Raw genomic sequence first — 144,179 nt, forward strand, 5'->3', positions numbered from 1 at the left:
AAAGACTGCATATCAGGCAGCGTCCACGGCCTCAGAGTGTATTCTCTAATACTTGATGAACTGCCAGATTTTGTGATAGAGCTTAAATTCCACAATGTGTGTCTCATGAATATGCTAATTGTGTATGAACCACAACCATGGTAGTATTTAACTACAGAAATAATGAAATATAAAAATTGATGATTTTATTTTATTTTTGCATTTTCAAGATCTGTCTTTGACCATTCAATTTGATTTTCAGTTCAATTTTATTCATATAGCACCAAATCACAACAAATAGTCACTTTATACTGTAAGGTAAAGACCGTACAATAATTATGGAGAAAACCCAACAGTCAATATGAGCAAACATTTTGCGACAGTGAGAAGGAAAAACTCCCTTTTAACAGGAAGAAACCTCCAGCAGAACCAGGCTCAGGGAGGGGGGGTCATCTGCCATGAATGGTTGGGCTGAGGGGAGAGAAAAGACATGCTGTGAAAGAGAGCCAGAAATTAATATTAATTAATGATTAAATACAGAGTGAAGTATAAACAGACTGAAAGATTTATGATTGAAGGAGGATTCTAATGATCCAGAAAAGTATAAGTTCAAAAAACAAAGGACTCTTGTGGAGTAAGAAATAAAGCCAGCGAAATGCAATTAACACCAAAATAGAGCTGAACCGGATGGAGGATGACATTGGGTCATATCTGTCTTGCACATAGAAAATTTGGGGTGGGTGAGGTATGCTCTCTGCATGTGTGTCTTGCCTTTGTCTTTACATGGTCCTGGGTGTGGGTCTGCTTCAGCTCCCGTGGGACATGGCTTAAAAAAAAAAAAAAAAAACTAGAAAAAGCATTTCCTGAAGAAAATGCACTGTGAATGCTGCAAGCTAAAAGATTGCAGCTGAAATGCTAAGAAATGCTTGAAAGAGCTGAAACTTTATTTGCTGAATGAGCTTCAACAGCTGAACAGCTGAATAGCTGAAAGGCTTGGCTTTACTTTAAAGCCTAAATGGTGTCTCTAGCTGAAATGCCAGGAAATGCTCCAAAGAGCTTAAATCTGGCTGAAAGAGTTTAAGCTGGTGAATGAATGCTCAATGGAAAATTTTTAAAGTTTGGAGTAAAGTGGGACTTGAAACTGCTCTGTCTGCTTCTTGTGCATTGATGGTCCCCTTTTCTACCACTGAGCCAACAGTAGTGTCACACAAGCAGTGAGGTTTGCAAGCATACATATTGGAGAGCTCTGCCAAGTTGAATGCTTGTAAATGCGCCAATTGAAAACACCTGCCAGGTGCGCTGCTGATATGCATGCATTCTGTCAAATTTGCCTCAGCGCACCTGTCAAATAACTGCTTCTAAGTCAAAAACCGTAGCTCCTATCAAAATCATTTTTGAACTGTGAGCGTCACAAGGACCTGCTCTAAACAGTGGTGTAATTTTTATTTTCCTGGGCTCAAAAGTGTGGCCGTGGGAGCAGGTTAAAAAAGGTGCTCATTTCTGCTTTGGAGAAAATCATCTCTCTGAAATTACTATGGAGGTTAATGAAGGAGTTGGAAGGTACTCCCTCTGTTTGAACTCTTACAGTTTAAAAAGTGTACATTTGACAGGGTTTAGAGACACATTGTTTGAAAGTAGAGAAGCAGCTCTACATTTTGAGCATAAAATGATGGCTGTAGCGCAAAGAGTGTGGACACAGTGGCAGTTTAAAAAGAAATTTTCCACCTGAAAGTTTTGAAGTCTCCCTAATCAGGCTCCCACTCTAGCAAACGCAATACACAACCATTATAAACTCTGAAACGGCTGAAAAAACTCCTTAAACTTAAACGCTCACTGTGCTTAAACAGTAAAAGATTTTGAAACACCAAGTAAAAGCTGAATAGCTGAAAGGCTTGGCTTCATTTTAAAGCTTAAATGGTTTTTCTAGCTGAAGGAATGCTGAAGTTATTAGCTTTTAAAACCTGAAAGGATTTGAAAAGGATTTGAAACTTCCCCATTCATTTTGAATGGCAAAAAATGAAGATTATAAAAAGTTCAATATCTTAAAAAGTATAAAGGTTACAAAAAAGAAAAGTAATAGCACAAATCTCCAGAACAGGCTGAACATTTTGATACCAGAATGGTGTCTGTAGGCCAAACGCTGCTTGAGTTTTAAGCGACCGAAGGTTTTTGGAGTACAAGAACAATACTGTGAATGCTTTGCAGCATTCACAGTAATGAATGCTTTGCAGCATTCACAGTAATAATAGTCCAGTTTAGAGCTCAGAGTTGAGCAGACAAATGGCTTGTGGATAAAAACTCTTCTTCAGGGCATCAGGGTGGCTCAGAGCATGAGCAAGCGATCATGTTTATACTGCGTGGCGGTGCAGACGGCGCTTGTTTGAGTCCGGTCACTAGTTATCGCATGTCTTCCCCATTTCTGTCTATCTTCACTACAAGCTGTTGTGAAAAGGCCAAAAAAAAAAAAAAAACTATTCTTCAACCTTTCAGTCTTAGTCCTCAGGCAGCAGTAACGCCGGGCTGATGGGAGAAGAGAGAGTGTCCGGGATGGCTGGGCTGTTTAAGGATCTTCATAGCCCTTGACCTGCACTACTGGTTGGGGAGGGTGGTTCTGATGGTCCATTCAGCTGAAAAAAACACCTTTTTAAGGACTCTGAAGTCCTGCTTAGTGCAGTTCCCATCCAGTTAGTGATACTTCCAGGCATGATGCTCTTGCTGGTGCAGGTGTAAAAGTTCCTGAGCACCTTGAGTGGGAGCTTGAAGTCTCTTGGCCACCTGAGGAGATAGAGATGCTGTCTGGCCTTCTTCACAGTGAAGCTAATGTGATGAGTCCAGGACAAGTCTCCCGGGTATTTGAAAATGTCCACTCTTTCCACCTCAGCACCACTGATGACAAGTGGACGGTAGTCCCTCTGCTCCTTCCTGCTGAAGTCCACGATCAGTTCCTTTGTTTTGCTGATGTTAAGCAGAAGGTGGTTCTCCCGGCACCAGTTCTCCAGGCAGGAGACCTCCCTCCTCTAGGCTGTCTATACTGAGGGAGATCAGTACAGCAGAGGGCTGAACACACAGCCTTGGGAGGATCTGGTGTTGAGGGTGAGGTGACCCACTCCAACCACCTGTGGTCTGCTGGTCAGGAAGCTGTGAACCCACCTGCACAGGGATGGGCCCAGGCCCAGGTCCAACAGTTTAGAGACCAGCCTGGAGGGAACTATGGTGTTGAATGCTGAGCTGTAATCTACAAACAGCACTCTCACATAGTTCCCCTTACCAGTGTCTATGTGTGAAAGGGTCTTATGGAGGAGGAAGGTTATGGTGTCATCTGTGGATCTGTCTGGCTGGTATGTGAACTGTAGTGGGTCGAGGGTGGTGGGCAGTGAGGAGGTGATGAACGTCTTGATGAGTCTCTCAAAACATTTCATCACCATAGAGGTGAGCACTATGGGCCTGAAGTCATTGGGGCTGGGGTGTGGTTTCTTTGGGACAGGGACTATGATGACTGTGACGCTAATGACTGAATATTAATGGACTGAAACTTCCAGTCACGGCGAATCAGTGTGTGTCATTGAATGCATTGTATGTGTGCTGGGCTGCAGCTTCATGGCTCCATTTAGTGGACTGATAGTAGAAGTAGATCTGCTGCTGGCAGCTTCCTCTGCCTCACTGCTGTCTGACTGCATTCAGCTGCACACATGATGAAAGGAGGATTTCAGTTGATGTGCACATGAATGATGTGTGTTTCCTCTGCAGGTGAAGGTAGAAAGTGTGTGTGAGCTGATGTGAATTCAGCAGCATGGATCAGTGTGAGGACAGAGAGGAGGGAGTCCCTCCCTCTAAAACCACTCTGTGTGGGGAACATGAGAGCCAGACCAAAGCTCAGAGGTGAGATGACCATCTCTAACTGTCCATGACTCTTCTCCATGTCACAGCTCAGCACTCACATCACTGCTGCATCATTATTCACAGGAACCAACCTGAACCTGAACCCAGCTGTGTGTCCTTAAAGAGTGACCAGTCAAAGGGTCTTGGTGCTGAATTTACAAAAGGACTTTCATCTAACAAAGAGTAAGCAATTTCCCTTTTTTCCTTCGTTATTTTTTGCACAATGAATTATTCTCCAATCTCATTGTACATTCTGTATAATTACAAAAAGGCATTCTATCTTATGCTGATTTTTTTTTTGTTTGTTAGATCATTTATTATTTCTGTGAATAATGTGGTGCATGTTGTCTGTAATTTAGTATTTTCATTTTTTTTCCTTCCTGCTTCATAAAACTGTCAGATTTTCTTTTAGGCTCCATCAGAAACCAGAATCTGCTGGACCTGAACCCAGCTTAGTGTCCTTAAAGACTAATCGGTCAGTGTGCATGCCTACAGATTTTAAAGAAGCTGCAGAGAGGTAATGTCTGTCTAAATGTTGTTCCTGACTCAGTGTTTCTGAATAAATTCTCCATCATGTTTAATGTCAGCTCTGGGGTGGCAGTGGCGGAGTGGGCAGGTGCTCACCTTGCAAATGGAGGGTTTCTGGTTCGAGTCTCTGTCTGGGCGTATGCTGTCATTGTGTCTCTGGGCAAGACACTTTACCCACATTGCCTAAGTGTGAATGTGGTTGTGTATTTGGTGGTGGTCGGAGGGGCCGTAGGCGCAAATTGGCAGCCATGCCTCCGTCAGACTGCCCCAGGGCAGCTGTGGCTACATTAGTAGCTTACCACCACCAGGTATGATTGAGGTGTGAATGAATAGTGCATGAAATTGTAAAGCATCTTTGAGTGTCTAGAAAAGCGCTATATAAGACTAATGCATTTTTATTATTATTATTATTATAGCTCAGCTCTTTTTCACACAAATTTCTGTGTTCATATGTGAAGCGGTGTGTGTTGGAGTTTGTTCCACAAACACAGCAGTCAGAGTGTAAAGAATGGATGTTGTAGGAGGTGTTTGTGTAGTGAAGAGGCTGAGTGTCTGTAGGACTGCAGCTGCTTTGAGCTGTGCTGCAAACAGTGCAGTGAGGTAAGTCCTTTAGGTGGTCTCAAGTGTTCCTGGCTGGAGGACAACAAATAATTTTTGATGCCACTTCAGCTCTGCTCAATGTCCTGGGGAGATATTTGTCTTTGTGAAGGTTTCTATTATTGTTTTTATCTTTATTTGGTGAAACTGAGTGTCATGTCCTGGGCCGGTGGCCCAGTGTGTTATGTTTTCTTGGTGTTTCTGTTATTTTCTCGGTTTCTATGTTGTCATCTTGTTCCACATGTTTTCCTGGTGTCTAGTCTGCGTCTGCGTCTTTGTCTCCCCCTTCTGGCTTCCTGTTTTACTTTGATGGTCGTCTGTTCCTTGTCTTCAGTTTTGCTTTCCCCCCATTAGGGTAATCATAATCACCTGTGTGCCCACCTGTTTCCTCTTCCCTCATCAGCCCCTCTGTGTATTTAAGTCTTGTGTTTCCCATGCTCCTTGTCGCGTTGTTGACGTTATTGTGCCTGCGTGTGATGTTGTGTACCCGTGTGTTCCCTGTGCTCCCTGTGTCTGCCCGTGTCTGCCTGCCGTCTCCCTTCCAAGGTTTTTGTATTTGTTTTTTCCCTGCTTAAATAAATCCCTTTTCAGTGATGTTTACCTCTGGTGTCCTGCGTGTTTGCCCTTCCTCGCCCGTTTCCTCCCCGGGCATGACACTGAGCAACAAACTTTCCATCTAACACTAAAATAAATTTCCAGGCAGGAGAGAACAAAGTGCCGAAGTGTAAATCAAAGATCACTTAAACCTGTTACAGTTGAATTCAACACATCACAGAATTAAGAGTTTTTTGTTTTCAAAGTCATTAACAACACTTATCAGATTTACTGCACCTCTGGAAGTATCTGCTCCCTTCACATAGCTCAGCTCAGAGTTTAGAGGGGACAGACTTTTAAGAGAGATGTGAGTTTGATAGCAAAGAAGGATGTCAGGTTATGTTAAAGACTTTTTATTTCATGTAGCATTTTTAGTAAGACTTTAAGTCAGAGGTAAATCTGTTTCCTTAGTTTATGGAGAGGAGGTTGCTGTGTTTAAAAATTACAGTCTGAATCACCATTAGAAGACTAAACACATAGAGAAATACAAGAACTTGACTGATGAGTGGGTACAGACTGACACCCTTGTTTTAAATTAAATTTGTGGTCATTGATTTATTTTTTATTTTATTTTTTTTTTAACTGGGAAGCACTTTGGGACTGCCTGTGTTTGTCTCTGAACAGAGAAAAGCATAAATAAATTAGCATAAACATAATGTGATGCTAATTCTTGATGGTTCCTCCACAGAGTGGATCAGAACAGCTCAGAGGTTCCCAGTGGTCAGTCTGCCCAGCAGCATCAAACACAGCTGGACTCCATATTTATGGTTTGTACATGTACAACAACTACTGTTACATCTGTTGTGTTCACAGTGATCTCCATCCTGCATTTTATCTATTATTTCCATATTTTGTAGACCAGTGTAACATGAATCTGATTGGCTCTTTGATTCAGTCTGATTGGGTCGTTCATATCGTATTCTGTTCCAGCTGCTGGAGGACAACATCATCACTTTTGTGAAGAATGAGCTGAAGAAGATCCAGAAGGTTCTGAGTCCAGATTACCCAGAATGCTTAGAGAGTCAGGAGGATGAGGATGTGTTGAAGGGTGAAGAGGAAGAGCATAAGCAAAGCAGAGAGGCATTTGTGAAGATTGCAGTGCACTTTCTCAGGAGAATGAAGCTGGAGAAGCTGGCTGACCATCTGCAGAGCAGTAAGAGGATTTCTATAAATATTTAAAATGGTGGGCACAGCATTCCCAAACCAAAGCATTATTCTTTAAAACTTCAACATAGGCAGTTCGAAAATCTTTCTTCCATGGTCTCATCAAACTCCTCCCACACCCAAGTTCTTGCTTTGGGCCACTGCCCAAGCCACATTCCACTTGTACTGCCGGTACCCATCATCTTCCTCCGGAGTCCCACAAGCTAACCAAGCCTGACAAGACTCTTTCTTCAGCCTGATGGCTCCCTTCAGCTCAAGTGACCTTCATTTGGTTCAGGGATTACCACCATGACAGGCACCAACCACCTGAAGAGCAGCCTCAACAGTGGAGGTGCAGATCATGGTCCATTCAGACTCAGTGTCCTCAGCCTGCCTTAGAATGCTGTCAAGGTTCTGCTGGAGGTGGGAGTTGAAGATCTCGTGAACTGGGGCCTCTGCCAGGCATTCCCACAGTACTCTCACTAAACATTTAGGTGTGCTAGGTCTGGCAAACCATCAGGTGACTCAGGAGAGAAAAGTGGGTGCTCTATTCACACGGTTAATAGGGCAGGTGGGGCACCGCTGACTTCAACTGCGGCTATAGTTTGGTGAGAACCTCCTTAATCCCACTGATATGCCTTAGTGGAGTCTGGAAATGAGGGGGACATCTCCCCCATCACTGGGGGTGAGATAACTCCTCGGTGGCACAGCCCCTGGGGTGGAGGCCCCGAGTTCTTGAGTTCTCTGGATGTTGTAGGGCTGTCTTGGTTGACACACCTCTGCAATATTGCATGTAGATCTGGGGCGCCACTAGATTGGCAGACTGGGGTAGTGGTCCTGTCAGTCGTGGTCCGGGTTCCCCTTTTACCTTTTTATCCTCAGGGTGGCCCTGGCTCCAGTGTTAATTTTGTTGACAAAATATTTTCATCATAATTTTCATCAACGACCCTTTTTTTCATGACGGAAACGAGACGATAACTAAATTAAAACTATCTAAAAAGATAAAAACGATAACGAAATTAATTGACACTTTTGTCAACGAATGAAAACAAGACAAAAATGCTTGGCGGGGACAACATCCAATCTGAACTTATTTAATTTTGTGAGAGGGCGGGACAAGTTAGGAAAACATCCAATCAAATGCGCAGTTGCAGAAATAAGCTCTAAACCCGAGAAGACCAAACTAGCCTGCGATTTTTCTTTACTTCCGATAGAACTAAGTTATGTAAACAATGTCAGCAGGGAGAAAGAGAAGAGCTGATGTATGGACACATTTGTCCTTTGACATTATGACAAACAAAACGTGTAAACCATGTGGGACGACTATTGTGGGTAAAAACATGACATATCTTAAACGACATCTGCAAACCAGTCACCCAGATCTCCATGCAAAGGTAAGCATTTTAATGTCATGCAGGGTAAAGTGTTTTTCCCAGTTTAGCGTTTGTGTTTAGAGAAAATCTCCACACCGCGGTGGATTAGCCTTTCCTAATCTTAGTCCTGAACACTGCTCAGTACCTTTCAGAGCGTCCTGCTGTAAAACGCTCGTATTCTCTCAGCAAGGTGGTGTTAATGATCAGGTGTGTGGGAAGCAGGTGAAACACTAATGTTAATATTATTAATAATATACCATAAATTTTAATAAATGTTTAATTTTATGTAAGTGTGTATAATAACTAATTCAAGGGAACGGAAGAAAAAGCATTTACATTTTACACCTTTTATATTTTAGTCAACTAAATCGACTGTAGATTTAGTCGATTATATTCTTATGATAATTCGTCAACTAAAACTAGACTAAAGCTAAAATTATTCAGATGACTAAATTATGACTAAAACTAAATCAAAATTTGCTGTCAAAATGAACACTGCCCGGCTCTGGCTCAAACTTTTTCACAATTATATCCACTTTTTGTAATAATCCACTGGAATCAATTTAATCCACAAAAATCGAAACCATCCACTGGAATCGAGCAGGATTTGTTTTAAAGTGTTACAAAAAGCAAGCAAGCAAGCGCCTCCCGGGAGTGTACAGCCTTAAGCGGTTAGTCCAGCAAAAAAAGAGAAGCAGAGCAGACAAAGAAAAAAGCTGCTTCAACCACAAAAAACAGGGCAATTATATCCTCTCCACGGGACTTCCACCCCAAATTAATATCCATAGGTTGTCACCCTTTGATATTTAATCCTCACCCCATCGCACCCACTTTAGGACACATGCTTAAGGCTGCACCAGTAGTAATAGTAATGCGGCTTTCACACCTCTGCTTTCACACCTAGGTGTGAAAAGGACTTCTCTATGCTTACTTATCTTTTGTTCCCCACCTACAAAATGTCCAAACTAATGATTCTTTTCACCTTTTCTTGTCAGAGAGACATTAAACACATCTGTTCATGTGTATCTGATCATTAAAAACTGTTACACAGGTAAAAAAATTCATGTTCACTACAGAATAAATTTGTGGTTACAAACTAATTGCAAGAGACCCGTTGGATTACAACAAAATACATGTGAATGTATCTTGTTAAATGTTTTAAAATTGTTTCTTCAACTACATGAGCCTGGTATTCCTCTATCAGGTATGAAGTAAGTATGAACCCTACAACCCGCATGCAACTGCATTATTTTTATTTAACTTAGTTTCACATTCCACATACCACCAATGTAGGCTCTGAAAATACGTGGCTAATTTACTCAATCATAGCTCCTTATGGTTTGGCGGAATTAAAACAGCGGTAAATTCATAGACCTTTCATTCCTATAAAGCTTTTGGGGTTTAGTGGAGAGAAACATATTTCTTTGGGTATAGTCTGTACTGATGAATAGTTGGTATAGATCCATTCATGAGCAAAATAAAACCCATGCGGTTATACTGTGTGAGTTAAAAACATAGTTTAGCCGATACAAAATAGAACTACCAGCATTTTCACACTACTCCTTTTTCTACCAAGCGCTGCCAAATGGCAGTTCACATCTCATTAGGCCACCTTTTGTTATGTACACGGGGCCAGTAGATCGGAATGTGTGTGGGATGGGTGTGGGGGTGGGGATGGGTTACCAATGATGACCAATGATGACCCAGGGTCGCCAGGTGTATAAAAAGCCAGGTCACAACACATATTTCACCTACTCTGTTGACTGAGAAGCAAAGATGCCAAAGGTTTACGGCACACAGCAAGCTTTGGACATGATCCTCAACCATGTCAACCCCTGTGACTCCGATGGAGATGAAATAACCCTTGTGCTAAATTCCGACTCTGAAAATTCTTCTGGTAAGATTTCCTAAATTTCCTGTTTTCGTTTGCCGTTTGTTGTGTTTTAGGAAGAGACGAATATCTTTGCGATTGCACATTATTTCAACATTTCACTAATCAAATCTCAAACATATGGTCACCCTGTAGATGAGAAACTTCGCCACCTCCAGAAAAGAGAGGTTGCATGGAGAAACATGAGTGGCTGACAGAGACAGCAAAAGACGGCACAGTGTGGTGTGAGGAACACATCGGAAGGCCTCTGCATCACAGCCCAATTGATTGTTATGCCACAGATGGAGAGCCAACTGCTTTGGCCAGAAGAAAGGTGTCGAGTCGCTTACAGAGTTTCCTCTGTTTCATCACTCTGGAAATGCTTCGGACCATTCAGGAGTGGACTGTCCAGCGTGCACGCCAGACACAGCAGGGAAACTGGTTCATGGCCCTCCCTGAACTAAAGGTGTTCATTGCAATCCTCATCCTGCGAGGGATTGTCCGCCTTCCAGCGGTGCATGATGTATGGTCAGCAACACTGGGAGTGCCCGCAATCAGCAAGATTATGGCCCGAAACCGCTTCCAGGACATCATGCGGCACCTACGCTTCGATGACAAGGACACACGCAATGAACGAGTTGCAAATGATCGGTTTGCTGCAGTCTCTGACATTTGGGGGTCTTTTGTTACCAACTGCATTACCTCTTACAACCCAGGAAGGCACATCACCATAGATGAGCAACTTTTTCCAACTAAGACCCGTTGCTGTTTCCTGCAGTACATTGCTACAAATCCTGACAAGTTTGGCATAAAGTTCTGGGTGGCATGTGACCTGAAATCCAAGTATGTATGCAACATCATCCCATATCTTGGCAAAGACCCCAGTCGTCCCAAGGGGGAAAAACTATCGGAAAATGTGGTGATGAAGCTTATGGAACCATTTATGGACAAAGGAAGAACCGTTACCACAGACAATTTTTTTACGTCATTATCACTAGCACAACGACTGCTCAGCCGGAAGACCACACTCCTTGGCACAGTAAACAAGGTTCGCTGTGAGCTTCCAGACTCCGCCAAAAAGACTTTGGCCCGTGAGGAATTCAGCACACAGGTGTTTTCAACCTCTGGTGCCACACTGACCGTTTACGCGCCCAAACGGAGAAAGACTGTCTGCATCCTCAGTAGCATGCACAGTGTGGTGGAGACTGGGGATACCCGGAAAAAAAAACCAAACACAGTCACCGACTACAACAGCCTGAAATGTGGTGTGGATGTCATGGACCAGATGGTGCGAAAGTACACTGTGCGTTCAGGAACATGGCGTTGGCCAGTCGCTGTGTTTTACAACTTGATTGACATTGCAGCACTGAATGCACGTGCTTTACCAAGCATGCACTGGGGTCAAAGAGAGACGGACGGACTTCTTGGTGAAGCTAGCAAGAGAGCTTGCACGGTTTCATATGGCAGCCAAGGAGGTGCGTAAGGAAAACCTTCAGCAGCAACCACTCTCACCTGACACAGGGAAAAGGGCATTGTGCCAGATGAAGTGTTGCTGCAAGAATAACCATGCCACTAAGCGTTGTGTTTATTGCAACAAGCTGACATGTGGAAAATGCAGAAAGGAGATGTTGTGGCAGTGCCAGATGTGTTCAGACAATCTGTAACAAATATACCAATAAAAATGTGCTAGATAAATATTTTGGTCGTCTTCAGTCCTTTTATAGTCGTATACAACTGTCCATCAATACTGAGATAAAGTATTCCTAAAAACATAACATAACAACAATCACATAGAACTTATATATACACATATATGGAGTTCTAAGTATGGCAGTTCAACACTTCAAAATAAAAAATAAATCAAATTAATATTATTTGAAAATGAGCCAAAACACTATCAAATAAAAACTTACACTCTAAAGTTAATGGCAACTTTACACAAGGGCATTTGTGTATGGGCTATGGAACACAAATTATTTATAATAGTTTTACAGATATTTACAGTTAGAATTTCCTTACAGTACATGGTAATAGGAAGCCTACTTTGTCTTGTTGACCGATACTGAATAAAGGGCATGTAAAAATGTATGAAATGGTCAAAAGTTTATATGATACAGTAAATGTGATGAGTGAAACAATACAGTGCATTTTGAAAGCCCCTTCTAGTCCCTACTCAGGAGAGATGTCTCAGACATTTCAGACTTCTAGGCTCTGCTCAAGCATACCCCTCCCCCTAAGGTCTGTGCTTGAACCTCCAGGTCTGGCAGGTAATGGCTGCATTTACAAATGAAAGGGGGTCGTCTAGTGTCTAGTTGTGCTGGCCTCATTTGCATGACACAATTCACAGCTGCCATTTGGCAGCACCTTGGGATTTAAAGGTATAACTGCCATTTGGCAGGAGTCTGGTAGTTCTAGTGTTAAGGGCAAAATGGTACAGGCAGTGAATGGAATCTATGTACAGTGGCAAATATCCACTACTAAAGGAGGAAAAAAGTATAGATGCTGGATGAAAGTAGCAATAAATCTCCTGGAGGGTGTGCTACAACTATGAGGGATCATTCTTCCCAGTAAGGTCTATGCCCAGGTGCTGGAAAGGAGAGTCCATCTGTTAGTTGAACCGCAGATTCAAGAGGAACAATATGGTTTTTGTTCTATTCGCGGAATGTTCGAGTAGCTCTTTATCATCTTGAGTATATTCAAGTGTGTGTGGGAGTTGCCTATCAAGGCTATATGTGTTTGTGGTTTTGGAGAAAGCAATCAACCACATCCCTGTCGGTATCCTTTATGGGGTGCTGTGGGAGTATGGGGTGTCAGGCCCATTGTTGCGGGCCATTCAGTCCCTGTACAACCGCAATCAGAGCTTGTTCTGAATTGCCGGCAATCAGGTGGCGACTTCTAGCTTGCAGTTGAATCGTTCGCAGTCGAGTGTGAAGCCTGGAAAGAGAATTAGCACCTCTAAGACTGAGGGCATGGTCCTCAGCCGGAAAAGGGTGGAGTGTCCACTCCTGCTCAGGTACAAGTTGCTGCATTTTATTTACATTTTAATGTAGATAAAATCCTAGGATAGAACCCCTTGGAACTCCATAATGTTGAGGGAAAAGTCTGTGAGGAAGACTCCCCATTTACATGAACAAACTGGAGTCTATTAGATAAATATGATTCAAACCACTGCAGTGCAGTACCTTTAATACCTATAGTATGCTCTAATCTCTGTAATAAAATGTTATGGTCAGCAGTATCAAAAGCTGCACTGAGGTCCAACAGGACAAGAACAGAGATGAGTCCACTGTCAGAGGCTGTAAGAAGATCATTTGTAACCTTCACTAATGCTGTTTCTGTACTGTGATGAATTCTGAAACCTGACTGAAACTCTTCAAATAAACCGTTCCTCTGCAGATGATCAGTTAGCTGTTTTACAACTACTCTTTCAAGAATCTTTGAGAGAACTTGTGCTCACTGAGAATTTCAGCTGTTATTTATGTCTTTACTTCAGCTGTAGCTACCAAGGACCGAGGGGCTCAGTCAAAAATATTTTTTATTCTTTAATCCCTTATTAGTGACTAAATATAGACCTGCAGTAGAAACGTATTTTCGAGAATGCTTGTGAATACAAAGCATTACAACATTACTCACACATGCGCCATGGCTCCCGCAGCCACTAGTTTTTCAAAAACACTCATAGCATTAGCATTATCTGCGCAAGCGCAAAGAGGCGAAGGTGTTTATAGAGACGGTGAGCTCAAGTAGTGCAAAATGAAAGGTTTTCCAGCGTCCAAAACAGCAGCTTTTTCTTTTAGTAACCACCATGAAAATCTTTACTGGGAAACAGCTGGAGGTCCTTCATCAACCTCCTGATCAGCAAGTGTTAAGGTGAAGAAAAGAGAACTTTGTAGCTGCTCCATCCACCGCTGCTTGTTCACACAGCGAAAAACTGCAGTACGGAAGTTAAAATATGCAGATAAACTGTTAATAAAAGAAAGTATTTCTTATCCGATTAATCGAATAATCGATAGAATAATAATCGATAGAATACTCGATTACTAAAATAATCGATTTATGCAGCCCTAGACTTTAGCATCGTGTTTGGACTGCACTGGTTTTAACAATACAGTGGTACCTTGACATACAGGTTTAATTTGTTCTGTGACTTAGCTCGTAACTAATCGTATGTCAAATCAAATTTTCACATAGAAGTGAATTGAAATGTCACTACTCTGTTCCCGCCCCCACCAAAAACCACCACAGTTTTTTAATGTTTATTAATAAGAAAAATGTAGAGAACTTTATAAACAAATAATGTATAAAAATAATACTGTATACAGCATAACAAAAAGAGAATGTAAAGAAATAAACGGGTCGTGAGTGAAAGTCAGACAAAGATGTTGGCAGAGATAGATGTGGAGATCGCTAAACTTGGTGCTCCTTTTTCTTGCTTCAATTAATCTTCTCCTCCTTCTATTGCCTTTTTTGGTACGCTTTTACCCTCACCAGGACAGCAACATGCACACCTCGCTCATGTTTTTCAATAATTTTATGCTTTATATCCATGGTCATCAACATTTTCAGCACCATTCTTGGCATTCGCTTTCTTTGGACCCATGGTTTAAAAAAAGGAAATGTTCCAAAAATAAATGCGGAAAATAATCAAACACATCAACAACCATAGACAAAAACACACAGTGAGCGGAAAAAAAAAATGAACTGAATGCGCGGATGGTGTACTTTCAGTCACTTGTAACTCACATAGTTGCTCGCAACACAAAGCAAAAATTCGACCAAGTGACCGATCGTATCTCAAAAAACTCATTAGTTGGGACACCTGCAAATCAAGGGACTGCTGTACTGCCATTGTCAGCTTCTGTTGCTGTAGCAGCTGCTGCACACAAATAGCTGATAACTGGCCAGTGATCCATATAATAAGATAAGATAAGATAAGTGTTTATTTGTCACATGCACAGTTATACACAGTACAATGCACAGTGAAATGTATTTTGTACCTGCAGCCATACACACACACATAAATAAGAAGAATAAAAATAAAAATAAGTAATTCACACTATACACTATACTCTATATACTATACACTATACACACTTTTACATGGAATTATAGATTATAATATTTACATTGTGCAATAATGGTCCAGTTAGGGCTCAGAGTTGAGCAGACGGATGGCTTGTGGGTAAAAACTCTTCTTCAACCTTTCAGTCTTAGCCCTCAGGCAGCGGTAACGCCGGCCTGATGGGAGCAGGGAGAAGAGAGAGTGTCCGGGGTGGCTGGGCGGTTTTAGGATCTTCATGGCCCTCAGCCTGCACTGCTTGGTGTAAATGTCCTGCAGGTTGGGGAGGGCGGTTCTGATGGTCCGTTCAGCTGAACGAACCACCCTTTTTAGGGCCATGAAGTCCTGCTTGGTGCAGTTTCCCATCCAGGTGGTGATGCTCCCATGCATGATGCTCTCGATGGTGCAGGTGTAAAAGTTCCTGAGCACCTTGAGTGGGAGCTTGAAGTCTCTCAGCCGCCTGAGGAGGTAGAGATGCTGTCTGGCCTTCTTCACGGTGATGTTTATGTGATGAGTCCAGGACAGGTCCTGTGAGATGGTCACTCCCAGGTATTTGAAAGTGTGCACTCTTTCCACCTCAGCACCACTGATGACAAGTGGATGGTAGTCCCTCTGCTGCTTCCTGCTGAAGTCCACGATCAGTTCCTTCGTTTTGCTGACGTTGAGCAGGAGGTGGTTCTCCTGGCACCAGTTCTCCAGGCGGGAGACCTCTCTCCTGTAGGCTGTCTCCTCATTGTGAGAGATTAGTCCCACAACAGCAGTGTCGTCAGCAAACTTGATGATGACGTTGGACTCTGACGTGGCCTCGCAGTCATGGGTGTACAGTGAGTACAGCAGAGGGCTGAGCACACAGCCTTGGGGGGATCCAGTGTTGAGGGTGAGGGAGGATGAGGTGAGGTGACCCACTCGTACCACCTGTGGTCTGCTGGTCAGGAAGCTGTGAACCTTCCTTAATACTTCCATTGCCCCCATTTTAGACCTCCAGCAACCATTGTGCTTTTTGATCCAGAGTTTTCTCATATCCTATGTGACCAGGAGGTTATAATGTGCTGCCTGGAAGATACACGCCCACTGGCTTTTAGGCACCAACAACTGGGTTCATTCTTCTCCAGTGTGAGTGTAATGACCCATGCTTTACGATCTGTCCCTAAACAATACAAAATGGTGGTATGAATGCGCTGCATCAAGGTGCACCATGTGACCATCACTTTGATTTCGTCAAAGGCTGACTGTAGAGTGTCATCACGAGACTGCTCCAGTTGAAAATATTTGATGGAACAAATCACAGGAAAGGGCAGGATCTCCTAAGAAGGCACTGCAGGTAGCATCACCACTTTCTGGTGTCAGACAACCTTGGATTGCAAATGTGAGGATGGCCTTCCAACACGTTTGGAAGGCCATCCTCACATTTGCAATTTGCACAGATCACTTGTGCAAATTGCATTAGAAAAACATGGCTTTTGAAAATTGATGTTACAGTAATCCCTCACTTATCGCGGGCATTACGTTCCAGGACCACCCGCGATAAGTGAAAATCCGTGAAGTAGGGACGCTATGTTTATTTTAATACTTATACATTATTTTAGTAGTTATACACTATTTTACGTTTTTATAAACCGTCCCCATACAATTATACACCAAATATATACATTACTGTACAACACGTACTACGCATGTGAAGAACGAGTACCGCAAAACACATGAAACAGCTAAAATACCGCATTAAATATTTTACATTAATATTGATTAAAAAACCCGCGAAACAGCAAGTCCGCGAAAAGTGAACCGTGAAGTAGCGAGGGATTACTCTACATATCTATTTCTGAAAGTAGAAAATTATGAAGGCTGCATGTTAAGACTATATCTTTTGCATGTTCTTTTACAATTTCCCATCATATACCAGCATAAAAATAAATTGACATTTAAGAAGACATTCCAGTACATTCTGTTAAGATCTGTTTTGTTTACTTGTTTACTTGCCATTTTTTTTTGTGTGTGTGTGTATGTGTCCTTGAGAATTTTTCGTCACATGTGGGCACAAACTCAAACCCGCTCTGCAGAAGAAGTTCCAGTGTGTGTTTGAGGGCATCGCTAAAGCAGGAAACTCAACCCTTCTGAATCAGATCTACACAGAGCTCTACATCACAGAGGGAGGGACTGCAGAGGTCAATGATGAACATGAGGTCAGACAGATTGAAACAGCATCCAGGAAACCAGAAACAACAATCAGACAAGAAGACATCTTTAAAGGCTCACCTGGAAGAGATGAACCAATCAGAACAGTGCTGACAAAGGGAGTGGCTGGCATTGGGAAAACAGTCTTAACACAGAAGTTCACTCTGGACTGGGCTGAAGACAAAGCCAACCAGGACATCCAGTTCATGTTTCCATTCACTTTCAGAGAGCTGAATGTGCTGAAAGAGAAAAAGTTCAGCTTGGTGGAACTTGTTCATCACTTCTTTACTGAAACCAAAGAAGCAGGAATCTGCAGCTTTGAAGACTTCCAGGTTGTGTTCATCTTTGATGGTCTGGATGAGTGTCGACTTCCTCTGGACTTCCACAACACTGAGATCCTGGCTGATGTTACAGAGTCCACCTCAGTGGATGTGCTGCTGACAAACCTCATCAGGGGGAACCTGCTTCCCTCTGCTCGCCTCTGGATAACCACACGACCTGCAGCAGCCAATCAGATTCCTTCAAAGTGTGTTGACATGGTGACAGAGGTCAGAGGGTTCACTGACCCACAGAAGGAGGAGTACTTCAGGAAGAGATTCCAGGATAAGAAACTGGTTTCCAAAATAATCTCACACATCAAGACATCACGAAGCCTCCACATCATGTGCCACATCCCAGTCTTCTGCTGGATCACTGCTACAGTTCTGCAGGATATGCTGAAAACCAGAGAGAGAGGAGAGCTGCCCAAGACGCTGACTGAGATGTACATCCACTTCCTGGTTGTTCAGGCCAAAGTGAAGAAGGTCAAGTATGATGGAGGAGCTGAGACAGATCCACACTGGAGTCCAGAGAGCAGGAAGATGATTGAGTCTCTGGGAAAACTGGCTTTTGATCAGCTGCAGAAAGGAAACCTGATCTTCTATGAATCAGACCTGACAGAGTGTGGCATCGATATCAGAGCAGCCTCAGTGTACTCAGGAGTGTTCACACAGATCTTTAAAGAGGAGAGAGGGCTGTACCAGGACAAGGTGTTCTGCTTCATCCATCTGAGTGTTCAGGAGTTTCTTGCTGCTCTTCGTGTCCATTTGACCTTCATCAACTCTGGAGTCAATCTGCTGGAAGAACAACAAACAACGTCCCAGACAGAGCAACACCTCTACCAGAGTGCTGTGAACAAGGCCTTACAGAGTCCAAATGGACACCTGGACTTGTTCCTCCGCTTCCTCCTGGGTCTTTCACTGCAGACCAATCAGACTCTCCTACGAGGCTTCCTGAAATATACAGAACATAGCTCACAGACCAACGAGGAAACAGTCCAGTACATCAAGAAGAAGCTCAATGAGAATCTGTCTGCAGAGAAAAGCATCAACCTGTTCCACTGTCTGAATGAACTGAATGATCGTTCTCTAGTGGAGGAGATTCAAAAGTCCCTGAGATCAGGAAGTCTCTCCACAGATAAACTGTCTCCTGCTCAGTGGTCAGCTCTGGTCTTCATCTTACTGTCATCAGAAGAAGATCTGGATGTGTTTGACCTGAAGAAATACTCTGCTTCAGAGGCGGCTCTGCTGAGGCTGCTGCCAGTGGTCAAAGCCTCCAACAAAGCTCTGTAAGTTATCCTAAAGATTTATGTTTTAAAGACACTACCATTTTTTCATTAGGAAAAAAAAAAAAACACATACCTTATAATTTTATTATTGTCTCATCAGACTGGCAGGCTGTAACCTCTCAGAGAGAAGTTGTGAAGCTATTTCCTTAGTTCTGCGCTCCCAGTCCTCTAGTCTGAGAGAGCTGGACCTGAGTGTCAATGAGCTGAAGGACTCAGGAGTGGAAGTGTTGTGTTCTGGATTGGAAAGTCTACATTGTAAACTGGAGGCACTTAGGTCAGGAGTCTTAAATTTTTTAATTATGATTATGTAAATCTGCTCCCCTAGCCCCCACTTCAGAGGGTGGGTCGATGTTGATGAATGTGTGTCTTTGTGCATTTGTCATAGTCTTTATGGGTGGGTAAATGCATGTAGGTGGGTGTGTGAATGTGTGCGCATGTGTTTGTGTGTATGGCTGGACCTGGGTCTGGGCTTTGTTGTTCCTTTGCTTCTGCCCCTCTCTGGTCGCTGAAAGCTGGTTTGGTCCAGATGTTCAGAAATTCTTGCACCTAATAATAAGACTTTGAATAATTTTCTAAATTAATTTACTTTTGTCATCTTGTAGTCTTTGCATGACATTATTTATGACAAAGTGCATACTAAACTATCACATTTGTAGCTGTGGCTGGAAAAGTGGTGGGCCCTAATGTAGGACTCATAAGACGAGGAGCTTAATTTTAACTTAACTCTTTAAAAACAAAATGTTGCATAAACATAACATAAACTTGGAGCATAACATCAACATCATAACCACAAACTTGAGCTCTAAACGAAAGCACGACGCATAAACATGAACGTGAGGCACACAGCAGGAAAATCTATGAAGTGACAAGGACCAAGAGGAAACGCAGACAACGAATACACAAAGGGATAACAAGGGAACAGGCAACAGGTGAGGGGCACAGCTGAATATAATTCCACAGACGAGACAAGGGGAAGTAAAACTAAACACAAGCACACAGGACAAAGGACTATCAAAATAAAACAGGAAGTAACCAAATAAGGTACACACAGACTTGACGTATAAAGGGAACCTAAACACGACCAACACAGAAACCTAAATACAACACTCAGGGAAACACCAGGAAGAGAAACAAATCATAAGTCAAGGGACAAAGACATGACCAACAAACAGACACAGAAACACTAACCAAACAGGAGGACATGGGAATCAAAACAGCACAGACTTGACACTGGAGGGATAACACAAACACCTGAGCACAGACCACAGGAAAGATAATATCAAGGAAACAGGAACTAACAGATAACTAAACAGAAAACAATGACAAACTAAAATTCTAATGCATAACTAAACAACTTAAAGAAACATAAGGTGCACTGGTCCAATGGCCCAGGATTATGACAAAAATGAATACATTGATTAGTCTTAGCTCTGTTTTATGCAGGTTTTGATGCTCAATGTCAATTCATTTTTAAAATATGTTTTCGAGAGGGTTTCTTGTGTCTAGTCAACTGCACGATTTTCTCTAAAAGTATGTAATGTGTCTGCAGGCTGTCAGGATGTCTGATCACAGAAAAAGGTTGCTCTTCTTTGACCAAAGCTCTACACTCCAACCCCTCCCATCTGAGAGAGCTGGACCTGAGCTACAACCATCCAGGAGAGAAAGGAGTGAAGCTGCTGGAGCAGCTGAGACTGGAAACTCTCAGGTACGGACAGTCCTGTTGTAGCCAAAGATGGTATCTGATAGAAGAGGAGGTGAATCTGTTTCTTTATCCTTCACTCTGATCCTATATGATTGTTCAAATCACATATGTGAGAGATTTTTATTTATTTTTTTGCTGGAAAAAGAAACTCTAGTTTGGTAACTCTGGAGAAACTTTCCAAACTGATCTCTAAAGGAATAGTCTTTAATTTTCACTGTCTGACAGCATCAGATAAATCTCTGTGCAGAGATGGGTTCACAAATTCTCTGGGGTAAAACTGTTAGCCTAGTTTTGTAAAAAAGTGGGAAAAAAAAAAAACTATTTGTAACATTTAATAGTTAAGGACTTTTGGCTTATGAAACAAACCTAGCAGCACTAAGAAGAAGAAGAAGAAGAAGAAACAGCCTTTATTGTCCCACAGAGGGGAAATTTGGGTGTAACAGCAGCCGCAGTTATTATAAATATAAATAAAAATATAATAATTTACACTATTAAGAAAAGAATATATATATATATAAAATCAACAAACAAGATTAACCTTAATACTACTAATAATAATAACACTATATACAATGTACATGATGTGCCTGTGTGTTGAACCTTAACAGGCCGGACTATTTACAGTATATTATATATTATCCTACAATGTGTAGGTTATTGTGGTTTTTGTTGGGAGCAGTGATGGTTATACAGTCTTACAGCTGCTGGGAGGAAGGATCTGCGGTAACGCTCCTTTGTGCATTTGGGATGCAGCAGTCTGTCACTGAAGGAGCTCTCCAGCTCAGCAACAGTTTCATGCATGGGATGGGAGACCTTGTCCATCAGTGATGTTATTTTGGTCAGAGTCCTTCTGTCTCCCACCACCTGCACTGAGTCGAGAGGACATCCTAGAACAGAGCTGGCTTTCCTGATGAGCTTGTCTATCCTCTTCCTCTCAGCTGTAGACAAGCTGCTGCTCCAACATACTGCTGCATAGAAGATGGCTGATGCACCACAGAGTCATAGAAGGTCTTCAGGAGTGTCCCCTGCACTCCAAAAGACCTCAGCCTTCTCAGCAGGTAGAGTCTGCTCTGACCCTTCCTGTAGAGCGCATCAGTGTTATGAGTCCAGTCCAGTTTATTGTTTAGGTGAACACCCAGGTACTTATAAGAGTCCACTATCTCAATGTCCACTCCCTGGATGTTCACCGGTGTCCGTGTGGTGGGTCTGCATGGTGTGGTAATATTCAATACAATTTTATTTATATAGTGCCAAATCACAACAGTCACCTCAAGGCACTTTGTATGGTGAGAAAAGACTCTACAATAATACAGAGAAAACCCAACAGTCAAAATGACCCCCTATGAGCAGCACTTGGCAACGGTGGGAAGGAAAAACTCCTTTTTAACAGGAAGAAACCTCCAGCAGAACCAGGCTCAGGGAGGGGCAGTCATCTGCTGTGACTGGTTGGGCTGAGGGGAGAGAAAAGACATGCTGTGGAAGAGAGCCAGAGATTAATAACAATTAATGATTATATATATATATATATATATATATATATATATATATATATATATATATATATTAGGGGTGGGACTTTAACGTGTTAATTTCGATTAATTAATTACAGGGAAATTAACGCGTTAAAATTTTTAATGCATTTTAATCGCACTTTGCACCGTGGAACGTTTCTCAGTGCACGAGTTCCCGGCATACAGATTATATCGACGCACAATGTCCAAATTAGGGGCTGCATCCTGCGAAGGACCCGGCCCAGGTCTTTTGCAGCCCACAAAGCCCGGAAGTGAGCAGCTAGCCTTCATATCAGCTGCCGTCACCTCTGCGTAGCTCATGTCGCCTAGTAACCGTGAGTGCGAAGCAAAGCTGTGTAAAAGCAGCTGGTTAAACGGAGAACGAACTTTTTCTCCTTTTTGTGGTTTAATTTTAAGTCTTTAATTCAAAATAAGCTGTTAAAACAAGATTAACACATTTCAACATCAAGGAATACTGCTGAGCTAATGATTAATTTCCAACTATAACAAGTGAGACATTAATGTTGAATAAAACTATCCAGTTATGATGCTTAACTTTAATTTCAGGAGTTTGCTTATCACAGGAGCACTTCCACCCTTCATTGGTCTGTGTAGTAGACTGGTGGGAAAATAAACAACATTTTTAAGTTTAAGCTTATGTATATTGATTTATTCATCAACTAAACTTAAATTAATATTTATCATGTCAAATATTGAAATGCGATTAAAATGCGATTAATTTCGATTAATTAATTACAAAGCTTGTAATTAATTTGATTAATTTTTTTAATCGAGTCCCACCCCTAATATATATATATATATATATATATATATATATATATATATATATAAACAAAGTAAATAAGGTGAATGGAAAAAAAACAGTGCATTATGGGAACCCCCCAGCAGACTAGGCCTATAGCAGCATAACTAAGGGCTGGTTCAGGGTCACCTGATCCAGCCCTAACTATAAGCTTGATCAAAAAGGAAAGTTTTAAGCCTACTCTTAAAAATAGAGAGGGTGTCTGTCTCCTGAATCCAAGCTGGGAGCTGGTTCCACAGAAGAGGGGCCTGAAAGCTGAAGGCTCTGCCTCCCATTCTACTCTTAAGTATCCTAGGAACCACAAGTAAGCCAGCAGTCTGAGAGTGAAGTGCTCTGTTGGGGTGATATGGGACTATAAGGTCTTTGAGATAAGATGGGGCCTGATTATTCAAGACCTTGTATGTGAGGAGAAGAATTTTAAATTCTATTCTAGATTTAACAGGGAGCCAATGAAGAGAAGCCAATATGGGAGAAATCTGCTCTCTCTTTCTAGTCCCTGTCAGTACTCTAGCTGCAGCATTTTGGATCAGCTGAAGGCTTTTCAGGGAGCTTTTAGGACAGCCTGATAATAATGAATTACAATAGTCTACCCTAGAAGTAATAAATGCATGAATTAGCTTTTCAGCATCACTCTGAGAAAGGATGTTTCTAATTTTAGAAATATTGCGCAAATGCAAAAAAGCAGTCCTACATATTTGTTTAATATGTGCATTGAAGGACATATCTTGGTCAAAAATGACTCCAAGATTTCTCACAGTATTACTGGAGGCCAAAGTAATTCCATCCAGAGAAAGTATCTGGTTTGACACCATGTTTCTAAGATTTGTGGGGCCGAGTACAAGAACTTCAGTTTTATCTGAGTTTAGAAGCAGGAAATTAGAGGTAATCCAGGCCTTTATGTCTTTAAAAGATTATTGTAGTTTAACTAATTGATGTGCATCATCTGGCTTCAAGACTAGATAAAGTTGAGTATCATCTGGATAACAATCAAAACTGATGCTATCTAATAATACTGCCTAAGGGAAGCATGTATAATGTAAATAGAATTGGTCCTAGCACAGAACCCTGTGGAACTCCATAAGTAACCCTAGTGTGTGAAGAAGACTCCCCATTTACATGAACAAACTGGAGTCTAGGGCTGCATAAAACGATTATTTTAGTAATCGAATATTCTATGGATTATTCCATCGATTAATCGAGTAATCAGATAAGAAATACTTTTTTTATTAACAGTTTATCTGCATATTTTAACTTCCGTACTGCAGTTTTTCGCCATGTGAACAAACAGCGGTGGATGGAGCAGCTACAAAGTTCTCTTTTCTTCACCTTAACACTTGCTGATCAGGTGGTTGATGAAGGACCTCCAGCTGTTTCCCAGTAAAGATTTTAATGGTGGTTACTAAAAGAGAAAAGCTGCTGTTTTGGACGCTGGAAAAACGTTTCCTTTTGCACTATTTGAGCTCACCGTCTCTCTTTGCGCTTGTGCAGTTAAAACCGCTGCCTGCTATGAGTGTTTTTGAAAAACTAGTGGCTGCGGGAGCCATAGCGCATGTGTGAGTAATGTTGTAATGCTTTGTATTCACAAGCATTCTCGAAAATACGTTTCTACTGCAGGTCTATATTTAGTCACTAATAAGGGATTAAAGTATAATTAAAGCCGCAAGCGGCGATGATCGGGCCCTCGCACCCGGTGCGCGTCGACCCGTGGCGCGCTCCAGCCAAGCCGCGCGTCGACCCGTGGCGCGCTCCAGCCAAGCCGCGCGTCGACCCATGGCACGCTCCAGCCGAGCCGCGCTCTGAGGTTCTCGCAGACGAGAGTAGCGGGCTCACCCGGATGATGACAGCTCAGCAGGCTAGCCGTACTTCCCGTCGTTCGTCTCCCGCTTCCACTAAGTGGCGTCGGTGAGTGCCCACTAATTAAAGTGTCACAATGGTCTATGTAATGCCTGCAGCCATCAATGAAATTATAATGATCATAGGATAATGGTTATCAGTATTCTACTGATTTCATGTCACCACTAGGTGGCGTTATGAGTGTGAAACAAAGCTGATAGATGGGTGTGTCCGGTCTCCCTTACCCTCCCATTAAGCCTGAAAGGTTTTGGACAGATTGGACAATGTATGAGAGAGATGTGACAGTTTGGTGTACTGTGGTATAATAGTAAAATCCCACATTCAGCGGGTTGCTACGGCAACACTGTTGTAGATTCTATAAAACCTTGAATATCTTTCGATGGGCTACTTGTGTAGATGATCTGGAGCCATTTTGGTGTCACTGCCTGAAATGCTGTAGTAGAAGATGATTCAAATAGCAGGCCTGAAAAATGTGAAAAATGCTGCAAAAATGACACCTTAATTAGAACATGTCAGGCTTCCTGTTGGATTTTGGGTATGGGTCCAAGAGACTTTTTTGTACGTCTTAGGATGTTACTTCAGCATGCACGATTTCAGATACACAGCCCAAGCACAGCCCTGGGGCTGATGTTTAGAACCTATCTGGGCCTGAAATGGAAAAAAAGTCCAAATTCAGAGGGTTGCTACGGCAACACCGTTCAATATTCTACAAAACCATGAATATGTTTTGACGGGCTACTTGTGTAGATGATCTGGAGCAATTTTGGTCTCACTGTGAGAAATGCCCTAGGAGGAGTTGATTCAAAAAGGCCTGAAAAAGGCGAAAAATGCTGCAAAAATGACACTTTAAAGTGAACGTGGCTGACTTCCTGTTGGGTTTCGGCTATCGGTCCAAGAGAATTTTTTGTAGATCTTAGCATCTTACATCAGCAGGCACATTTTCAGATACACAGAGAAAGCACAGCCCAGGGGCTGATGTTTAGAATGTCTGTGAATTTGAAATTGAAAAAAGTCCAAATTCAGAAGGTTGCCATGGCAACACTGTCCAATATGAACCATGAATAACTTTTGATGGGCTACTTGTGTAGATGATCTGGAGCCAATTTGGTGTCAGTGGGTGAAATGCCCTAGGAGAAGATGTTTCAAATAACAGGCCTGAAAATCGCAAAAATTGACACTTTCAATTGAAGATGGCCGACTTCCTGTAGGGTTTGGGGTATGGGTCCAAGAGACTTTTTTGTACGTCTTAGGATGTTACATGAGCCTCTACATTTTCATACATGTAGATACAATGTAGCTCCGGGGCTGCTCCAAAAACATGCTGTTTTATGATATTTCCAGGTGCCACTAGGTGGCGCTCTAACGTTTATGGACTTTATGCATATCAATCTGTTCAGGACAGGGTGCTTATCACACCACTGAAGTTTGAGCCAGATTGGGCAAGTTGGCTTTGAGTTACAGCCATTTGTGTGTTCATGGCAAATCATCGAACTTTGCCGTCCCATAAGGGTCACGCCCTTTTGCCAAAAACTCACAATTTTGAAAACACAGTAAGTCCAACTTCTTAAGGCTGTCCAGGTGAAATTTGAGATGGTTCGGCTCAACCGCCTTGGAGCTGGACCTCCAAGTGTAAAAAATGACATTTCCTGTTACCACTAGGTGGCGCTGCGACTGTTATTAAATATTGTCATATGTATGTGTTCACTGAAGAAGTTTGATGCACATTGGATCATGTAGGTATGAATGAGAGGCAATCAAAATTTCATGGCGAATGATCAAAATTCAGGGGGGCATAAGGACCCCTCCCCCTTGGCAAAAACTCACCATTTTTGAGATTTAGATTCCCCTGGGGGTGTAGGTTAGACAAACCAAATATGAAGATGATAACGTCTAAAACCTCTGAGTTATTAGAAAAAGTGTGAGGAGACTATGCTGTAGTCACGCGAGACTTTGTGAATCTCGGCAGTATCGTTAATGGCGGCGTGACTCTATCAGCAAACATTTGCGTGATTAGCCTTTTTTTTTTTTTCGCCAATTTATAACTAGACAGGCTTAAAACCAAAAAATATAGGTAGTTTCTTAGCCTAACTTAAATTATTTACAACAATCTGGAGGACGGTGAAGAGGACCTGGATAGTTTGCTGCGGTACATCGACGGGTGTTTTGAGCGAGTCGTCATGGGGAAAACAGACAAGACGCCGACTCCCTCCACCAGCAAAGCAACGCCGTCCACAAAAAGAAGCCGCCCAGAAGATTCCCCAGAGGCAACTTCGCCACCCACCACCAATATTGTGGACATTGTGGAGTCCATTAATAACAAATTGTCCAGCTTTGATGCCCGCTTGGCCCTGGTTGAAATCCTTCACAAGGAGTTTCAGGCCCTGCGGGTGTCAGTCGAGTTCAGCCAGCATCAGGTGGAAACACTGGCTGCTGAAAACGCTGTCCTCAGAGAGTCGGTGAATTCCCTCACCGAGGAAACGACCCGGCTCTCAGAAGAAAATAAGAAAATTAAAGAATCGATTATCGAGCTTCAGGCCCGCAGCATGAGAGAAAATCTTGTGTTTTCAGGTATCCCGGAGAAGGCAGAGGAGGACCCGGAGGCTACAGTGAAGGAATTTATCCAAACTCACCTGAAGCTCCCGGAGGACGCCGTGAAGACCATCGCCTTCCATAGAGTCCACCGCCTGGGAGGGAAGCGACCCGGAGCACGCAGACCCAGACCGATCGTGGCCAAATTCGAACACTTCAAAGAAAAAGAGCTGGTGAAGAGCCGCGGCCGGGAGCTGAGAGGGACGGACTTCAGCGTCAACGACCAGTTTCCAAAGGAGATTCTGGAGCGACGCAAGGCTCTATTCCCTATCCGGAAGAAGCTCATGCAGGAAGGCTCCCGGGCTGTCATCGCCGTGGACAAACTGTATGTAAACGGACAGCTTTACCGAGACAAAAACACCACGCCATGGCTCTGCTGATCGATCAGGTGATCTGTGTCCATATTAACGTTCTTTTCTGAGTTTTTTTTTCAACCATCTAAACAGTACCATTAAATAGTCTAAATCTGTCTAAGTAGTACCATTAACGCCGACGAGTCAGCATAGTACCGTGATCGTTTGTTTGTTTGTTTGTTCTGTTTTGTTTTCCCCTCATCTAATTTCATTCTTATGTCACTTAGGTCACTTTTTACACGTCTTTTTTCTTTCTGCACTCAGCAATATGTTTACGTCACTTACAATGCTACAGTTTACTACACTAACATACAGCGCAGATGCACACACACCAACATACAGCGCACATACACACGCACACATCAATATAAAGGGCACACGCCAACATACAGAACATATGTACACACACACACACATCCTTAGTGAGCACACAACAGTCCATCAGTTAGTTTAAATATGAGCACACTTAGATTTGTCTCATGGAATGTGCACGGGGCTGGTTCGAGGGAAAAGAGACTAAAAATTTTTAATCGGTTAAAAGACTTAAAAGCAGATGTTGTTTTTCTACAGGAGACACATGTGTCCAAAACATCTGTGCTCACTCTTTCCTCTCCACAGTTCCCTCACACGTACTCAGCCTGCTATAACTCCAAACAAAGAGGTGTAGCTATATTGATTAACAAGAAGATAAACTTTAACATTAGCAACAGTACAATAGACCCTGAAGGTAGATTTATAATACTTAATTTATCTATACAGAATACAGATTTATGTATTGCTAGTATATATGGACCAAATGTTGATGACCCCTCCTTCTTTCATGCTTTGTTCACTTCACTCTCAGATCACTCTGACACCACACTTGTAATAGGAGGAGACTTCAACCTGGTACTTAATGCAGATATTGACAGGCTCAGTACAGCAGTGAGTCAGAGGAACTGGCAGTCTGCAGACATTCTTAAACAGTACATGAAGGATTTTGGACTTTGCGATGCTTGGCGTTCACATCACCCTACTTTGAGAGATTATAGTTATTTCTCACCAGTACACAAATCTCATTCCCGCTTAGATTACTTTTTAGTTAGCAGCTCCATAATGATGGATATCACAGACACTCAGATTCACCCTATCACTATTAGCGATCATGCACCGGTGTCTATGTCTCTGACACAGAAAAGAGTCACACCACCAATCAGGAACTGGAGATTTAATACATCATTACTTAAAGAAGAAGATTTTATTAATTATTTCAAAAAGGAATGGTCAGCATACTTAGAATATAATGATATTCCAGGAATATCACCAGGTGTTCTTTGGGAAGCAGGAAAGGCAGTAATGCGGGGCAAAATAATATCTTACTGCTCGCATAGGAAAAATAAAGAAAAAGCACTTGTGTTAGAATTAGAACAAAAAATTAAATCTTTAGAAACTGCCTATGCCGCTTCACCACAAGAACATACAATTATCAGCCTGAGGAAACTGAAACTGGAGCTAAATGAAATAATTGATAAAAGGACACAATTTATGTTGCAGAGGCTGCATTTGGAAAACTTTGAGCATGGAAATAAATCTGGAAAATTCCTGGCCAAGCAATTAAAACTGAATAAAGAAAAAACAGCTATTTTTTCTATTAAAGACTCGACTGGTATTATTACTCATGACCCACAACAAATAAATAACTCTTTCAGAGACTTCTATGAAGCCTTATATTCACCACAGATTAACCCATCTGATACTGAAATTGAAGAATTTCTTAATAATATAAATATACCAAAACTAAATGACAGCCAGGCTGCAGCTCTGGATTTACCTCTTTCATTGTGTGAACTTAGTGAAGCCCTACAGCATCTCCCAAATAATAAAGCCCCAGGCCCAGATGGTTTTCCAGCCGAGTTTTATAAAGAATTTTGGTCTGAGCTAGCTCCCATTTTTTTCAGAATGGTAACTCAGATTCAGAATGACCACATCTTATCTCCAACCTTAAACTCTGCTAACATTAGCCTGCTTCTTAAACCAGGCAAAGACCCCACACTCCCATCCAGCTACAGGCCAATCTCTCTCATTAATGTAGATCTTAAAATAATTTGCAAAGCCCTTGCCAAAAGATTAGAAAGTATTACTCCATTTATTGTACATCCAGATCAAACAGGCTTTATCAAGGGTCGGCACTCAGCCAATAATACACGTCGACTGATAAATATAATAGACTATTGTTCTATTAACAAATTAGAGACGACAATCGTGTCTTTAGATGCAGAGAAGGCATTTGATCGGGTAAATTGGAAATTCTTACTAGCAGTTCTGCAAAAATTTGGATTCGGTTCATCCTTTATAAACTGGATCAGAACACTACACAGCTCTCCGAATGCGCGTGTTAGGACAAATGATCTCATTTCACAAAGTTTCAGTCTGCAGAGGGGCACTAGGCAGGGCTGCCCACTCTCTCCCTCTCTTTTTGTAATTTTCATTGAGCCGCTAGCAGCAGCAATCCGTCAAGATGTAAATATTAAAGGGATTCAAACTGAAAATATGGACCATAAACTTAGCCTTTATGCTGATGATGTATTACTTTTCCTTGGGAATTCACAAGGCTCTCTTTTGAAGACTATCACACTGATAGATAAGTTCTCATCTATATCTGATTACTCTATCAATTGGAGTAAATCAACAGTTTTGCCTCTGAATTGTAATTTCCAGAGAACCTCTAGGACCCCACTAAAGTCAGGAAATATTAGATATTTAGGCATAAATTTTTCCGCCAGGCTCTCAGACTTGGTACGATTAAATCATATCCCCTTATTAAAAACAATAGAGGATGATCTCACACGTTGGAACAGTTTACCTGTATCACTCATGGGGAGAGTTGCTGCCATTAAAATGATGGTTTTACCAAAAATTAATTATCTATTTTCATTGATCCCTAATAAACCTACTCTTCCTTGGTTTAAGTCACTAGATTCAAACATCTCAAAATTTTTATGGAAAAACAAACCATCAAGAATAAGCTTAAAAACTTTACAAAAGCCAAAACACAGTGGAGGTCTAGAATTACCAAACTTTTATTACTATTTCTTAAGCAGTAGATTGCAGTATATTTCAAAGTGGATCAAATCCAATTCATTAGACAACCCATGGCTGGATCTAGAACAGGCGTTTTGTGGAAAAATAAAAATCTCAGATTTACCTTTCATTAGTTCCAGTATTAAACATCATAACTGCTATAAAGTCCTTAGTATAAATACCTCTCTGACAGCCTGGTGGGAATTTTTAAAAATAACTAAGTCTTCACTCATCCCCTGTAAACTAACACCCATTTGGAACAATCCAGATATTTGTCAGAAAAAGAAAATGCTGAATTATCCGTTATGGCGTGATAAGGGTATAAATAACTTAGAACATATTATCCAAGATGGAAATTTTATCACATTCCAAGAACTTATATCAAAATATAGAATTGGCAACGGTAGATTTCTGGAATATCAACAAGTTAAGTCCGTCCTACAGGGAAGATTTAACCTTAATCAATTGAATCTAGAAATGCCTACTTGGGTAACAGAATTTCTTAACCTCTGTACCCCAAAATTGTTATCAAAATTATATAAATTATTAATAAAAACTGATGATTCAGTTTCCCTCCCAATTACAAAATGGGAGCGTGATCTTTCTGTCAACCTGGATCAAAATTTATGGACAGAAATATGTTTAAATATCTTCAAAATGACTAAAAGACCCCAAATACAACTTGTACAATATAAGATTCTCCATAGAACATACTACACTGGACAAAGGATGTTCCAAATGGGCCTTACACACTCAAACATATGCACCCACTGTACAAGCAATTCAGAGGATAATCATCTACACGCTCTGTGGTCTTGTGTACCAGTTCAGAGATTTTGGCAGAGGATTTGTGAAGATCTATCCACATGGTTTAGCTGTCATATCCCAACTTCCCCCAGACTATGCATCTTAGGTGATGTCAGTGAATTAATTATGGAGTTAAATATATCACACATAGTTCTTACTGCCTTGTGCATCGCTAAGAAGATGATCCTCATGAACTGGAAGACAAAAAATAAACTATGTATTACTCAGTACAGAAATTTATTAGTAGATCATGTTAGTTTAGAGAGAATGTCTGCTTCTTCTAAAAACAAATTGGAGGAATTTGACTCTCTTTGGTTCCCACTGCTCAGCTCCATTACTTAGTGGGGGTGATGGGCTGCGGGCTCTGCTCCTGATGTGCTTTGTGGGGGGGTGGGGGGGGACTCCGGGGGCCTGGGTAGCTGGTAGCCTCCTGGGGCTGGGGTCCTGGGGCGACCTTCTGGTGATGTCTGTGTGCCTGTCCTGGTTGATGGTGGTGGGGGCTTGGATGGTGCTGCCTTCGGTCCTGGGGTGTGGGCGGGGTGCTTGGGGGGGTGGTGCCGGCCCTCGGTCGGTTGGCTGGTCTTCCCTGTATGGCTTGGGGGCTGGGGTCTGGGGCCCCGGCACTGGGGCCGCGCCGGCTCCCGGTGGGCCCCCCCTGGCGCGGGGGGGGCCTCTGCTGTCCCGGCCGCGCCGCCGGGTGGGGTGGGTTGGCCTGACGTCGGGATGTCCGGTCTACGCTTTTGGGGCCCTGGGGTGCCTGCATTGCAGGGGGGTGGGGTGGGGGATGGGGCCGCGGTGGGGTGGTTGGGGGGGACTGGGCACTGCATTTCCATGCCCAGGCCAGTATGTCCTGTCGCCTGTTTGTGTCTATTGTTGAGTGAATGGGCATCTAGGAGGAGCGGGCCGCCCTCTGCGGTGGGGGCGAGGGCGCCAACCTCGGGTGCTGCAGTGCTCCGGGATGCTGTCACCGCGGCCCCGGGCTCACCTCCCCCTGCCCTGTGCTGGGGTGTGGGAGGTCGGGGTGCCTATTGAGCCAGCGGACAGCTGGCTCTCTTCTTCCAGGATTTTTCCTGGTCATATGCCCCCCCCCCCCTCCCCCTCCCCATACACAAACACACACACACACACACACAGAATACACATCACTCACAGATGTAGGATGGAGAGGCCACGTGGAGAGCTGCACCACCACTTGCCTCTCCGTTTTAATTGCACTTTAGTCATTATAACTCACAACACATACACACTTACAACCTGATACACATAGGACCTTTGGGGCAGGCATGTTACTCAGAGGTTGATGAGATGGGCCGCTGAGGTGGCCCCACTCGGATCCTCGTCACTGTCTGTCTCCAAATTTTATTTGCACTTTAGACATGGAGGGTTTTGGGGGGGCAGTGTGGGCAAGCGCTGACGACCAACAGTTGGCGCTTGTGGCATAACTGTCCCCTCAATTTTAACTGCACCCTATACACCTCATTCACTCACAAACATTAACACATAGACCTACAAGTTGGGGAGGAGGAGGGGTGGATGGGTCATCTTACACCCCGATTTCTTGCGTCTCGCCCGGGGTAGGGGTCGGGTGGTTCCTTGGGGACCGGGCTGGTGGCGTCCTGGGGTCGCTGTTGGCCCTGGGGTGGTTTCCACTTGCCCCGCCTTCAGAGGGTGGGTAGCTATGGATGAATGTGTGTCTTTGTGTATTTGTCACCGTCTCCGTGAGTATGGGTGGGTGAGTGAATGTGTATGTATGGCATATCTGTGTGTGGGTAAGTATGTATGGGCATGTATGAGTATCTGTGTATAAATGTGTACACGGGTGTCTGGGTGTGTTTGTATGTATGGCTGGACCTGGGTCTGGGCCTTGTGCCTTGCCTCCTGGCCGCTCCTTGCTGGTTGCCTCCTCCCCCCTACCCCCCTGGGATGGGGGTGCCTCGGGGTTCCTGGGTGGGGCTGGGTGTTCTGGCGTGGGTGCTGGCCTGCCCCCCGGGGGGGTGCGGTGCGGGGCTGCGTTGGCTTCTTCGGCGTGGGGGGGGGCTCTGTGGAGGGTCGGGCGGTCCTTGGGTGCCGTGGGCCCGGGAGCCCTGCCGCCGGCCAGTGCAGGGGGCTGACCGCTGGGGGGGGGCTGGCTTCTCATCGCCTTGGGTTCCCGGGAGCCCTCGCTCCTCGACTGGGGGGGCTCCGTCTGAGACCACCCTCTCCCGTCTGCTGGGGTAGGTGTGCGGTTGTCTTTGGACTGAGTGGCCGGGGGTCTTCCTGGCCCTTGGTGGGCTGCTGGTGGCCTGGGGTTCCGGGGGCTTTCCGTACCTGCCTCTGGCTTCTGATGGGTGGAGCTGCAGCGTTTTGCCCTCATTGGTAAGTACGTTCCATGACACAGACACAAACATGACACAGACACAAACGCCCACTCAATCACAACTCAACAAAATTGTTGGTGTGCGTAACATGCTTTGTTAGTTTTGTTTTTCACACACAAATTTATTTTTGCAAGTATTGATAGTATTTTTTTATATGTTAAAGTGATGAAGTATCTGATTAATAGACTTGTGCTCTTTCCCCTTTTTTTTTTTGCTCCCTTTCTCTCTCCCTTTTTCTTCTCTTTATTTTCCTCTTCTTCAGCCTGTCAGCTCTGGCTGTTACATAGTATGTGGAAAAATAACTCAGATAAATAAAATAAAGGGTTAAAACATCAACAAGAAGAGCCTATTGAGAACCTATAGAGCTCATCTTGAAATAGCAAATATGTTTGGCACAACAACGCATTCAGATCACAGTTCTGCTTGCAAGATCTACCAGACATGACAGGCTTTAAAAAAAAAAAAAAAAAAAAAAAAAAAAAAGTGTGAGGGGTGCAAATCGCCAAATTTGCATAATTAATTCAAAATGGCGGACTTCCTGTTGGGTTTAGGGCATGGCTCCAGGAGGATTTTTTTGTGCGCCTGGACATGATATACATGTGTATGAAGTTTCATAAATGTACGTGAAACACAGCGGTGGGGCTGGACTTTAGGGGGCGCTACTGAGGCATTTTGGCGGGCCCTTGCCCGAGCCCATTAAAATACTTAAATTTTCACCAGGTGTGATGCATGTGCAAAGTTTCATGAGTTTTTGAATATGATAAAGCCCCCAAAAAGCCAATTCATTTGCCTGAATAATAAAAAAAAAAAAAAATAAACGAAGCAATTACAATAGGGCCTTCGCACGTTTCGTGCTCGGGCCCTAAAAAATATTTTGACGGAGCCCCTCGGTCCTGGGGGGCGGGCCTTCCGGTACCGAGCCATCGCTAGTGCTAATGGCCCATGGTCGCTAGCAAACCAGTTCTGGTAGCTACAGCTGAAGTAAGGACAAAAATAACAGCTGAAATTCTCAGCAAGCACAACACGCACAGACACACAGAAGAGCAGTGGAGGCGTGGAAATGCATGTCAGCGATAGTTGCCACCCGTCCCGTAAAGTACGGAACGGAGCCATATTCCACGGAGTCCCGTTAAACACTGGGTTCTGTATTTTACGAGACAGGTGACAACTTTAGCGATGATCCACTCTGTTAAAGGAAATCCATCGCAGCGACAGAGAGCTTTTTAGAATGTGTGCGTGCATGATTCACACTCCAATGCAGTAGGTGGCGGTAATGCAGTTCTGTGTTGGTTTGCCAGCCACCAATAAACCCACAAAAAGACGACGGAGCACTAATGCTGCTAATGCTAGTGAGGAGCACAGCTTACACCGAGACAGCTGAGCGCTGCAGAGTTTAAACGAAGCATCGACACAGTAAATTTGTGTCGATAAATTTTTAGAATCGATTTAATTGAGTTAATCGATGAATCGTTGAAGCCCTACTGGAGTCTATGAGATAAATATGATTCAAACCACTGCAGTGCAGTACCTTTAATACCTATAGTATGCTCTAATCTCTGTAATAAAATGTTATGGTCAACAGTATCAAAAGCTGCACTGAGGTCCAACAGGACAAGAACAGAGATGAGTCCACTGTCAGAGGCTCTAAGAAGATCATTTGTAACCTTCACTAATGCTGTTTCTGTACTGTGATGAATTCTGAAACCTGACTGAAACTCTTCAAATAAACCGTTCCTCTGCAGATGATCAGTTAGCTGTTTTACAACTACTCTTTCAAGAATCTTTGAGAGAAAAGGAAGGTTGGAGATTGGCCTATAATTAGCTAAGACAGCTGGGTCAGCAATGGTTTTTAAGTAGTGGTTTAACTACAGCCCCTTTGAAGACCTGTGGTACATAAAGAGTGTCACAACTAGCAGTTAGGATTGCAAAGTGGACCCAAGAGCAGAAGCGGACAAGGCGGATTGAGTGATTTGCAAACAATTTATTGGATACACAATCAATGATATGGTTAGCAATATGGGCTTGCAGATTAATCCAGTGTGGTGACAGGTTATCAGCTGCTTTCGTGGGACACAGACTCCAGGGAAACTGGAAACTCTCTCTAGGCAGATGAGGAGACAGTTTGTTGTGAGATTCTTTGAGATAGGGAGTGAACTGAAAATTCCAAACAAAAAGAGAGAGCCCTACTTGAATCCAGGAACAGTGAAATCTGCAGGAGGGGCACGTAAGGGCAGAAGGGGTTTGGATGGTCCGTGGGGACCGATGGTCCGTGGGGACCGATGGTCCGTGAGGCAGGAATGAGTGAGTGTGGAGGGTGGTCCGTATGTAGTGATACACGAGCGGGTCCAAGAGGGTAGGCAGGCTGAAGCAAGTCAGAGCTTCCTGGGGTTTTTGAGGTTTTTTTTGAGTTATGTCTTTGAAATTTCGAGATATGTATCTCAAATTTTCGCATTAATAACTTGAAATTTCGACTTAGCGTGGCCAATCAGGAAGCTCCGTGATCCGTAGATCACCGGATGTTAACCGGAAGCAGGAAGCTGAAGGTATCAGCTCTCCAACAGATTGACATGAAAACATTGATTCTTTGTTTTATGCAGCTGTTTTTTGCTAGAAGACATTTTGACCATTCACGTTTCCTAGAAACTGCTAGCTCACTGATACTGTCGCTACCCCATTTTGAGTATGCATGCAGTGGCTGCATCTGTTTCTGGGTAACAAGGAAATGACCTCTTTCTTGGAAAAAAAAATTGCCACTCGGAACTTGAAATTTCGAGAAAGTAACTCGAAATTGTGAGAAAACAACTCAAAATTTCGATTTACGGATGGTGATTTTTTTCTTTTTTTTAAGTGGCAGAAACAAGCTTCCATAATGGGGTAATTGGTCTCTGAGCCACTTCTGCACCTCTCTCAGGTAATGTCCATGTGTGCACGCTGAAAGAGACTGTGCTGCTCTGACCCCCCTCCTCCTTTCAGGGTGGAGCCTGCTGGAGTCCGATGGCTGATCCCAGGTCTGAGGAAGTGTAAGTGTGTTTTTAATGTGATTGATGAAAACAAAGCAGCCCACATTCAACCATCTTCAAACTGTCACATCACTCATTCACATCTCTGATGTCAGGAGTCATCATCAAAGTGTCAATCAATGAACAGATGATGGATCAATAACTGCAGCTGGATTGTGTTTGTTCTCTCCATCAGATTCCTGTCGACTCACAATCGACACAAACACAGTGAACACAAAACTACAACTGTCTGACAACAACAGGAAGGTGACACATGTGAAGGAGGTTCAGTCATATCCTGATCATCCAGACAGATTTGATGACAGTTATCCTCAGCTGCTGTGTAGAGATGGTCTGACTGGTCGCTGTTACTGGGAGGTTCAATGGACACAAGAGGTTCGAATATCAGTGAGTTACAGAGGAATTGGAAGGAAAGGAGACAGTATTGAGTGCTTGTTTGGAAAGAATGATCGATCCTGGAGTCTGAGCTGCTCCGATTTAAAAGGTTACTGTGTCTGTCACCTTAACACAGAAACATTTCGGCATCCACCCTCCTCCTCCGTCTCTAACAGAGTAGCAGTGTATGTGGACTGTCCTGCTGGCACTCTGTCCTTCTACAGAGTCTCCTCTGACACTCTGATCCACCTCCACACCTTCAACACCACATTCACTGAACCTCTTTATCCTGGATTTAGACTCTGGTCTCCTGGTTCCTCAGTGTCTCTGTGCTGAGTTAAGTGTAAAGAGTGTCCTCCTGTCAGAGAAACTCTGACTGTTGAACAGATAGTTCAGTCTGTACATGTCTGTCTCTTTACTCACAAACACGTTTTCAGATTCATGGATTCAATCAGTTGATGTTTGAAACTGTTCTCAATGATTCCTTGTAAACTTCTTCCTCTTCAGTCCTTTAAAGATGGAAGCTGCCATTATTCCAGGATCCACATGTTGTTTTTCTGTCTTTTTCCACTCAAAGCTTCACAGTGAATATCAGGATGTTGTGTTTCTCTGAAGCTCAGTTCAGCTCAGATGATTCAGTTCATGTCAGCTGCAGTTAGTTTGCTGCAGATGAGACAAACTGTGATACCAGAGAGGAATCACTGAGCTGCACTGACCCAAAACATCAATTTACAAACTGCTCAGAGACGTTCACACATTATTGTCCAATGAACACAAGTTTGGTGAGCAGCCAGAGTTCATCCTGCAAAAATGTCGAGAGAAAATTGTTGATCTTATGAATTCAATAGTGAATCCTTGTGCTCCTTTGGCTCTGACATCTTGTTTCTCACCTCTTTTCTTTGGTCCTCTGTGCATTTATGTTTCTGCGTTCCTCTTTGTTCAGTTGTCTGTTGTGTTACCTGTTTTTCTTTTTGCGAGTCACAGTGGGAGAGATTTGGATGTGTAGCAGCAGTGTGCAGGGGAAACAAAGTGTGGAGAGGACCACGGCCATGCACAAGGTCAGGCTGAGGGAGCTCGGACTGTGGGTGAGGTGAAAATGATTTGCCCTCCTTCAGAGTGTCTGTGGAGGTGAAGGACAGCTTACAGGAACACAGTAATTCCTTTTTTTTTTTTTTTTTAAAAAAAGCCTGTCACGTCCGGCAGATCGTGCAAGCAGAAATGTGATTTGAATGCATTGTTGTGCCAAACATATTTATTTCAAGATGAGCTCTATACAGTAGGTTCTCTATAGGCTCCTCTTGTTAGTGTTTAACCCTTGGTTTTATTTATTTGAGTTATTTTTAACATACAGTTATCTGTGCCAGAGGTGACAGACTGAGGAAAAAAGAAAAGAAAGAAACAAAAAAGGGAGAGAGAGACAGATAAAAAGGGGAAAGAGCACAAGTAAATGAACCAAATAGTTCATCACTTGTTGAACCTAAAATATACTAACAATACTTGCAAAAATAAATTTGTGTGGGAAAAACAAAATAAATTAAGCATGGTTAAGCAAACCAACAATTTTTTTGTGTTGTGATTGCGTGGGTGTTTGTGTTTTGTGTCATGGAACGTGCCAATGAGGGCAGAACGCTGCAGCTCTGCCCATCAGAAGCTTGAGGTGGGTAGAGAAAGCCCCAGGAAACCCAGCCTATGACCAGGAAGAAAAGGGGTAACCTGGAAGATGAGAGCCAGCTGTCCACTGGCTCAATAGGTACCCCGACCTCCCACATCCCAGCACAGGTTCAGGGGAAGGCGGTCCTGGGGCCGTGGTGACAGCATCATGGAGATTCGCAGCACCTGACACCGGCACCACAGCCCCCACCTCAGAAGGTAGCCTGCTCAACACTAGACGCACATTCACTCAACAAAAAACACAAACAAGAGACACGAAAAACTGGCCTAAGTTGGAAATTCCTCTAATTCAGGATTTTTTTTTTGATATATATTTTCATAAAAAAAATAAAAAAATACCACGTAGTGGTATGAGTACCACTGTCTATCCATTCTCTTCCCTGTTCAGCATTGTGTGCGTGTGTGGAGTGGGGGTTGGAGCCTATCTCAGCTATGAGTCACCTTTTTTCTCCTGTTTCTTGTCATGGAGCTGAGGTGTAGGCTTGTACTTTTTTGTTACCAAGCTCATTATCTGGGATTTTATTTTTACGTTGGGGTTGTTTTTCTTGCCTTGGCCTCGGCTCTCCCTGAAGCCAATTTATGCTTCCCTTCATTAACCATTGGACAATAAAAACCAACTCAAACAGCCTCCTCAGGTTCCTTCATCCAGTCTTATGTTACCCCCACCCCTCGACCTTGTTGGGGACATAACTCCATGTATAACCATTAAATACAGTCACTGCTGCATCATCAAAGGTTCCTCATAACCACCATCTACATCAATATTAATTCAACACTTAGAGCACAAAAACTTTCTTATTGCAAACTCGTCTGTGTGTTCAAAGAAGAGGTGGGAACATCTCCAGGTCTGACCAGTCAGACGACATATTTTTTAAAGTGAAGGTGTGGATGCACACACACACACACGCACACACACACACACACACACAAAGCTGTTAGTGGAGCTCTTGTTTTGATTCCTCTTCATTAAAGCCACTTTTCTTGTATTTAGAGACACTTTTGTTATGATTGTTTTATTTTTGTAATAAGAGGTGGAACAGAGACGACCTTTGTTCATCACATTTATTGTTCATATTTCCTGTTTTGATGTTTGAGCAGGAAAAGAAACTGTGAAGTGTGTAAAAGTCAGATTAGTGAAGATGTGAGTCCAGACGATGTGTGTGCAGGATCAGCTGAGCTCTGCAGGAGACATGGAGGTTCAAAGGAGGAGAGCCAACAACCATCAGTCACAACACAAACACCAAACACACATTTTTACACTTAGTGTCACTTTGACCTTCTTCATGATGACATCATCAGCATGTTTTTATTATCAAAGTGATCCAAATTTCACACTCAGCTGATTAAAAACAGAAAAATACTCAGAGATTTACTTTAACATCCAGTGATTTTTCTTGAGCAGGTGACATTTACATCACTGCACCAGCCCCTCCCACCTGTCCTGTTTCAGGTGGAGTCCCGCCTCCTTCCAGGAATTAGCTCAGTTGTGCGATAGATAGATAGATAGATAGACACTTTATTGATCCCACAAGGGGAATTATTGATTATTGTGTCCGTGTTTGGTGTCCAGGTGTGGAGTGGAGCTTCTTCTTCTTCTGCTCTGTTTGCAGAAACTGTAAGTTTGCTTTGTTTCCTCCTTTAACAGTTTGTCTTCAGGAACTTTACTGTTTGTTTCTGCTCTGTGAGGTTTGGATGTTCAGCTCTGATTTCAGGACAAACTTTGGATCATTCTTTGAAACAAATCACATGATCAGGTTGTGGACTAAAACCAGAGTCCATAAATCAGAGCAGCTCAGAGTTAGTTGATGGTCAGCAGCTGAGCTCAGGTGTTGTTACTGTGGATTGATTGACAGCTGGGAGGGAATTCAGAAAAATGTGTAAGAATTGTGAACTTTGTGACACGTTGTTGCTCTTTGTCAGGATCTCAGGTCAGAAGGTTTTCAGAAAGCACCTCGTACACACTGAGGTATGAAACAATCCACTGTGGCAGCATCAGAAACCTGTTCACCAACGTTCATAAAATGCTCAGTAAATGTTCTCACTGCAGTTTTTAGTCTTTGTTTTGTGTGTTTAGGACTTTTAGCTCTACAACTACAGCAGACACTTTCTCTGATCTGCTCTCAGATGGAGCGGCTGTGAGGACACTGACTGTCCAACACTTTAACCTGTAACACCTGCATCTGATTTCATTCTGACCAGATTTGAACAAAAATCCTGTTTCATGTTCGAGTGTTTGATCCTGATTGTTTGGCTCTCAAAGGTCGAGAAAAACAGGTTTTTATTGTCACAGGTTACTTTATGAACGGGACCGTGTTTAAAATTTAATTATGAATTCATGACAAAAACACAAAAGATTAAAAAGAATCAAACAGTTGTGCTCAAAAGTTTACAAACAGCAGAACTGATTGATTTTTGTCCATTTTTCAGAAAATATTAATGATCAAACTTTTCTTTGGTTCATAGTTGGTGGTTTGGTGAAGCTGTTGTGTTTGACCTTTTTAGATCATGAGCACCATTATTTAATGTGGTTGTAGCTGAGATATAGATCCAACATGGAGGCCTCTGATTAAAAACACTGTGACAAACTGCTGGCTCGCCTCCAACAGGAAGTGATGCTGACTCTTGATGAGCAGACAGAGGAGTCGTGTTACTCAGAGACTGGATCAGAGCCACCAAAAGGGTTCATATCAAACTCTGATCTGTCTGTTAATCACTGACAATATTTAAAGATGATTACAGCTCCAAACCATTTGGATTTCTTCAGCTCTCTGCGTTTCTCTCTGACTCCTCCATCCTTCTGAGCCTCAAACTGTCACTCATTTCCTCATTCAGTTGATATCAGAGCGCATTAATCTGCAGACGTCAGTCTGTCATTACTGTAAAGAGACGTTATTCCTCAAATAAAGTCAGAATGAGATCAGAGAATCTGAGATTTGACTTTTTGATTCTGGATTCTGTTTGGTTTTTATTCTGTTTCAAGTTTTGATTCTTTGATTTGATTCTTGAGTTTCATCAAATCAATGAAGAGCTCCACTAATGACTTTTCTCTGCATAGAAATGAAGCTTTTTGCTGTCTGTGTTCAAACTGATCAGGTCAAACTGGAATTAACAACAGACTTTGTGTGTGTGTGTGCGTGCCACACCTAAATGCGTTCACTCCAAAAATGTTGCCTGGCTGCTCAGACTGATGTGTGAAAACAAACTTGTAACTCTGTCTCAGCTCTGTGAGCAGACGTCTGTAGATGATGATCAGTGTTTGTCAATAAACCACACAGGAGTGTGTGTCAGCAAATCAGTGTGTGCAGTTCTCTGCTAACTAATTATTGTGACACTCTGAACTCTGCTGATCCTCTTTGAATCATGGATCAGCTTAAATGTTTGAAAATGTTGTTCAGATGTGTCAAAATGACTGAACATTAATAGACTAAAGCTTCCAGTCAAAGTGAATCAGTGTGTGTCAGTGAATGCATCGTGTGTGCTGGGCTGCAGCTTCATGACTCCATCTAGTGGACTGAGAGTAGAAGCAGAGCAGCTGATTTCAGCTTCCTCTGCCTCACACTGCTGTCTGACTGCATTCAGCTGCACACATGATGAAAGGAGGATTTCAGCTGATGTGCACATGAATGATGTGTGTTTCCTCTGCAGGTGAAGGTAGAAAGTGTGTGTGAGCTGATGTGAATTCAGCAGCATGGATCAGTGTGAGGACAGAGAGGAGGGAGTCCCTCCCTCTAAAACCACTCTGTGTGGGGAACATGAGAGCCAGACCAAAGCTCAGAGGTGAGATGACCATCTCTAACTGTCCATGACTCTTCTCCATGTCACAGCTCAGCACTCACATCACTGCTGCATCATTATTCACAGGAACCAACCTGAACCTGAACCTGAACCTGAACCCAGCTGTGTGTCCTTAAAGAGCGACCGGTCAAAGGAGATTATTTCTAAGTTTAAAGGACGTTCTCCTCCTGCAGAGAGGTAATGTGTGTCTAAATGTTGTTCCTGACTCAGTGTTTCTGAATAAATTCTCCATCATGTTTAATGTCAGCTCAGCTCTTTTTCACACACATTTCTGTGTTCATATGTGAAGCGGTGTGTGTTGGAGTTTGTTGCACAAACACAGCAGTCAGAGTGTAAAGAATGGATGTTGTAGGAGGTGTTTGTGTAGTGAAGAGGCTGAGTGTCTGTAGGACTGCAGCTGCTCCAGCAGGGGGCTCCTTTGAGCTGTGCTTCAAACAGTGTATGGAGGAATTTCACTTAGGTGTTGCTAGAAGGACAAATCATTGTTCAGTATCCTGGTTTGTTCTCATGAAGGTTCACATCATTGTTTTATCTTAGTTTTGTGAAACTGAGCTACAAACTTTCCGTCTAACATTAAAAGAAATTTCCAGGCAGCAGAGAACAAAGTGTTCATAAAATATTCACCAAAGTGTAAAACCAGGAACTCGTAAACCTGTTATAGTTAAATATCACAGATCACACAAATCAGAGTTTTCAAAGTCATTAATCACTTATTAGCACCTGAATGTATCTGCTCCCCTCACACAGCTCAGCACTCACATCAATGATCCATCTTTATTCACAGGAAAAGACGTGGAACAAAACATAAACATGAACCTGAACCTGAACTCAGCTGTGTGTCCTTCAAGAGCAGCCGGTCAAAGGAGATTATTACTAAGTTTAAATCAGGTGTTCCTCCTCCTGCAGAGAGGTAATGTGTGTCTAAATGTTCTTTCTGACTCAGTGTTTCTGAATAAATTCTCCATGCTTGAGATGTTTGTCTTCATGAAGGTTTATAATATTTTATCTTCGGTGAAACTGAGCAACAAACTTTCCATCAAACACTCAAAGAAATTTAAAGGTGACAGAGAACAAACTGATGTGCAGTACAGTGTAAAATAAGGACTCTTAAATCTGTTATTGTTGACTTTCAAACATGAAAACAAGAGTTTTGTTCTTGTTTCTAAGATCACTAATATTATTTACTTACATATTTACTTAAATACTTATAGGTGATGACTTTTTTTTCATTGTCAGCTCATTTGTTGTGTGGTTCTCCATAAAGTTCAGTTTTTGGTTTGATCACTTTGTATTTGCTTCATTTTGCTCAAATTTGACTGAAATATTGTCAAATATGTTGGTATGAAATTCACTCAGTTGTTGCTGGAAGGAGGACAAATAATTTTTTGTCTCAGTGTTGAAGAGGAGGCAAAGTGATGGAAATGATCCCAGAAGTGAAACTGGTATTTTTTCATTGTGTTACACACCAGGAGGTGTTGCATGAGTTAATGCTAAAGATAAACCATGTTGTTGATGTAAAATAATTCATCAAAAACACTGAATCACTGTTTGCTGCACTGTTGGAGGAGCATGAGAACATGGAGGCACAGGCTGCAACTGTCAGGTGGCTCAGCCTGGGTGTCATGGTCCTGGGCCGGTGGCCCAGTGTTTTTTGTTCTCTTTTGTTTTTGGTCCTCAGTTTGTTATTTCTAGTTCCTTGTGTTCTGTGTCAAGTCGGCATCTTTGTTCCCTTGTCCCACTTCCTGTTTTATTTTGGTAATGTCTTGTTTCTTGTGCAGTGTGTTTAGTTTTGCTTCCCTTTGTCTCAGTGTGGTGTTCAGCTGTGCTCCCTGCTGTTTCCACTTTCCCTCATTTTCCCCTGGTGTGTTTTAGTCCTGTGTTTCCTGCTTGTCATTGTGTCATTGAAGTTGTTGTGTTGGAGTGTTTGTGTGTTCTTGTCCGGCCTCGCTTTGTTTTTGTTTGTGTTCCACATCTGGATCCCACAAGGATTTTAAATTTTGGTTTTTGTTTCACAATAAACATCTTTTAAGTTATGTCTTGCATCCAGACACAGACTCATAACATTTTACTTCGTCCACTGTGGAACTGTCACATCCTCAGTGTTGGCTGCATGTTTGACAGCCCTGTGTTAAATTATATTTGTGTTCATTGTATTTTTTATAAGTGTGAAGCACTTTGCAGCTGCTGTTTGGAAAAGTGCTCTATAAATAAAGTATACTTTCTCCAAAGATAATTTCATGAACCTTTAGCCTGTTTGTCTCATAAATAAATTAGCAGAAACATAATGTGATTCACATAATGATTCCTTCACAGAGTGGATCAGGAGAGCTCAGAGGTTCCCAGTGGTCAGTCTGCCCAGCAGCATCAAACACAGCTGGACTCCATATTTATGGTTTGTACATGTACAACAACTACTGTTACATCTGTTCTTTCAGTCATCTCCATGATGCATTTTGTCTATCATTTCCATATTTTGTAGATCAGTGGATTATCATTGAGTGTAACATGAATCTGATTGGCTCTATGATTCAGTCTGATTGGGTCATTCATATAATATTGTGTTCCAGCTGCTGGAGGACAACATCATCACTTTTGTGAAGAATGAACTGAAGAAGATCCAGAAGGTTCTGAGTCCAGATTACCCAGAATGCTTAGAGAGTCAGGAGGATGATGAACTGTTGAAGAGTGAGGATAAAGAGCAGAAGAGAAGCAGAGAGGCTTTTGTGAATCTCACACTGAACTTCCTGAGGAGAATGAAGCAGGAGGAGCTGGCTGACCGTCTGGAAAGCAGTAAGAGGATTTCTCTGAAGATTTAAAATGGTGTTTGTAGCAACACTGAAGCAACCCAAACACACACACACACACACACACACACACACACACACACGCACACGCACACTGCATGATTCTTTAATACTTGAACACAGAGTTTGCACTGCTTGTAACAATACTACCTGGTCAGCTTCTTTTGCTGTAGCAGCAGCTGCTAGGCCCACTCTCCTTCTGCCACACACACTCAGTCCCAGCTACTGTGAAATGGGAGACACAAACAGCTGATGGCTGGCCATCCACTATATAACTATATGTGAGATCGACATTGTAATCCAACTGTTCAGCGCTGCCGATTCCTTCCGTGAACTTCCAGCTAATTTTCCCTTCAGTTTTTGAATTTATCAGTGGGAGATTGACCACAGCAAGAGGACCCAGGAGGGAAAAAGTCCCAGCATTTTATTTGTTTCTGTTGGTGGACACCGATGTAAAGCACTGGGATGGGACCAAAAATTAATTAACACGCACAGTGCACCTACGCAGGCATAAAAGGCGGCAATGCAGATGTTTGTATAGAGACCCGACGCAGAAGTTTAATTCCAGCCTGAGTCAGGAAGCCCTCCACCACTGCCCCCAACCTATTGACCCCAATCTGTTCCAAAAATTAAAGAGTGCACAAGATGGGGGCTAAGCACAGCTTTATCTCTATACATTTTGTCATCTATCCAGCCATCCATTTTCTTCCATTTGTCCGGGGCTGGGTCATGGGGGGAGCAGCCTAAGAGGGGATGCCCATGACTCCCTCTCCCTAGTTAACTCCAGCAGCTCATCCGGGGGGACCCCAAAGCATTCCCAGGCCAGCCAAGAGATTTAATCTCTCCAGCGTGTCCTGTGTCTGCTTGGAAGTCTCCTCACAGTGGGACATGCCCAGAGCACCTCACCCAAGAGGTGCCCAAGAGTCATCCTAGTCAGATGCACGAACGACCTCAGTTGGCTCCTTTCAATGTGCAGAAGCAGCAGCTCTACTCTGAGCCCCTCCCAAGTGGCTGCACTCTTCACCCTATCTCTGAGGGAGAGGCCAGCCACCCTTTGGAGGAAGCCCATTTCTGATGCGTGTATTTGCAATCTCATTCCTTTGGTCACTACCCAAAGCTCATGACCATAGGTGAGGGTAGAGATGTAGACTGCCTGGTAAATTGACAGCTTCATTTTTACACTCATCTCCCTCTTCACCATGACAGGCCGGTGCTGAGTCTGCATCACTGCAGATGGAGCCCTGATCCATCTGTCAATCTTACGTTCCCTCCTCCCGTCACCCGCGAATAAGACCTCGAGATACTTGAACTCCTCCACCTCTGACAGCAATTCATCCCTGAGCTGGAGTGGGCACACCACCCTTTTCTGGGTGAGGACCATGGCTTTAGACTTAGAGGTGCTAATTCTCATGCCAGCCACTTCATACTCAGCTGTGAACCGTTCCACTGCACGCTGGAGGCCACCACCTGATGAAGCCAACAGGACCGCATCATCTGCAAAGAGAAACGACACGATTCTGAGGCCACTGTTGGAAACTTACTGAAAACCAGGCTTCGCAAAGATCTTTCATTTTCTTGCAAAAAAACTAGGAGCAAATAACATCAATACAAACTCAGTCTCTACCTCCGAGCCAACTTGAACACTCGAGCACATGTTAAACAAAAAGGAAGGCGTATAGGCAATAGAGGAAGTAACCGAAACACTGGCGTTGGTAAAGTTTGACTTCAGTGCAGCGCCTAAAGGTCTCTATCTCAAATGGAAAGTCAAATCTGCACTTTACTATAGCTAAAATTAAAACACATGACATTAGCATAACCTTTCACTTCTCTCAACCTTGGTAAGTTTAAATTCACAAATATGAAAACCAGACAGGTCAAAGGAATGCCTCCAGACATGCGGTTAGAATTGCACTGTGTACAAAAAGGTTATACACAGGTTTCCTCTTCACATAGGCATCTCTGTTCATCTTTAATTTCATTTCAACGAAAAGTGTATACATGAGTGTAATTATTATAAAGAATGGTTATCAAACTATTACAGGAATTATTTTTACAACACCCCCAAGGTGGAAGCCTTCTGTCACTTGGCTACTCCTAGAAATTCTGTCCATTAAAATTATGAATCGAATTGGTGACGAAGGGCAGCCCTGACAGAGTCCAACACCCACAGGAAACAAGTCCAACTTATTGCAGGCAATATGGACCAAGTGCTTGCTGTGGTTGTACAGGGACTGAATACCCTACAACAATAAGCCAGAAACCCCATACTCCCACCTCGAGTGACACAGTGGAATGCCTTCTCTAAGTCCACAAAACACATGTAGACTGAATGGGCAAACTCCCACTCGAATATCCTTAAGAGGCACTATTTGCCCTTTTGTTTAATTTCAACTGGAACCATGCAGTATTTGTGAACACCATGAATGTACCTAATCTCAACAATACCCCAGGGTTTGATGGATCTGGGTCTGTATACAGCCCAAGTCCACCACATCCTGTTGTGAATCAACTTGGTGCTGTACTTTAGGAGAAAGTTGTACATCCCTCCAGGACAAGGGGGAGCCACACAGATCGCCTGTCCAGGTTCCATTAAGGGAAAATTTGGAAGCAGCTCCTGTCTCTGTTACAGCCTCAGGAGAAAGAGCAGATTAGTGTACGAGTGGAGTGGTGGCCACCCCACAATCAATGGTGGTACACCAGGAGAAACAAGGAGCTTCTACCACCACCCAGTGTACATGCCCGAAGATGCCCGGTGTAGCCAGCAGTGAGCTCAGCCCGGCTAGCTTCTGTTACTGTACCAGCTTCTCTGCTGCCAGCATTACTGTTCATCTGTTGCACACACACACACACACACACACACAATCCCAGCACACTACTGTGAAATGGGAGAGACATATACCACCCTCCCCTGGAACTCTCCCTGAACCCAGAGCTCCATAAGGTAAAAGCCACACCCAACCACAGTGGTAGAATGACATGAAAGCTTTTGAATGATGATGAAATTTGTATTTTAGAGATTAAATTTTTTGTGTTGTTTGACAATTTTGCATCATATTCCAACGTAAACAAAAATCTGCTTTAAAGAAGTAGATGCAGTGCATTCAAAGTGAGGAATATCTCTTGTTTTCTTTAAGAAATTCCTGTCACATGTCAGCACAAACTTAAATCTGCTCTGAAAAAGAAGTTCCAGTGTGTGTTTGAGGGGATCACTAAAGCAGGAAACCCAACCCTTCTGAATCAGATCTACACAGAGCTCTACATCACAGAGGGAGGGACTGCAGAGGTCAATGATGAACATGAGGTCAGACAGATTGAAACAGCATCCAGGAAACCAGACAGACCAGAAACAACAATCAGACAAGAAGACATCTTTAAAGGCTCACCTGGAAGAGATGAACCAATCAGAACAGTGCTGACAAAGGGAGTGGCTGGCATTGGGAAAACAGTCTTAACACAGAAGTTCACTTTGGACTGGGCTGAAGACAAAGCCAACCAGGACATCCAGTTCATGTTTCCATTCACTTTCAGAGAGCTGAATGTGCTGAAAGAGAAAAAGTTCAGCTTGGTGGAACTTGTTCATCACTTCTTTACTGAAACCAAAGAAGCAGGAATCTGCAGCTTTGAAGACTTCCAGGTTGTGTTCATCTTTGATGGTCTGGATGAGTGTCGACTTCCTCTGGACTTCCACAACACTGAGATCCTGGCTGATGTTACAGAGTCCACCTCAGTGGATGTGCTGCTGACAAACCTCATCAGGGGGAACCTGCTTCCCTCTGCTCACCTCTGGATAACCACACGACCTGCAGCAGCCAATCAGATCCCTCATAACTGTGTTGACATGGTGACAGAAATCAGAGGATTCACTGACCCACAGAAGGAGGAGTACTTCAGGAAGAGATTCAGGGATAAGAAGCAGGCCAGCAGGATCATCTCCCACATCAAGACATCACGAAGCCTCCACATCATGTGCCACATCCCAGTCTTCTGCTGGATCACTGCTACAGTTCTGGAGGATGTGCTGAAAACCAAAGAGAGAGGACAGTTTCCTAAGATGCTGACTGGGATGTACATCCACTTCCTGGTGGTTCAGGCCAAAGTGAAGAAGGTCAAGTATGATGGAGGAGCTGAGACAGATCCACACTGGAGTCCAGAGAGCAGGAAGATGATTGAGTCTCTGGGAAAACTGGCTTTTGATCAGCTGCAGAAAGGAAACACTATCTTCTATGAATCAGACCTGACAGAGTGTGGCATCGATATCAGAGCAGCCTCAGTGTACTCAGGAGTGTTCACACAGATCTTTATAGAGGAGAGAGGGCTGTACCAGGACAAGGTGTTCTGCTTCATCCATCTGAGTGTTCAGGAGTTTCTGGCTGCTCTTCATGTCCATCTGACCTTCATCAACTCTGGAGTCAATCTGCTGGAAGAACAACAAACAACCTCCCAGACAGAGCAACACCTCTACCAGAGTGCTGTGAACAAGGCTTTACAGAGTTCAAATGGACACCTGGACTTGTTCCTCCGTTTCCTCCTGGGTCTTTCACTGCAGACCAATCAGTCTCTCCTACAAGGCCTGTTGAATGATGGAATTATTTCAGAGACCAATCAGGAAACAATTAATTACATCAAGAAGAAGCTCAATGAGAATCTGTCTGCAGAGAAAAGCATCAACCTGCTCCACTGTCTGAATGAACTGAATGATCGTTCTCTAGTGGAGGAGATCCAAAAGTCCTTAAGATCAGGACGCCTTTCCAAGGATAAACTGTCTCCTGCTCAGTGGTCAGCTCTGGTCTTCATCTTACTGTTATCAGAAGAAGATCTGGATGTGTTTGACCTGAAGAAATACTCTGCTTCAGAGGAGGCTCTGCTGAGGCTGCTGCCAGTGGTCAAAGTCTCCAACAAAGCTCTGTAAGTTATGATAAAACTATATGTTTCAAAAACACTGCTATCTTTTGAATAGAAAAGAAAAACATAACTTATAATTTTATAAATGTGTCATCAGACTGACTGGCTGTAACCTCTCAAAGAGAAGCTGTGAAATGCTGTCCTCAGTTCTCTGTTCCCAGTCCTCTAGTCTGAGAGAGCTGGACCTGAGTGGCAATGATCTGCAGGACTCAGGAGTGAAAGTGTTGTGTTCTGGACTGGAAGCTCAACACTGTAACCTGGAAGCACTCAGGTCAGGAGTCTTAAAATATTCTAATTATGATTACTTTAAACATGGTTAGCATTCAGTCATGATATAGGATTGCTGTGATTTATCAAACTGTCTATTTTTAAACTACTGAAATATCAGAACCTTCAGTGAATTCATATTCATATTGTAATTTGAGTTAAAACATTGAGAAGTTTTCAGTTTTTCCTTTCATTTAGAGAAAACAAATTCTTCACAGTGCTGAAGATTTAAATATATTTAGCCTCAAATGGAAATGTTAGCAACCACACTGAAGCATTCTAACCTGAAAGAATGATTTGATGGTTTGTGTTCCAATTTGATTCAGATATTCAGAATTTCTTGCACCAAATTAAAATACTTTAATTTTCTAAATGATTATTAGATCATCTTGCCAACATTTTAATCCAAACAATTTTATTTATCACCAAATACCTTTAAAACTAGAGGACTCTCCCACCAGATTCAGCTCTGCTTTATGTAGGTTTTGTTAACTCTTTGTCTATTTTTTTTTTTTTGCTGCTAAATGTTGATTCCTTTTAAAATATTTCTTTGGAGAGGGTTTCTTATTTTTCTGAGAGTACATCCTGTGTCTGCAGGCTGTCAGGCTGCCTGATCACAGAAGAAGGTTGTAAGTCTCTGGTCTCAGCTTTGAGCTCCAACCCCTCCCATCTGAGAGAGCTGGACCTGAGCTACAACCATCCAGGAGAGGCAGGAGTGAAGCTGCTGGAGCAGCTGAGACTGGAAACTCTCAGGTATGGAGAGGCCTGTTGTTGACAAAGATGGTATCTTAAAGAGGAGGAGCTGAATCTTTTTCTCTGTCCTTCACTCTGATCCTGTGTGATTGTTCAATCTCATGTGTGGGAGCTTTTCAATTTGCTCATAAAGTAAAATCTGATTTGGAAAATCTTTCCAGGAACATTTCCAGGAACATCTATATTAAGAACCTTTCCAAACTGATGTCTAAAGGAAAAGTCTTTAATGTTTATCCTTCAACTTAATCAGATAAATTGAATCTCTGTACAGAGATGGATTCACATCTCTGGGGGTAAAACTGTTAACCTAACTCTGTTAAAGGGGAAAAACAAACCCTGTGGAGGTTCAAATATGTTTTGGGGTTGTTTTGCTCCCTCTGGCACTGGATTCCTTGACTGTGTGCAAGGCATCATGAAATCTGAAGATTACCAAAGGAAAGCTGGGTTTGTGTCCAAGGTCATGGGTCTTCCAGCAGGACAATTACCCCAAATAAACATCAAAAAGCACAAAGAAATGAATGAAAACAAAGTCCTGAGTTCTGAAGTGGCCAGCAATGAGTCTGGATCTAAATCCCTTTGAACACCTGTGGAGAGATCTTAAAATTGCTTTTGGGAGAAGACACCCTTCAAATATATGAGACCTGCAGTAGTTTCAAAAAAAGAGTGGTCCAAAATTCCACTTGAGAGGTGTAAGAAGCTTGTTGATGGTTATAGGAAGCAGTTGATTTCAGTTATTTTTTCCAAAGGGTGTGCAACCAAATATTAAGTTGAGGGTGCCAGTAATTTTGTCTGGCCCATTTTTGGAGTTGAGCATGAAATTATATGGATTTTGACTTTTTTATCCAACTTCTTTTTTTTATGTTTTTCCAATAAACACAAAGGAAATAAATATTTGCATAACAATACACGGGTGATTACAATAATTTCAATAATCTAACATTCACACTCTGATGAGCACATGGAGAGCAGGATTCGGTATCTTTCCCGAGTATACCCTGAGCATGTAGACTGGACCAGCCAGGGATCAAACCACCAACCTTCTGATTGACAGGTAACCAGTTGTTCCTACTGAGCAACTTCAACCGCAAATATGCAAGTCTTAAAAGTAACTGAAACACCTGGGAGTGAAAATACTGAGGAATAACACAGAGATGAAAATGTAGGCACTAAACAAACAAATAAAAAAATTTAATAACAAACAGCTGAAAATTAAAAGCTGGGTCCAAGTCTGAAGACCTTGAGAACTGGACATTATCAAGTGCAATAACAAAGACACATGACTAGGACCACATAAAAAAAACAGGTATCTGATTACTGTATATGGGGCGGTCTTTCCTTCGGAGGTCTGTAAAAGATTCAAAGCAAATAAATCAAAGAGCACGTGACTGTTCCTTTATCAGTGTCTAACAGTGTGTGTCTGAGAGCGATGTAATGTCCATGTGTGCATGCTGAAAGAGACTGTGCTGCTCTGACCCCCCTCCTCCTTTCAGGGTGGAGCCTGCTGGAGTCCGATGGCTGATCCCAGGTCTGAGGAAGTGTAAGTGTGTTTTTAATGTGATTGATGAAAACAAAGCAGCACACATTCAACCATCTTCAAACTGTCACATCACTCATTCACATCTCTGATGTCAGGAGTCATCATCAAAGTGTCAATCAATGAACAGATGATGGATCAATAACTGCAGCTGGATTGTATTTGTTCTCTCCATCAGATTCCTGTCAACTCACAATCGACACAAACACAGTGAACAGAAAGCTACAACTGTCTGACAACAACAGGAAGGTGACACATGTGAAGGAAGTTCAGTCATATCCTGATGATCAGGACAGATTTGATGACAGACATCCTCAGCTGCTGTGTAGAGATGGTCTGACTGGTGTCTCTTACTGGGAGGTCGAGTGGAGAGGAGAGGTTCGGATATCAGTGAGTTACAGAGGAATTAGAAGGAAAGGAGGCAGTATTGACTGTGTGTTTGGAAGGAATGATCAATCCTGGAGTCTGTTCTGCTCTGATGTTAAAGGTTATTTTGTCTGTCACAATAACACAGAAATATTTCGGTATTTTCCTCCTCCATCCTCCTCCTCTGTCTCTGAGAGAGTAGCAGTGTATGTGGACTGTCCTGCTGACACTCTGTCCTTCTACAGAGTCTCCTCTGACACTCTGATCCACCTCCACACCTACAACACCACATTCACTGAACCTCTTTATCCTGGATTTACAGTCTGGTTTCCTGCTTCCTCAGTGTCTCTGTGCTGAGTTTAGTGTAAAGAGTGTCCTCCTGTCAGAGAAACTCAGACTGTTGAACAGATAGTGGAAAAGTGGATTCCAGGATCCACATGTTGTTTTTCTGTCTTTTTCCACTTAAAGCTCCACAGTGAATATCAGGATGTTGTGTTTCTCTGAAGCTCAGTTCAGCTCAGATGTTTCAATTCACATTATTGCCAATGAACACAGCTTTGGTGAGCAGCCAGAGTTCATCCTGATATTTATTTAATACTGTTAGAAATAGCTCAACTTTAAGTGGTCTGTTCTGACATTCTGAGAATTGAATGATTATGAATGTGAATTTAATATTTTGATGAGAGGTGGGTGTAATGTTTTATCGTGTTTTCTTTCTGTATCACCAGCTAATATAAATTCATGGGACTATGCAGTACATTTTGCACTGTTGTAACTTTATTGTTTGACTTACGTAGGTATGGCTCAGCAAGCTGCATATATAAAATGTTTTGCTTCAGCAGAGAATCTATATACTGTAATAAAGTAAAAGTGAATAACTTGGATAAGATATTTTTACTTAATGTGCCAGTTTGAGTATTGTAGCAGGAACACGGCAGCAGGACCGTTATTTTGTGTTCCTGGACTTCAGTTTTGTAGTTTGATTGTGAGTCTGTTCAGGGTCCAAATAAAAAGCTGATTCTGACTAAACAGTACATCACAGTGAGACTCTCTTTTTTGAGCAGTAAAAATGTAATGTTATTGTAATGAATTACAATAGTTCAGCCTAGAAGTAATAAATGCAAGAATTAGCTTTTCAGCATCACTCTGAGAAAGGATGTTTCTAATTTTAGAAATATTGCGCAAATGCAAAAAAGCGGTCCTACATATTTGTTTAATATGTGCATTGAAGGACATATCCTGGTCAAGAATGACTCCAAGATTTCTCACAGTGTTACTGGAGGCCAAAGTAATGCCATCCAGAGTAAGTATCTGGTTTGACACCATGTTTGTAAGATTTGTGGGGCTGAGAACAAGAATTTCAGCTTTATCTGAATTTAGAAGCAGGAAATTAGAGGTCATCCAGGCCTTAATGTCTTTAAGACATTCCTGCAGTTTAACTAATTGATGTGTGTCATCTGGCTTCATTGATAGGTAAAGCTGAGTATCATCTGCATAACAATGAAAATTGATGCAGTGCTTTCTAATAATACTGCCTAAGGGAAGCATGTATAATGTAAATAGAATTGGTCCTAACACAGAACCCTGTGGAACTCCATAAGTAACCTTACTGTCTGAAGAAGACTCCCCATTTACATGAACAAATTGGAGTCTATTAGATAAATATGATTCAAACCACTGCAGTGCAGTACCTTTAATACCTATAGTATGCTCTAATCTCTGTAATAAAATGTTATGGTCAACAGTATCAAAGCTGCACTGAGGTCCAACAGGACAAGTACAGAGATGAGTCCACTGTCAGAGGCTCTAAGAAGATCATTTGTAACCTTCACTAATGCTGTTTCTGTACTGTGATGAATTCTGAAACCTGACTGAAACTCTTCAAATAAACCGTTCCTCTGCAGATGATCAGTTAGCTGTTTTACAACTACTCTTTCAAGAATCTTTGAGAGAAAAGGAAGGTTGGAGATTGGCCTATAATTAGCTAAGACAGCTGGGTCAAGTGATGGCTTTTTAGGTAGAGGTTTAATTACAGCCACCTTGAAGGCCTGTGGTACACAGCCATCTAATAAAGACTGATTGATCATTTTTAAGATAGAAGCATCAATAATTGGAAAGACTTCTTTGAACAGTCTAGTAGGAATGGGATCTAATAAACATGTTGCTGGTTTGGAGGAAGTAACTATTGAAGTTAACTCTGAAAGATCAACTGGAGCAAAAGAGTCTAAACAAATACCAGCAGTGCTGAAAGCAGCTGAACATGAAGAATAATCTTTGATATGGTAATGAATAATTTTTTCTCTAATGTCTACAATTTACTGTTAAATACTGTTAGGTCTTCAGTTTCAGTGCCATATGTCAGGACAAGATCCAGAGTATGATTAAAGTGGTGGGTGGGCTCCTTTACATTTTGAGAGAAGCCAATTGAATCTAACAATAGATTAAATGCAGTGTTGAGGCTGTCATTCTCAGCATCTACATGGATGTTAAAATCACCCACTATAATTATTTTATCTGAACTGAGCACTAAATCAGATAAAAAGTCTGAGAAATCAGACAGAAACTCTGAGTAGGGACCAGGTGGATGATAGATAATAACAAATAAAACAGGTTTTTGATTTTCCCAATTAGGATGGACAAGACTAAGAGTCAGGCTTTCAAAAGAATTAAAACTTTGTCTGGGTCTGTGATTAATTAATAAGCTGGAATTGAAGATTGCAGCTAATCCTCCTCCTCGACCTGTGCTTCGAGCATTCTGACAGTTACTGTTCATCCTGCTGTAACCAGATTTCTGTAAGGCAGAATAAATCAATACGTTGATCAATTATTAAATCATTTACTAACAGGGACTTGGAAAAGAGAGACCTAATGTTTAATAATCCACATTTAATTGTTTTATTCTTTGGTGCATTTGAGGAAGCTATATTACTTGTTGTTTTTGAATTTTTATACTTAAATAATTTTTTGCTGATTTTAGCTTTGTTTTTTGGTGGTCTGGGAGCAGGCACTGTCTCTATGGGGATGGGGTTTTGGGGGGATGGCAGGAGGAGAGGCGTGTAAGACTGCAGCTCTGCTTCCTGGTCTCAACCCTGGGTAGTCAGTTTTTAGGAGGGTTAATAAATTTGGCCAGATTTCCAGAAATGAGAGCTGCTCCATCCAAAGTGGGATGGATGCCGTCTCTCCTAACAAGACCAGGTTTTCCCCAGAAATGTTACCAATTATCTATGAAGCCCACGTCCTTTTTTTTTTCTTTTTTAAACCTGTGTGTCTAAAGGGAAATTCTGCTAAATTTATCAGTGAAATACAAGGTTCTGTGAGGATTTTAAAGAACTCAGGTTAGCCACCTCTCATTAAAGCCAAATAAGCTAAAGAGGTGCTACAGAGAGAATATCTCAGCTCCATCATTCCTAAATGGGATAAGTGTCTGGGGCTGCATTTGTACCACGAGGCTTCCGCATAATACTCAGCACAGATGTTCCTGTTGTCACGGTTAAGCTGTGCAGTAAGAAGGGATGGACCTCAAAGCAGGATGTGAAACAGAGACCTAAACTCAACAGCTTTATTTGCTGGAGGCTCACAAGTTAGGAACAAACAACTAAATCTCAACCAAGACAGAGACAAATACACAAATAAGCCTGGGAGAAATTAAGCACGACAAAAAAAAAACAAACAGGGAACACAGACAGATGACACAACAAGGAACAGACACAGACTGAGGACTTAAATACACAAGGGCTAACGAGGGGAGTGACAACAGGTGGGTACAGCTGAACATTGCACAGATGAGGCAAGATGATGCAAAACTAAACACTGTACAAGCAACACAAAATAAAACAGGAAGTAACTAAACATGGTACACGCAGACTTAACAGGAGAACTGGCACACAGAGGGAACTAAACAGGGGTCAAAACACGGGGAGCCAGACACAAAGAGACAAACAGGCACAGAAACATAGTATACAGGAACATTTGTGCAGAGTATAGTGAGGTTTAAATCAATTCAGTGATTCAATCCATTTCACTTTGCATTCTGTTCGTTATTATTAAGAAAGTTTGTTTTGTTAAACCAATCATAATTTTTGAAAGTGTGATTACATCACACATAGCAACACGGTTGACCACACCTCCTCACTGAGGTCAAAGTTTTAGTCATCATTTAGTTTTAACCTGAGCTCGGAGCTCTCTGTTAGCTCAGTCTGCTCTGATTTTGGAGTCTGTCCCTCCTTCTCCTCCTGGTCCAGGTGGTGGGCTGGGCAGGCTGTTCTCCTCCCTCAAGGGTGGAGTCTGGGTTCCTGCTCTGCAGCCAGGAACACCTGTGGGTCATTGCACTGCAGTCACCTCCAGTTTTTCCTCAACGTTTGTGCCCTTCGGCTTTTGTTTCCAGACGTGGACCCGCCCACACTCATACATAAAGGATCAGTTCACAAAGTGCGGTGGAAATGCAGGCTGGTTCTTAAGCGTTTTGCCGGTTACTTGAAACTGACACCAGTACTGGCAGGAGCACGGGCACCTCATCAGTGGAAAATTAGTAAGTGTGTTTTATAGGCTTGACTTTGCCAAAGGTAACAGCATAAACAGGTCTTGACTGAATGAAGCTGTGAGTCTATTAGAGATGTAGGAGCACAGTTCATCTTCTTAAGACACATGCGGTGGCCATACTGGAGCAATATCTTGGTTCTGAATATCATGTCTGATCCCCAGTGTCACTTCACATATGTTGCTGCTCGATTTGGAAACCAGTAAACATTCTGGCCTAAACCTGTATGGCTCACACTGTAAGTATGGCTCACAATCACCTCCCACAAAGACAGTGTGGGTGTATTATACATTTCCTGAATCCTTAGAGTCCTGTCAGTATTGCAGTGGTCGAGTTACTAGCAAAGCTAGTGTGGTTAAATGCGCGTGCCTAGGGTGTTAACGGCATGGATAGATGATAATTTATCATCCAGCTTCTACTTCTTTTAATGCCGTGCAATCTACATTTTTTCCCCAACTCCACTGGGGGTTCGGTGCGATCTACCTGCACTCCTGGGCACCCCCCCCTCTAGTGTGTCCTATTTCCTTGATAACCTTGATATTGTCTCCATTCCCCTTTAATCCTCGTTGCATCCTAGTTGTCAGTTCCTGCATACTGTGTGCTCTGCCTGTCTGCTAAAGTGTGTTTTGACATTTGTTCTGCTGGTGCTCTCCAGCTCTGAGTTTCAGCAAATAAATGCTGATGTTAAAAGTTCAGTCCTGCAGTCCTCAACTTGCCTGCCACAGCATTTCATGACAACTTTAAATAACTAATATAAAATATTATCCCTTTTTTTTTCTTTTAATTTTGATTGTTTTGAAGAGAAAGTTCAACTATTGTCACAGACTGAGCTGCCCATATCTCAAGAAAGATGTGACCTCAAAGGTTCAAATTCACACCATAGATGCATCTACTAAAAGTCTTGCATGAGACTGAATCTCAGTGACCTTGACCTAAAGGCTCATGTTCGAAGAGTTCATGATTTCTGAAAATCTTGTGGATACAATAACTTGAGAATGGTGTTTACACCATAGATGCATACTACTCTAACTAGACCCATCATAACTTACACTTCTTCCCTGATTGTACTATAACAGGACTTTTCATTAATTTTTGCATCTTTACTTCATATCAAAGTAGGATTTAACTTTAGATTTCTCATGTGCAGAGGTTATATTTTATAGATCATGCAAATTCAAGAGTTAATATTTTTCTTCAGGACGAGTGGCTGTAATCTCTCAGAAAGAAGCTGTGAAACTCTGTCCTCAGTTTTCAGCTCCCACTTTTCTAGTTTGAGAGAGCTGGACCTGAGCAATATTGACCTGAAGGAGTCAGGAGTGAAAAAGTTGAAGACTCCAGACTGTACAATTATCAGGTAAGATCAGCTGATGGAATGTGTGGGTGTGTGTTTGTCTGGGTTTTTAATATTTCTAGCTCAAAATGAGAGGTTGGAAACATCACACCTGTTAAAAATCAAGATGGTTATATTTTCACTTGTAGTCATCAGATTCCTGTCAACTCACAATCAACACAAACACAGTGAACAGAAAACTCAAACTGTCTGACAACAGCAGGAAGGTGACACGTGTGAAGAAGAATCAGTCATATCCTGATCATCCAGACAGATTTGACTGGTATCCTCAGCTTCTGTGCAGAGACGATCTGACTGGTTGCTGTTACTGGGAGGTCGAGTGGAGTGGAAAGGCTGATATATCAGTGAGTTACAGAAGAATCAGCAAGCAAGGAGACAACACTGACTGCAGGTTGGGAGGTAATAATCAGTCCTGGAGTCTGTTCTGCTCTGATGGTCGCTACTCTGTCTGGCACAATAAGAGACAAACATGCATCTCCTCCTCCTCCTCCTCCTCCTCCTCCTCCTCCTCCTCCTCCTCTGTCTGTAACAGAGCAGCAGTGTATGTGGACTGTCCTGCTGGCACTCTGTCCTTCTACAGAGTCTCCTCTGACACTCTGATCCACCTCCACACCTTCAACACCACATTCACTGAACCTCTTTATCCTGGATTTGGACTTGTGTTTGGTTCCTCAGTGACTCTCTGAGGACTTGAGCATGGAGATCTTCCTGCTTCCTTTGCTGGAGAAACAAACATGTGAAACATATCAGAGAGGAATCACTGAGCTGCACAGACCCAAAAGATTAATTTACCTGCCAGTGTTCTGAAATTTATTTTTACAGCTGATGATAAAATGCTAACTATACTTTTATAGAGTTATACCTTTAGAAATGAGAGATAAATTTAATTACTGACCATCAAGTAATTAAACAAACAAAAAACATCCACTCATCAAGGAGTCATGAGTCTTCTGGAGAAACTTACACTGAGGAAATTGGATCTTTTCTTTGTGGGAGTCTTTTTCAAATTGTATGACGCATAAATGCTGAACATCCACACATGACCACAGACTACATGCACATGACACTTTATTCTTATAGTGCTTAAGATATAATAATCGATCATAGTAATATGATATGAGGTGCCAAACTACAAAGAACTGTAGCATTACACAAATACAGTTTACAGTTTGCTTTTGTTTTATTTTTATCTTTATTTTTATTTTATTTTTCCAATCAAAAAGTGATCTCATGCAGCTATACAGTCTTTTATTATGCAGATACCAAATAAACAGAAATGTCAGAAACAACACTTTGGTGTCCATGAATTTAAAAATGAATTAATATTAAAATTCTCACTTGGGGAGCTCAGAGGAGGAAGAGATTTTAATTTATTTAAATTCTGCTGTCAGCTGTCTCTATGACATCATCAGTAAAACTTGTTTGATGTTACTTGATTGCCATTAATTTTGCCAGAAGCTTATCAACATGATGCTGTGTCATTTATCTTCATTTAAAAAATAAAATGTAGCTAGATGATTGGGGTGGTGTCACTGGGGGGATGGGTAGGGGCTGATGGGTCCTGCCAGGGTGGGTTTTTGGGGCTTTGGGCTGAGTGACCTGCTGGCATATGAGCATCCATCACTTTCCGGTCCTTGTCTGGGAGCTGCTTGGGTGGCACGGTTCATCGTGCAGTGACTTCCTTCTTCCTTCTTTCTGGGCTTTGGGTCGGTTTGCCATCCCTCACTTGGTGTGTTGCCATGGGCTCTGCTTCCTGGGTGTCTGGGCTACCTCGGTGGGACCTGAATGTGCTGTCTGGTCTCTGTTGTTCTCAGTAATGTTGAGATCACTGAGTATGTTTCTGGCTCAACAGGGTTACATGGAAAAAAAAAAAAGAAAAAGTCAGGAATGTCTCAACCTGCAGCAGGTGTTACCTCTACATTCCTGAAGCCCTACCCCTACAGCTGCCATAGGGTGAGAGGCAGGGTACATGCTTAGCCAGCCTGTCACAGGGCTAACACAGAGAGACAGGTAACCATTCACACTCACGTACACACCTTTGGGAAATTTAAAATTACCAGGTAACCTAACCGCAATAACTGCAAGCAGAAAAAAAATCTTTTCTTAAATGTGCTCTCACATTTTTGCTAAATTTTCCGTTTGTTTCAAACTGAAACATTTTGTCATACAATAAGTAACAATAGTATAAGTATAACAGTATAAGTAACAATACAGAAGCTAAGTAGTGAAATTTCCCCTGCACAGCTCTCCTTGTTTATCAGACCTGCTCAGAGATGATGTCTCCTCTGAAATGGACGGAGACAGACTTTCAAATGCTTTCATTTACATCTATTCTTAGATCTGAGACGGCGCCCACTGCTCTGTTTATAAATCACAGTCACTACTGACATGAGCACTGACGAACATGATCAGCATTAGTGTGGAAACATTTCAGCGGTTGAGTGCAGCATATTGGAGAGCGGTGATCACTCTAGTTTCTCTCAGTCCCTGTGACTTTAACAGTTTACTTTCACTTTCATTCCTATTAATATGAAGCCTGAACGTCTGTGTTTACAATCATGTGTGTTTGGACAAGCTAGTCATGAATTTGAATGCAGGAGGAGAGGACACCTGGTGGTTGGACGGAGTGTGACAGGAGGAGAAGTGAAGGGGTGAAAACGACAGTGCTGACGGGGATCTAACAGACCAGAGAGCTTCTGTGGGTCTGAGGGCAGCTTCATGCTGGAGAAGCATGAAGGAGTCTGACACGTAAATCTAAAAATAGGAGTCGATCACAGTGAACTGAGCTGTGAGCTTCATGTAAAGTAGGTGAGCCACAGGGCAGGTGTTACATGCCAATGCTGCACAGCCTCATTCTTCACCTGTGAGTCAGTGCTCCTTCACACTTCTTCAAACCGACCTGCACATAAACAACCTGATTCTGTGTGTCGTTCCAGAATTTGTTTGTCCAAACAAACCTCAGTTTCACTGTGAAACCACAAAGCTGACCATCCACGCAGGATCTGGGCCCAGGACAAACTCTGAGAGTAAAAATAAACTCTGAAGCAATAATTTGTCCAGGACAGATGATCAGAGTTTGTTCAATCACCTCTGAGTGTGCACCAGTGGAGCTCTGATACCAGGATTCACCATGGCAGCAGGTAAATAAAGAGCAGAACCACCATTTTAACCCCTTTGGTCACTGCATACACAGTTGTGTACATCGCTTTATATTACATTTTCTAGTGTAATATTAATGTTTTGTCTATTACCTATTTTTATTTTTATTCTTCTTATTTATATGTGCGTGTATATATGGTTGCAGGTACAAAATACATTTCACTGTGCATTGTACTGTGTATAACTGTGCATGTGACAAATAAACACTATCTTATCTTATCTTATCTTATCTTATCTTATCTTATCTTATCTTATCTTATCTTATCTTATCTTATCTTATCTTATCCCACCTAAAAAGACTTTGTAGGGAGAACATGAATTTCTTTCCACCAAAGCTCCCATATTGTGACCAAAGGGGTTCATCCAGAGGACCGAGGAGTGTGAACGAGTGTGAGGACCGACTGCGAGGTTCTTAAAAATTAGGAGGGAACAGATTAAAGAGGTTGGACCGATCTGTATCTGTGACCGAATACGAGTTCAATGTAAAATCTCATTGTTATAAAGCACATGAATTTTCATTGGTTCAAACATGATAGGATGAGCTGAAGATAAAAATGTGGAGAAACAGATCAGAAACAGCCAGAGCCACTCTCATTTTTGTTTTTGCTATAAATGAAAACTATTTTATTAAAATTTTATTATATAAGTTATTTACTACAGAAAAAAGCAAAGTAACATCTTCTTGGGATTGCAGAGTTTGTAAAAATATAAACTTCTGCATATCAAATGGCTCTATTCAGAGCTTTGATTGTGACTTTATGAATGGCGAAATGTATCCGAATGTCAGCCACCTGCTGCAGCAGGAGGGGAGGAGTCAGAGAGTTACCGCGGTCTTTCTGGAACAGGAATCCCGGAGTTTCCCTCATCTCAGAGTAAACAAACTCAGAGTTGTTTGCTAAAATTATTCCCATAAACGAGCCCCTGGAGCAGGTTTAATAGGTTGTTACTGGCAGCATGTGCTGGTGACGTGCGCACACTTCCAGTAAAGAATAAAGAAAACCTGTCATCAGGGTTTGTTCAGCCCTGACTCCTCCCCTCCTGCTGAGCCTGACACGTCTGTTATTCATGGAGCTGATTTCAAAGCTGATCTCAGAGCTCGTGAATCTGAAGAAGTTTGTGTTTAAAAACAGTGAAATCACATTTAGAGTTTAGTTTGTTCCCCACAGACGGTTTTTAACATGACTGCTGCTGTCATCAGTGGACACACGGAGACAGTGATGTCTGGCAGGGTGCAGCTCTGTGGGCATTAATGTAGCTTCACTCTACATATATGTAATTGTAGCCAATAAATACTGTTTTAACTATTCAAAAAAATCATTAATCACTCATGTTTATTGGCTGGGATTTATAATCAGTCCTTTTTGTGGAGGTTGTTGATTTTTCTCAGGATCTTATAGGTCAATAAAAGCAGATTTCGAGCTTTTTTTATGACTTTTTATGATTAAGTTGCATTTTTTTTCCTGCTGTTATGACTGTTTGGATCTTGTAATGTTGCAGCTGTGAGCTGAAATAAATACAGTTTTCTGTGTGTGAAATCAGCTTTGTCTTGTTCCATGTGCTCATTTTCTGGAGACAGAATTATCAGTTCTTCTGTGGCTCATAATGCCTCAGATTCCTCCTGGAATATGTGCTCTTCAGGAGGACTTGAAATGTGTAACTGTGTGGAGTCTTTGTGCAAAGCTCTGGATCATACTGTCTTCATGCAGGAATTATTTGACACCAGTTCTGTTATTGTCTTGTTTAAGTTCAGCATGCAGAGTGTTAAACTCTGGTTTTCCCACAGGGGGTTATTACTGTATGTGGAGTGGAAATGTGTTGCTTAACAGACTCGTCATAAACATCCTAACAGAAAGTGACAGACTGAAGTTCCAGGAATGGATTGTTCAGCTGCCATCGTAACAAGGTTGGTGACATAAGTGTAGAAGTAAGTCCCAAACAAGTCAAGTGAAACTGAAACAATGAGTTTTTAGCTACTTTTTAAGAGACCACAGATCTCAGGTCTGTCTATTGTCAGCCTTGCAGAGCCAACAGGTCCTGACAGGGACCAGAAAGAGAGAGCAGATTTCTCCCATATTGCCTTCTTTTCATTGGCTCCCTGTTAGATTATTCTCCTCACCTACAAGGTCTTGAATAATCAGGCCCCATCTTATCTCAAAGACCTCATAGTCCCATATCACCCCAACAGAGCACTTCTCTCTCAGACTGCTGGCTTACTTGTGGTTCCTCAGATACTTCAGAGTAGAATGGGAGGCAGAGCCTTCAGCTTTCAGGCCCCTCTTCTGTGGAACCAGCTTCCAGCTTGGATTCAGGAGACAGACACCCTCTCTATTTTTAAGATTAGGCTTAAAAATTTCCTTTATGATCAAGCTTATAGTTAGGGCTGGATCAGGTGACCCTGAACCCTCCCGTCTGCCGGCGGTTTCTTCCTGCTAAAAGGGAGTTTTTCCTTCCCACTGTCACCAAATCCTTGCTCTTAGGGGGTCATTTTGACTGTTGGGTTTTACCTTAGAACAAAAAGCATTTTAAGGTAACTGCTGTGATTTGATGCTAAATAAATAAAACTGAAATGAGTTGAATTGAATATTTTAAATATGTGAGTAAATGAAAGATGAGTTTTAAAAAATACACTGGTTTAATTTCCTGCTAAGAAGGTTAAGATTTTAATTCTACTTAATTGAAATTAACTGAAAGGGTGACTGACTGAGCTTTCCCTGTCACACAGTAACTGTCTTAGTTTTGTCAGTGAGATGTTCAGAAAAATGACAACTCTGCACTTTCAAAATTTTATTTAAACTGTACCTGAATCTAGAAACTGAATTAGTGGAACACCAGAGGTGGGTAACATCACAGATAATGAGTGATGACAGCTCAATCCAAACATGAGTGCTTCCTGTTTGTGCAGAGTCACAGAAACACTCTGATCTGTTCTTATTCGTGAGATCATGTCTGTATTATTCAGAGCTCAGAGGCTTTGAGAAGTTCAGCTGTGGCTGCTTCATGAACATGTTGGTTTGAGGGAAATCAAAGTGCAGATTTAATGTGAAGGAAACAGAAAAGAAAGGAGAGAAATGACAGAGTGGAATTCAAAATCAGAGACTTTCAAAGGGAAGAAATGAGAACAGGAGCAAAGAGGAAGCTTCACTTTCACATTAAAGTCTGATGTTCAGGAACTTGAAGGATGTTAAATGAACTAGACTGCTGCTCCTGCTGAGCCCCTCCCACCTGCGCTCTTACAGGTAGAGTCCCGCCTCCTTTCAAGAAGTAGCTCACCTGTGTGTCAGTGTTCAGTGTCCAGGTGTGGAGTGGAGCTTCTTCTTCTTCTGCTCTGTTTGCAGAAACTGTAAGTTTGCTTTGTTTCCTCCTTTAACAGTTTGTCTTCAGGAACTTTACTGTTTGTTTCTGCTCTGTGAGGTTTGGATGTTCAGCTCTGATTTCAGGACAAACTTTGAAGGCAAAGCCACGTGATTATGGATTATTGATTGGTATCCAGCAGTTTGATGAAAAGTTGTTTTTTGATGTCTTTAGAAAACAAACAGCTGTGTCTTAATTTCTTGGGGAAAACGTGTCTTAAAGTTAAAGTCGTTGCTGTTTGACACTCACAAAATAAAATGGTCTCTTCAAATGTGTGCGTTACCTTCTGTAATTTGTTGATCAAACACTTAATCTGCTCCTGTTGTGCAGTGATATACTGTAATGAAAGCTATTTTTTACTGTGCAGTGTGAATCCTGTCAGGGCTCTCTTCAGGTCTCAGGTTTATCTAACTGAGATCGTAACCCCGAGATGAGGAAAACTCTGAGATTCTATTCCAGGTAGTAGTGGAAAGAGTGCAGACATTCTTCACAGAAGCAGAAGTGCAGATTCCTGTGGGTTTAAAATACAAATGCTGAAATACTGGCTCAACCTCTTTACTCCAGTAATAGTGGAAAAGTACAGGCTCTGAAATTTTAGTCAAAATAAAATGTAGCTCAGGAGAACGTTTCTGTCAGCTGTCAAACATATTTGAACCTCTGCCTTCAATATTAATACAAGAACACAAACTTTATTCAACTTCAGTTCTAATCAATCACGTAGAACACAAGCAGAATTTCACCAATCCAATATAGTGTGTGTGTAAACATCACCACAATTCTGCAAAATCCTGGGAAATATTGCAGTTGCCCCTTTAACAAGCAGGGACACTGTGACACACTGTGCAGAAAGTGTTTGTGTGTTTGCTGATGTTTGTTAAGCTGTTTAAAAAGTTGCATTTGAAATTGTGCATCCAGAGGTGATGGTACACCATCAGGATTGCCGTTCATGCTGCTGTTCCCTCCATTTTGGCTCAAATTTGGTTTGAAGTCTGAAAGAGCACAAGGACAGAAATAACCCCTCCACTCAAGTGTGTTAAACCTAAAGTAACGAGCCTGCTTAGAAAATGTAAGGAGTGAAACGGAGACATTTGTGTTCAAATACAGGGAAGAAAAAAGTGCCCAAAAAATACTCAAGATACCTGAAAACTCTACTTTAGTGAAGGAAACAACAGGTTTATCCAACAGTAAGAAAAAGAGTCGACTGTTACTCTAGTGGAGTTCACCTGCTTTTTTTTAACTGAAGCAGTAAATTATTCCCAATAGCAGCAAATCTGAGCATTAAAACAGTGATGGGAGCTTGGACAAATTCACTGACAGGAAACCCTGAGAAATCAATCATAAAAAGAAGCTCTCTCTCTCTCTCTCTCTCTCTCTCTCTCTCTCTCTCTCTCTCTCTCTCTCTCTCTCTCTCTCTCTCATTAGTCTCATTCAACTGGTTAATCAGCTTTATTGTTGTCTATAGGTTTCTATAGGTTTCCAGTATGCAACACTGCTCCTGTTTAAAGCTTAAAGTCCCACAGCCTGATAAAGATGTGGACATTGGAGTGAGTCAGTGTGTGTCCTCAGAGTGCTCAGAGTGAGTCAGTGTGTGTCCTCAGAGTGCTCAGAGTGAGTCAGTGTGTGTCCTCAGAGTGCTCAGAGTGAGTCAGTGTGAGTCCTCAGAGTGAGTCAGTGTGTGTCCTCAGTGAGTCAGTGTGTGTCCTCAGAGTGAGTCAGTGTGAGTCCTCAGAGTGAGTCAGTGTGAGTCCTCAGAGTGAGTCAGTGTGAGTCCTCAGTGAGTCAGTGTGTGTCCTCAGAGTGAGTCAGTGTGTGTCCTCAGAGTGAGTCAGTGTGAGTCCTCAGAGTGAGTCAGTGTGTGTCCTCAGAGTGAGTCAGTGTGTGTCCTCAGTGAGTCAGTGTGTGTCCTCAGAGTGAGTCAGTGTGTGTCCTCAGAGTGAGTCAGTGTGAGTCCTGTTGTATCAGCTGCAGTTCCAGCAGACTCAAACAGACTCAGCAGCAGATCAGAATCAAGCGTTCTGCTTCTATCAGAGGCCTCAGGTGTCAGTGAGTGTTTATGGGACTGTTTGCAACTCAGTAAACATTTGAATGGAACATGATTGTAAAACTGAAGCCACAACATGATCAACTGAATCTAAATTACTAGGAAAGTTGATTTGAAGCTGTTCACAATACTAACCTGAATATTTTCAGACTAACACTAAAGCGGGAAAGAAGCCGCTGATATTTGGACTGCACACATGATGAAAGGAAGATTTCAGTATGTGTGTGCTGGGCTGATGTGTGTTTCCTCTGCAGGTGAAGGTAGAAAGTGTGTGTGAGCTGATGTGAATTCAGCAGCATGGATCAGTGTGAGGACAGAGAGGAGGGAGTCCCTCCCTCTAAAACCACTCTGTGTGGGGAACATGAGAGCCAGACCAAAGCTCAGAGGTGAGATGACCATCTCTAACTGTCCATGACTCTTCTCCATGTCACAGCTCAGCACTCACATCACTGCTGCATCATTATTCACAGGAGGAAAGGTGGACCTGGATCCAGCCGTCTGTCCTTAAAGAGAAGCCGGCGAAAGGGGATGATCGTTCCGTTCACAGCAAGATATTCTCCTCCTGCAGAGAGGTAAGCTGGGTCTAAATGCTGCAGCTGAAGACTTTCTCATGTTTACATGTTTAATGTCAGTGTGGTGAGCGCGGGAAGGTGTGGTGAGTGAAAAGCAACAGGAATAATCAATTACAAATCAGAGGATAATTGACAAAATTCCCACCCTGAGAGTTTCAGCCAAGTAATTAAATTCCTTCACTAAAAAGAATCAGGTTCACCCACTGATAAGGGAAGAAACGAGTTTAGACGTAAAATACCGTTTTTTTTATTTTAAGAAAAAAAATGATACAAAAAGGCACACAAAGCAGCAGAGAGACAACAGCGGCTCAGATCAGCTTGGGGGTATTATCAGCTGGGGAGCGCCGCATCTAACAAGTTGGTGTTGGAACAAACGACAAGCGAGCTGAAAATGTTGTAGTTTTAAAATCCACCTGCCGTCTTCAAGACGGCCTCAAGCAAGAAAGAGACCCAGACTCTCACCTGCGACCACACTAGTGTAAGAAATGTGCTTCATAGCACAGAACAAGTGAAAAAGAAACGGGACACACGCTTTACGCAGAGGTCTGAAACCCTGCTGTTCTGTAAAACAGTTATTTTAAGCGTCTTAAAACTGACCTGAGAATAATTATGGAAACCACAAGCTGCTGGAGACTGAGGACTTCAGGCCGGTAATGGCACAGAGCCGCGGCGTTCTTACCCGCCCTGAGCGGCCAACGATGGCAGACAATTACAAGAAAAGTCTACACACTTCTGTGTTCATATGTGAAGCGGTGTGTGTTGGAGTTTGTTCCACAAACACAGCAGTCAGATTGTAAAGAATGGATGTTGTAGGAGGTGTTTGTGTAGTAGAGAGTGTCTGTAGGACTGCAGCTGCTCCAGCAGGGGGCTCCTTTGAGCTGTGCGGTGCAGTGAGGTAATTCACTCAGGTGGTCTCAGGTGTTGCTGGAAGTGCTTTTTGATGTGTTAATTCATTAATTATCTTCATTAAGGTTGATTTAGGATTATTATTTCCTAAACCTGAGGACCATCCAGTAAGCAAAAACCGTTCTCTCTAAAAGTAAAAGATTCACTAAAATGTAAAACATCATGTTGTTGTTTCGATCACACATCAATACAATCTAGTCATAGAAAATCAAAGTGCTTCATTAATGACTGATGGGCCAATGTACAAACCATATCTGTAAATGTATTTATTTATGATTTGTTCATGCACAAATTTAAAGGTCTTCCAAGAGTATGTCCCTAAAATTAAGAGGAACTAAAGGTAAGAATAATAAATTCTCACTGAGTAATAATTATGTTCTTCTGACTGAATCCAGTGATGTCGTTCTTGATGAAAGATAAAAAGCTAAATGACTGCACACAGTGGTTTACATCTTCACTGCTTTGCTGACTCATAAAAACCAGGACCGCACCCTTAAACCAGTCACAGCTACAGAGAGAATATCTGGCTCTCTGCAGCTTCAGATGAAGCTAGTTCTTTTGGGGTTTTTTTGAAGGACTAAACTGAGCTTACAGCTGTGAACAGCTGCAGCTGAGCTGTTGATTCTCAGTGGGATCTGCTGAAGCTTAATAAACCTTTACAGCTGAGTCAAACCTTCAGCTTCTGTTTGTGCGAGGACAGACACGATGGGAAATAATTCTTCATGATTCCTTCACAGAGTGGATCAGGAGAGCTCAGAGGTTCCCAGTGGTCAGTCTGCCCAGCAGCATCAAACACAGCTGGACTCCATATTTATGGTTTGTACATGTACAACAATCAGTTTTACATCTTTTCTCTTCAGTCATTTCTGTGCTGAGTTCACTGGATTGCACGAGTGAATAATTTTTCAGACGTTATCAAAAAGACAAAACGTGCTATTTTTATGGAGTTTGATGTGCTGAACCCAAATTGACAGATGAAATATGGAGTGCCTGCAATTTCTCTGATTTCTTTCTTAAATTATCATTACCACAGTACCACATGGTGCTGGGTGAGAGCCTGATGGAAGGTTTGGAAAGGTTTTGTCCCCTTTTTCTCCTGTGGTGACCACTTCCACACTGGACGCACCATGATAGGATCTACTGGCTCTCCGAATCATCAGTGCTACAAAATACATGGACTGTCTCCTCATACTCTGTGAATTTGAAGCCAAATTAGAACTAGCAGTTTTTAACTGCTGCAGTTATAATGCCTTTTTATGACAACCTGACATGACACTGCCAGAAACACAGTAAAGCTTGTATGCACATATGAGGCGCCTCTGTTCACTCGAGATAATCCAACACTGATATTAGAAAGAAAATCAGAGTTTCTGCACCAGAGTGCACCAAAAAAAGCAAAAACAAAAAACCTTTACCTTTTAGCTTAGATGCATCTCACTGATGGGATTTCCGTGTTTTTATCAGATATTGTAAAAGATAAAAAAAAATGATGCGATATTTTTAATTTGTAATTTTAACATGTAATTTTGCTCTACACATTTCCTGCTACTATGAAGGAAGGCCAGAGTCCAATCAGAGGTTGAAAAGTCAAACACAGATTCCTCAATTTCAACAAAATTAGGTCAATAATTTAAAAATAGTGACCATCTACAAATATGTTATTACCTCTCTTCATGTTTCAGAATGTATTTCAGTCATTTCTGGTTTGGGTTCATTCATGTAAAATTCTGTTCCAGCTTCTGGAGAACAACATCATCACTTTTGTGAAGAATGAGTTGAAGAAGATCCAGAAGGTTCTGAATCCAGATTACCCAGAATGCTTAGAGAGTCATGGGGAGGATGAGGAGGTGTTGCAGGGTGAAGATGACGAGCAGGGGAGTAACAGAAGAGAGGCTTTTGTGAAGATCACTCTGTACTTCCTCAGGAGAATGAAGCAGGAGGAGCTGGCTCAACGTCTGCAGAGCAGTAAGAGGATTTCTAAAAGGTTTTAAAACATAGGCAACACATGATATTTATGAATTTGCATTACCATTTGCACTCTTAAATTGGGAAATGCTTAAGTTCAATGTTTATAGTTTTTTTTTATCTGTTTTTTGAGAATTTCCCATCACCTGCCAGCATAAACTTAAATCTGCTCTGAAGAAGAAGTTCCAGTGTGTGTTTGAGGGCATCGCTAAAGCAGGAAACCCAACCCTTCTGAATCAGATCTACACAGAGCTCTACATCACAGAGGGAGGGACTGCAGAGGTCAATGATGAACATGAGGTCAGACAGATTGAAACAGCATCCAGGAAACCAGACAGACCAGAAACAACAATCAGACAAGAAGACATCTTTAAAGGCTCACCTGGAAGAGATGAACCAATCAGAACAGTGCTGACAAAGGGAGTGGCTGGCATTGGGAAAACAGTCTTAACACAGAAGTTCACTCTGGACTGGGCTGAAGACAAAGCCAACCAGGACATCCAGTTCATGTTTCCATTCACTTTCAGAGAGCTGAATGTGCTGAAAGAGAAAAAGTTCAGCTTGATGGAACTTGTTCATCACTTCTTTACTGAAACCAAAGAAGCAGGAATCTGCAGCTTTGAACACTTCCAGGTTGTGTTCATCTTTGATGGTCTGGATGAGTGTCGACTTCCTCTGGACTTCCACAACACTGAGATCCTGGCTGATGTTACAGAGTCCACCTCAGTGGATGTGCTGCTGACAAACCTCATCAGGGGGAACCTGCTTCCCTCTGCTCGCCTCTGGATAACCACACGACGTGCAGCAGCCAATCAGATCCCTGCTCAGTGTGTTGACATGGTGACAGAGGTCAGAGGGTTCACTGACCCACAGAAGGAGGAGTACTTCAGGAAGAGATTCAGAGATGAGCAGCAGGCCAGCAGGATCATCTCCCACATCAAGACATCACGAAGCCTCCACATCATGTGCCACATCCCAGTCTTCTGCTGGATCACTGCTACAGTTCTGGAGGATGTGCTGAAAACCAGAGAGAGAGGAGAGCTGCCCAAGACCCTGACTGAGATGTACATCCACTTCCTGGTGGTTCAGGCCAAAGTGAAGAAGGTCAAGTATGATGGAGGAGCTGAGACAGATCCCCACTGGAGTCCAGAGAGCAGGAAGATGATTGAGTCTCTGGGAAAACTGGCTTTTGATCAGCTGCAGAAAGGAAACCTGATCTTCTATGAATCAGACCTGACAGAGTGTGGCATCGATATCAGAGCAGCCTCAGTGTACTCAGGAGTGTTCACACAGATCTTTAAAGAGGAGAGAGGGCTGTACCAGGACAAGGTGTTTTGCTTCATCCATCTGAGTGTTCAGGAGTTTCTGGCTGCTCTTCATGTCCATCTGACCTTTGTCAAGTGTGGTATTAGTCTACTAGAAGAACAATATGCAAATTCTGTATGGTATCCTGTATTCAACAAACAGAAATTACAATCTCTCCACAAAAGTGCTGTGAACAAGGCCTTACAGAGTCCAAATGGACACCTGGACTTGTTCCTTTGCTTCCTCCTGGGTCTTTCACTGCAGACCAATCAGACTCTCCTACGAGGGCTTCTTAAACATACAGGAAGTAGCTCACTGACCAATGAGGAAACAGTCCAGTACATCAAGAAGAAGCTCAGTGAGAATCTGTCTGCAGAGAAAAGCATCAACCTGTTCCACTGTCTGAATGAACTGAATGATCATTCTTTATTGGAGGAAATTCAACAGTCCCTGAGATCAGGATGCCTCTCTCCAGAAAACCAGTCTCCTGCTGGCTGGTCAGCTCTGGTCTTCAGCTTACTGTCATCAGAACTGGATGTGTTTGACCTGACAAAATTTTCTCGTTCAGAGGAGGCTCTGCTGAGGCTTTGGCCTGTGGTTAAAGCCTCAAAACAAGCTCTGTAAGTCAAAATTCCTTCATCCCTTCAACATACAAATGGTTGAATCTTCTTTTTATTACAGGTCTGTTTTAGCAATATCCTCAACAACTATATCTAGGAGTCATTTAAAACTGTGATTTAAAATTAGATTTTACTCTGAGACATAAATACTGAATCTCAGATAACCTTTTTAAAATCAATGTAACACAACAAAACCCCACAGAATGGGATCACTTCCTTTATACTTAAAACAAACAAATAAAAGGAACCCCTCTTTCTCAAGTTGTAGCCAATACACACCTGCACCTCATTTTGTTTGCCAGGTGTGTAATGAAAACCTCCAAACATGTACAGGGAAGAAAAAAAGCTTGAGTTTTAGTATTCCATTGGTAAGGAGGGAGCCACAGAATCACTGATGACTGCTATTCCTGTAGCATGATTGTTTTTAGGGAACTCATTTATCTATCGGTTATCCTAACCTGCCAACATAAATGAAGCCTGTACCACATTAAGATGAAATCCTGGTCTCCAGATGCCCAATATTCTAGTCATGAGGACTTTGAGGACCCATCTTTGAATTTTTGACTTTGAAGTAGCTCATCTGTCCTCCACCAAGCACCTCCTGTAACCATTTTTATGGTTTTAGCATAGACCCTCGCAAACATTTCTCTACATCAAAGAGTTTATCAAAAAAAAAAAAAAAAATCGTCAGAGCAGTCCGTGATGGTGTTTCATCTCTTCAATGGCTGCCATAATTTCATCTAGTTTTGACAAAAACTAAGACTTCAGGGCATTTATTGTTAGCATTGATAACTGTTTCTCAACTTTTGCCAATGCCTGATTCACAATCTTTTTCAGGCCATCTTCAGCTCGCTGAGCGTGCACCAAGGTAGTTTTACTGTAACTGCTTCGTTGTCATATCTTTTTCTATCTCATCTCGATTGAAACCACAGTCACGAGTCCAGAAGAACCCTTTGATCACAGATATAATTGCATTTTCAGATTGTGTGGCTGTAACCTGTCGGAGAGAAGCTCTGAAGCTCTGTCTTCAGTTCTCAGCTCCCGGTTCAACAACCTGAGAGAACTGGACCTGAGTAACAATGACCTGCAGGATCCAGGAGTAATGCAACTTTCTGCTGGTATGAAGAGTCCACACTGTAAACTGGAAACTCTCAGGTCAGGATTTCAAACTTCCACTGATGACAATGTAAAACTTAAATCACTGAATAAACAGCTCATTTGTGTAGCACATAATCTTCAAGCATGATTTGGGAAATTATGATTTATCTGCCACTTTTAGACATATTATTATTCTTGTCCCCATAATATATTTTTCTGACATTGTGTTTTTATTCTACACTATTGATTTGAGACAACTGTTGAGGTCTGTTGTGAAATGGGACTTTATAAATATAAATATTATGAGCTGTAGCGGAAAGGGAAAAAAACCTCCCATTGACGTGCTCACAGATCGATTGTTGTTTTGTATGTTTACAGACTGTCAGGGTGTCAGATCACAGAGAAAGGATGTGCTTCTCTAGCTTTAGCTCTGAGTTCAAACCCGTCCCATCTGAGAGAGCTGGACCTGAGCTACAATCATCCAGAAGGCCGTGGACTTAAGAAGTTGTTGGCTGGACTGAAAGATCCACGGTGGACGCTTGAAACTCTCAGGTGTTGAGAATAGTTCTGATAGACGCAGAAGAGCTGGAAGTATCTTATGTCTCCATCATTTAGGTCCTAATTGTTTCATGCAGATGTGACAAGCAAGGTTGGCTGGATTTTTTTTTACTAACAATCAATGTTCTCGGTGCTCCTCTGACCCCCCTCCTCCTTTCAGGGTGGAGCCTGCTGGAGTCCGATGGTTGAGACCAGGTCTGAGGAAGTGTAAGTGTGTTTTTAATGTGATTGATGAAAACAAAGCAGCACACATTCAACCATCTTCAAACTGTCACATCACTCATTCACATCTCTGATGTCAGGAGTCATCATCAAAGTGTCAATCAATGAACAGATGATGGATCAATAACTGCAGCTGGATTGTGTTTGTTCTCTCCATCAGATTCCTGTCAACTCACAATCGACACAAACACAGTGAACACAAACCTCAAACTGTCTGACAACAACAGGAAGGTGACACATCTGGAGGAGGTTCAATCATATCCTGATCATCCAGACAGGTTTAATGACTGGCTTCAGCTGCTGTGTAGAAATGGTCTGACTGGTCGCTGTTACTGGGAGGTCGAGTGGAGAGGAGAGGTTCGAATATCAGTGAGTTACAGAAGAATCAGCAGGAGAGGAGACAGAGATGACTGTGTGTTTGGAAGGAATGATCAGTCCTGGAGTCTGTGCTGCTCTTATCGTGGTCCCCGTTATGTCTGTCACAGTAATAGAGGAACAAACATCCCTTCCTCCTCCTCCTCCTCCTCCTCCTCCTCTGTCTCTAACAGAGTAGCAGTGTATGTGGACTGTCCTGCTGGCACTCTGTCCTTCTACAGAGTCTCCTCTGACACTCTGATCCACCTCCACACCTTCAACACCACATTCACTGAACCTCTTTATCCTGGATTTACAGTCCAGTCTCCTGGTTCCTCAGTGTCTCTGTGCTGAGTTGATTGTAAAAAGTGTCCTCCTGTCAGAGAAACTCTGTTGAAGAGTCAGTCTGTACACGTCTCTCTTTTTCACTCAAAAGACATTTTTCTAGATCAATGATTCAGTTAGTTGATGTTTTAAACTGTTCCACATTTGAGAATTGGTTTTCTTTTCTCTGATTATAACCTGGATTAGGTTATGTGTTCAGCATCACTTACTATGATGAACCAACAGGTACAATAAAAACTTTAAGCTCTACATACCTCAACAACCCATGAATGTCATGTTGTCTTTCACCCCTCAGCTGAGCTTAGGAAAGCTCCAAATCCAAAGACATCTGGAAGAATTTACCAGACCAATTAACATCCCTGTTGGTAAAAATGTAATTAATATGAGGGAAATGGAAAGTGGAAGACTTCTATAAGGACTGTTTCCTAAATGTGAACAAGCCATAATGTGGCAGCAGTGCAGTGTGGTGGTTACTGTTGCCGTACAGCGAGAAGGTCCGGGTTCAATCTCGGCACGGGTCATTCTGTGTGGGTTTTCTCCGGGTGCTCCGGTTTCCTCCCACAGCGTTATGTGAAAATCACATGCATAGAATAGAGTGCCTTTATTGTCATTATACAGGATGTACAATAAGATTGGATATACAACTGAGTCCTTTCATTGTCTTACATTTTGAACTTCATTTGAAGTCATTTAAATATGTGAAAAAATGAATGAAAGCCTAAAATATTCATCATGTTTTAATGTTTTTGTAATTTCTGTTTTGTTTTTTCTTGTTGGCCAGATAAAGTCTAAAATGTCACAGACATGGACACTTTTTTTGTAGTCTGAGTGAGGCCTCCTGCTCCTCATGGATGCACAGTAAGCTCTGTTCATATCAGATCTAATTAAGGATGAAGCTCAGACAAAAGCAACTCAAACCAAACTGCCTTCAGTAACAGAACTGTCATTACGGTTTCTGTGAAACCTTCAGCAAAGATTTCAAACTGATTACTTTTCTGATTTTGCGAAACTTCCCCAAAAAGACTTCTTTGGTTGTTTCCTTCCTTTTGAAACCTCAGCCTCACTTCCCTGAGCGTGGGGTTGTATGTATGATCGTCTCCGAGTGAAGGTCCAGGCGAAGGTAAAGCAAACAGACTCTAATGTGAACCTTTGTGGCATCATACTGAGAGAGTCTCAGGTGGAACTGTGAATTCGTGATGGAGGCTGACAGTTCAACTGGTCACCTGTCATTTAGGAGTGTCTGTGTTTTTATTCAAGCTTTCATCAAGATGTCAGAGGTTCCTTTTTCATAACTGCTTTTTAAATGTTTCATTTGTTTTTGTAATCTAAAGGACAGAAGTTTTGTGTTGAATGTTTATCCTTCGCTCATTCAGCTCCTGTGTGCTGTACTGTGTGACACTGTAGGTATACTTGGACTGTATCTACCTTTATGTGGGCGAGGTTAGGAACCCCACAGACTACTTTTTTGTACAACATTGTCACTGCTGGTTCTGAAAATGAAGTCTAAGGTTTTACTTTATAAGCTGAGAAAGAATAAATGGTGTTTTATACGCAGGACTAAGCAGAGAATGAGTGCAGACAGCTGCTGATCCATTTTAGACTCTGCTTGGATGTAATAGTACAATCAGTTCCTGTTTTTCTGGCTGTGACAGTTCCACATCTGTGGACTGTAAAGTGTTGCTTTAGGTCACAATACCGGCTCCTTTTGCTGTGGCAATCGATCTCTGACTCTTTCACACATTGAGAAATCGACTTCAGAACAGTGTCACTACTTCACAGATGTGATCAAAATCTGAAACACTGACAAGACGAAACAGGAAGAAATGTTTTTTCTGAATTTCAGAGTGGTGTCACTTTATCAGGTCATGCTCTGACATTTCAAAGCCTGCTTATATAAGGACATCAGAGGTGTCCTTTGACATTTTCAGCTTAATGACTGCATCTCTGGGATTGTTTGCAGTGTGACTGTAGTTTGCTTTGGCCTTGCTTGTTGTTGTTAGCTTCCTTTTTAGCTGTGAGCCCCCTGACAGCTGTTACTGTGGTCTGCTCTGAAATGTTGTTCCTGCTATGATTCACAGATTTGCTGCAGGAACTTCCTCAAAACTCAGGAATTCACATCTTTCCTGGGGTAATGTGTTTTGGGTGTTGCCCCCTAGCCCTGCGTCACTTTTATTAGTGTCCTCTTAGCATTCTGTATACTTGTAACTCTATATCCATAGTTCCCAAAGTGTCGGCCGCGGCCCAATGTTGGACCTCAAGGGTACTGCAGGAGGGGCTGCTGTAATAGTAGAAATTCAATTTGAATGACTCACAAGTATACATAGGTACATATTTATATAAATGTATTTATTTATATAAAAGTTAAATTCAAACTGGTAATGGGGGTTAGCTTGTGGTATTTCTCATTACTCTGACCTAAATTTACTGCTGTTGTATTGATGTTTGTGTCCCAGTGGCAGGTGGGTCACAAATCTGCTTTAGCAATTTGCATGTGACTTTGTAGTATTACCAATTTATAAGACAAAACCTGTGTGGTGTTTTTTTTTTTTTTTTTTTTTTTTTTTTTTTTTTATGCAGTTTTTGCTCCGTCTTCTGCCCATTTCTTTCTTTTCCTTGTTTTTCTAAATTGATTTAATGCACTGTAAGATGTAACAAGCGCACTTTATTTAATATAGAACTGCACTGTTTCTTATTAATGAATAAAATTGTTTAATGACAGAAAAACTTTTTTAATGTCCCCCGTATTAACCCTTGACAATTTGATCTAATCTCTGCCTTCAGTGATCAATGGTGGCTTTCTTAGAGCATAGCACAGATGTTTTACTGAGTTACTGTTCATAGTAAGAGTTAAGCAACAGTAAATGTTTCACATTTCACTCAAAGCTGCTTTCTTTAATGACATTTTAGCAATAAAGGCAAATATGTCAGCTTTAAGTAAGCATAATTTTGGAAAGATGAGCCATTTCAGATCCAGTAAGGACTACAGATTGTTTGGGGCAAAGCAATCCACTACGAATGGCTCCAAAGGGGATCTGGACAAGATGGCCTGGGAAATAACCAGAGCTGAACTGGATCCCAGTCTGATCTGGTGTGAAGCTGCTAGTGCATCCTGCCCTGCTAGTGGACACCAACACAGAACTGGTTTGCTGATTCTTGACAGAACCCATGATGCCTTTGGGTGAACCTGGTTCTGAGTAAAAGCAGTGAGACTGATTTAGGTCTTTTTGACTGGAACATATGTAGCGATATAGACTAGATTTCAGACATTACAATGCCTTGAAAAAAGTATTCACAACCCTTGAACTGGTCAACATTTTATTATATTGCATCCACAAATTGCATCCAAAAATCCACAAGTGTGTACTGTTATATGTGATAGACCAAACATGTCCTCCTATAAACAAACAACTGCATTGGTCATTTCTGCAGACATGTTTAATGACCAATGTTTTAAAATGTAATTAAACAACATTTAGTGGTCATAGACAAATGAACGTGTGAATAACAAGTTCAGGTTTTCTCTGGAAAATCCTGGAAAAAAATACATAAATGTGGATTTTCTCAGATTTCTGAGAAGTCTACATGATGTAAATGGCATTAGATGTAACCGGAAAAGTTAAGACAAAAAATAAACTGTTTCTCATGCTTTTTTTAGTGCTTGAAATTAAAAATTGCTTTATACATCATTAGTATTTCATAGAAGCACATCAGTATTTTGCCCTCAGATGCTTTGGCATGCCGACTGGAACAGCCTGGGATTAAACCGTCAACCTTCATATTAATAGATGCCTGCACCACCTCCTGAGCTGCAGCAACATTACCCACAGACACGACCACATGACATGCAAAGCCACAGATAGTAGCAGTTATTTTGAAAAAGCTCATATTTACTGTATAGGGCATGCACAAAGCACTGATACTGTAGTTTGGGCTGGAGAACATCCATCCATCCATCCATACATCCAGTGTTAGGTGTTTGCCAATTTTGGCCTCATCTGATCACAACCCGTTCTTCCACATGTTTGCTGTGTCTCCTGCATTGCTGTAGTAAATTACACACTGGACTTCTCATGACTTTCTTTAAACAAAGGCTTTCTTCTTGCCACTCTTCCATAAGAGCTAGATTTTAGGTAGGTTTACAGTTGTGTCATATTTTTCCCATTTTCGGAGGATTGATTGAACAGTGCTCCTTGAGATGTTCAAAGCTTGTGCAGCAGAAGGGACCTTAATTACCTGGGCACCACACCTGATTATTAAGATATTGCTTCCTGTGACGCACACTTCCGGGTTCTCATGCACGGTTTTCCCTTAGCTGTAGCAGGTAAGGGCTGTGTTTACATTGTCGCTGCTTCGGGGTTTTCTTGTCCTGGTACTGACCTTCATGTTACAGAGCACGCTGGTGGTTGCTAGAAGCCCCCCGGCCATAAGATTCCGACAGAGTGTATATCTCTCCTCTTATCGTGTATATGATTCCACTCTGTGGTAAATTGACACTTTAATTATAGGTTGTAGGTGGGGAAGTCCCGTCCTGGCCATTTCTGTTCAAGCACGTAATTGCCGTGACTGGTATGTAGCTTTGTGGATTTTCTTTTATGCCGGTCGCTATTTTAATACCTTTTTTTTTTTGGTGTTATGATAATTTTGGTGTCGTGCCTGCAGGAAGATAAAAGGATGCGTCCATTCTGAGTCTGTGCTGGGCATCGGTGGGATAGTGGGTCTTCCTGTTTATGCAAAACCGGCTTGGGGTTTTAGGGCAACACTGAACGGTTTTAACACTATTATATGCAGGCGCGCTCTTACTCCTGTTTTATGCTGTACGCCTCCCTGTTGTGAACAGCAACTAGTGGGGATTTAATCTGGGAACCTGGTTTTAGAATTTGTGTGTGTGGTGAATGATTGATCTCACACACACTAACTGTTTTAAGACCACTTTTGTTTTATCCCGTTTGTGTCTTCTTGAAATATATTTGATTATAATTTGATTTATTTTCTTTAATTTAGGAGCTGATGGCTTGGGTGGATGTGTCTGTGGTGGTGGGATGTGCTTTTGTGTGCCGTGATTAACTGCATCACTTCGTATTGCACTTTTGTGGTCTGTATGGTGTAGGTGAAGGGAGGATCCACCTGTGAGCATCCACCTGTGAGTTGGTGTCTTTTTTTTTTTTGGGCAGTCCCTTCTTCAAGCACTTTACTCACCACTGGTAAGCTGCAGGCCCGAGCTCCTTTTTTTTTTTGTTTTTGTTTTTGTTTTTGTTTTTAGATATGTGAGATCGCTTTTTGTGTTTTTTACCATTTTGAAATAAACATTTTTTTAAGTGTCTGTATTAAGTAAAACGAACCTGAGTAACTTTCTTGTTTCTGGTAAGGGCCGATTCACAAATATGACATTTTATTTTTTTCTTTTTAAAGACCCCCCCCCCCCCCCGAAAAAAAAAAAAAGGGTACAAGGAAAATGTTATTTTTTTTCACATTTAATTTGACCTGGTTCTTTGGTATTGTAATGTACTAGGAAGTAGTAAAACTATGGCGCTCCACAAGGGGCAGGGGAGAAAAAAGTTGTACCTTTTGAGAGATCTCGCAAAACTTTTTAATTAATTAATTTAATTTAGGCCAAATTAATCTTGTTATGGCAGCGTCCGTCAGGACGTTGAAAGGATCGGTGAGAGATTGCAGCAAAAGTCACCTTTTATTTGTAATTCAGCGTATCCTGTAGGCCATAACCACAAAAAAAAAACAAAAAAAAAACTGTACATGTATGGAGGAATTAACCTGACCGACTGTCTCGCTCTCACGCCATCAAATATCTGGGCCAACATAGATGAAAATAGGCCAAATCCATCATCATTTTCTGCGGTTTACTGTGTAGTTTCTATTTTTGGAACAATGCTTCCACTTCTTGTTGAATTTATCTCTGGCAGCTTTGGCTGCTTTCCACACCTGCTGCGCTGCACTCACAGCTTGTTCCTGTCTAATATTGTCAGAGTCATTTTGTGAATCGATGATGGACTATTTTAGAGAATTCAGTGAGGCCTTTGAACTGATCTTCCAGACCGTCGACCACGTCGCTGCAGATTTCCCAGGGTGGCGTTGTCGGTCCCTTCGGGTGACTTGGAAATTTAACCCCAAAATTTATTTCAGTCACCTGTGTGTGTTATTTATTATACTCTGATTTAAAGCCATATAGTCATCGCCACACTTGGGATATGTTTTTATAACATGATCCTGGGTCTCCGACTCTGTGTTTTGAGTCTGAAATTTTACTCATGTTTTTTATTATGCTTTCTGCATAGTTTGTTCTTGGTTCTGGTCATTGTGAGTTTCCTAGTTTTAGTTAGTTGATTAAACAAACCCCTACGGCCCCTAGTGTGGGTGGTGGGCCCACTTGTGTCTAAAAAATTAAAAAAAAAACAGGCAGTTTCACATTTTGCAGTCCCTGATTCAAGGCTATCATATAACAACATCACTTGTTTCCAGCCCATGCATCACATTCAAAAATACTTACTATAGTTCCTTCCAACAAATGAGAAATTTGAGGCTAGATGTTAGAAATGGTTATTACAACATTGTAATAAAGTAATAGTATGCCAATACGTAAAACCATCAACACACTGTTTTTCTTATAAGTATGAAGCTGACACTACATTAATGCCATTACATGTATATTAATATTTTATTCCAAAGCCTGCCCTCCTTAGACCAGCTTTGGTTATGTATGTCTCATGAACCAAATGAGTTTCGCGTACCTCCATACTAAATAAACTTCACTCTTTTCCTTCAGGTAGATATATCTTATGTATTTTATTGATTAAGAATGGAGGAACCTGCAGAAGAGAAGCAGATGGGCCCCTCAACCCAGGAAACTTCATCAGGTAAGAGTTCATTATCCAAACTATGCTACAGTTGTTGCTCATTTGGATAATCCTGCTTTAACAAGTATTTAAACAGATATTAAGTTCCATCCCGTCATAGCTCTGTAAATTACTCTTTTCTGCACATGACTTGTTTCAACTTTTGGAAATGTAAACTTGTTTATGCTGCAAATTGTATTTGATAAGTCTGACTAAAATGAGAAAGTAGTCTTCAATCAGGTGACTACAGTCCAGGCTACCAAAAGTTTGTCTTTTTCTTCTTCCTGTAGAGGAGGAGCTTGTCATGCTGCGGACAGAGTTTGTGTGGCGGGTGTCACAAGAAATACTTATACAACTTCTTGAGGCCCTTGTAAGAGATGGTGTTCTGAATGAGTTGGAGAAAGAGTCAGTATTGGAGGACAACCCAGCCAGAGCAGATAAGGCACGCTGCTTCATTGACACAGTGAGGAAAAAAGGAGGCAAAGCCTGCAGGATAATGATCAGACATCTACAGACCATAGATCCAACTCTCTTCTCTCTGCTGCATTCATCCTCAGATCAGTCTGAGCAGGGTGAGGCCGCGTATCTGTAACTGCACTTTGACTGAGCTGTGAGAGTGTATCTTTATTCAGTTATAAACACAGTATTTATCTTTGTTTAATTTACATTTAAAATTACATTACAAATTAGTGTCAACCCCTAGTGGTTCTAAAGGGGACCTGACAAGGACCAATATGTTCTCAGGGTTGTGTTAAATTAGTTGAGCAATTTCCCAGTTTTAGAGCTAGGTTGCCTTGCTACAACAACAGTGCTGGAGATGAAGATCCACCTGGTCCTGCAGCAAAAACAGAGAAGTACAGATCTGTTTATGACTGCAAGCAACAACAGACATGAATCTGGACAACCTCATTCACAGGCAATGAAGGCTTGCAACAAGGGCATAAGGAATAATATGAAAACAACCTTATCCAAGTACAAAAAGCAAGAAGAAATTAAACTTCACAGTGACAGTGAGAATAAGGCTGAGAAAGCAGTCAAATGGCAAGATTATAGAAAGCAAAAAAATCATTGCAAGTTAAGAAAAGAGCCATAAAAATGATCTGTTTGAATTTTTTGAAATAGCGGTACACAAACAAATGTCATCAGGAATTTAGCAGATCAACTGAACAGGTTTTAGGAAGGCACATACAGCATGAACTGCATGAGCTTTGAGGCCAAACTGACCAACTACTACACTCTCCTCCAAAAATATTGGAACCATGAGGCCAATCCCTTTATTTTTGCTGTAGACTGAAAAAAAAAATGGGTTTCACATTAAAAGATTAATATGAGACAAAAAAATCAACATCTCAGCTCATAAACAGGTCAGAAGATGGCATCATTGTCTGAACGCAGCCATCGTTCTTGTGAGCAAAAGTATTGGAACATTTTGTTGCCCAGATGTGTCTTGTTACATTGATTATTCAAACAGTAAATTGAACTGAATGACTACAACCGGTTCCAAATTTGTGTTTTCCCCTCTAACAGTCTGTTAGAGGGGAAAACCAGGGAGTAGTCTAAGGGTGAAAAACAAGCAATTTTGAAGCTGAGAGTAGATGAAAAACCAAAGCCACAAACATTGGCCATGGCCAGAATAACTGTTTGGAATGTCTTGAAAAAGAAAGTTGTCACTAGTGTACCAAGTACCATGTTGAACAGCTAGACCAAGGAATACAACAGCAGCTGATGACAAACATTGTAAGTGCTATAACCTGATTCTTCTAATGAAGGCTCTGACACTTGATCTCCATGTTATACTTGAAGATCCATGACTCATCACCAATAATGACTCTATCTAACAAATCTGGTTCGGTTTCAAGACACTCCTGCCTGTCCTGCATTCCCCAATCTTTCTAGTCATCAAACCATCAACCGACAATCCCCATGCACCATCTGCCCGACACGCTTAATACTGGCCTCAGTCCTGCTTGTTGAAGGCCTTCCACTCCTGGGGTTGTCTTTTGCATGCTTCTTTGAACCTCTTTCACCACTCAAAAACATGTGAGCATGACTTTGTCCCATCTCCATACACTTGCTGCCGTATTCCCAGTGATTGTGACAGATTTTTTTCCAAAACCAGACCAGAAATTTCAGGTTTATTCCTGTGGAACAAATGAGCATATACCTCAACTCTCTGTAACTATTAAAAAAAAAAAATTCTTTTTTAATATACTTTTGAATAGATGTCAGCAGAATTTGCTTATGATAATTTCTTGATTTACTGTAAAGGTTTGTTTACCCTACTGTCTCACTCTGATTTAACTTCCCAGTTATCCTGATTGTATTCCTGTGTTATAGATAAATCATCTCAGGATGTTTTGTTTTTTCCATTCAGACTCTCCTCAAAAGTGTCAGTCTAAACTTAAATCTGCTCTGAAGAAGAAGTTCCAGTGTGTGTTTGAGGGCATCGCTAAAGCAGGAAACCCAACCCTTCTGAATCAGATCTACACAGAGCTCTACATCACAGAGGGAGGGACTGCAGAGGTCAATGCTGAACATGAGGTCAGACAGTTTGAAACAGCATCCAGGAAACCAGACAGACCAGAAACAACAATCAGACAAGAAGACATCTTTAAAGGCTCACCTGGAAGAGATGAACCAATCAGAACAGTGCTGACAAAGGGAGTGGCTGGCATTGGGAAAACCATCTTAGTACAGAAGTTCACTCTGGACTGGGCTGAAGACAAAGCCAACCAGGACATCCAGTTCATGTTTCCATTCACTTTCAGAGAGCTGAATGTGCTGAAAGAGGAAAAGTTCAGCTTGGTGGAACTTGTTCATCACTTCTTTACTGAAACCAAAGAAGCAGGAATCTGCAGCTTTGAAGACTTCCAGGTTGTGTTCATCTTTGATGGTCTGGATGAGTGTCGACTTCCTCTAAAGTTTCACAAAACCACAATCATAACAGACACCAGAAAGTCCACCTCAGTGGATGTGCTGCTGATAAACCTCATTAGGGGGAACCTGCTTCCCTCTGCTCATGTCTGGATAACCACACGACCTGCAGCAGCCAATCAGATCCCTGCTGAGTATGTTGGCATGGTGACAGAGGTCAGAGGGTTCACTGACTCACAGAAGGAGGAGTACTTCAGGAAGAGATTCAGAGATGAGGAGCAGGCCAGCAGGATCATCTCCCACATCAAGACATCACGAAGCCTCCACATCATGTGCCACATCCCAGTCTTCTGCTGGATCACTGCTACAGTTCTGGAGTGTATTATAAGAAACTGCGAGGACAGAGATTTGCCTAAAAGCCTCACAGAGTTGTACCTACGTCTTGTGGTGATAAACTTTAAAATAAAGAACATAAAATACAGTGAAGGATGTGAGACAGATCCACACTGGAGTCCAGAGAGCAGGAAGATGATTGAGTCTCTGGGAAAACTGGCTTTTGATCAGCTGCAGAAAGGAAACCTGATCTTCTATGAATCAGACCTCACCGAGTGTGATATCAACATCAAGGATGCAGCAGTGTACTCAGGAGTGTTCACGCAGATCTTTAAAGCAGATGAGTACGACACATTCAGAGACACAGTTTACTGTTTTGTCCATCTGAGTGTTCAGGAGTTTCTGGCTGCCCTTCATGTCCATCTGACCTTCATCAACTCTGGAGTCAATCTGCTGGAAGAAAAGAAATCTTGGTCATTTAAACTCTTAGGAATGAAATACAAACAAAGAGGCTTTTACCAGAGTGCTGTGAACAAGGCCTTACAGAGTCCAAATGGACACCTGGACTTGTTCCTCCGCTTCCTCCTGGGTCTTTCACTGCAGACCAATCAGACTCTCCTACGAGGGCTTCTTAAACATACAGGAAGTAGCTCACAGACCAATCAGGAAACAGTCCAGTACATCAAGAAGAAGCTCAATGAGAATCTGTCTGCAGAGAAAAGCATCAACCTCTTCCACTGTCTGAATGAACTGAATGATCGTTCTCTAGTGGAGGAGATCCAACAGTCCCTGAGTTCAGGAAGTCTCTCCACAGATAAACTGTCTCCTGCTCAGTGGTCAGCTCTGGTCTTCATCTTACTGTCATCAGAAGAAGATCTGGATGTATTTGACCTGAAGAAATATTCTGCTTCAGAGGAGGCTCTGCTGAGGCTGCTGCCAGTGGTCAAAGCCTCCAACAAAGCTCTGTAAGTAAATATCTAATCATGTGATAGTTTTTCATATTCACATCATTGACATAATTTTCTATATTTTGTATTCCAACATATGTGACTTGTTCTCTCACACAAAACTGTAACTCTGCAGAGGTTAGGTTCCATCTTTTAGTTGACGAAGTAATTCCAGACAGTTCTACTTGCTGTTTATCCACAGAAATTCTGAGAAGGTAAAGTAATGGATAATAACAATCAGAGGTGGCAAAATTACAGAGATTCTATACTTAAAGTACAGGCTCTGAAATGTACTCAAAGTAAGAAAGTAAAAGTAGTTCTTTGGAGGACATTTCTTCCAGCTATTTTTGTGTAACTTTTGTGTAACTTGCCGGAGCCCCCAGCATGGCCGGACCCGGAAGATGACCTGGCTAGACGGCTGAATGACCTTACGTTTGAGAGTCAGGCATCAGCTAGGTGTCACACACGTTATGGCCCAAAAAGTAGTTTGTACCAGCCTGTTAAACCACCAGCATCAGGGTCGCCTCACCCATCAGGGGGTACCCTTGGTGCCTCTAACTCCCCTTACCTGCCACTGGCACATAGTACTCCAGCCCAATCCTGGCCCCTCGGCTCCAAAGCCTGCACCCACGGTCCCAGAACCGGTGTATAGAGGGCCTCAACCAATCATACCCAAGTTAGTACACCCCGATCCCAGTGAGTTTGGCATTGGCTTCGTATGGCATTGGAGGACCTGCTTCCAGCCCAGGCTATGGAGCTTTTCAAGTGTCAGGTACTCCTGAACCATTTGAAGCTGGAAGAGGCTAAGCTGATAGCAGATGCCTACCTCAACTCACCAACTCCATTTACATATACTATGGCAGCCCTTCATAATGAATTTGGTCAACCACATCAGCTAGACTTGCGGAAGGTAGCAAGTGTCCTGGACTCTCCTGAAGTGAGACAGGGGGACAGCATAGCCTTCCAGAGATTTACCCTTCAGGTGCAATCATTAGTGGGCCTGTTGCAGACCTTGGGCCCGGAGGGGAACCTTGAACTGAGCTGCGGCTCGCAAGTAGCTCGCCTGCTGAGTAAACTGCCAGCTGAGCAGTGAGCCGACTTCCGTCGACATCAAGTCAACCAGCCGGGATCAGCCTGCACTCTGTATGACCTATCAGAGTGGCTACCCTATGAATCATGGTGCCAGGGGTTTGACGATCAAGTATCTGGCCGGAGCGCTAAGGATGGGTATGAGCCGCGGAAGGACAGCAGCAAGTATGCAGTGGTGATCCTGCATAGTGCAGAAGAATCATCTCCAGAAGCGTACCCGATGGTGCTAAGACGCTTTAAAGCAAGAAGAGGGACTCCAGCCAAGTTGTGGTCGGATCAAGAGACTAATTTCAGAGGAGGAGAACGAGAACTGCGGGAGGCTTTTGCTAATATGATCCAGGGTTTGCAGGAGCAACTTGCTTGCCAGAAGATTGACTTCCACTTTGACTTCCCCCACGGCTCCCCACTTCGGAGGTGTGTGGGATAGGGAAATTAGGTCGGTCAAGGTCGCACTTCAAGCATGTGTTGGAACACAGGCAGTGGCCGAAGACGTACTTCTTACTGTACTCATAGAGGTTGGGGCTATCCTGAACGCGAAACCCCTGGGGTACGTTTCCATCAATGTCGCAGACGTCGACCCGGTGACGCCTAGCTGCCTCCTCATGGTGTGGCCAGATGCATCGCTCCCTCAGGTGGTATACCCAGTGGCAGAGATCCTCAACCGTCAGCGCTGGAGGCATTCCCAAGTCCTAGCCGATCAATTTTGGTCGAGATTAATCCAGGAATACCTTCCTAATCTCCAGACCAGGCAAAAATGGCACTCAGTACCTGAGCTCCTCAAGAATGCTGTCATCATGTTGGTAGAACCCCAGCTGCTTTGGGCCCTGTGGCCAATCGGACGGGTGGTCAAGGTTCACCGCAGTAATGATGGACGGATCAGAACGGTGGATGTGAGGATCAAGGGGCATACGTACACTCGACCCATGGCTCACTTGGTGGTGTTACCGGCACTCCCCTAAGGGGAAGAAAACATCACTCCAGGCCGATCACGTAAGCAGAACGAGTAGACCTTTATCAGGGGCAAATGTGCCTGCACATTTGGGGGTATAAAAGGTCCGGTCTGAAACTGTGCAGGCCCTTTAAATCTTCAAGCTAGCTCATCCGATGTTATGTGATCACCCTTAGCGTATCAGGTGATAGGAGAGAGAGAAAAATGACAAGAGAGAGAAACAGCGAGAGGGTGTAATGGTGGCCACACCACACCGAACCCTGTGTTATAGCCCGAGCCATATGGACTGCATGTTCCCCCCTTTTGGATGTTCTGAGAGCTAAGTGAATGACAAGAAATACTAACTACTCAGACATCATTAACTCTACTGGGCGGCAAGCCAGTAACCAAAGATTCGTCTCTCCTCATTCTTCCTGTATCCTAACCGATACCTCATCTTGGTACGGTCTCACCCACAAACCTGCCCTACCGCTACAGAAACCCTTTATTACAGTCTATGTATATCTGTATGTTCCCCAACTCCTCCTAGACCAGGGATTGGCAACCTTTAACACTCAAAGAGCCATTTGAACCCGGTTTCCACGGAAAAGAAAACACTGAGAGCCGCAAATACAACCGGAAGTCGGTAGCTACCACACATGATGCATATATTGAGAAACGAAAATAAATAAGTAAATGATTTTATTTTAATATTTTAAGATCACAATAATATTCCAATTTAGAACTACAACAAAAAACAAACTGACAAAAATAAAATGCCCTTTAATTCGATACATATAATTTACTTACGCAAGCTGCACAGAGTCGCAGCTTAAGCCTAAGCCGCGGATTGCTGACCCCTGTCCTAGACAAAAACAGCACTACATTCCTGTGCAATTGGGTACTGAACTAGTATAATTAAACCTTCCTGCTCCTCACTGGTTTTCTCTATGCAAATTTGAAGTGTTTTATATTTGTTCTAGAGCTAATATTTATGTTTTTTTCCCCAGACTCAAAGACTGTCAGCTCTCAGAGAAAAGTTGTGAAGCTCTGTCTTCAGTTGTTAGCTCCCAGTCCAACAATCTGAGAGAGCTGGACCTGAGTAACAATGACCTGCAGGACTCAGGAGTGAAGCTGTTGTCTGTTGGATTGAAGAGTCCACAATGGAAACTGGAAACTCTCAGGTCAGGATTCAGAATTTTTCTGTGATGACAATTTTAAACCTGAATTATATTTGTGGATAAATATCTTGTACTGTATTATATTCAAATCTGTGCCAATTGAAATATGCAGATTAATCTATCATCTGCTATTATGACCACTTAAAAGAGCAAGCATAAGAAGGATGTTCAGATATAGTATGACTTGTCAAAGGACTTTTTATTCAACCCTAAAAGTCTGATACCACAGTAGGATGCGCTAGCCAACACATACCTTACTCAAAGTTATTTTTTCTCTTGCGTCCCCACAGTTTGATAGGGCCAGTTTGCTGTTTTATTTCATTTTGTGTGTTTGTTTTTGTATTTTTGCTTTTTGTTTTTGTTTTATTTGAAAGGCAAACACATTTGTCCCCCAAGGTTTCCAACTTCATTGTACATTCCCTCAAATCTATTACAATAGTTTTTGGTTTTCTCCCAGCAGGAATTTGCTGATATTGGAATCCTCATTGAGGATATGAATATTATTCCTAATACTGAATAATTATTCTCACTGATCCATTCAAAAACTGCTGTGGTTGATTCGAACTCAGACCATCTAGCTGTGAGGCAACAGTGCTAACCACCATGCAATCATATACTGAAAAACATTCAGTGAAGCGTTCACAGATGAATTGTTGTTTGTCTGTAGTCTGTCAGGCTGCCTGATCACAGAGCGAGGTTGTACTTATCTGGCTTCAGCTCTGAGCTCCAACCCCTCCCATTTGAAAGAACTGGACTTGAGCTATAATCATCCAGGAGATTCTGGAACGCAGATGCTGTTGGCAGGACTAACGGATCCAAGCTGGAGACTGGATACACTCAGGTATGGAGGGAATGTCTGATAAAGGAGGAAAAGTTTTACTTAATTCCAGCTTGTTTCATGCAGGTGTAATGTGAACGAGCACTCATCCAGGAATATTTTTATCTTACTCTCAGCAGTAAAGCTAGCCGAGTTAAAAATGTCAATTTTATTTAAACAGCACACTTCATTACATTTAAACTTAATGTTCATCACATAGAAGATTAAAAACTTGAAAAAAATGGAGTTCTATAATGTCTAAGGCAGAGGTATTCCAAAGTCTAGCATGCCTGTATTGTCTAAAAATGTGTTATTGGCCTGCCCGCACAAAAGTGGCTATGCAAGTGAATGGAATGCCTGAATTCAATGATTTGGATGGCTGAGTGAATACTTCTGGCAATAGTGTATAATGTTCATAGTGGGTCCTGTCACTATATGAGAGGAAACTGGGATAAGTGAAAATCCATTAGTCCTGGCATTAGGACCATGATGATGTCAGTGATAGCGGGACAGGTCAGACTGAGTGAACTGTGATGAGTTTATTTCACCAGCTATGATAGGAGTACACGAATTGATATAAAATGAGGGTTCTCTTCCTGATTTTTCTCTCTCTGCTTCAACAATTCAGGGATCCAATAAAGTGAGCATTTAGCTTGGGTCAAAGCCTTAGCCACTAGTCCTCCTCATGAATGGAGGCTTTGAATCCGTGTTTCCTGGCAGATTGCAAGAGGTCTCTGCAACCAGGGAGTCCAACAGAAGTTTATTTTCCCAGATTTGGTAAAAGTTGAAAATCTGACTTTCCAGTTGTGCTATTTTGTGCCGAGTGTAAGACATTCAGAACAACCAGAAGGAGATGTGAGTGCTGGCACTGGTAACAGCTGATGGTCCAAGGTCTCTGAGGGGGAACCCATCAATTTACTGTGCGGGTAGCAACCAAAGATACTCATGTTAAGTGTTTGTTAGTAAGGCCTAACTTGGCACAAAGACTGGAAGCAGGAAAAACTGATAGCCTAGTTTAATCAAAAGAAAAAAATGGATTTGATTTTTGTTGCTGTGCTACCATTTCTGGGACCTGTAAATCTCTAATGTCAAAGAATGCAGGGCTGAGTTTATGTAGAGGTCTTAATTTGAGAAGCTGGTGAGACTCTCCTCTGAATCCAGGGAGAGACACAGACCCTTTAAATGGAGGGCTGGTCTAGAAATTCTGTACAGGGGTAATCTGGATTCTATCAGTGTCTAACAGTGTGTGTCTGAGAGCGATGTAATGTCCATGTGTGCATGCTGAAAGAGACTGTGCTGCTCTGACCCCCCTCCTCCTTTCAGGGTGGAGCCTGCTGGAGTCCGATGGTTGAGACCAGGTCTGAGGAAGTGTAAGTGTGTTTTTAATGTGATTGATGAAAACAAAGCAGCACACATTCAACCATCTTCAAACTGTCACATCACTCATTCACATCTCTGATGTCAGGAGTCATCAAGTGTCAATCAATGAACAGATGATGGATCAATAACTGCAGCTGGATTGTGTTTGTTCTCTCCATCAGATTCCTGTCGACTCACAATCGACACAAACACAGTACACGCAAAGCTTAAACTGTCTGACAACAACAGGAAGGTGACACGTGCACTGGGAGAGGTTCATTCATATCCTGATCATCCAGACAGATTTTACTTTTACCCTCAGCTGCTGTGTAGAGATGGTCTGACTGGTCGCTGTTACTGGGAGGTCGAGTGTAAAGGAGCCGTTAATATAGCAGTGATTTACAAACGTGGAAGGATACGAGATAATTTGGAATATGTGTTTGGAGTGAATGACCAGTCTTGGAGTCTGTTCTTCTCCAATGATGCTCCTCGTTCTGTCTGTCATGATAACAGAGAAACACCCATCTCCTCCTCCTCCTCTGTCTCTAACAGAGTAGCAGTGTATGTGGACTTTCCTGCTGGCACTCTGTCCTTCTACAGAGTCTCCTCTGACACTCTGATCCACCTCCACACCTTCAACACCACATTCACTGAACCTCTTTATCCTGGATTTACAGTCTGGCATCCTGATTCCTCAGTGGGTCTGTGTGGAGTTAATGTAAATGTAAAGCGTGCCCTCTTCTCAGAGAAACTCTGACTGTTATGTCTGCACATTTGCACAGTTCTGTCGATCCAAAATGGCGCCACTGTGCACGGCGAGCCGTCTTCGTCTCTCTGGGCTCATTTATTTGCTGTTGTTGATTCTCCTTCTGTGCTGTCCTGATGGCTCTGTTTATGATTGCCTAACACTTCTGAGTCTTTGTCCGACTCAATTGCAAACATATAATCTGAGAAATACGCCAAGAAATCTTTCTCCTTTATTGGCGGTCATACCTGAGGGTCAACTCCGCCTACCACTCACCTTTCCCCCCTAGAAGATGCTCGAAAAGACGGGGAAAACAGGGTGGCATCCTGGTACGCATCAAGACTTACCTGAAATCTTTTGGATCGGCAAACTGTCAAATTATTACGGGATGAGTTGCCTTCTTTTCCTGCGCTCTGGCACTAGTTCAGATTCAGATGTCATCGCTGGATCCAGCCTGTTGGTCCTCCTGTAATGTTGGACCGACTGGAGGGGCCTCCTCCTGTCTGGCGGTGGGTGTGGTCCTCCAGATGCGGCCTGAATCCCGGAAAGCTTCGCCTGTTGGAACGTGCACCTGCTAGTGCTAGTACGACCAGGATTCAGATGGCTCTGCTGAACACCAGGTCACTGGTAAACAAGACTTTCATCTGAAATGACCTGTTCAACTCCTCAGATCTGGATGGAAACATGACTTCGATCCAGTGAGTCGTCTTCTTTCTCAGAACTTCTCCCCCCCCCGATTGTTCATTTTTTAATTCTCCTCAGACCACTGGCAAAGGTGGAGGGTTAGCATAAATATTTAAATCTGAATTTTGCTGCTGGCAGCTGTCACCAGTCTCCTACCCCAGCTTTGAGGTGCAGCTTTTGGAACTGAACTCTTCTCCCTCAGTCCTCTGCACATTGATTTATCGTCCACCAAAATGCATTAAGGACTTTATCCAGGACTTTGGTGACTTAAAGTGGAGCCTCATGTTGAAATACAACTGTGTTTTAATTGTCGGTGATTTTAACATCCATGTTTGTTGTGAGTCTGGACCACTGATAAAGGATTTCCTCGCCCTTATTGACTCTTAATCTCACTCAGTGGGTGAGTGATCCAACTCATGAAAAAGGACATACACTTGGTGCTGTCATATGGTCTGGATATCTGTATTGCTGAGATTAAGGACTGTGGGGTATCAGACCATTTTACTGTAATTTTTAATATTGTGGTTTGTAACCAGGAGGTTGAACAGCGAGAGACCTGTGCAGCGTTTGCCCACGATAAATGCTGCTCAGTTTTCCTTTGCTTTTATTAACTCCGTCCTTTGTGATGCCAACCTCCACGCTGATCTACACCTTGAAGAGTTAGTGTTTTTAACTTAATGTGCTGATTTCCTGGATTCTGTCGCTCCATTCAGGATCAAACGTGACAAATCATCACATCAGCCCTGGCTGATTGACACCACTCGCGCTCTCAGACGTGAATGTCGGCGCGCCGAGAGAAAGTGGAAGGAGGACAAACTCCAGGTGTCTGTAGGGATCCTGCGTGACCGTTTATCAGAATATCAGAGGACTGTTAAAGCTGCAAAATCTGATTTTCTGTCTAACCTGATTTCCAGGAAGAATCCCAAACCTCGAGTTCTTCTTAATATTTTTAACTCTGTTAGTAACCCCTGTGAATGCTCAGCTGTTTTTCAGCAGTTTGAGCCTGTGACTTTTAGTTTTAAAGGAAGTGGTATCTCATCTACGGCCTTCTAATTCCCCTCTAGATATTGTTCCCTCTTGCCTGCTCAAAGAAACTCTTCACATCATTGGGCCCAGTATTTTGCTCATATTGAATACCTCACTTTTATCAGGCTGTGTACCAGTTGCCTTAAAGCATGCTGTTGTGCAGCATGCTTGAAGGCATAGAGGGGATCGAGCTTTTGCAGTCGCAGCCCCCAATTTAACACTTAATATTCGTACTGCAGAGTCCATACAGTCATTTAAATCCTCTCTAAAAACTTTTTACCTTGGCTTTTAATTCGAGTTCAGTTTGAGTCCCATCAGGTTTTATGTTGTGGTGTCTCTTGTTATAGTGTGTCAGTTTTAGTTTGTTTTATTGCATCATATTTATTTTATTTCTTTGTTTTTATGTTCTATGCTTTATTTTATTTTATTCACCTATGGCGTTATCTTGCTTACTTCGCAGTTGATCTTGTAAAGCACTTTGGTGTTTTTAAATGTGCTCAAGAAATAAAATTGACACTGACGTGTCTGAAACAGTCACACATATTTTCAGTTGATGTTTGAAACTGTTCTCAATGATTCCTTGTAAACTTCTTCCTCTTCAGTCCTTTAAAGATGGAAGCTGCCATTATTCCAGGATCCACATGTTGTTTTTCTGTCTTTTTCCACTCAAAGCTTCACAGTGAATTACATGGTAAATGGTTCTTATATAGGGCTTTTCTACTCTAGCTGAGCACTCAAAGATCTTTATGTAACAGTTATCAATTATCAGTATCAATTATCTGAAGCTCTGTTCACAACCAGCTCCTCTACAGTTTGAACAAATCCAAAGTATTTAAAAAAAAAATGTTTTTTTCACAGTATTTCAGATTTTCATAATCAGAGTATATTTGGATTTTTGTTTTATTTGCTCCTGAATAATAAAGACAGTGGATGATACACGACTGAACATGAGAACTGATATTACTCAATGTATAAAATATTAAAGACATTCTTGTTTCTGTCATTTTATACAAACAATATAAAAACAGTCAAATCAAAGAAACATGAACTTTATTATTGATCACATGAATGTGCTGTTTAAATAAAATTGACAACTCTTCATTGATGGTGATTTGTGGCCCTCTGTTGGTGAAAACATGAACTGCATTATGGTATGACGCTTATATATTTCTGCTTTTTGATAATTGTACTGATGACTGATGTCTTAAAGCCCTGCTATGATCCATGTCATTTATCAATCACCAGATTAAAGATATTTGCAAAAAATAAAATCGAATTGTTCTCAACAAACTGATTCATGTTCTTGTTCCTGATTGGTGCCCACAGGAACCCACTAAACTCCATTTAGTAGCAGCAGTTTGTTTGCAGTTCAGCTACACTCATATCTGCTCACTGATTCAAGTCTCATATTTTTTTGGTGTGATTAACAACTGGAACTACAAACACTTTGGAAAGATGAGAATTAAAACCATTTGAATTTAACATTGCTTCTCTTTAATTCTCAAGAAATCTAACTGATATAAATGTATATGCCAAAGTGTGGTGGCACTCATAAGAATGATATCATCCTAAGTATCATAACTCAGCATCTCATTGGAGCTCTCTGGTAATTAAACTAAGAAGGAGAAATATTTTGGATGACGGTGATGAAACTCTGCAGATTTGTTGGTGATCTCAGATTTTTGTTCACGTCTCATCCTCAGTGCAGTCAGTGCCGTCCCACCTTTGCTGCCATGTCAGCAGAGTTAGATGATTAAATCTGTTCGTTTCACTTTTTTTTACTTTCACAGTTTTTATACTTATTTGTTTTTTCTGTAAGCACGAAGTACCGCAGCAATTTCCTAATGCTGTGAACCTGTTCACCCATATGGCAATAAAAACCTTCTGATTCTGATTTTTGTCAGTTTAATTAGTCACATTTTCTCACAGTGTGACAACATGGTCGATCACACCTCTTCACTGAGGTCAAAGTTTCAGTCGACCTTTAGTTTTAGGCTGAGCTTGGAGCTCTGTGTGGATTCTCGGGATGTGTTATGAGTGTTTGTCTGTGTAGGAAGACACCTGAAATACTTTAATTAAAAAATTAAGACATTTAATATTCAAGCATCAGAAGAAATACATGTACATGCAGGGCTGTTTACTCAGGGAGAGAGACAGGCCTGTGTTCCTCACTAACTAAAACATCTCTATAGTGGCAGTTTATCAGTTCAGGAACAGTCAGAGAAAGCTGTGGTTTAGACGTGGCCTCAGATGGCTCGTCCTCATGGCTCAGATCACAACAGAATGACATATACAGTACATGCAGCAACGAGGATAAGACAAACATGTTCTCATGTTCGTCTAATGTATTTATTTGTCTGTTGTTTGACTCAGCCACTGTTTATTAATTAATTTCCTGGAGTGTACTTTTACACATTTGTCTGTTTATTCGTTGAGTAGAAAATACACTCCCACAGATGTTTGGGAATTCTGGCACAGCCCTGAAAAATCCTCTCACTCCTTCTTCCACTGGCTGACTCATTCAGCTACTTGTTGGATTTAGTGTTTAGTCCCGTTCACACACTCGCTCAGCCTCTGCACATACACCGATTTGCTGACAGACACACACTGCTGTATGGTTTGATGGCTTCATTCAAACTGAGCATCATCTACATGTTCTCCTCCTCTGTCACAGACTTTGGAGCTGAGCTGTGACAGAGGTAAAAAAGGTTTCATGTCTTCACACGCCAGCATTTGAACTTTACTCTGACTTACACTCTGAGCAGCTATATGGCATATTGTTGGACTAAACACACACTCACACACACAGTCTGCTGTTAAATCCAGTCTGACTTGAGACACAAAGATCAGTTCATACACAGACAGCAAAAAGCTGCATTTAGATGAAGGATCTTCTGTCATGGTGAGGGGCTGTGTGCGGAGGGAGAGGACCTTGCAGGACTGACGCAGATGTAAACTAAAAACGACTTTATTTCAAAAATACAAAACTCTAAATCTCCACCAGGGCAGGAACAAACTAGAAGCCTGGGAGAAACCAAAAACACACAGCTAGGAGGGGAACGGGGAAACAATGACGACAACGTGACAACTAACAAAGGCAGACTAAGGGTTTAAATACACACAAGGGGATTAGGGCAAGTGGAAACAACAGGGGACGACAGGTGAACCAAATGAACCTAATAACAAAGGGGAAGCAAAACTAGATACAAAACACAGGGAACACGAGATTGTCAAAATAAGACAGGAACTGACTAAACATAACAGACGCAGACCTAACACTGAAAACTTGACAAGGAGAACATGCACAAAAACAACAAGGGAAACTAAACATACTCAAACAATATAACTATAAGAAACACTAAGGAACATAACCTAAAAAGTATGACAAAAGAAGGCTACGCAAAAGAAACTCAAAATGCTGGGCCACCGGCCCAGGACCATGACATCTTCACTCATTTGATTTCTCTTCATTAAAGAGAAATTCTTTTCTTACTTTAACTGCAGACCTTTCTGTCAGTAATTGATTTTTTTAACAATGAGGTGAAGTGAATGAATTGTTACAGTCCTTCTTCATATTTCCTGTTTTGATGTTTGAGCAGGAAAAGAAGTGTGTAAACGTCAGATTAGTGAAGATGTGAGTTCAGACGTGTGTGCAGGATCAGCTGAGCTCTGCAGGAGACATGGAGTCACAGCTGAACACACAAACATCAAACACACATTTTTAGATTCAGGTTGACTTTAAACTTCATCCAGAAACATCATTGGGCACTTAAAATATAACAACTTGTCTTTAAATCATTGGAGGATCAGACAATACTTCCAGCAGCACTATAATCATGCAGTCTGGACTGGATTAAAATCTCTGAGCGCAGCAGGTGATGTTTAAATCAGGCACAGTCTGAATCAAACCTGCTGAACCAGTCATGATGTTTTTAGTTCAAACATTAATGTTTTGTGTTTGTGTGGACACAGAGTGACAGAAAAAATGACCTTAACTGCGTCATGAGATCGAAGGAGTGAAGGAGCTTCACATTAAAGTCTGATGTTCAGGAACTTGAACAATGTTGTTAAATGAACTAGACTGCTGCTCCTGCTGAGCCCCTCCCATCTGTGCTCCTTCAGGTGGAGTCCCGCCTCCTTTTAAGAAGCAGCTCACCTGTGTCTCAGTGTTGAGTGTCCAGGTGTGGAGTGGAGCTTCTTCTTCTTCTGCTCTGTTTGCAGAAACTGTAAGTTTGCTTTGTTTCCTCCTTTAACAGTTTGTCTTCAGGAACTTTACTGTTTGTTTCTGCTCTGTGAGGTTTGGACACCATGTTGGATTTGAGATGTTTGTGGAGACAAATTTTCCAGTCATTCCAAGAAGAGAAGCAAATTAGTCGAGTATACAATAAGAGAGAAAACTCTCAGAAAACATTTTAATCTGAGGACATTTTAAATATACTAAATGGAGCATGACCAAAGAAATGCTGTGTGTGTATTTTAGGAGATCCATGAAACTGCTACTCATGTTCCTCATTAATCAAATCCTGTTTTAAATGTGCGACTCAAACAGTGTTAGTTTGCAGTGTTTGGTTCATCAGTGCTCTCAGCAGTAACCTTGAGGTGCGTTCAGTCGCCTTGTCTCCTTTTCCTGACCACTTTTCCTTGACCTTCATGGAACACAACAACAACTAAAACAGGCCTGTTTGTGTAGTTTTTGTTATGATACATTAATGATATTACAGCAGAGTGTGTGACTCTCTCTGCTGATATTGACTCAGTGCAGCTCTTTCTTTCTCTCACTCGTTCTTTCTCGTCTAACCTGTAAGACAGTCAAATAAGACAATATTTATTTAAGTACACTTGATCTCTGTGTTTAAATAGATGGATGGCAGATACTGGGCTCCATAATCCACAGCAAAATTTAACACTGACACACATTTTATGTCTGATGTGACTGTGACCCTTATTTGGAATGAGCTGAGTTGAGAGCATGATTGTGATGTGTGGACGGCTAAAAGCTGTGAGCGCAGTGCCCAAACTTTGGCTCTGTCCTAAACTTCTTCACTCAGTCGTCACACTGACTGTTTACAGAGGAACCAGCAGCATTTCTGCATGCAGTGACCTGCAATTAATGCTAAAGGAATGTCCTGCAAACACAGTCAGTGCTTTTCACCTTACCTTCAAAAGCAGTTTGATTAGTTGGATGAACTCTTTTTGTCTAAGAACGATTCAAAATGAATAATCAGAGGTTTCAATGTAAAACCCACACTTTAGCTATCAAACCTGAGGCAAAGGCTCAGTCCTGTTGACCAAAGTTAAAGAACTGTTTGTAGCAAAGTGGATCAGAGGAGAAAGATGCAGAGCATTGTTTCAGTCTCTTAAAGTCAGTCCATTTTACTTTAAGCAATTAAAGCAGCATTATTAACTGCAGACATTAACAACAATCCCTCTGCTCCTCCAGACACATGGACAAAAAGCAAATTGAAACCATCATCAACAAATGTGGGAAAAACAGAAGATCCTCCTTTGGCTTTGTATCTTTTGTTGACATTGACAGCAAAGCCGCTCTTACCTGCTTCTGTTTGCTCTCTGTCCTCCTCTCGATCTTCATGCTGTCACCCACTTTCACTTTTACAACCCAATAAAAGGCAGATTTCTATCACTTTATAACAATATTCTAATTGAATATGAGACACTGACATGTTACATCCTTCTGACCTGCTCTCTGCAGCTCTGCTGAAGCCCAATATGACTGAAACTAAAATAATAAAGTGCATCAGCTCCTTTGCTGATGGCAGCAGACGTACGGCTCAGAAACCTAAAACTGGTTAATGATCTTCTGCCATCTCCCCTATAGTGGCAAACATGCATACTGCACAGCAGTGACCCTGCATGATCACAGCAGTTTTTGCTAATGCTTCAGGTAAAGTGTGTTTTGAATTTGCTCGGCTGATTTGTGTCATGAAGTGACCTTTGAATCTTCATTCACCCGCAGCAACACGAGTCTTATTTACTAATAACAAGCCTGCTGAGTCACACAACACCTGTGAGAGTGAAGATCATGACATTTAAACTTGTTTTTGTTGTAACTGTACTGCCTCCTATAGACAAGCTGGCAAAATTTAACATTAAAAGATGATATATGAAAATAATACCCAAATATAAAAACATTCTTATTAATGCTACTATTTCTAAAAAGAGTCTAAACTCACCATTGAATTTATTATTTGTGCTGTTCTGGAACAGGAAATTCAGAGTTAATAAAGTAAGACTTTAATTCAAACTCTCATGTTTTCTGTCTGATGGAGCTTTCTGGTTTCATGCACCATCATGGCTGATTTTCAACCCTAGACAGCACGAAGCAAACATAAAAGCTTCATCTGCTTAAATAAATTTGTGTCTCCTAACCTGGATGTAACCCAACACCAACCACACACATCACAGCCTGCTCTGCTCGAGTCCCACTAACCACTTTAGCCTGGCCTAAATGGTCCAGTTTTTCATGCAACCTTTAAATAACACAAAATTATTGTACTGCAGTTTGTTTTGCAAGAAATTTCACAACATAATTTAGCAACACATCATGTCTTCATTCAATATTCAACTTAAACTCTAAAATGTATTCAGATCAGCAAAATTCCTGTTTTATCAAATGTCACCTGCTGAGCAGTTACTTTAGAAACAGAGATCACTTATCTTCATATCCGATCTTTTGTACATGTTTGTCCATCTTTGAGATTGTCACATCCAAATTTTAAAAAAGAAAAATTTAAAAAATAATAATTGGACTCCTGTCTATATTCGGTCTAACTTTTCACTCAGGAACTCCTCCACGCTGTCTGTGTTCCAACTGTGTTCCACAGTTTCATTTCACTTCTAATAAAAATATGGGCGTTTTTAAAAGGCTGATTCTAGTCAGGATTTATTTTTATAGTTTTGACCATTAAACTATTTCAGTGTTTCTGAAAAGTGTGCCACTTTTTTCTCCCTGGAAAATACAGAATTGTACATTTAGCCACCAAGACTCAGTGTTAAAAACTGCACAAGAAAATAAAAGTTTTTTGCTGATCTTCAAAACGGCTCCATCGCAGTCCTGTCTTCAGGGTATCACTTGTGTAATGGTAGCTTACACTTGCGCTGCTCTGTTCATGGGTCACAATAAAGTCAGTGTTTTTGTGAAAGTGAATCAGTGTGTGTCAGTGAATGATTAGTCTGTGCTGGGCTGCAGCTTCATGGCTCCATCTAGTGGACTGACAGTAGAAGTAGAGCAGCTGATTTCAGCTTCCTCTGCCTCACACTGTCTGACTGCATTCAGCTGCACACATGATGAAAGGATGATTTCAGTTGATGTGCACATGAATGATGTGTGTTTCCTCTGCAGGTGAAGGTAGAAAGTGTGTGTGAGCTGATGTGAATTCAGCAGCATGGATCAGTGTGAGGACAGAGAGGAGGGAGTCCCTCCCTCTAAAACCACTCTGTGTGGGGAACATGAGAGCCAGACCAAAGCTCAGAGGTGAGATGACCATCTCTAACTGTCCATGACTCTTCTCCATGTCACAGCTCAGCACTCACATCACTGCTGCAACCTGAACCAACCTGAACCTGAACCTGAACCCGAACCCAGCTGTTCGTCCTCAGACAGTGATGATTCAATGGATCGTCCTGCTAACTTTAAAGCAGGTGTTCCTCCTCCTGCAGAGAGGTAATGTGTGTCTAAATGTTGTTCCTGACTCAGTGTTTCTGAATAAATTCTCCATCATGTTTAATGTCAGCTCAGCTCTTTTTCACACACATTTCTGTGTTCATATGTGAAGCGGTGTGTGTTGGAGTTTGTTCCACAAACACAACTGTTTATAAAGGGGGGTAATAATTATTTGATCTCCTGCTGAATGTGTATGTTTGCTGTACGAAGAAATGAACCATCTCTAATTATTATATTGTTAACAATATTATGGCAAAACTACCCATCGAATTCATGGCAAATATCCACAAAAGATGGCCAGTCACCCCGAGATCACCTGATAAAATTTTTGCCATTTATGAGTTAAAAAAAATTCAGAAAAAAGAAAAACTTTAACATGGGGCTAAAACATTATCTCCTCAAAACCTTTGGGGTTCATCTGACAGTTGGCACACATTTGTGGAGGGCCAAAAACTAGAGCCAAAACAAACAGATCCGATCCAGATTCTGGATTTACAGGCTGCTTGAATGTAACACAAGAAACTCCATTTAACAGATATTTTTAGCCATTTCTCAGCTGAAACAAACAAAAAAGCAAATGAAAAACCATCATCCTTATTTGTTGCAGCATGAGGTATTGTCCTCTATCACTACTGTCCTTGGACACATAACATTTCATTTCATGTAAAGAATTTGGAGAAGGCCTGGGAGAAAGTGCTGCAGTCAGTTGAAGCTAAAATCAAACTCTTTGGCATCAAATGTTTGGATGAACAGAAATGCTGAGTGTGACCCAACAAACACCCCCCACACAGTAAAGCACTGAGTATGTGTTAGGACTGTTTTTCTGCTAAGGGTGCAGGACGACTTCACTGTTACTGAGGGGCCATGTTCAAAGCACATCACCAAGGCAAGAACTGACTAAAGAAGAAGGACGTCAAGGTCATGTAATGTGCTTTGTTTTGCTTTCTGGATTTTTGGTTGATAGTTTGACTCTATTAAAATAAAACTACCATAAAAAAAATTAGAGACTGTTAAATTCTTTGTGAGCAACTTTACAAATTAAGCAGGGATCAAATAAAGATTCCACTCTGTAATTCTTCTCCATGTCACAGCTCAGCACTCACAAAACTGCATTTTAATTTTTTCAGGAATGAACTTGAACTTGAAGCTGGACCTGAATCCAGCGGTGTGTCGTTAAAGAGTGACCAGTCTAAAGTTTACTACACTGATTTTAAAGGACAGCAACTCAGTGCTGCAGAGAGGTGAGCTGTTAGTAACTTTAGTAATCTTGATGTCTGATTTAAATAAACAGTTTTATGCTGTTTCATGATCTCTAAACTGCCTCTTAAAGGAACTAACGAAGGAAAGAATTACTTTATTCTATAAAACAAGTCCCTGCTCCTCATAGTAGTCAGTATGCCTCCATAGTTTAAATTATTAAATGACCCCTGGGTGGTGTTCTGTTTTTTCACTGCCAACACTACTTTTAGGGCTGCAGCTATTGATTATTTTAGTAATCAATGATTCTACTGATTATTCCATCAATGTATTGAGCAATCAGATAAAAACTTTTGTCTTTTTAATGAGCAATAAGAAATATTCAAAAGAGAAAAAAAAACAGGTCTTTCAAAATGAACTGCTCATTGGTTTCCATTGCAGTGCTTTGAACAGTTTCATACAGCACCTGTCAAAAAAGCCTTTTCATTTTCAAAATATTTTTTAAAGAAAACTTTCTTAAATGCAAAAATAAATAATCACAAGTAAAGTGTTGTCAAATACAATATACTGTACATACAAGTTAAACTGTGTCCGCTTAGAAGACTTTATTACATTAGTAGAGTTTTGAAAGTACTGTAGCTCCTGGATGAGGTTGATTTGGTGTGTGTTCAAGTGCATGTGTTTGTTTGTTTGTGTGTTTCTGCATGTTTAAGTGTGCTAGTGAACAAATGTGTGGTTTTGAGCCTTTAAAGGAGAATGTGGTGGCTGCCACCACAAGCATAACACTGAGGTTCATCCTGAGTTTTGATGCAGCGTTTCCTGCTGCAGAAAACAGTCGTTCTGATGGTGCACATGTTCATAATTATTGTAAATAATAATTCAGTGTCCACTTCAACAGCCCCAGGTGAATGGCTCAGAGTTTGACTGCTCCATGTATATTTTTTCTGTGCTGGGGAGAAAAAAAATAGTATTTCTATATTCCATCCAGTTTCTTCTGCTCATATTTTTTAAATATTAATTTTAATTATTGTGTCTTTATGTCCATGAATGGTGATGAGACATTAAAACATATTTTCTGAAGGAACTGAAGGAAAAGACTGCTGGACATCAGTAAGGAATTAAAGTACAGTAAATGAAACTGTCTGATAATTTCAAACTTTGACAACTTCTCTGAACACAGAAACACAACAAAACAGCAAACAGTTGTTGGTTTTATGAGGGATCAGCAGGACTGCTAAACCTGAGTCACTGTCAAAATATCACCTATCAGATCTTTACCCTGTACTTGAACTAATTCTTTGATTCCTTCACAGAGTGGATCAGGAGAGCTCAGAGGTTCCCAGTGGTCAGTCTGCCCAGCAGCATCAAACACAGCTGGACTCCATATTTATGGTTTGTACATGTGCAACAACTACTGTTACATCTGTTCTTTCAGTCATCTCCATGCTGCACTTTGTACACCAGTGGATTCTCATTGTACTCATGTTTCTGATGTTTGACTCTGTTGTTTTAGTCTGACTGGATCATTCATGTGATTTCTTCCAGCTGCTGGAGGAAAATATCATCACTTTTGTGAAGAATGAGCTGAAAAAGATCCAGAAGGTTTTAAATCCAGAAATTGTAAAGCATCAGGAGGAGGATGAGGAGTTGTTGGAGGGTGAGGAGAAAGTAGCGAGGAAGGAAAACAGAGAGGCATTTCTGAAGATCACACTGCACTTCCTAAAGACAATGAAGCAGGAGGAGCTGGCTGACCGTCTGCAGAGCAGTAAGAGGATTTCTCTGAAGATTGAAAATGTTATCAGAACAGCATGACATTTGTAAATTTATATTTACTTATCTTTTTCTGAAAGAAGGACATGTTCATATACTTTAAAATATGTTTTTTGTTCTTTGAGAATTTCCCATCACCTGCCAGCATAAACTTAAATCTGCCCTGAAGAAGAAGTTCCAGTGTGTGTTTGAGGGGATCGCTAAAGAAGGAAAGCCAACCCTTCTGAATCAGATCTACACAGAGCTCTACATCACAGAGGGAGGGGCTGCAGAGGTCAATGATGAACATGAGGTCAGACAGATTGAAACAGCATCCAGGAAACCAGACAGAGCAGAAACAACAATCAGACAAGAAGACATCTTTAAAGGCTCACCTGGAAGAGATGAACCAATCAGAACAGTGCTGACAAAGGGAGTGGCTGGCATTGGGAAAACAGTCTTAACACAGAAGTTCACTCTGGACTGGGCTGAAGACAAAGCCAACCAGGACATCCAGTTCATGTTTCCATTCACTTTCAGAGAGCTGAATGTGCTGAAAGAGAAAAAGTTCAGCTTGGTGGAACTTGTTCATCACTTCTTTACTGAAACCAAAGAAGGAATCTGCAGCTTTGAAGACTTCCAGGTTGTGTTCATCTTTGATGGTCTGGATGAGTGTCGACTTCCTCTGGACTTCCACAACACTGAGACCCTGGCTGATGTTACAGAGTCCACCTCAGTGGATGTGCTGCTGACAAACCTCATCAGGGGGAACCTGCTTCCCTCTGCTCGCCTCTGGATAACCACACGACCTGCAGCAGCCAATCAGATCCCTGCTCAGTGTGTTGATATGGTGACAGAGGTCAGAGGGTTCACTGACCCACAGAAGGAGGAGTACTTCAGGAAGAGATTCCAGGATAAGAAACTGGCTTACAAAATAATCTCCCACATCAGGACATCACGAAGCCTCCACATCATGTGCCACATCCCAGTCTTCTGCTGGATCACTGCTACAGTTCTGGAGGATGTGCTGAAAACCAGAGAGAGAGGAGAGCTGCCCAAGACCCTGACTGAGATGTACATCCACTTCCTGGTGGTTCAGGCCAAAGTGAAGAAGGTCAAGTATGATGGAGGAGCTGAGACAGATCCACACTGGAGTCCAGAGAGCAGGAAGATGATTGAGTCTCTGGGAAAACTGGCTTTTGATCAGCTGCAGAAAGGAAACCTGATCTTCTATGAATCAGACCTGACAGAGTGTGGCATTGATATCAGAGCAGCCTCAGTGTACTCAGGAGTGTTCACACAGATCTTTATAGAGGAGAGAGGGCTGTACCAGGACAAGGTGTTCTGCTTCATCCATCTGACTGTTCAGGAGTTCCTGGCTGCTCTTCATGTCCATCTGACCTTCATCAACTCTGGAGTCAATCTGCTGGAAGAACAACAAACAACCTCCCAGACAGAGCAACACCTCTACCAGAGTGCTGTGAACAAGGCCTTACAGAGTCCAAATGGACACCTGGACTTGTTCCTCCGCTTCCTCCTGGGTCTTTCACTGCAGACCAATCAGACTCTCCTACGAGGTCTGCTGACACAGACAGGAAGTAGCTCACAGACCAATCAGGAAACAGTCCAGTACATCAAGAAGAAGCTCAGTGAGAATCTGTCTGCAGAGAAAAGCATCAACCTGTTCCACTGTCTGAATGAACTAAATGATCGTTCTCTAGTGGAGGAGATCCAACAGTCCCTGAGTTCAGGAAGTCTCTCCACAGATAAACTGTCTACTGCTCAGTGGTCAGCTCTGGTCTTCATCTTACTGTCATCAGAAGAAGATCTGGATGTGTTTGACCTGAAGAAATACTCTGCTTCAGAGGAGGCTCTGCTGAGGCTTGTTCCAGTGGTCAAAGACTCCAACAAAGCTCTGTAAGTTATCCTAAACATCTTTCTTACAAGAAAAGAAGAAAACAGTAAAAAGTAATACCATATTCTTTTATTGATGTTTCATCAGGTTGAGTAGCTGTAACCTCTCAGAGAGAAGCTGTGAAACTCTGTCCTCAGTTCTCAGCTCTGAGTCCTCTAGTCTGAGAGAGCTGGACCTGAGTAACAACAACCTGAATGACTCAGGAGTGAAAGCTTTATCTAATGGAATTAAGAGTCACCACTGGAAACTAGAAACACTCAGGTCAGGATTAGTGGTTAATCTATGCAGGATTGTGTCTGCTGTGATTTGTCTATCTTTTAATAAAAGATATCCACACATCTACTGGAAGTGCAGCCTTCTGCAATCAGACAAATTTTTTTTTTAATCTAAGGATTAACCCTCTATTCTCTAAAATAATTTTATTAGAATGTTTCAGATTCTTGAGAATTCTGTAAGAAAGGGGACTTAAAGACCTAAATATAGCTTTAAAACTGCTGTAAAGTGTCAATTATTTTAGTTGTAATTTAAACATCACAAGCAGTGCTTTCATGACAAGATTTTCATCATCTATTTCTCATTATCACTTTCTTATCACTTTCTCTTCCTCCACTCCTTCTGCTACCTCCGGCCCTGCTCTCATGTAGAGTTTGCCCTCTACTTTATCTATGATGAATAGTTCCAAACTAATGACAGTCCCACCAGCCTCAGCTCTACTGTATGTAGGTTTTACAAGTTGTAGAATTTAATTTTTGGATCAAATTGAATTTTCTAGAGCTGTTATCCGCTTATTTTTTTTTCCTGGGGGGTGTTTCAACTGCACTGCCGCTCTCTAACACTGTCATGTATTGTGTGGTTTCTCCAGGCTGTCAGGCTGCCTGATCACAGAAGAAGGTTGTAAGTCTCTGGTCTCAGCTTTGAGCTCCAACCCCTCCCATCTGAGAGAGCTGGACCTGAGCTACAACCATCCAGGAGAGGCAGGAGTGAAGCTGCTGGAGCAGCTAAAAATAGAGACACTCAGGTATGGAGAGGCCTGTTGCAGCCACATACAATTTCTAAGAGAGGAGTTTATCAGTCTTTTTCTCTGTCCTTCACTATAGTACTATGTAAATGTTCCAATAACACTTATATCCAGCATGAAGAAATGACACGTCGCAAGTTTTTAATCAGCTCATGGCAGCTGTGAGAGGTTCCTGTATCATAAAACCACTAAGTCTATACTAGAAGTATGGAAAATATAATAAAATACACACTGCACATAAATAACACAATAAATTAATAACACAATAAATTTACACCAATGCATTTTAGTAACTTATATATACACATATGTACACTTTTCTTTTCATGTCAATTTCATATCTTATTGACACATTGACACAATGTTCATCAGTTAACTAAAAAAAAAATTAAAAAGTCCAAGATCGCAGATTTCAGTCTCCTAATCTCTCAATTTCTGGGGACCATTTTTATTTTGGTAACAATGCTCAAGACCAAGCTGACTGGTTATAAAGTGCTAATACTGAAACTAGTAGTTTCTACATTCTTTCAGCCTGCTAGCTATGCTAACAAGTCATTGAATGGTGTCCCAACTTCTGGGAAATTGCTATTCTAATTATTGTAGGGTCTTTACCTTACAATATAAATCACTTTGAGGCAACTGTTTGTGATTTGGTGCTAGCTGCTAGCTGTGCACAATAGACTGGGTCACATCACAGTAAGGAGAGATGGACACAGCAGGCTGCTCTGCTAGCTAACTAACATTAAACGTCACAGTAAAAAAACAATGTAGTGTTGGTGGGAGTTACGTTACAGACTAATAGCATTTCGTTATTTAGCATTATGTTTGTTTATATCTGCTCCACTTACCACTGTAATTTTTTTTTATTTTTAAATCTTCCTCTTTTTTTCACTCGAATGTAACTCTTCTTCATTTTCAATAATTGCAGTCATTAGGTTATTTTAAACTGAACCATTTACTCCTCTTGCAATGGGAATTAGTAGACTCATGAAGGACCCCATTATGGGGTTTTTCAGCCCTTCCCATTGATGGGAATGTTTCCAGGTGCATTTTAGAATAGGAGCCTTTTGAATTTGATGAATGGTGCTCTCATTACATCTAACCAAGGAAAAAACATGAGAATATTAGAAATTGCTGTTGAAATTACAATTGTTACCACCACTGTTAATATTTCCAGTGGAACCTTCAGAATAAGCAGCTTCCACATTCTATAAATGCCTTTAAATTTTATTATATCAAAAATTAGAAAACCCTTCCAATAAATATGAGAATGAGGTCAATAAGTTTATTGAACTCTGATCTTTGAATATGAGGTAAAACCATTGCAAAAAAACAAAAAAAAACTTAATAACAGCAACTGTATGTAAAAGGAATGCAGGAGATGAATGTTAGGAGAAGAACAAAATTGACTAATTACCTGTCTTTAGATACTTATGCACGCACAGACGGTTTCAGCATTGAAAAGTTACTTTGAGATTTGATAAATAAGATTAAGTGATTGCAAATTCTTGGTTATTCTTGCACGGTGGCTGTTTCCTTGCAAAATTTTGCAAGAAAAGTATTAAAATGAATCATACAAATGAGCTTTATTAAGACTCATAAGTATTTGCTGTGATGATGATTTTTGCTCTAATCAAACAGCCTCACTGGAACACGACAACCACAGGACAGGACTATAGAGACGTTTCCTTCAAGTGTATGAGTCCAAATGTTGGACTGTTCCTTTATCAGTGTCTAACAGTGTGTGTCTGAGAGCGATGTAATGTCCATGTGTGCATGCTGAAAGAGACTGTGCTGCTCTGACCCCCCTCCTCCTTTCAGGGTGGAGCCTGCTGGAGTCCGATGGCTGATCCCAGGTCTGAGGAAGTGTAAGTGTGTTTTTAATGTGATTGATGAAAACAAAGCAGCACACATTCAACCATCTTCAAACTGTCACATCACTCATTCACATCTCTGATGTCAGGAGTCATCATCAAAGTGTCAATCAATGAACAGATGATGGATCAATAACTGCAGCTGGATTGTGTTTGTTCTCTCCATCAGATTCCTGTCAACTCACAATCGACACAAACACAGTGAACACAAACCTACAACTGTCTGACAACAACAGGAAGGTGACACATGTGGAGGAGGTTCAGTCATATCCTGATCATCCAGACAGATTTGATCATTGGCCTCAGCTGCTGTGTAGAGATGGTCTGACTGGGCGCTGTTACTGGGAGGTCGAGTAGAGCAGAGGGGTGCATATCTCAGTGAGCTACAGGAGAATCAGCAGGAAAGGAAACAGAAATGACTGTGAGTTTGGAAGGAATGATCAGTCCTGGTGTCTGTACTGCTCTGATTGTCACGGTTACTCTGTCTGTCACAATAACAGAGAAACATACATCTCCTCCTCCTCCTCCTCCTCTGTATCTGACAGAGTAGCAGTGTATGTGGACTGTCCTGCTGGCACTCTGTCCTTCTACAGAGTCTCCTCTGACACTCTGATCCACCTCCACACCTTCAACACCACATTCACTGAACCTCTTTATCCTGGATTTACAGTCTGGCCTTCTGGTTCCTCAGTGTCTCTGTGCTGAGTTGAGTGTAACGAGTGTCCTCCTGTCAGAGAAACTCTGACTGTTGAACAGATAGTTCAGTCTGTACATGTCTGTCTCTTTCACTCACAAACACATTTTCAGATTCATGGATTCAATCAGTTGATGTTTGAAACTGTTCTCAATGATTCCTTCCTTTTCTGTATCACCTATATCAACAAATTCCTCTGACTATGAAGGAGATTATGTGTTCAAAATAGGATGAACGTTCACTGAAGCTCCAATAAAGCATCTCCTTTAACTGTGAAGCAGTTTGACTTTAAGTTGATGGTTTGTCTCTGCTGGTAAAAAGATGAACTACATTCTGATCTTCATGACTCCTCATTATGTAAAACATCTTTCATTTACTTCCTATGATATTGAACTGATTTGATGATTAACCCTAATGCTAAATATCCACACACTGTTACTCTTGGGCTTATATTAAGCAAATATAGCAAACACACCTGTTAGTGGAAGCAATGAACTCCTTCATTCAACATGTTTATAAAATATTTTGACCTTTATTTCAAGTCACTGAAATTTGCATTTAAAAAATAAATAAAAAACTAAAATAAAATAAATAAAATTGTTCACATTGGTTTTGTTGTGGTTTTGGTTTGCTTTGTTTACTTGGTAGTTGATGTTGCTTTGTTGCTGATTCTGTATGTTTAATGATTTGACATGAAGAGTTTTTAATTGATCAAAATAGTGAAATATTGTTTTTATAATTGTACCGCTAACTGTTGTTAACCACACTGATACCAAACTATCAGGATCACTGCATTGATTAACTGAGAGGCTTCCTGCTCCTCAACAATAGAAACTGTTCAGTTCACATGTGATTAAGGACACAGCTCAGCTAAAACCACTCAAACTAAACTGCACTCTTTTCTTTCATATGCAGTGAAAGCAGTTTGAATTCAGACTCACAATATAAACACATCATTTTAGAGGCTGCGTTCAAGAACAGGACAGTGATGCTGGTTTCTGTGAAACCTCCAAATATTTCCAGATGTTTCCAGATGTTTCCATCCTGTTTCCAGCCCAGCTGATCAGTTTCTGATGTTCCTGATTGTGAACTTGCCCTCAAACGCCTCTCTGTGTGTTAAAGCTCTTCTTAAAGTTTACTTTCACCGTCCTGAAACTCGTGTTTCTGATGACCGATGCTGATCGTCTCCATGTGAAGGTAATGAAGCAGTGTGTCATCTTTTCCTCACTAACAGCAGCAGAGGAGCTGCAGCTTTTTCTCTTTGAATATCTTCAATCTGGCTTCATGGGTTTGATCGTCTTCTGTGACTCAAAGTGATGAAAGTTGCTCTTTTCTGCTCAGCACTTTTTCCAAAGCTACAATAGTTTCATCCACTTACAAATCTGAACACTTTAAAACTGTTTCTTTCCTTTTTCTGCAGGTTACTGGGAGAAATCAGTGTTGGATGGATCATTTCTGAAGCTGTAATGTAACAGCTTTAACAGGATGACTGCTTCATAGACGACCTGTGAACAGACTGTCTCTTCCTCTCTTTTTTATTATTAATGTTACTTTATTTAACTTCTATTGTATATGACAACATGAACATGATTCTTGGGACTTTTCCCAACACTGACAGCCAGGCAGGAGGAGTTTGACTCTCCTATAGACTGAAGCTTCCAGGCAGAAAGCAGAACAACCTCAGGAAGCAACAAGAACAAGATGGCAGCTTTAAATCCTCTAGTGGGGAAGTGGGAACAGGTGAGGGCGCTGTGGGAGTCAGGTGACTGAAAGCAGGTGGAGCGTCTGAGGACACCTGGTGGCTGGATGGAGTGAAGAGGTGAAAGCAGCACAGGGCTGAGACAGGAGCAGAGCCGAGGTGGTTCTAGACCAGGGGTGGGCAAACTACGGCCCGGGGGCCGTATGCGGCCCGTTAAGCTTTTTAATCCGGCCCCCCGAATTTGAATCAATTATAATGGTAAACCTTGTTAATCTTTTACTCTCCCTGCAATTGTGGCGTTTATCGCTAGATGGGATACTCTGACACACTGACCTTTGTTGAGGTGCGCTCTTACGCTGCATTCAAGTGGTGTCGGAAGACCCGTCTTGCCGAGTTGTTTTTCCCAGTAGGAAAGTGATTTTTACGATCATTCCGACACCGCATGAACGCATCATTATTCAGCGTTTTCCCTCTTTGACAGCTCAACACTTCTGCAATGATGAGCGGAGCTAAAAAAAGAAAAGTGGACAGAGAATGTCGAGTGTTTAATAAGGAGTGGACAACTAAATATTTTTTTACCGAACACAGATCTACTGCTGTATGCCTGATATGCAAAGAGACTGTGGCGGTTTTTAAAGAGTTTAACATCAGCCGTCACTTTACCACAAAACATGCTAACTATGCTAGCAAGCAGTCAGAGAAAGAACGGGAAGCTACTGCTCAGAGGTTGATAGCTAATTTACAAGCTCAACAACGTATTTTTCATCGTCAAAGTGCCATCCAAGAGTCAAGTACCAAGGCCAGTTTTATGCTATCATTCAAATTAGCAAAGGCCAGCAAGCCTCTGTCTGACGGGGAGTTTTTAAAGGAATGTATGGTGGAGGCAGCAGGTGTCTTGTGTCCAGAGGCCAAAGACAAGTTTGAAAAAATCAGTCTATCACGCAAGACAGTGACTCGCCGTGTGGAACTGATAGACGAAGAGCTAACTAGCAACTTAAAAAAAACGGCGGAGTCATTCACGTTTTATTCATTAGCTCTGGATGAAAGCAACGATGTAAATGACACTGCTCAGCTCCTCATTTTTATCCGAGGAATTAACAATACTTTTGAAATAACAGAGGATTTTTTGACAATGGAGTCTCTGAAAGGAAAAACACGGGGGGAGGACTTGTATAGCCGGGTGTCTGCTGTCATTGAAAATACGAAGCTGTCTTGGAGTAAACTTATCAACGTCACCACAGATGGATCTCCAAATTTAACAGGGAAAAATGTTGGCCTGCTGAGAAGAATCCAGGATAAAGTGAAAGAAGAAAATCCTGACCAGGATGTTATTTTCCTTCACTGCATCATCCACCAGGAATCTCTATGTAAATCTGTATTACAGCTGAATCATGTTGTGAATCCTATCGTAAAACTTGTCAACTTTATACGTGCAAGGGGACTTCAGCACCGTCAGTTCATCGCGTTCTTGGAGGAAACTGATGCAGAGCACCATGACCTACTTTATCACTCCCGTGTCCGCTGGTTAAGCTTGGGAAAAGTGCTTCAACGAGTGTGGGACCTCAAAGAGGAGATCGGTGCATTTTTGGAGCTACTGGGGAAGGCCGACGAATTTCCTGAGCTGAGCAACAAGAACTGGCTTTGTGACTTTGCGTTTGCTGTGGATATATTTTCACACATGAATGAGCTGAACGTGAACATACAGGGGAAGGATCGGTTTGTGCATGACCTGTACACAAGCATGAAAGCCTTCAAAGCCAAACTGGCTTTATTTTCCAAGCAAATCCTAAATGAGTCATTCACTCATTTCCCCACACTAGCTACACTGAAAGAGGAGGCTGGCGCAAAAGTTAAGAAATACAGCGAGACACTGGATGCGCTCCACAAAGAATTCTGCCGTCGCTTTGTTGATTTTGAGAAAATTAACAAGTCACTTCAGTTGGTGGCCTGTCCCCTGTCACAAGACCCCGAAACAGCACCAGAAGAGATGCAGCTGGAACTGATAGACCTTCAGGCTGATGCTGTCTTGAAAGAGAAGTTCAACTCTCTTAAACTGAATGACTTTTATGCGTCACTTAATGAAGCGGTGTTTCCAAACCTCCGGAGGACGGCACAGAACATTCTGGCGTTGTTCGGCTCGACCTATGTGTGTGAACAGACGTTCAGCGTCATGAACTTCAACAAAGCCAGCCACAGATCCAATTTGACTGACCAACACCTCAGATCCATCCTGAGAATCGCCACAACAAAACTGACTCCAGACTTTGATGCGCTTGTTAAAAAGGGACACCAACAACACTGTTCCCACTGAAATCAAAAGTAAGTTTCTCTGCTCTTAAACATGCATTTACGTGTTACATGTCATTTCTGTTAAGGTGTGCTCATAAGTGGTGTGCAGGTGCACTGCCTTCTCAATATAAACAATGCACACCAGATATATTTAACATGGCCACATACTGGCATGTTGTCACTGTTCCGATCTGCATGTCCAACCATTTTTGAAATGTTGAGGAGGAGAGTGATGATAATATCCTGAAGGATATCAAAACTTTAAATGCTTCAAAATGGTAACTGTTAGTATTTTTTTTTTTAAACTGTATTTTGTTAATGGAATTTTCAGTGTTTTAAGAGTCATTTCAATAAAGAAATACTGTGGGACTTGGAAGAGATATTTTGTTGTATTGCTTTTGTTAATTTTCTATTAAAATTAAAGCACGTTTTCTACATATCCCATGTTATTCTTTCTCTTATGAGGTGAATTACTAAAACACTCCATCCATCTGCTCCTGGTCCAGCCCTTCTGTCAAATTTAAAACCCTCTGTGGCCCACGAGTCAAAAAGTTTGCCCACCCCTGATCTAGACTGACCTGCAGCAGACCACAGACCTCCTGTGAGTCTGAGGGTGACTTCATGCTGGAGAAGGATGAAGGACTCTGACCTGAACCAGTTCCTCCAACACCTTCACCCACTTTCTACCTGCTCTGTTCCCTCTTTTACACCAACATGATCAGGTCACTTCATCCAACTTAATGTCAGCTGTAAAAGTTCCACATCTAAATCTACAATCAGGGGAAATCAGAGTGAATCAGGCTCTGCTGTTAGGTTGAAATCTGATAACAAGTTAACTCCACAGTGACAGGTGCAGATGAGGAATGCAAACATCCCAACATGTTTATCATTCATCAAACTGATACAATCAGTTCAGCATTGTTGTGAGACACAAAAAAGCTCCCAGGTGTTTTTCTGTGAGGCAGCACGGGTCTCTCACTGACATGTTATCTGACCTATTTCAGGTTTCCATCATCACACTGAGTTCTCCTCTGGCTCCTCCTTTCCTGCTGACCCTGAACCGGAAACAGACTGTAACAACATCAGCTTTGTCCTGCACTGCTGCAGTGATCCCTGTTTAAACTCATCTTTATGGAGCTTTGGACAGTCGTTTGTCATGTTGTCATCGATGGCACTGATACAACAATCCTCTCAAAGCTGCTGTGAGATGTTGGAGGTGATCTTCACATTTCTGAGCCTGATGATTTGAGTTTTGCTGAAACACTTCATGATGTTAAATCAGCACTGTGTGTAGTTTTATAAACACAGGCTGCAGACAGTCTGAGTGTGTTCACACTGAAATATTCTCAAACTTGTGTGATCATTAAATGCTGCTGAACCAGTTGGACCTGCAGAGTCTTGTAGTCAGTGCACAAGCATGCTGTCTACTGTCATCACCCCGTTCCTCTGCTGCAGCTTGCTGCCTGTTTTTCTTCCTTTCTTTTTGTCCACACCCATCATTTTCCAAGGTTCAAAAAAGGTGATCTAAAATAGCTTTCATTTTTTTGTGTTAAAGCTTTATCTCTGATAATGAGAAAATATGGGATTTGTCAGGTGGGCAATAATAGAGGAACTGGATTGAGAGTCAAAAGTTGTGTGAAATATCTGTGTGCCTGGATTATGTCCTGATCAAATGAACACATCTATGGACAATTGATCTCCCCAAAAACATGCATTACATGGAGTTCCCCATGCTGCATTCATGTAGTCTGCATGGTGTTGGTTTTGGCTCTAGTTCTGGGCTCTCCACAACTCTGTACCAAATATGAATCCAGTAGGTTTTGAACAAGTTGTGATTTATTTATTTATTTGCTGTGTGTTGAAAGTAAGGATTTTTCTTAACCTCATTATGGCAGAAAATAAATAAATAAAATTAGTAATTAATCAGGTGATCTAGGGCTCAATGGAAACCATTAATACAAATGTGGTATGAATTGTTTTGGTAGTTTTTCTGTAATTTTGCTAAAACCAAACAGATGTACCAAAAACAATACCCTGTTACCCCTCTGGGGGTAGGGTAACTGCATATACTGTCATCAGCTGCTGCCTCTGGTAGAACTTGTCTGTTTTTCTTTCTTTTTGTCCTCTTGTGTTTGTAAGTGGATGATTACAACTCCTGAAACGTTTGCTGGTTATCTCCTCATCTGCTGCCAGCATGAACCCGTTCATCCACTCCTCGTTTGTCCCGTCGTTCAGCTTCAGTTGCAGTAGGTCAGCCTCTGCTCTGCTCTTTGTGCTAACCTTGTGTACATACTGGCTCTCCTCATTTGCTCTCCTGGAAATCTGTTGGTGCGTGCACTGGTTTTCTTTAGAGCAGAGATTGTGTCAGTCAAAGTCAGGCCTGTCTGTGAGGGGTTAAAGCACCTGGAAGGAGTCACAGTGAAGAGGGAAAATGTGACAAATAAACCCAGAATGATGTCATAAAAGAGAGAGATCAGAGTGTTACTGAGACTGAAAGTGTTGAAGGAACGAGTCACAGTTCAAGGCTTGATGTCTGAGGCTTTATCTACAGTTTGGATTCTTAGTCATTTATTTGAGTTTTGGTTCATGTCTTAATATTGATGATTATCATCAGCAGCAGTGGTCATTTCAGTCTCTCTTTGTTACTCTCTGTGTTGTTTTTGTGTTAATGCCTCGGTCCTCCTCTGTTTCTTTGTCTCTCACAGCTTATTTTGTTTTGGCCACATTGTCCCATGAATTTCCTGATTATTTTCACCTACTGTTGATTATTTCCTTGTGTCTTCTGCCATCACTTTGTTACATGTAGCAGTTGTGTGGAGAGAATTATGACTTTATACGAGGTCAGCCTGAAGAAATTATTGCTGTGAAAATGTTGAAAACTATAAGCACCTTTTCTTTGCTAACGTCTTCCTCTGAATACGTTCCTGCAGCAGGAAGTCTCCTTGTCCTCTTTCTTCTGTTCAGAGGAAACAGCAAACACCTTCTTGGCAGTTTCCCCTCATAACTTTAAAGAGATCATCACAACACACACTTCTGAAAACCAGACTGCAGCAATGATGAAGACTTGGATGTGTTCAGCCTTCATCAGCAGTGATCACACAGACAGCTGCAGCTTCTTCGCCTTCTCGTATTGTGACTCATTTAATGGCTAACATGATACAGACTTACAGGGAGATCACAGAAGCTCAGTGATTTAGGGATTAATATTTAAAGGAACAAGTACTAAACAGTAGTAGTAGCAGTAGTATTACAGAATGTCAGCAGTCAGGTCAGTGGTTTGGTCTCTCCATTCTGGCTGACTGACTCACTGTGCTATTAACTGTATTCAGTTATTACAGACACACACTGCTGTCTGCTTTAGTGGCTTCAGTCAAACACTGATCATACAGACTGTCAGCTCGCCCTCCTTCTGATGTGTAAGAAAAAGGTTTCCTGTCTTCACACGTCACCATGTGAACTTTACTCTGAGACTCAGTCTGACCAGTCAGACGGCATATTTTTAATTTGAAGAGACACTGTGTCCTGCACGCACACACTGATGAAGGACACACAGTGTAACAGAAAATCTCTTATCTGATCTTATTCATGAGGACATGTCTGTGTTATTTAGAGCTCAGAGGAGGCTTTGAGACGTTGAGCTGTGACTGCTTCCTGAACATGTTGGTTTGAGGGAAATCAAAGTGCAGATTTAATGTAAAGAATGAAGAACAATGTTAATGTGTCTCTGAGTGCGAGAAATTTAGAAGAAACTCAAAGGAGAGTTTGAAAGAGAAGAAATGGGAGAAGAAAAGAGGAAACTTCACTTTTCACATTAAAGTCTGATATTCAGGAACTTGAAGGATGTTAAATCAACTAGACTGCTGCTCCTGCTGAGCCCCTCCCACCTGCTGCTTCAGGTGAAGTCCCGCCTCCTTCCTGGAAACAGCTCACCTGTGTGTGTTTATTGTCCAGGTGTGGAGTGGAGCTTCTTCTTCTACACAGTTTGTAAGTTTGATTTGTTTCCTCCTTTAAAAGTTTGTCTTTAGAAATTTTACTACATGTTTCTGCTCTTTAATCTTTAAACAAGATGGTCAACTCTGATTTCAGGATAAACTTTGGATTAAGGATGTTAATACAGACAAATGTTCTAGTCATTCCTACAAGAGAACAAATATTGGTGTTTATTTTAGGAGCTCAATGAAACCATTAATCATCATCCATCAAATTGTGTTTATAATGTGAATGTAACTTTGTGCTTTGACTATACTGGGCCAGCTCTTTGTGGGATATTTACACCGGTGTCAGTGGGGAAACTTATCATGATCTTAATAACTAGTTCACTTTTTTCTTGTATTTTAACTAAGCTTTCACTTTTGTTTCATAGTTACTGTCAATCATGATTTGATGGATGGTGAATTCTGGTTGCACAGAATGCAGCTAACAGGTTAGAGAAAACCATTTTATACTGAAAGTATTAAAAAAAGAATATAAAGGAGAACAGGCCAGATTGCCAGTTTAATATCTCTTTGAAAGCCTCTGCAAATATAGTTCTTCATAATCCACAGCAAATATAATGTTGATAGATCAGGCATTGTGTCCTTAATTTGTAGACGGGCATGTACCTACTGGTAATAAATGTAAGTGGTGGCATTTAAAACTAAATTCTGTAATTACGAGACAGAAATGAATCTGGGACGTCCAAAATCTGAATCCCGTTCCTGAAAATGGTTTGAGTGGTGCACATCTGAAAGAGACAAGCCTTTGCTGTTCCAAAATAACAACGCACTGCTCCATCAAGCATTAAATTTATATTGGTCAATGGAAAAGTTTCTTTAGTGCCACAAAAAAGTAACTCAGAAATAATAAGATGGGCCATTTTTCCATTTTTTGTTTCCTTTTCTTTGAGAATTTATGTTTTGATTTCAAAGGGGAAACAAGAAATAATTCATTTCACATTATATGGAGTATGAAATTAAAATTAAACAAAATATTTTTTGTTTGTTTTTTCTCAATCCATTTTCAAAACAGAAAACATGACCAAAAACACACAGACCCTGGATTTCCAGGCTGTTTCAAGTGCTTTCTCTCTCTCTCTGAATGGAGCACACTGTTACCATGTCCTCCTCTAATCTTCCTCTCTACCTGATGGACCTGCAGGTTTTAGACGTGTCTCTGCTTCAACACACCTGAATCACATATAGAAGTCATTAGCAGGACTCTGGAGAACTTGACTGCATACTGAGGAGGTAATTCAGCCATTTGATTCAGGTGTGTTGGATCAGGGACACATCTAAAAGCTGCAGGACACGGGCCCTCGAAGGCCTGGAGTTGAATACCCCTGGTCTAAGTTTAGCCTGTGTCATTCAGAGCTGCTTTCACAAAAGGTCAGGGCCTCTCAGAAATGGCTTTAAAGTGCAACTTGACACAATTTAAATAATCTAGACCTCCTCATGAGTTCAGTTTTATTAAAGAAATAACAAAAAACAAACAGACGGCAACTGTCCAAAAAACAGCTTTTAACATGTCCAGATACTTTAGGTCCCCTGATGAGCTGTGAGGTACTCATTAAAGAGCAGTAACTCCTCAATCCAGTGTCTATGTACAATCTGCAAACTAAACAGGCATAATCAGTTTGAAGCTCCGAACTCAGCTGATCTTCTTTGAATCACGGATCAGCTGAAATGTTAATAGACTGAAGCTTCCAGTCAAAGTGAATCAGTGTGTGTCAGTGAATGCATCGTGTGTGCTGGGCTGCAGCTTCATGGCTCCATCTAGTGGACTGATAGTAGAAGAAGAGCAGCTGATGGCAGCTTCCTCTGCCTCACTCTGCTGCATTCAGCTGCACATATGATAGAAAGGAGGATTTGAGTTGATGTGCACATGAATGATGTGTGTTTCCTCTGCAGGTGAAGGTAGAAAGTGTGTGTGAGCTGATGTGAATTCAGCAGCATGGATCAGTGTGAGGACAGAGAGGAGGGAGTCCCTCCCTCTAAAACCACTCTGTGTGGGGAACATGAGAGCCAGACCAAAGCTCAGAGGTGAGATGACCATCTCTAACTGTCCATGACTCTTCTCCATGTCACAGCTCAGCACTCACATCACTGCTGCATCATTATTCACAGGAACCAACCTGAACCTGAACCTGAACCTAAACCCAGCTGTGTGTCCTTAAAGAGTGACCGGTCTACAGATCACTACATTGATTTTAAAGGACACCAACCTTCTGCTGCAGAGAGGTGAGCTGTTAGTAACATGAACTCTTTAATAGCTCTCAGTTTGATGTCTGATTTTAAATGAACTGCTTGATGTTGTTTCCTGGTATCTAAACTGTATCTTGAAGGAAGTAAATGAGTGAGGAATTATTTAAATTTAAACCATGTCCATTTAAACTAATGCTGCTCATAGTAAGACCATTGATAGACCTGCAAAGTTCGAATGACTGTGGTTACCTTTGTTCTTATGCTGCCAACACTTCCTTCTGCTCACAGCCTGCAGACCCATGTTGCTTTGGGAAGTTATTCCACAGCTTCTGTGTCTGTAAATGTTCTGTTTAACAGATCTGCTGGACCTGAACCCAGCTGTGTGTCCTTGAAGAGTGACCGGTCTACAGATCACTACATTGATTTTAAAGGACAACAATCTTCTGCTGCACAGAGGTGAGCTGTTAGTAACTTTTACCTTTTAAGAGGTGATTTACCTGCTTCATGTTGTATATGATCTGCAGTGCACACGCTGTCATTCCCTCAGTCCCATTTCAACTTTCTCTTAACAAACAAGATTTTGGTCACTAATGAACTGAAAATCCACTTCAGTGAACATGTAGAATATTAACGGGTTTCAATCATGTACATTGTATATAGTGTTATTATTAGTAGTATTAAGGTTAATATTGTTTGTTGATTTTATATATATTCTTTTCTTAATAGTGTGAATTATTATATCTTTATTTATATTTATAACTGCGGCTGCTGTTACACCCAAATTTCCCCTCTGTGGGACAATAAAGGCTGTTTCTTCTTCTTCTTCTTCTTCTTCTTCTTCTCCAGTTTATTAAAACAAAGTACAAATTTTCATGCACAGATTTCACTTTTTCTCCTAATTGACTGAACCTTAAACTAAATTTATGTAACATGCTTTAAAATCTAGGGAACAGCTGTGAGCTGCTGAATCCACAGACAGTATTAAAGATGGATGCTGCTAGATTGGAAGCTGTGAGATGATTGTTTTCTCTGTCACCATCTCAGTGTTTAGACATCAGATGTGACAGGTCACTGTTAAACTGCATGATCATTGGCTGATGACCTATGAAAGACAAATCCCTCTGAAACAAATTACAAATAAGATCAATTTCCCTCTCAGACCTCTATGTAATGGATATTTAAAGAACCTCTGCAAACCTTCATTTATTTATTTGTTGTTGGCATGAGAGCTACATCTATCTTTCATTCATTAACACAGATTGTCTGGTGGAGAGATCAAAGATCAGCTGTTCATCAGACTGTTGTGATTATAATCACAACACAAGAGTGGTTGAAATTTCAAAATCAGAGCCAAAGATCTTTTCCAAACATTACAGAGCAGAGACCAGCTCCAACAAGCACCTCTTTTTTTGAACCTAAACACAATAAAAATAAAACACTGGTCTATTAAAAATCTTTTCGGCTTCAGTCAGTCCATCTGTCCACACAGTGTGTTATTTTTATGCTATGTTGGAAAAAGCATTCACTCATTTACCTTCATGAGTGGATGAACTTGGCTGACGTCCCATTCTTAATACATATTGTTTAACATAATATTTGCCCACCCTTTGCAGCTGTAACAGCTTCAATTCTTCAGGGAAGGCTTTCCATAAAGTTTAGAAGTCTAAAATCCCTCATGATGATTTTCTTGGCATGTTAGTGCTGGTTACTGAGAATATACATCATTGCAAGTGTTTGTAGTTTGATGGTAGAAACAGGTCAACAGCACAGACCGTCGGAATGAGAAGGTAACACCATTAAAACAGATTTGATGAGTTTATGTTAAAAATGAATATATTAGAAAATCATTTAAACACAGAAGGAATTGATGGCTAAATGATGAACCTGCTATCAAAATGCAGGTAAAGAGGAGACCTTGTTTTGAAGAGCCACATATCCCACATGGTGTTTAGTTTGTAATGAACTAAGTTTGTTTAAGAAATTATCAGAAAATAGATCAAACATTCGGGGTGGGCATTAAATTGGTTCAGTTTATTAAAACTGTTGAATCCCATCATGATGATCAGATTTTGTTTAAAATAATAAATTATCAGAATGGATTCAGAACTGGTTTTTGCTCATTGTAGCAGAGCTTAAGTGTGTTCTGCAGCTCAGAAAATTTGATGTTGTAGTACTTTGGGAAATAATAAAGTGACAAAGACCACAAAATATCAACTATGTCCAAACTGTGGAGGTAAAACGTGGCAGGTGTACAGAGGAGATTTCCCAGTTTTCAGACATCGTTTCGGCTTTAGCGCAGTGAGAAGAGGATATGCAATATTTCCAATGAAAATCTTTTTAAAGTTCACATGAAATCTCTAACTCTACAAAACCCAGGCCTCTCTATATTGACATCATCATTTCATAACCCCCAACATCATTGAGAGAGTCTTTGCCAAAACCTTTATTCTGATGAAATAAAATGTTTTTAAAAATATTTTTTATTGTAGGTTTAGTTGATTAAAATTCTATTAAAGTAGGAGACTGGAAGTTTTAGCACATACTGCTCATGTATTGAAAAGGGAAATTGTAAAATGTTGCTTATTAAATGGGTATTAAATAATTAAATACACATTGGGTAACTTCAGTGGTTCTCAAACTTTTTGCACCACTTCACAAGATGAATTCTTGTCGTGCCTCGTGTGAGCTCCATGGTGTTGAAGGAGGTCCGAGAAGACCAGCAGACAGTGACAGTGGAGAGTTTTGCGAGTCGCTAACGTTTCCAATGTTCAACATTTATTCCAAATGACTTTTCTCACAGGTTGATGGCGCCCCACCAATCATGACCCTGCACCCCACCAGTGGGGCGCGCCTCACAGTTTGAGAACACATGGTTCATGGGAGTGTGTTTTGTGAATTTATAGATAGGCTTGCCCCTAAAATTGTCTTCGAGCTTCTGCACCTCTGTGCCTTACATGAACCCTGAGAGATAATGTTTAAAATAACATTTCTTTATGTGTCTTCAAGTATAAAATCAATTTCTTGTGGCTGACAATCAAATATCTGTGTATTTAAAGTTTGGGTGGCTGATAATAAATATTCAGCTTAGGTTTTAATAATATGTTGAAAAGTTTTATCTGATATTTTGAATTTACAGTAAATGTTTTTGTGACTTTTTTTTGGTGCCTTGCAGAAAGTTTTCTGTCAAGAGAAAGTCTGATAAAAAAAATTCCCTGGAAATAAATCTTTATGTCCATGAATGGTGACAAGACAGTAAAAGATATTTTTAACTGAAGGAAAAAACTATTGAACATCAGTAAGAATTAAATGTACAGTAAATAAAACTGATATTTTTAGTCTTTAGTCTTAGATATAATTTTAAGCTTTGAAAATTTGTCTGAGCACTGAAACACAACAACACACAGCAAACACACAAATTAAATGCAAAGCACTGAGCTGTTGAGTTTCTGTGAGATCACCACGACTGCTAAACCTGAGCCACTGTGAAAATATCACCTGTTGGATCTTTACCCTGTACTTGAACTGATTCTTCATGATTCCTTCACAGAGTGGATCAGGAGAGCTCAGAGGTTCCCAGTGGTCAGTCTGCCCAGCAGCATCAAACACAGCTGGACTCCATATTTATGGTTTGTACATGTACAACAACTACTGTTACATCTGTTCTTTCAGTCATCTCAATGCTGCACTTTGTACACCAGTGGATTGTCATTGTACTCATGTTTCTGATGTTTGACTCTGTTGTTTTAGTCTGATTGGGGCATTCATACAGTATTCTGTTCCAGCTGCTGGAGGAAAATATCATCACTTTTGTGAGGCACGAACTGAAGAAAATCCAGAAGGTTTTAAATCCAGAATTTGTAGAGCATCAGAATGAGGATGAGGAGTTGCTGCCAGTTGAGGAAGAAGCAAAAAGAGAGGAAAACAGAGAAGCATTTGTGAAGATCACACTGCACTTCCTGAGGAAAATGAAGCAGGTGGAGCTGGCTGACCGTCTGCAGAGCAGTAAGAGGATTTCTCTGAAAAAGTTGACAGAACAGCATTAAATTCTATATTTATAGTTACTTAGTTCATTATTTTTAAGATTATATGTTTTGTGTTCTTTGAGAATTTCCCATCACCTGTCAGCATAAACATAAATCTGCTCTGAAGAAGAAGTTCCAGTGTGTGTTTGAGGGCATCGCTAAAGCAGGAAACCCAACCCTTCTGAATCAGATCTACACAGAGCTCTACATCACAGAGGGAGGGACTGCAGAGGTCAATGATGAACATGAGGTCAGGCAGATTGAAACAGCATCCAGGAAACCAGACAGAGCAGAAACAACAATCAGACAAGAAGACATCTTTAAAGGCTCACCTGGAAGAGATGAACCAATCAGAACAGTGCTGACAAAGGGAGTGGCTGGCATTGGAAAAACAGTCTTAACACAGAAGTTCACTCTGGACTGGGCTGAAGACAAAGCCAACCAGGACATCCAGTTCATGTTTCCATTGACTTTCAGAGAGCTGAATGTGCTGAAAGAGAAAAAGTTCAGCTTGGTGGAACTTGTTCATCACTTCTTTACTGAAACCAAAGAAGCACGAATCTGCAGCTTTGAAGACTTCCAGGTTGTGTTCATCTTTGATGGTCTGGATGAGTGTCGACTTCCTCTGGACTTCCACAACACTGAGATCCTGGTTGATGTTACAGAGTCCACCTCAGTGGATGTGCTGCTGACAAACCTCATCAGGGGGAACCTGCTTCCCTCTGCTCACCTCTGGATAACCACACGACCTGCAGCAGCCAATCAGATCCCTGCTCAGTGTGTCGACATGGTGATAGAGGTCAGAGGGTTCACTGACCCACAGAAGGAGGAGTACTTCAGGAAGAGATTCCAGGATAAGAAACTGGTTTACAAAATAATCTCCCACATCAAGACATCACGAAGCCTCCACATCATGTGCCACATCCCAGTCTTCTGCTGGATCACTGCTACAGTTCTGGAGGATGTGCTGAAAACCAGAGAGAGAGGAGAGCTGCCCAAGACCCTGACTGAGATGTACATCCACTTCCTGGTGGTTCAGGCCAAAGTGAAGAAGGTCAAGTATGATGGAGGAGCTGAGACAGATCCACACTGGAGTCCAGAGAGCAGGAAGATGATTGAGTCTCTGGGAAAACTGGCTTTTGATCAGCTGCAGAAAGGAAACCTGATCTTCTATGAATCAGACCTGACAGAGTGTGGCATTGATATCAGAGCAGCCTCAGTGTACTCAGGAGTGCTCACACAGATCTTTATAGAGGAGAGAGGGCTGTACCAGGACAAGGTGTTCTGCTTCATCCATCTGAGTGTTCAGGAGTTTCTGGCTGCTCTTCATGTCCATCTGACCTTCATCAACTCTGGAGTCAATCCGCTGGAACAACAACAAACAGCCTCCCAGACAGAGAAACACCTCTACCAGAGTGCTGTGAACAAGGCCTTACAGAGTCCAAATGGACACCTGGACTTGTTCCTCCGATTCCTCCTGGGTCTTTCACTGCAGACCAATCAGAGTCTTCTACGAGGTCTTCTGACACAGACAGGAAGTAGCTCACAGACCAATCAGGAAACAGTCCAGTACATCAAGAAAAAGCTCAATGAGGATCTGTCTGAAGAGAAAAGCATCAACCTGTTCCACTGTCTGAATGAACTGAATGATCGTTCTCTAGTGGAGGAGATCCAACAGTCCCTGAGTTCAGGAAGTCTCTCCACAGATAAACTGTCTCCTGCTCAGTGGTCAGCTCTGGTCTTCATCTTACTGTCATCAGAAGAAGATCTGGATGTGTTTGACCTGAAGAAATACTCTGCTTCAGAGGAGGCTCTACTGAGGCTGCTGCCAGTGGTTGAAGCCTCCAACAGAGCTCTGTAAGTTGTCCTAAAGATTTATGCCTTATAGACACAATCTTTTAACAAAAAAAAAAAAGAAAAGGAAAAAAGGAAAGAAAAAGACCATGCCTCATTATCTTCTTAATTTTTCATCAGGTTGAGTGGCTGTAACCTGTCAGAGAGAAGCTGTGAAGCTCTGTCCTCAGTACTCAGCTCTGAGTTGTCTAGTCTGAGAGAGTTGGACCTGAGTGACAATGAGCTGAAGGATTCAGGAGTGAAGGTGTTGTGTTCACCCATCAAGAGTCCACACTTTAAACTGGAAGTACTGAGGTGAGGATTAGTGTTTAATCTATGTATGATTGTGTCTCCTGTTATATCTTTTATTAAGTTTTGGGGGAAGTACAGCTTTTTCCAGCAGATCGTTTCTTTGAGGATTAACCCTCTATTTCTTGAAATAATTCTATAAGAATGTTCCAAATTCTTCCCAATTGTGAAAGAAAGGGGAAATCTGATGAGCTCATGAAAGACCTAAATATAACTTTAAAAAAAAAACTGTTGTAATTTGTACATTTCATCATCTATTTCTCATTATCAGTTTCTTGTTCTCTCTTTCTCCTCCTCCACCACTGCTCTTTCTCCTCCCTCAACTGCACCTCATCCTCAACTTTAAACCTCATCTACTGAACTGAAGTCAGGACACTGACACATGAAAACACACATAAAGATGCTGATTTAATCCCTTTATTGTTGCAATTACTGATTTTTAACAAATAAGACATACAACCCTCCCATCTCTGTACGAGTCAGCTAAACAACAACAGCTGGTTAAAAGGTTTTGAGCTACAGTCATCATCTGATCAGCATTCTAGTTTGTCCAATTCTTTATTCATGACCAGTATCTCAAACTACTGACAGTCCCACCAGTCTCAGCTCAACTTTATGAAGATTTTATAAGTTGTAGAATTTCATATCTGGGTCAAATTTTCTTTGCTAATGCTGTCCTCCTTTTTTTCCCCTTCGTAGCCAACTGCACCACTGTTCTCTAAGACTGTCATGTATTGTGTGTTGTCTCCAGGCTGTCAGGCTGTGGTATCACAGAAGAAGGTTGCTCTGTTTTGACCAAAGCTCTGAGCTCCAACCCCTCACATCTAAGAGAGCTGGACCTGAGCTACAACCATCCAGGAGAGGGAGGAGTGAAGCTGCTGCAGCAGCTAAAAATAGAGACACTCAGGTATGTAGAGGCCTGTTGCAGCCACAGACAGTGACAGAGAGAAGGTGAAACTTTTTCTCCATCCTTCACTCCGATCTTGTGTAAATGTTCCAATAACACTCATGTCCAGCTTGGAGAAATCACACAAGGGCCAGCTTTTAAATTTGCTCATGGTAGCTGGGAAAGGCTAACGTAAACCTTAACTACAAGTATGGAAAATACAATAAAACACACACTGCACATATATAGCACGATCATTTATTTCAATGCACCTCAGTACCTTAGAGAATATGCCCAAATTTCATAACTTAACATTCACAGATTTGCACAGCTTTCATCAATAAAATAAAGAAAATGTCCAGCATAGTAGATTTCACCCTCCAACTCTCTCAATTTCTGGTCTCCCATAAAACAACTGGAAATGATTCTAAATATAATATGTATAAATGGTGTAAATATTTTTATTTATCTGCTCCACTCACTGCTGTCTTGCTTTTATTGCTCAACTTCCTGTTTTTTCTTCCTTTTTCACTTGCAGGATAACTCTTCTTCATTTTCATTGACTTACATCACTCATTAGATTAGTTTAAACAGAACCATCCACTCTGCTCACAATGGGAATGAATGGAGTCAGGTGGAGCCCCATTATGGTGTTTTTCAGCCATTGGGGGTGTGTGGGGGGTAGGGGTTCCCTCCCACACCATCCCGGGGCCCTATGCAGTAAACTGCCTTGCCTCATGGCAACAATCATTGTAACAGTGAATGGCCTACTTTATTAAAGTAATAAAAGCCAAAACACACAATGATCTAAAATGAATGTATGTGAGATTGTTGGGCTCATTAGTTTTAGTAAAAATGATAATGAGCATTATTTTTAGCCAGTTCAATGAGTGAATAGTGTAAACTGACAGTGTAGCAAAGAAGCAAAGTTATCAAGCGCTTAACCTTTGCAACCACGATATGAGTATCACAAGTCAACACAGAGCTATGACAGCTGTATGACTCACTATGTCCAGTGTTATACTTTTGTCCAATGGCTGACAAAGAGGTGTGTTGATGTTACTTTTCTGCAAACACCAGTACAGTTATGTATGTGTAACCAGTGTAACATTCAGACCTGATAGGTGGGCCGAACGAACTACATTGTATTGGACCAGTGGTTAGGTTTAAAAGGTGGGTGTTAGAATGTGTGAAATTTTCACGGAAATAGCTGGAGGCTTGACTGATTTTTGGATTATTCATTCAAATGCACAATATTTATGTACAAGTACCAACAAAAAAGATTACATTCAACATATACTGAAATAAAACATGTATGCCTTTTGGCATACATTACCCCAGAGTAGAAATAAGTGGTAATTTCAAAGCAAAATAACCAAAATAAAAGTCACTACAATGTGGGATTCAATTAAAACTTATTACAAAAAACAATAATAACATTAAGCCCTTCTTTTTAAACACAAATACAGTTCCGGATTACATTCAGTCCTGTTGCAGTCAATGGGTATATAGTCTGGCAACCGAGCAGTGGTTAGTCACAACTGTGTGGCTGCCTGAGTCTCCAAGCCGAAGAGTATTCATCTAAATCTTAAGTCAGGGGTCTCGTCCTGAGTTCACCCAATATAGTCAATGTGTAGTAGTCAGTGACAGTATGTGGCTATGTTAGTCCTACCACGTTCGAATGGTTCACCAGTGCAGAAGAAGGAATAGGTGTGTTCCTTCTGTGGTAAATGGAGTGATCGGGTCCTTGGGTAGCTCGTCACCTCCTTAGCCAAGGAAGAAATCCAGGGTCCAATTCCAGGGAGTTTCAAAGGGTATCCAAGAAAAACCCAGCCTGCATAACAATAAAACCTTTATTGTTTACAGTCTTGGTATTAACAATCACCTGTGGCCATCTGTCACTATGATCCACATTTATTGCTATCACTGGACATAATATGACAGCTTCATGTATAACACTTGTCATTGTCCTACTAAAATAAGCCTAATTGGCTATTCAATAGATGAATATTTCAGCAATATGAACAATTTTAACCTATTAACTGGCCGTTTTTAGTGCTTTCCAAATTTGAAGCCTCATAGCGTCACAGTAAAGGCCGTTTCGCACCGGATGCGTTGCGTAAAAACGACATGAAATTTTGAATCTTTCGGATGCGAACTTGTTGTGTAACCTATATACACACCGGATGCGTTGCGTTTTTGCGAATAAATCGCCCTCATAAAATGCACTGTGAAAGAAAGGAAGTCAACATCAAACAATGATGTAATGAGACTGTGATGGTTCTAAACAAGAGAATGAAGAAACAGAGATTCTGGGTTCATCCAACTCATAAGAAAGCAGCAGCAGGGAGAGTTTCAAGGTTTGATCCAGGAGTTGAAGCTGCATCATGGCTGCTTTCGCGCATACTTCAGGATGTCAGTGGGCAGTTGTTGTTGGCAGAGTTGGGATCACATGTGAGGAGGCAGAGAATAAATTCAGAGAGCCGACTGACTCAGAACAGCGTGTAGCTGTGTGTCTGAGGTAAAATAGTACGAGTTTACTGTTCCCACATCACTGTATATTCAGTACATCGGTGCGTGTTTTGAGCTATGAACTCACATGTTGCTAAACGCAGTGCTCTGATTGGTCAGATCTGTTTGTTCGCTTGCGAAAGTCAGAAAAATCGAACTGAAAAAATAAATGTCGCAGATTCGTGCTGTGAAATGACGCGGTTGGTGTGAACGTTTGCATTAAGAACAGGCGAGTCTGAAAAATGTTTTTAACGCACGAAACATCCGCACGGAATTTACACGTCCGGTGTGTGAAGGCTTTAATGCTGCAGTTCGCCCTTACGATGCTTTTATATGACAGACTAGACCCTCAACATTGGATTTACACCTCATTTGGCCAATCATGTTATGAAATTGGTTTTCCAGAGCCAATAATAACCAGACAGCATCATGTGACTTTTCTGGACATGCCCCCAAATGTTCCCCAATCGTTCTGATTGGTTGAGTCTGACCAAAAATCCAAAACCACAGATGTATAGCCAAAAAAATTCCTGACATGTGGGTATATGGTGCTATGGGGCGTGTTTTCACATGAGTCCATAAACTCCCTGCGTATTCAGTGCGTCCTCCGTGCGTGAACCTGAGCAGGAAGTAAGAGTGTGTGCCCCGTTGTGCGTATGTAGTGGACAAGAAATTTGATTCTGTTTAGTTTTATAATTTTGTTCCGTTTACCTCGCAACATTTTATTATTGTTTTGACTGTGTTGCTGTGTAGAAATGCAGAGCTGAGGAGTAAGTGTTTTGCCTGAATTGATTGTGCACTGATCCACTGGTAATGCCTTAGGATTTCAGTAGGGGAAACCGCGCGTCCCTTTCCCTCACTCGATACAGACGAGTGAAGGCAAGAGCGGCGTGTCGACCTCTTCATTTATCTGTCACTATTCCCCTTGTTTAAGGTAATCACTGCACACGAAACTCCCTAAACTCAGTAACATGTCATCGTTGATTGTTTACTTATTGTTGTTTGTTTTGAGAGAATGTGTTAATTTTTGAATGCTTATTTTGATGAGTTCCCAGCGAACTTTATTGCTGTGTTAGCTTGTGCTACCATCTCGCCATATTGCACGGTTGTTATTCAGCTTCTGTTCACATTTGTAAGTTACTCAATACAGACGAGTGAAGGCAAGAGCGGCGTGTCGACCTCTTCATTTATCTGTCACTATTCCCCTTGTTTAAGGGCACAACACGTAAACAGTGTTTACAATACTTTTTCTCATCAACGGATTGTCAGAATGCATCAAAAACAGACTAAATGACTCACGAGAGTGGATTATTATTTATTAGAGGATTTCGTTGCTGATTCGACCGGTTTTATCGCTGCAAAATCCGGCGAACGAACAGTTGTACTCTGAAAGTGATCCATGGTATGTGTAACTTTCTATTCTCAGCTTGTCCTCGCATTATATGCCGTTTAAATGTAAATATGTATGTAATGGTGAGCATGACATGCACCATTACACAGAAAATATCACCGTACGCTGTTGTTGCGCCACTTATATTGTGTGTGTGTGTGCTTTGCATATGCAAATTTATAAGAGCAGTGTTGGGGGCAGGGAAGGTTGTTACAGGTATATGTGTAGGAACTAAACCACAGGATACCAGAGACGGAGAACACACACAACAGAGGCAAAGACCACAACACGACAAAGAACAGAAGAAAACTGGGGGCTTAAATACACATTAGGTAATCAGGGCAAGAGGAAACACCAGGGCACAGCAGGTGAAGCAAATGAAACTAATAACAGGAAGCAAAACTAAACACAAAGCACAGGGAACACAAGACGGTCAAAATAACACAGGAAATGACTAGACCAGGTACATGTAGACTTGACACAGGGAAACAAGGGACTTGAAATAAACACGCATACAAAAGAGAACTACACATAATCCGAGAAAATAACTGAAATAGCACCAAAAGAACACAAAACACTAGGCCACCGGCACAGGACCATGACAAGGATAAAGTTTACTTACTGGACAAGAAGTCAATTTGCAATGATTTTCAAATGAGAGGCGGAAAAATCATTTTGGCTCTTCTGCTTAGGCCAATGTTTTTAACCAGTGTACTTGTTTGGCAAAATGCAGGGCTGTAAAGAGGCACACAGCTTGTCTATTAAAAGTGAGAGGTATCACTTTTATTTATTTCTTTCTCTTATTATTTTTGTTGATATTTATTTTGAATTATCAGATTAGAGTTTCAAACTGAATAGGCATATTTTAATAGCTGTTTTTGTAACTTCAGGTTGATATTAAAAAGTGAATAATTTGTTCATTACATTATCTGTGAGGATTCTTTCATGTCAGAATGTAGGTACTTGGATAGACCCACTCGCGCATGCCAACAGTGTGTTATGACACCGTAGCAAGAATTAGCGATTCGTGTTGACTGCGCTAAACGCTAAAAAAACGGGACACCGCAGCTCCCGGTGTCCGGATATGACATCATTTTAATTGTCCGCCGTCGGGGGTCTCCCCCAAAGTTTGTCCGGTTCAGATCCAGTTTCTCTAAAAAAAAGTTATAGTTTTACAAAAAAGGTGAATTTCGACCCAATATCTTGCACCCTCACACCCCTCATACCACCAAGAAAACCTTCTATATTGATTATCTGGTCCCTTAACCACAAAACTATGAAGTTTGAAACGATAATTCGACCGCGCCGGCACTTTACTAGACACCGCCTTTGTCGAGTGACATTTGCGAGGTACCAGGAATTGCCAAAAAAACAAGTTTTATTATTTTTGATCAATGCATTTTTCAATGCATTTTTTATCCCAAATATACAAGTTGTAATGGATCAAATTAATAAAAAATCTAAATACAATTTCTAATAAATATATTAAAATATATAAATAATAAATATATTAAAGATATATTAAATATAAATAATGTAATTTGAATATGATAAATATTATACAAATATGATAAATAATTCAATTTTCATTTTCTTTCCAGGAACATGATGAAGACAAAGGTGGATTTTCATGTTCTTATTGATAATTATGGGAATCAAGTTTTGACTTGTATTAGGAGGAGATTTTACAAGTAATTGCTGGCTAATATGAGTCCATCTGTCATGGCCGGGGAGGAAACGGGCAAGGAAGGGCAAAAACGCAGGACTCCAGGGGTAACTTAAAAGGGCGTTTATTCCACTGGGGAAACACAAAAATACAAAAACCTTGGAAGGGAGGCACAGGGAGACGAAGGGCAGGCGCAGGGAACACGGGAACACAGGAACACAGGAACACACGGACACACAACGTCAACGACGCGACAGAGAACAAATGAAAACTGAGGGTTTAAATACACAATGGGTAATCAGGGCAAGAGGAAACAGCAGGGAACAACAGGTGAGGCAAATGAAACTAATTACACAGGGGAAGCAAAGCTAAACACAAAGCACAAGGAAATCACATAGGCAAAATAAAACAGGAAGTGATAAACCAAGGAACACGCAGACAAGTCACAACACTGGGAACATGACAAACATACAGGGAGGACAAACTCAGGAAATAAACTATTAACACAAAACGCTGGGCCAACGGCCCAGGACATGACAGTACCCCCCCCTCAAAGGCCGGCTCCCGACGGCCACAACCAGACAAGGGCGGGAGGCGGGGGGCCAGGAGGGAGGGCCCGAAACAAAAACAAAGACAGGGAGCAAAACAGAAATCACAGGGCGTGAACAAAACAAATCAAACCCGTACAGGAAGAAAACAAAAACACAGGACCAGAACAAAAGGCGACGGCACAAGGCCGGAGACAGTCCAAAACAGGGGGTCGAAACAAGGAACAGTCCAGGAGCTATGACAAAACAAAAAACAGCAGGGGAAAAAACAGTCCACAGTTCAGGGGAGTCAGTGGGAAATCCAAAAACAAAAAACACACAGTTCAGGAGGCCGCAGAGGCCAAGGGGCCACAAAGCAAAATCCCAACGAGGGAGGCCGACCGCGCTCCCAGCGGCGGCGGCGACGAGGACGAGAAGGAATCACTGGAGGCCGACCGCGCTCCCAGCGGCGGCGGCGACGAGGACGAGAAGGAATCACTGGAGGCCGACCGCGCTCCCAGCGGCGGCGGCGACGAGGACGAGAAGGAATCACTGGAGGCCGACCGCGCTCCCAGCGGCGGCGGCGACGAGGACGAGGGGGAATCACTGGAGGCCGACCGCGCTCCCAGCGGCGGCGGCGACGAGGACGAGGGGGAGTCACTGGAGGCCGACCGCGCTCCCAGCGGCGGCGGCGACGAGGACGAGGGGGAGTCACTGGAGGCCGACCGCGCTCCCAGCGGCGGCGGCGGAGACGAGGAGAAGACACTGGAGGCCGACCGCGCTCCCCGCGGCGGCGGCGACGGGGAGCAGGCACCCGAGGCCGACCGCGCGCCCAGCGGCGGCGGCGGAGACGAGGAGAAGACACTGGAGGCCGACCGCGCTCCCAGCGGCGGCGGCGATGACGAGGAGAAGACACTGGAGGCCGACCGCGCTCCCAGCGGCGGCGGCGGAGACGAGGAGAAGACACTGGAGGCCGACCGCGCCCCCAGCGGCGGCGGCGGCGACGACGAAGACACACCAGAGCCGCAACATGCCCGGACTCCCCTGAGCCCAGGGCGGTCAAGGACACAGGAAACTCGGAAGGTCCGAACCGAGCGGGACCCCCTGGCGGCTCGGACTGAGCGGAACACTCCGAAGACTCCGGCGGCTCGGACTGAGCGGAACACTCCGAAGACTCCGGCGGCTCGGACTGAGCGGAACACTCCGAAGACTCCGGCGGCTCGGACTGAGCGGGACCCCCTGGCGGCTCGGACTGAGCGGGACCCCCTGGCGGCTCGGACTGAGCGGGACCCCCTGGCGGCTCGGACTGAGCGGGACACTCCGAAGACTCCGGAGGCTCGGACTGAGCGGGACCCCCTGGCGGCTCGGACTGAGCGGAACACTCCGAAGACTCGGACTGAGCGGGACCCCCTGGCGGCTCGGACTGAGCGGGACCCCCTGGCGGCTCGGACTGAGCGGAACACTCTGAGGACTCTGGCGGCTCGGACTGAGCAGGACTCTCCGGCGCGGAGCGCTCGAACTGAGCGGAGACCCCCATCGGCTCGGACTGAGCGGGACCCTCTGGCGCGGAGTGCTCGGACTGAGCGGGACCCCCTGGCTCGGACTGAGCGGAGACCCCCATCGGCTCGGACTGAGCGGAACCCTCTGGCGCGGAGCGCTCGGACTGAGCGGAGACCCCCATCGGCTCGGACTGAGCGGAGACCCCCATCGGCTCGGACTGAGCGGGACCCCCTGGCTCGGACTGAGCGGAGACCCCCATCGGCTCGGACTGAGCGGAACTCCCTGGCTGCATTGCAGGGCACGCAGCCGTCTCCTCCGACGACTGGGGCTGCTTTGCAGATAGATCGGGTGAGTCAGATGGTGAGGATGAGGGTGACAGGAGAGCTGACTGAGGGCGAGCTAGTGCTACACTAGCGAACTGCGTGGAAGCAGACTGAGACTGGGAGGTGGCTGGAGCTACAGCAGACTGAGGACGAGGGAGAGCGGCTGGCTGAGAGCTAGGGAAATCAGGCTGCGTGGAAACTGACCGAGAGCTAGGGAAATCAGGCTGCGTGGAAGCTGACCGAGAGCTAGGGAAATCAGGCTGCGTGGAAGCTGACCGAGAGCTAGGGAAATCAGGCTGCGTGGAAACTGACCGAGAGCTAGGGAAATCAGGCTGCGTGGAAACTGACCGAGAGCTAGGGAAATCAGGCTGCGTGGAAACTGACCGAGAGCTAGGGAAATCAGGCTGCGTGGAAACTGACCGAGAGCTAGGGAAATCAGGCTGCGTGGAAACTGACCGAGAGCTAGGGAGATCTGGCTGCGTGGAAACAGACCGAGAGCTAGGGAGATCTGGCTGCGTGGAAACAGACCGAGAGCTAGCTAACACTGGGGCCTGAGAGGGAGCTGACACAACTGGAGCTACAGAAGGAGCAGGAGCTGAGGGAACTGGGACCAAAACCGAAGGAACTAAGACAGGGGCTGAGGGAACTGACTGAGAGGGCACTGAAACAGCTGACACTGGGGACCGAGGAAGAGTTACTGGAGCTAGAGCTGACTGAGGGCGAGGGAGAGCGACTGGAGCTAGAGCTGACTGAGGGCGAGGGAGAGCTGCTGGCTGCGTGGGAGCAGACTGAGGGAGAGCCGACTGCGTGGAGACTGACTGAGAGCTAGAGAGAGCTGACTGCGTGGAGACAGACTGAAGAGGCACTGTGGACGACACTGAAAACTGCTGTGAAGGCTTGGACCTGGCTGCCCCCACCCGCGGAACAGGAGCGGGCGCAGAGGTCAGCCCGTCCGTGGCTGCCTCCCCCCGCGGAACAGGAACGGGCGCAGAGGTCAGCCCGTCCGTGGCTGCCTCCCCCCGCGAAACAGGTACGGGCGCAGAGGACAGCCCGTCCGTGGCTGCCTCCCCCCGCGAAACAGGTACGGGCGCAGAGGACAGCCCGTCCGTGGCTGCCTCCCCCCGCGAAACAGGTACGGGCGCAGAGGACAGCCCGTCCGTGGCTGCCTCCCCCCGCGAAACAGGTACGGGCGCAGAGGACAGCCCGTCCGTGGCTGCCTCCCCCCGCGAAACAGGTACGGGCGCAGAGGACAGCCCGTCCGTGGCTGCCTCCCCCCGCGAAACAGGTACGGGCGCAGAGGACAGCCCGTCCGTGGCTGCCCCCACCCGCGGAACAGGAACGGGTGCAGAGGTCAGCCCGTCCGTGGCTGCCCCCACCCGCGGAACAGGAACGGGTGCAGAGGACAGCCCGTCCGTGGCTGCCCCCACCCGCGGAACAGGAACGGGTGCAGAGAGCTTCACAGAGGCTGGCGGAACCTGGGGCTCCTGGAGACGAGCTGGCATCACAGCAGACAGGGGCGAGCGCGACCGGGGGGGAGCGTGACGATACCGGGTGCGCTGCTTCCTCCGCTTTCTGTTGGAGTGGGAGGCACGATTCTCTACATCCAGAATGTCCACTAGCAGAGGAGAATCAATGATTTCTACATCTTGCGGCAGCCAACAGAGGTCGGGCTGCGCGACGGTGGAGTGGGAAAAAGTCTCAGCACTTGCCGCAATAATATCGAGCCCGGTGGTACTCACGGAGGTGGTGGCCTGTGCGTGAAGCGGTGACAATGTCCGCGGCGTTATACCGCTCGGGTCTTGGGGAGAGGTGAGTGGAATGGAAGATGGCAGGGCCTGAGAGCAAGGCAGCGCCAGTGGCGATGAGGGGCCATGGAGAGGAGGAGACGAGGATAAGCCGTCTGGCTGCAGGAGAGGTGCATTAGCGATGGCTTGAAGAAAAAAATTTGAGTCCCTGCCCTGGACTGGGCGGCCAATATTGTGCAGTTCATATTGTAGGTTCTTTCGGAGCATGATTATTGAATGGGCAAGTGAAGCGGTGTCAGGATGGGTGAGGAGCCAGGTGGAGGACGAAATAAGTCCACAACAGAAAGCTAATTGTATTAACCGGTGGTGACTGGTGGGGGCCTGAACAATTCTCTCGGAGAAATCCTTGAGCTCCTGGATCTTCTCTTCTTGCTCAGAGAGGGTCCTTATATCTGCGGGGTCCATAGTTTGGTCGCGTCGTTCTGTCATGGCCGGGGAGGAAACGGGCAAGGAAGGGCAAAAACGCAGGACTCCAGGGGTAACTTAAAAGGGCGTTTATTCCACTGGGGAAACACAAAAATACAAAAACCTTGGAAGGGAGGCACAGGGAGACGAAGGGCAGGCGCAGGGAACACGGGAACACAGGAACACAGGAACACACGGACACACAACGTCAACGACGCGACAGAGAACAAATGAAAACTGAGGGTTTAAATACACAATGGGTAATCAGGGCAAGAGGAAACAGCAGGGAACAACAGGTGAGGCAAATGAAACTAATTACACAGGGGAAGCAAAGCTAAACACAAAGCACAAGGAAATCACATAGGCAAAATAAAACAGGAAGTGATAAACCAAGGAACACGCAGACAAGTCACAACACTGGGAACATGACAAACATACCGGGAGGACAAACTCAGGAAATAAACTATTAACACAAAACGCTGGGCCAACGGCCCAGGACATGACACCATCAGCCTTTTTCATTTGCAGATTCATAATCTTTGTCAAATTCCCTTCATTTTGATATACTACTTCCTATATTTCGGATATGATCAAAATTTCACAGTCATGACCGCGTCACCTTGAAAGTTAAAGGTCCAGGTAAAGTGCTAATACCAGGGTCATAATGTAAATGCAATCTTAAATGTGTTAGGTACCTGTGCAATTGCTAAGAAAGTGATTGAAAGTCTATTTGAAGATGTACTACGTTTTATTTCAAAATTGTAGAATAAAATCACAGATTTTTTCATTGTTTTACCATTAAAATGTATTAACGATTTTCCCCCAATTTCCTGGATTAAATTCCCTCTAGAATGTGAACCCCTGGTCCGATTTCTAAAAACCAAAGTGTTCTGTAATCTGTGGGAAGAGTTCTATCAATTTAGCTTAGAACTGAAATTAAACTGACAACTTTAAAAATGTATCCAAGTACCTACTGAATGTTGTTCAATTAAAGAACCAGTTCTGTTGCCAGTCAATGCATTTTTGACCAATAAAACATATCAAACTTTGCACTTATGTGCATTAATAAATTATTTTTGTGCTACTGAAATATTTAGCTTGCTAGTATATGAAGGAGTGTGAGGGCCACATTGAGAAAAAAAAATCATCATTTTGTGCATTTTGAGAATAAAGTCAAAATCGTCGAAGTCGACATTTCAAGTCAAATAACAGCCACAGCTGCTATACTCTCTACAAAATGCCTTGGGTAGAAACAACTTGATCAGCTGTGTTATTGTGTCTTGTGGTTCTACATGTCCCCTCTGTACTGTACGAAGGTGCAGCCATCCTTGCATCTAACCATTGCCAGTTTCTGTGGTTTTTCCTTCTGAGCAAATGCAGCTTTCTGCACTCTCTTTTTAACGTCCTCATACTTATCACTACATCCTGTTTATGTACTGAAAGAGAAATCATTTCCTTGTTACTAAAACCGATTCTAAAGTATAGTTTCACTAACTCATAATACAAGACATTCTGGAGGGTATAACAGATGTGTCATGGCAGTTGTTTGACTTGAAGTGACTGTAATCTGCACATTTTGACTTTTTTCTCAAAATTTTGAATTTATTCTCAAAATGCTCAAATTTCTCAACTTCTCAAATTTATTTTCTCAATGTGGCCCTAATACTCCTTTGTACTAGTACCAGTGCGGCCAGCTGAAGCCCTAGCAGAAGAAAGCTTCCTCCCTGTAACCTCCATTAAACCTTTAATGGGAAACAGGTGGAGGTCCTTCATCAACCACCTGATCAGTAAGTGAAGAAAAGAGAACTTTGTAGCTGCTCCATCCACCCTGTTTGTTTCACACAGGGAAAAACAGCAGTACAGAAGTTAAAATATGCAGATGAACTGTTAATGTGAAAAAAGTATTTCTTATCCAGTTACTCGGGTAATTGATGGTATAATTGATTGAATATTCGATTACTAAATTAAGCGATAGTTGCAGCCCTACTGAAATTTGCAACATACCATAAGCCAATGCATCACCTTCTCACATAAGAGCAGCAAGATTCAGGTGATAGAGCGATTGTTGTAAGTAAAGTTTATTTATTTAGTGCTTTACACAGACAAAAAGTCACAAAGCACTGTACAATAATTAAAACACAATATCAAAAACCCCAGATAAAACACCATGTTAAAAAGATATTAACATTACCATATTAAAAGAAAAAGAATAAAAATAAAGTCAACAGGAAGCCTGGTTAAACAGAAAGGTTTTAAACTGTTTTTTTTAACACTCCACAGCGTCAGCTAAATGTAGCTGGAGTGGTAAACAGTTCCAGGCTTTGGTGCCACAGCCTGAAAAGCTCTGCCCCTCCCTGGTTCTTAGTCTTGTACATGGGACAACTAAAAGATTTTGATTTTACTGTGTGTGAGACTGTTGACGTATGTAAAATGTATCCAGGCATTTGAAATCAATTGTTTTTTGTTTTTTTAAAAAAGATTGGATTTGTATTGGTATCGGCAGATAAAATATCGGTATCGGTATCGGACCTAAAAAAGTGGTATCGTGCCATCCCTAATATATGTGTAAATTTTTCCAAGAAACATTTGAAAAAGAGAAAAGTAAAAGATCAAATAGCATTTTTTTATGCTTTCCTCCGAGTATTTATGGATCTGTCAGGTTTCCGATATGTGTCCCCCCCAATAGTAAACTCCTTCCTACGCCCTTGGTTACAGGTCTCGATAAGGCTTTCACAGGGGTCTTTATTATGTTTATTACAGCAGGATGAGGAGGACAATGGCTCAGAGCTTTTTTTGAGCAGTAAGTGTCTAAAGTTTTACAAAAAGCTTTATGCTTTGTGGTGGGCTTTGTATAAGTTTTGTTTGTGGGGGTGGGGGTATTTGTTTGGGAGGGGGTTGTAAGTTGTGTATCAGAGAAGGACTTATTAGGAGGATTTTTTTTATATGCATATGTAGTGTTTACATTTACTGTAACTTTTGATCAATATACAATTTTTTTATTTTGGGTGTGTGAAGGAATCACTGAAAATAGACTGGGGGTTTTTGTGAATGAAGGCCTAACATTTTCCTTCTTTTACAAATTAGGGCAACCTCTGATTTATGTCTATAATTATAATTAATTTGTACTATCAGTAATTTTCTGTATAGCAGAGGATTCCTCGGGGTAGTATCTTTGATTAGAGCCCTCATTGGTGACTGTATGTTGAAGCATTGAGGAGTTACAGCCATTTGAAGTTTGTATAACAAAGGCTGCTCACATGTGGCACTCAGAGTCTCCAAATGGCACATGTGAGACCACGCCTGAGATCAACACACAAAAACTTTTACAAAACAGTAGGTTTTTGAGCTATCTTGATAAAATTTGAAATACACGTTAAAAAGACTTCATTCTACAGTTTCATTATATTTTCCAGTCCACAGCTTCTACACTTAGTGTGTAGTTACATGAAAACAAACAGGAAAAATCTAGGCGGGGTAAAAATTGTCTAATTTTTCTGGGTTCAAAACTTAATAGCTACATACTCATTACAGTTACAGCATTTTTGATTGCAAAAATGAAAAATATAGCTTGTCTTCTTCACAAAGAGACCAAGCTCTTGCATGAGTTCAGGAACAGCAGCTGATTTAATTTGGGTATGCTTTTTCAGGTGTTTTGGTGATTTTGGAGCAGCCAGTTAAGGAGTTAAACCATTAAATCATAACTAACAGATTTTTAAAACAATATAACTTATATAAACTCTCTTATAGGGAGTATAAGTATACATAGCTTATCATACACAACTGAAAGCATTTACTAGATCCTTGTTGAACTGTTTTAGAAAGCATGAACAAATATATGGTTACATACAACAAAACAGCTCACACTCTAGACTCAAATTCACTGTGTAAACAATGAAATACATCCACTTTTAAGGTAAATAGCAATACACACCTAGTTTTGGCATCTTCAATTAATTAAAGACACACACACATGATCAACGCAGCACTTCAGCGATACACCCCGCTGACCGACGTGTTAACACCAGAGCCAGCTACATTAGCTTAGCTAAAAACTCGTGCAACGTTCACTCACCAAGACGATCGGAAAGCAGTTAAACTTGATCAAGCTTGTTGCTCGTTGCGTCGGTCACTCTTAACATTTTCAGAGAATAGAAAAAAGCTTGTTTTTTCCGTTGTCCCTTTTTGGAAGCTTGGCTCTCGTGTTGCCCGGATCGCTGCTCTGGCTGACCATGCCCGCTAGGAGGGGGCAGGATACACTTCCTCCCACCAATAGGATTACAGTAATGGTGTGTAACTAGGAAGATGAAATCTTTTCAAAATAAACTTGAACAACACAAAACTTAACCCAGTGTTGCCAACTTAGCACTTTGTCTCTAGATTTAGCGGCTATTCAGACACTCCTAGTGACTTTTTTTTCCAAAAAGCGACTAGCGACAAATTTAGCGAGTTTTCCCGGTGACGTCAGCGACTTTTGGAAAGTCTTTTGTCAACCTAAAATCCTCCGCTACCGCCGTGTTTTGTGTACATACAGCCTTCGTACTGCATCGTTCAGACGCTTTGGCATCGCCCAGACCGCCAAGAGTACCTGGCTGTTGGTATGTACCGTAAGTCACGTGACCTCAATAGTGGAAGTGGGTCCTCTTTATGCAGCCGGTGTGTACGACGCCACATTGAGCAGGTGAGCCCGTTGCTGTGATATGTCTATGGATTTACTGAGCTGGCTGAAATCCTGCTGACTGAAGAATGGAAGTTTGTTCACTCGGTCTGCTTACATGTTTTGTTATCTTACACAGGAGGAAGGACTTTGACGAAGTCTACTTCACTGCAGACTGGCTTTTTAAAGAATAAGTCAGCCATTTGCTATTTTTGCTCTGAATCTTTTCTGTATACATTTGAATGTTATTTTGGTCGAGATGTTATTTTGGTCCATATTCCCCAGCCCTAGTAGTTCTAAACATATTTAGGGTGTTTTTTTTCTTCACTTTTTGTCTTTCCAAAGATGTTATTCCTCTCTCCTACAGCCTCGATTGGAACTACATGCAAATAACCAATTATGCAAATTAGGTGACGACGTCACCTAGCGACTTTTAGGACAGGCAATAGCTACTTTCCATACTTAGGAGTTGGCAACAGTGACTTAACCAAATAACTTAAGTTTGTTTTTATTTCTGGGTGTGATATATAAACATTAAATAAAACAAATTAGGAAAATGTGATGCTTTTTTCCTACTGGATACATGTGCACAGTAACATGTGAGGTATGTGGTCCCAGTTCATCTCTTGTCTTTGCTTTAAGAACAGGTCCATGTGTTGTGGAAATGTAACAGACAATTTTGGCAATTTTTCCAGAGGCACCTTCAGAATAAGTGCATGTAAAATGAATGCAGGGATTTAATGCATGAACTGAATATAACCAAGTATCTGTCTTTAGACACAGACACGTTTAAAAGATTAACAGTTGAAGAAAATAAACTTTGAATAATAATAAATAAATGTGGAATTTTATGTTGTTAAAAAAATATTAAGCAACAGGTTTACAAAAACCCTCAGCCTGTTCTGAAAACCTACTTTGATGAATATGTTTAAGTGACTAGAAAATGTGGGCTGTTAGGAGTTTCTTTCCCACAGTGCAAGGTTTTTCAATAAAGTATTAAAATGAATCCTACAAATCATGATAACTATTTGCTGTGATGATTTTTGCTCTAATCAAACAGCCTCACTGGAACACGACAACCACAGAACAGGACTATAGAGACATTTCCTTCAAGTGTATGAGTCCAAATGTTGGACTGTTCCTTTATCAGTGTCTAACAGTGTGTGTCTGAGAGTGATGTAATGTCCATGTGTGCATGCTGAAAGAGACTGTGCTGCTCTGACCCCCCTCCTCCTTTCAGGGTGGAGCCTGCTGGAGTCCGATGGCTGATCCCAGGTCTGAGGAAGTGTAAGTGTGTTTTTAATGTGATTGATGAAAACAAAGCAGCACACATTCAACCATCTTCAAACTGTCACATCACTCATTCACATCTCTGATGTCAGGAGTCATCATCAAAGTGTCAATCAATGAACAGATGATGGATCAATAACTGCAGCTGGATTGTGTTTGTTCTCTCCATCAGATTCCTGTCAACTCACAATCGACACAAACA

General features: G+C 42.1%; 3 protein-coding genes and 1 pseudogene across 3 annotated transcripts in view; all 4 read left to right on the forward strand.

Moving 5' to 3' along the window:
• The first annotated feature begins 3,769 nt into the window (after positions 1 to 3,769).
• LOC115796205 (NLR family CARD domain-containing protein 3-like) lies at positions 3,770 to 76,059 on the forward strand. Its single transcript, XM_030752500.1, has 10 exons — positions 3,770 to 3,858; positions 3,943 to 4,041; positions 6,266 to 6,344; positions 6,508 to 6,730; positions 17,039 to 18,803; positions 18,904 to 19,077; positions 50,524 to 50,697; positions 51,291 to 51,446; positions 74,970 to 75,016; positions 75,192 to 76,059. Exons 1-10 carry the CDS (start codon positions 3,770 to 3,772, stop codon positions 75,737 to 75,739), a joined length of 3,354 nt encoding a protein of 1,117 aa, XP_030608360.1. The 3' UTR covers positions 75,740 to 76,059.
• Positions 76,060 to 76,498: 439 nt separating this feature from the next.
• Positions 76,499 to 92,956, forward strand: LOC115796294 (NLR family CARD domain-containing protein 3-like). The gene is made up of 8 exons (XM_030752622.1): positions 76,499 to 76,850; positions 82,509 to 82,599; positions 82,869 to 83,150; positions 84,953 to 86,750; positions 89,760 to 89,933; positions 90,598 to 90,771; positions 92,071 to 92,117; positions 92,289 to 92,956. The coding sequence occupies exons 2-8, from the start codon at positions 82,542 to 82,544 to the stop codon at positions 92,861 to 92,863; spliced, it is 3,108 nt and encodes a 1,035-aa protein (XP_030608482.1). The 5' UTR covers positions 76,499 to 76,850; positions 82,509 to 82,541; the 3' UTR covers positions 92,864 to 92,956.
• Positions 92,957 to 101,964: 9,008 nt separating this feature from the next.
• On the forward strand, positions 101,965 to 110,700 carry LOC115796307 (NLR family CARD domain-containing protein 3-like; annotated as a pseudogene).
• Positions 110,701 to 124,472: 13,772 nt separating this feature from the next.
• The window catches only part of LOC115796301 (NLR family CARD domain-containing protein 3-like), a 77,062-nt gene continuing 57,355 nt past the window's right edge, over positions 124,473 to 144,179 (forward strand). Inside the window, exons 1-4 of the mRNA XM_030752635.1 lie at positions 124,473 to 124,482; positions 124,639 to 124,858; positions 124,962 to 126,735; positions 126,853 to 127,026. Coding sequence (XP_030608495.1) covers positions 124,480 to 124,482; positions 124,639 to 124,858; positions 124,962 to 126,735; positions 126,853 to 127,026 — 2,171 coding nt within the window. The 5' untranslated portion in view covers positions 124,473 to 124,479. The remainder of the gene's footprint in view (positions 124,483 to 124,638; positions 124,859 to 124,961; positions 126,736 to 126,852; positions 127,027 to 144,179) is intronic.

Source organism: Archocentrus centrarchus, chromosome 2, assembly GCF_007364275.1.
Source record: "Archocentrus centrarchus isolate MPI-CPG fArcCen1 chromosome 2, fArcCen1, whole genome shotgun sequence".
Classification (NCBI taxonomy): domain Eukaryota; kingdom Metazoa; phylum Chordata; class Actinopteri; order Cichliformes; family Cichlidae; genus Archocentrus; species Archocentrus centrarchus.

Coding starts and splice junctions, on each gene's coding strand:
- LOC115796294 (XM_030752622.1), top strand. CDS start 82,542: ATGGAGGAACCTGCAGAAGAGAAGCAGATGGGCCCCTCAACCCAGGAA. Junction 83,151..84,952: donor CTCAGATCAGTCTGAGCAGG/GTGAGGCCGCGT, acceptor TTTTCCATTCAG/ACTCTCCTCAAAAGTGTCAG. Junction 89,934..90,597: donor TGGAAACTGGAAACTCTCAG/GTCAGGATTCAG, acceptor GTTTGTCTGTAG/TCTGTCAGGCTGCCTGATCA.
- LOC115796205 (XM_030752500.1), top strand. CDS start 3,770: ATGGATCAGTGTGAGGACAGAGAGGAGGGAGTCCCTCCCTCTAAAACC. Junction 4,042..6,265: donor GGACTTTCATCTAACAAAGA/GTAAGCAATTTC, acceptor GTTCCTCCACAG/AGTGGATCAGAACAGCTCAG. Junction 75,017..75,191: donor GAGACCAGGTCTGAGGAAGT/GTAAGTGTGTTT, acceptor TCTCTCCATCAG/ATTCCTGTCAACTCACAATC.